Below are 144,179 nucleotides of genomic sequence, written 5' to 3'. Positions count from 1 at the left end.
TCTCTCAGCACATATAATATATAATATAAGTCATCACTCAGCTCTCGGTTCACGTCGGAGTTGATCCTAAAAAGATTTGATTCGCTGAATGAAAATTAAAAGACTTCTACAGAACTTAAGCGTCTGTTCTACGCAGCGAAAAATCAATAAAAGCAATAAACAAATTTGTGTGTGGTTTTAGTTTTTTGACGTCCAGCGAATATGAATTTTCCCTTAATTCTGAATTTGTCTTGTCTGAATAAAAAAAGAGGGATTGAAATGCAGTAAAGATACAGATTTAAAATAAAGAGTGCAGAAAGCGTTAGAACGAATAACACCATGTTTAAGTTGGTTTGTGTTGCATTAGGTTATAATAAGCTCTCGATGACACTCACGCTGCGGTCGTAATAAATCTCGGTAATGATGTAGTGTGGTTAGTGAGCTGTTATTTAATTAAGCCTAGGTAAGAGTTCTGTAGCAGCAGTATTAGTTGAATTCAATTAAAGGTAGTTTAAAATAATCACATTATCGGTTAATTCATAAAATCATTGGATTAATCAATTACCCAAATAGATCCAATTAAGTCTTATTTGCAGCTCCAGTATGCATGTGTAGATAAATTACTGATGAACCTTATTCCCAAAAGTTTTTTCTTTGCTCATGAAGTGTGTATTTATTCCAGTTTTTGTGTAATTATGATAATGTTAAACTCTCTGGCATTTAGAAATAAGCTTTTTTTTTGTTTGTTTGTTTGTCCAAGACATCAACATCTACTTACATGTTACTGAGGACAAGAAGCCATTTTGGAGCAGCAGAATGCATTAAGCTCGGGCAATACGAGATTATCTAATTCTAAGACTAATATGGGTTTAGCTAAGGTAATTGCTTAGATGGAGCCGTCTCAAGAAAAAAGCGGTAGCGTGTCCAGTTGTAAAAACAAACATGCCAGCTCATCTTACACAAAACACAGACAAGAAGGTTCGCTGTATATCCCAGGCAGAATGTTGACGTTTTATTAGGTCCTATAAATAATTATTAAAGTACACGGTAGGTACACGCGCGGTTTGGGTACAAAGCAGCGTTTCTCTCAGATGCTATCGAGCGTGTTTCCATCTCTGCCTTAATTGCACTAAAGTAACCAGACACACAAGCAAGGGACCTCGGGAGCTGGGAGAAACATTCCAGAGAGATCTTATCGTGGCGCAACAGAAAAAAGGCAGACGGAAATGTGGCTAAGTGGCTCGGCTCGGAGACCGGACTGCATGGGGCAGCCCGAGGGCCTGCTGAGCTCAGATTTGGACCTGTCTCCTGCCAACGTAGGCCAGGCTCACTGCTTAATCAGCTCCGGGTAATGACTGATGAAAACATCATCAGAAACTGGCACTCACATGCAATGAGCAAAAAAACATGTCTGGCACATGGACCTGAGAATGACTGAGGGATAGTATGAACTGTGCAAAAAAAAAAAAAAAATTAAATAAACGAGTGTATTCTGGAATAAAAAGTCGGTTTATAGTAAATGAGTGAAATAGGCCACATAATCCGAAGAAATTTCCATGCAGTGTTTTCAGACAAATTTGAAAATTTTGGACATGATACATGAGGGTTCTTGTAGATGATGATGAAGATGACTGAGAAAAAAAATAATAATAATAATTAAAATAAATAAATTAATTAAAAAAAACAAATGTTACTAAACATCACAGTAAAAACCCTAAAAATAAAATTCCCAAAATTTCCCAGATCTTATCTTTGTACTGGAAAATGATTTGTTTAGTTTATTGTGACAACGAAAATAAATAAAATAAATAAATATCATGTTACAGGAGGCAAAAAATGGAATAAATAAATATATAAATAAAAAGATTCTACAACTACACTAATTTCTACTAATCTCTAATTATGCACTTTAAAAATTCTTGAAAGAAAGCTTTAATAGCTGTACTGCAAAATTTTTCTCGCTTAATCAATTAAAAGAGAAAATTTAAAAGGAAAGCATTCACATAGTCAAAATTGTCTGGTGGTCAACTGCCCAGTCCACTCATCAGACATTCAGAGCGCTCGACTGTTTAAGTGAAAAACATTAACCAGACTTCCTGTGTGCTGTTTCAGCTTGGCTACATGACTGGGTCTGTGCTTTACACTGCAGGTCATCCCCCCACTTGAACCTACAAATTTCGGACGTCTCCCACAAATCACTGGGGTAGTTTTTGCTACTTCGGTAAAAAGCTGCACTTTCTGTGAAATTAGAAAAGGCTTTTTACTCCTGCGCTGTTAAAGGACACGAATAAAGCAGGTCTACTATTAGATATCACTCTGTATAAAGACTTTGAGGAAACTCGGTGAGGTCTTTCGCTAGCACAACACTGTTCACTGCTATCAATGAACCAAATTTCAATGACAAATATCCATTAGATATGTCGAGAAACAAAAAACGTCAGAAGGCTTAAAGGATTTCAGGACGTACTGGTGCTGAATACTGATGTCTGAGAGGACGCAATCCCCTTCATCTTTGTTTGGACCGCTGCCGACTCTCAAGAGAAACATCACCATGACCAAAGAGTCGAAAGTAATTTAACTTCTACCAAAATGATTAGACATGAAATAAATATTTGGAATCTTTTGATTGAGCAACATGAAGGACTAATTGATAGACCAGAGCACATCATGAAAACGGATCCATTCAAAAGTTTTGATCAATTCTCTGAAATAGCCTTGATGTTTGTTTTTCTTTTTCCTCAAAGCTCTGTTGTGACGCAACAATTTCGCCTTACTTTACTTTCGTAACGTTTTCTTCTTCGTTTCCTAATTCCACTTGCTAGGCATGTACAGATTTGAATCGTGGCATGCGACTAAAATCAAAACGATCGAAAATTCCTCTAAAAGTAAGACGAATTTGGGTTTCTTTCCTTTGTGGCGAACGCGGGGTTAAAAACACTTTCATTGTGGAGTAGGAAGTTTTAGTCGCCCAAACACACAGCAGATGGTTTTAGCTGACTCGATTACATTTGGCAGCGAGGCCAGGAGAACGTGATTGCTTCTTAAAGCCTTCGATTTTGGTTTCTATTTACATTTCACGTTTAACATTTTAAGTTTGTGTCGCCTCCGCTGTACACGTGCACCGTCTCGGGTAAGAAATGCACTGAGTTCCTGTACAAGCTGTGAAATAGCCTGGCTGTCGAGATGGCTTCTCATCTCCTGCCATCATGGTCAGTAAGGTTAATCGCACCTCCCTCTTATTGGACCTCTTAAGTTACAAGCAGGGGGGCAGGGGGGTGACTAGCGACTTGGAGTCGATCTAAGGTCCATTCTTACTACTCCTGCGCTTGTGAGTTTATGATTAATCCTCTACTTGGCAGTAGACGTTCCGGTCCATCTCAAATGGGAGCAGGTTTCACGACAGGAGTGGCAGGCAGATTTTAAACGGCTCTGTTTGGAATACCGCTCTGTCTTCTGCATCCTAGTGCTTTCCTCTTAGAAATTCCTACGAGTGGCCTGGGTGCTTGGTGCCCTGCCCGGTTCATTCTGCCAGAAGGGCAGGATCTCTTGCCAAGAGAACAACAGCAGGTGCAAAAGTGGCAGTTGTCCGGTTTGTGATCATATGCACTGTGGTCAAGATGAGATTCCCAGCTCTAGCCATTCACTGCCTTACACTGGACAATGCAGCTTTGTCTGTGTTTAGAAATTGGCCACACGGAGTAAAGGCGTGAAAATATAGGAAGACGTGTGGCCTTGATGCAAAAATATAACGCAAAAGTTAAGCCTGACAGCGCCACCGACAGAGATCGTCATTCCACTGAGGAGTAATGACTCTACTTTTGACATAATTAGCCGAGAGTGACATAGTGTTATTGGCTTGAATTAAATTCCTCAATCTCGCCTGACCTGATCGATGGAAGTGTCTCTATGACGTTTGTACAAGCTCCTTATTATCTAATCAGAAAGGAACATGTAATTATGGTGTCCTGAAACTTAACACCAGGCTTGTTCTTGGCCTTTCGGTTGCACGATAAAGAGGCTGGTTCTCTAAGATCAGTGTCTGATCCTGATGCGTACAAAATAAAAACATTTACTGTTTACTTTGCTGAGGTTTGCCTTTCAGAAAGAATGTTCCAGACACCCAAACCTGCTCATGACACAAAAGGCAGGCAGTAATATCAGCTACTGTAAGTTTATCAACACCTGGCCATCTTCACGCGAGGTGAATGAAGGTAAACAGAAGGCTCCGTTGTTGGCACAGGTGTCCTGTCCCTGCAGAGTCAAGTGTCTTCAGGGTTGGTAAGATCAACAACACGACCATTAGGGCTAACCAGTGCTCCTCTGTTAGCTGTGTTTTAGAGAGAGCTGTCCCTGAGCTGGTCCAGGATAACCACAAAAAGGCCTGATCATCCAGCACAGTTACAAAGTCAACAAAAAGGCCAATAAAATGATATGTTATGATAACACTGTTATGGAAAAGGTTACGCTGCCCACAGAAAGACATTCCACACATCACACTAAATTATTGAAATGTTTTCTTTTCCTATGATTTTAAACTGGATTCTTAGGCAAATTATAGCAAGATCTTCATGCTGTAAAATAATTAAGCTCAAGAAATGACCACTGCGAAGTTCAACAGGAAAGTAAAAAAAATAAATAGAGAAATATAGACAAAAGTCTGTTTGTTTAATAAAAACAGACACATGCTCGTGTTCATATCTACTCTTTGCCCAAGTTAAGTTCAATCAGAATTATAGAATAAACTAAATCCATAAAGGAAGCCGAATCTTTAAGGGTGCTACTGTAATTCAACCTGTACGCTTCAGACATACTAATTACCCACGAGCTCGCGGCCTGCATTCACAAAACACCGCACAGGAAGACGGGCAAAGCTTCAAAGAAAATGCACTTTTTGCTAGTATGTATAATTAAATAATTAAAAACGAAGCAGTGTCTCTTCTACACACGTTGAATGCGTATAGTAGACCTGTGGGACGAGAGCTTAACGTCTGTTTCTTCTATTAAGCTTTTCAATTATTTCTATTTAAATAAACCGTTCTTGCATGGAATAACAGATCCGGCCTTTTTCCTGCACCGCTTCTACACCACCATGGCAGCATATGAAACACAGATTTATCATTTATTTATAAAATACACATCACAATTACATTAAACATGACGTTACACAGCAGTCAGGGTCCTAAAGCCAGTCGTGTATCCTGATCTGTTAAAATCTCAATCAGTGTAATCAGTCTAGAAGTGAATTTTACAGATTCAAACCATTTCATTAAAAATAAAAAGACAGCTTCACGCTAAAACAGCTCTAGATCCATGGTACAGCTAGCAAGACTGAAAAACCTGAAAGAAAACACTTCTTTCGTTCGTTCCTTCATTATACCGTACAAAACGCATCGTATAAGCTACTCGATTCAACTGAAACAAAATTCAAGCTTCGAGTACGCCTTGTTAGCGCCGAAATTAAAATAAAGCGGCAAACGCTCCCATCCTGAGCTCTTCCACACATGTGGATGCCTACACAGAGCACGCAAGATGATTTACATTTTTATTTAGTAATCACAGGAACTCTTAATGTTCAATAAAACCTCGCCAAAATTGGTCTAAACCCATGACTAATATCGGTGTCGCTTCCAAGAACGCAAGGCCTGTGCCCAATGAGCAGCTCGAACCTTTTCCCACAGCTTGGATTACTCATTTGCTGGAAGCCTTATCTACGGAGAGCATGAGCTTTCGGATAAACGGAGGATTAAAGCCACGCTGTATGGCAAGGTGAATTCAACTGGACGGGGTCTGCATCAGCGGTACAAATCAACATGGTTCAACACAAGTGCTAAAGAAACAAAGCAGGAGGATCAGAGCCATCGCCGGTCGTAACGAGCGGTCACGGCAGCCGCTGATGAAAACCGGCCCTTGATGAACTGCCATTTTACCAATTACAATACAATACTTTCTATTCTCTCAGAACTTTTTACGGATAGAAATTTACAGACCCCCTATAGCAATAATACAAAACTTCAAAAGCAGTATGGAGCCTACATTTTCTTTCCATTCGATCCTACTTTTTCCTTTTTTTTCTCACACCTGTCAAGGACAGCGTTGCGGGGGGAAATTACGCTGCAGCCCATCTCACCTCACCATCCTGAAATAACAGGTCTGTCTCGTTGAAAATGGGGCTTTTAAGTGTGGATGCGATGCGCTGTGGTGAAAGCCGGTAGAGACACAGCCCCTTCTCCCTGGCAGCTGTCTGCAAATTCTCACCGCCACCCCAGCCTCCCTCTCTCTCTCTCTCTCTCTCTCTCTCCTTCATTCTCATTCTCCCTTTCCTTCCCTCCCTCTCTCCCTCCCTCCCTCCCTCCCTCTCTCTCTCTCTCTCTCTCTCCACCTGTGCTGTTGTAGTCAGGCCACAGCCAGTGTTTACTTCAGCATCTTGCTTCTCTTCCATGACAGAGAAATTGATTTTTTTTTCTTTCTTTCTAATTTTGCTTAGAAACGACGAGACACAAAGTTGTCATGATGTCACTGCGTATCCGCAGAAGGGAACGTCACCATGTGTTTCATTTGCATTTAAATAAAAATCAGCACCCGAGTCTGAAGATTAATGCCTTTAAAAAATAAAAATCGATATACACAATGATCCCTTTATAAAAGTGAAAAAAAAACAAAAAAACAACAACAATAATAATAATAATAATAATAATAATAATAACTGGTAGAGGTGATAGCAGAAATAAATGAAATTGTTATACATAAATAATACATGTGTTATAACATTTACATACATTATTAAGGGTTTTCTCCCCCCTAGTTGATGATGTAAACAGAACCAGCAGCTGGCCGTAACACGGACGTATTTCCTCTAAACACGCTGTTCTTTCATTTTATATCTGTTCTCCACTCTTCTGCTCCTCGAGCTAATTAAAGCAGCAGGGCACGAGCCTGCGTTTCTCCTCTGTTTTGGGAAGCCACTAGATGAGCTGGCAGGATGGGAAATGCTTTAAAGGAAAGAAGAATAAAATAGCATGAAGGGCGCTGCCAGGTCCTGAGTGTGTTCCAACTTAAAACGAGCGATTATCAATCGTAAAAATGATAAAAAAAAACTGTCTGAAGCACGTCCTGCATTTGTTCCTTGTTTATTTTCTTCAAAACCGCGAGCAGTCGTTAGCACGGCATGGATATGAAACGCTGCGCAAAACACACGTCTGGGTAAAAACCCGAGTCTGATCTGAGATTATTACATTGCGCCGTGCGTGGCTCAGCTGTAAGGAAACGGCATTGATTGGGTATAATCACTTTTTCTCTCCACTTCTGCGTACAGGCTATTCCCTTTCCTGCCCTCTCTTTACTCGAGCAGTGAAAGGCCGCACCGCTCGTACGCAGATTTCATTTCACGTGGCTTGACTTTCCCTCTCTCGCTCGCACGTGTGTATGTTAAAGGAGAAAGTAAGCTGAAGGCGTTGAAATCGGGAGCCAACGACAGAGCAGGACATTATTCACGCCTATAACACCACTTCTCCTCTTTAAGTATCTATACGCTTCCCCTTTGTCAGATTCTACCCAATATCCGCTTGACTAAAAGATGTACATATTCGCATCCACTGCTTTTGTTTTTATATATGTTTACATCTATGCGTGTGCAGAGAGAAGGAAAAAACATGGCGTTACGAGGAAACACGGCGTCACTAATCACCTCCACCGACCTCCCTACAATTTTAATGCATGATGCGAAAAGTGACGAAAGGCCTTTTCAGAAACAGAAACAGCGCTTTTCTCCGTAAGCAGTTATTAAACTCCGGCTTTAGGTTCTGGATCACTGCGTCAGAACAAAACACCCAGGACGTATCAAAAAACCTTTTCGTTAAAACTGCAGGACATTTCCCAACAAATTATAATACTTGTCTGTGAAAGCCATATTTATTTACACAAACTCTGTGTGTGTGTGTGTGTGTGTGTGTGTGTTAAATGTTTGACAACTCCTAAATTATTTTTTCCTCGTCTTGACAACATGTGCAGAGAACTTACGGACAGTTCAAAAGGAAAAGGAGAACGCCCAGGAGAGTTTCCCTCTGGAGCCGACAGGACGGGACGGTGTTTTCACACAGAAACACAAAAGAAAAGGGAGAAAGTGGAGCGCACGCCTCCTAACCCACCACCCCGCTCCACAGGGCCCGCTAAAACTAAAGGGCACGGGGCTGGAGCATCTCCTATTGAAACGCGCAGGGGCCACTTTGAAATGCTAATGGTACAGGGCTTCAAACAGGCCGCATTCACACGTGTGTGAATTCAAAACATTTTTTAGGAGGCCAGAGCGTGCCTCTAAAATGCCAAGCGGAGTGAAATACGAGCAGCAAGAAATCTCACTTTTTAAAAAATATATACGTATATAAACATATCCTCATGGGGTGACACTTAAGCGTGCAAACGTATCGCTAAGGCACAAAACATTTACACGTTTATTACATATTAATAATCATGCCCAGGTTGAAATTTTTTCTCTAGTTGCATAAAGCAGAACTAGATGTGTGTCTGTTTTGAGGCAACGCTCTTCCCTGTACCTAGATTTACTAAACACACACACAAAAGAATGATAATAATAATAAAAATAACTTTTAGCCCCCCTGCTAGCCCCGGTGCTGAGAGAGAGACAGACATGCTCACTATACTGTCTAGACGAGAGAGAATGAATTTTGGCTTGAAGTCATGCCATGTATCGAACCCTGAAGGTCAACATTGCCAACTTTTAATGCGTTTCACTGATAGTGCATGGTGTAGTGTGTGTGTGTGTGTGTGTGTGTGTGTGTGTGTGTGTGTGAAATCTATAATGCACTGAAACAAGTTGGTCATCATAATCAATGTATTTTTTTTTTCAAAAACATAAATTTCGTATGTATTTTGATTTCACTCTAAACATGTTTACATATCACATGGATGATGTTCAGATTAGTTCCGGGTCATAACGGTTGTAACCGTTACATTTAAAAATTAATTTTGTTTTTGTTTTTACCTCAGAGCTGTGTTTAACAAATAAACTCCAAACATACAACTGTTTGTTTGTTTGTTTGTTTATACAAGGCTAAAACAATCCCTTTACGAACAATATATATATATATATATATATATATATATATATATATATATATATATATATAAAATAGAAAATATTTAAAAAGTAACATTTCCAAAAGAAACAAAAAAATCCAGCGGCTCCACGAAGGGTGCACGCGCACGCGCCGCACGCGCTAATAGTTTCCATTCATCCTCTCATTACGAGCGCGAGACGGAGCAAATCCATCCACATCTGCTTGTGTTTTGATTAGCCGTTTCTCAATTAGCCACGAAACTACCCCCTTTTTTGTTTTGTTTTTTTCGTCCGTTTTAATTACTCCTAACACAGCCGGGATGTTCAGTTTATAAAGTAAACACGCACTATGTTATGAATGTAATACTGTTGTTTTTTTCTTTTCTTTTCTTTTCTTTTTAAACAAATAAAACATTTACCCCGTTTGTGTTGTCGGAACCAAACTTCTAAACCGTGTGTGAATAAAAAACGGCGCTTCTCACGCGCAGCACAAAACTGAAAAGTTTGCGCACGAGCCGAACTCCGGAGCCGCAGAGAATAAAGGACAATACACGGGTTCTTACCTGTGGACGAGTTTCAGAAGTGTGTGTCGGAGCGGACGGATGAGGAGGAGGAGGAGGAGGCAGAAGTAGCTTCTCCGGTAAGAAGAGACGCGAGGATGCGGTGCATGCTCAGATAACGCCACTGAGAGGCGGACGGACACACGGAGTTAGCCGTTACCTCTCGCGCGCTCTCTCTCTGTCTGTCGTGTAAAGAAGTCGGAGTCACTTCCAGTTCTTTTAAAAGTCAAGAGAAGGATGCAGACAAAGTGGAAGACCGGTGAGGTGGGGGGCCACCGGGACCGGCACCGGCCAGCTAACGGCAACCTGTCCTCTGTGGTAACTGTGGTTAAAGAAAACACACAGCAAAAGACCTGTGTGTGTGTATATATATATATATGTGTGTGTGTGTGTGTGTGTGTGTGTTTGTATTAAAAAACAAAAACAACGGCAGCGTGTGGAGGGAGACGGCTCCTCCGTGCTGTGAGTCAGAACGGCTTTTATTCGCAGTGAATTCCTCCTCCTGCCGTTCGGGCTGCCGATGTTTCGTCGCGGGAAGAGCTGCTTTTCCGAAAAGGTGAGGAAGGCAGAGCGCGCGCGCGCACACACACACACGCACGCACACGCACACACTCATTCACACGCGCACAGAGAGGGGCGCGCGCCGGATGCTGCTGCGCGAGACATGGCAAGTTGGCGCGAAAACCTGAAGTGGAACTCCACTTCAAAACCGGATCGAACCGGATTCTTTTTTCCTCAGGCGATTCTGAGGGCCAAAGAAGAATCTAAAACCCGCACACAGAGTGACACAAAACACACCATGAGTAGTTAAACACCACGGTTAGTTTAGATTGTCCTTTCCGTTTGACCCACTTATATGGCTCTTCATGCCAACATGGTGGATGTGTTTGTGAAGGAGAAGGAGGGTGTTGTTTTGGGGGACTCAGTCCTTCTCACAGTGTACTCTATTCGGCCATTTTCCTGCTGTAACTCACACATTTAATATATATACGCCAAAAAACGTGTGCTTTTTTCCACCTCTCTCTCTCTCTCTCTCTCTCTTCATTTCTTAACTTGACCCAAACAAGGCCAAAGCCGTGTAGGCTAAATGTCGAAGAGCTAAAGCTAGCTCTTGATTCCGTTTTCTTAAAAAAGTCTCCATTATTCGAGTTGTCTAGCGCTCCACAATGAACCCTGTTTGTCTGCTAAACGAGGCCACGGCACACTGAAGAAAATGGCACCCGAAATATGGCTTTTCTACACCTGGCTTTAATCTAGCATGTCTGCTAACCGCTCAGGAGAAATATGAATTCGAGTCCCTCTCTGCCAGGTGAAAGCTGGAGGATGTGATGGGGACGCTGGTGTTTTCCTAAGCATAATTTTACATAATAATCGATCGGTTTTCGGGGCACAAAAGAGAAAACAGATGGAACAAAGGTCACACCGTGGCAAATATTCATTCTCTCTCCTAGCAGGAGTGATGAGTGTGAATTAGTGCTAGCGTAAAAACATATGTGGACACAGACGGGTTAAATAATGCAATAAAGATTTTTTTTTATTATATCCTCTTACTGGGGTCTCTATGTGAGAACAGAAATCTGTTATATTATATTATATTATATTATATTATATTATATTATATTATATTATATTATATTATATTATATTATAGGTGTCATCATGCTAACAGCCAAATCTCCATAAAATTAAGTTGATAACCATTAGAATAATTAATGACCTTATTAATTAATGACATTTCTATTAAGTTACGCAAGACTAAAACTTTTTATTGTTTACTGAACTGGTTAAATACTCCTGAAGCAACATTGTAGAACGTTCTGGCAATTGTTTGACTTTGTTTAGAGGGGTTTTTCTTTTCCTTTTTCTAGAGCTAGTTTCCCAGCCAGGTTAATGCAGGATTTAGAGCAACTCTGATTGAATTCGGGTTTAAATCCTCGTGTGGAATACATCCAGACAGCCGTAAACACGGACTAAAACACAGACATCTATAGACTTTAAACATTTTCATCGAGATTTATTGGCAACTCCGCAGCAGGAAGGCACAACACTATAATCCTTCATGTTCAACTCCTTTTTATTCAAATGTTTTTAAGACTAAAAAAACAGCTGTTTGTTATTTTTTTATTTTTGTAATTGCTTATCCGTAATACGAATTTTTCTATATCTAAACCATCGTTTTTACCTGACAGAAATAGTTTGAAAGAATCAATCGCCCATTTTTTATGAATATTTCTAATCTAAAATATTCCTGAAAGTGAAATCGCCTCCTAATAAGGCTTCATGAAGTACACAATGAATTTTTTGGTGTTTTCCAGAGTCTGTAGTTCTCCTGTCGCTGGAAAACTGTGCAGCGTTGGGGTTAGATAACATTCAATGGATAAATAAGCTCCGCTTTCGACATATATACCTTTTATGGCATTTATATTCTTATTTATACTTCTTTTCAATAATCGTGACTGATTGATTTTTTTTTAACTGATCCAATATTTTTCTAATAGAAGAGTAAAAGAAATGAGTAAAAAAAAAAAAAAAATATATATATATATATATATATATATATATATATATATATATATATATATATATATCAAAGCAGTCTGTCATACTGAATTGTTAAAAAATATTTTATATTATTCTATACATGTTAGAATATAAATACAACTGTTTGGGCTAGTTAAGACTGAATGGTAATGGCAGGCCTCAGAGGAAGCTCACGTTCAGCGGCCTTTATGACCACATCGGTTTCTGGATTACACAAATGTCAAATATCTTGACCGTTAAGAGAAAAGACTGTGCAAACAAATGCCGTTCCAGAAAATGTCTCCCGGTGCGCCTTATTTTCTTTAACAGAACGTGTGTGTGTCTCTCTCTCTCTCTCTCTCTCTCTTTCTGAAATCAGATATCTGCTAAAGCAAATATCTGTGAAACAAATCCAAGCAGAGGTAAATGGTTTAGCAACTGTTATTAAAGTCACTGTAATTAAAACTCCATGTTAAGTCTGAACCCTCGAAAAGCTTGCTGCAGTGACGGTGACAGCCAAGTGGAAACAGATGTGCTTTAGTTGTATTCAATCGAGAAGAATGATATATGGTGACCCGTAATACAAGGTAGCAGCTTTGCTTTACTTTTTTTTTATTTTATTTTTTTTTAGCTAAGGTAAATCTTGGCCTTTTAAAAGCAAAACATGAGCATCGTTGTGCTCTGTGACAATATGAATTAATGCAATTCGTTCCATAAGTACATTTATTTCATAGGACCCTTTCAAACGTGCCCACCGGATCTGTTTTTTGGGGAGCCGTAATTGGTGTATAATGTGTATATGAAGCAAAATAAGAGTCTCAGATGGCTTGGTAATATTTCAGGTCATGGGTTTGAGAGCTGTAGGCATTTGCTTACAAAAATCAGACCTTGGCAACTGTGCTCCAAACATCATGTATTTATGTTTTAAATGTGAAACCCCCCCCACGTGTGAAATCAGCAACAAACTGCGCAGCCAAATCGAATTTATCCTCACAAACTTTCTATAACCACAATGTGTATCGCGCCCATTAAGCCAGCTGAGCATCCTAATGTTTTCTCTAAACAACGTAATAGATCTGTTTAAACATGGAAATATCTGGTGCGATAAAAACCCTTGTGCTTTTCATACAACACACTGAAAAGCCAAACCACAACTTCCCTGAAAATCTGTTTATAAATCCAGCTTCGAGGGAACAAGTTAAACACCGGTCAAACATTACGGCCTCAAACGTTCCCCTCCCTTAATTATCCGGTATTTTTCACTTCATATTAGCCGTGTACCACCTTTAGAGTTTTAAACTGAGACGATTATGGAACACCTCCGCTAATTACGTTTCGCTAATTAAATCGATCAATCACAGAAAGCTGAGAAGAAAAATATATTAGGTCTATATAGTCTTTATGTTCCAACAACACCATGTGACCGGAGACATTGCTAACAGTTAGCCACTTCCCTGAAATGTGTCGAGGGGGTTCTTGAGATTTCAGAGAAGTCACTCTCATTATCCAACACCTAAAATGGATTAGAAGTCACAGAGAAAAAAAAATTGGATTTATATTAAAAAACTAATAGACTTCTTTAAATATAACGCCGCTGAAATAGCGCTTCCTTCCTGCCATAATGGAGCAAGCTAATCAATAATTTTATATTAATTAAGGCAAATGTTATAATAAGAGAAGGGAAAAAAAGGAACCACTCCTCAGAGGTCAATAATCTGAAGAAATACATAATGACCTGAATTTTTTAATTGAGCAGGGGAAAAAAAAAATTCTTTCATACACAAGCATAATTGTACTGTTCTGTTCTGTTCTGTTCGGTCTGTCCGCTTGGTTCTTATTAAATTATATTAATTCAACTAATTTAAAAACAACGTCTTTGGTATTAAAGAAAGCAATTCCAAATACACGTAACTTCTTCTAAAATATATTCAGCGAGTGTTCAGCAATGCATAAAATGGCCAAAATGAATACACAGCTTTGGAGTATTATGCTAATCTTAATTACAATTGTTTGGCCTCCCGAGTAAGCCAGGCAAAAATATGAATCTTGTGATTACATTGTTTATTTATTTATTTATTTATTTATTTTTTGCATTAACAGTGCCAGAAAAAGGATGAACACACTAATTGTACGCTGTGTGTGTGAATGCTAAACTAAAAAACCCTTTCGTCACCTGCTATAGGTAATGAGTCCCGTGCTGTATCTGAGGATGAGGATGTAAACGTCTGTAATACCGACACAGCAGTTTATCCAGTGTATTTATTTATGCGCTATATTTCCACAGCAAAATTTGGCATTCAGCCAGAGTGCTGACCCACGTCAAGGGCCGCACCATTAACCAGTTCCAAATTTACTTGATTTTTTTTTTAGCTTGACCGAAATGTTAAGAAAGCAAAACTTACTATACCTGACGTATGAAGTGCGTAAATATCTTTTTTTTTTTGTTTCGGTCAGTGTCTCGACACTAGTCCTCCTCGTTTAAGAGCAAAAGAATGGCAAGAGCGAGAGAAGCGTTTGCGTTTCCACAGCAAGAGCGATAACTGGCATTCGATTAATTTGAGATTTGCCCTGAAAAATACCACCTACCAGCAAGCGGTTGTAAACACAGCCAGAGGATATAACTCAAGCAAAAGAGAATGACCTCTGTACGGTCCGGAGCCCGAAATTCATTTTTGCCACAAAAGACATCCCTGCTGCTCAGGCTTCACACTGACTCCATTAGGAAGATAGGATTATAGGACCGGCTCACTGTGCAGCGGAGCCTTCCTTCAGCCGCTCTGATTTTAATGTTAATTCTGCTTTTGTAAAACTACAATGGACACAGTGCACAAGAGATACCCTTGTCAACAAAATCTCAAACGGCTACACGCGGTAAGCGAGTCCTCTTTCGAATGGAAATAATCCAGGTTTGAGATCGCTGCCCATTTCCCTGTCAAACTTTGTTAACCCGTAGAATCCGCATGAGAATATGGAGAGTACACTTCACTCTTTCTTTTTCTATTTTTTTTCTTTCCCCCACTCTTTTCACCTAAAGTCTGTTTTCAAACTAGCGTACATATTGTCGTCACGACATCAAAATGTGAGTATTTAAAAATCAGTGTTGTTTTACAACCTAGTAAAGGTGCATTCGGGTTGTCTGGAAGCGATATAGCTGGCTTGTTCGGTGGCGGTACCTCGGTAAGCTGCTGTAAGGCTACGGCGTATGTTATTTGATTGAGTTCGGCCCCTGGAGAGGGCCTGCTTGTTTAGGAGCTGATGCGTGAAACAGCGGGACTCCAGCAACAGAACAACCAGCAGGAACTAAATGTTAACCTGAATAAACAAACTAGGCATCTGGCATTTGGAGCAATTAGCATGCGTTTTTGTTTTTTTTTTCCTTTCAAAGGTTGAGGATGTCATTTATAAATGTTAGGATGCAGGAAAAACGCTGCTCAGACGCTAATGTGGCTCTCTTGTGTGCGCGTAACTCATGCCAATGCTACTTTGGCTGGAAATAAAAAGAAATCGAGAGGCACATGTAGTGTGTAGAATAAAGCCGGTGATGTCATCAGTCACTTGTCATTCATTGGTTGGAATTCTTCCATATGTAGGGCACCAATCGAGAGGCAGAGCGGATGAACGGTCCAATTGCATCACTCTGTAGCCCTTGAGAAATTTCTGAGCGAATCTTAATATTAATGCTCGTAGTGTCCCCCACCCAGCACACACACACACGCACACACACACACACACACACACACGCACACACACACACACACACACACACACACACACACACGCACACACACACGCACACACACACACACACATGCACACACAAATCTGAAGTGTAGACAGCCTTTTTTGAAATGTGCCTTGCCTGGAGTATATTATTCCTCTCTTCACCAAACAGCTTTCAAAATGAAACCACTCACCGACTTTCACCCATAGATTTGATCGAGGGCAGCGGCGCTCTATTATCCGTCAAGCAAATAAAATATTGAAATGAATTCGCAGAGATAATACAGGCAATATTGCAAAAGCAATGCCCATGCTCTCCGTCTACGTTTGCTAGTCATGTTAGTTAAGCGTGAATACGAACACATCATTCATATCATAATAGCTGAGGTAATTGGGTCAAATTAGCTACTTAGACATTACACAATTATTATTATTATGATCTCGCTCCGGTCATGTCGACGCTTTCCGAGATAATATTCCCAATTTTAGGTTGCACCTTGGATGTCCTGGAAGTCTATATTACCATCACGTTCTCATTTTCTTCACCGTCATCCGTCTAAACGCAACGTTCTCAGGAACTATGAAGCGCAGCCGGAGGGTCAGTCATTTCTGTATTTCGTTACAGTGGCATAAATCAAAACGCACTCCTATCAAAGCTATATTTATTAGCGAATTCCGGTCGTTATTCGTCTGTTCGACTGGGATTGAATGGATTTTCCAATAACTCTAAAACAAGAAATCATGCCAGCTCTGTAGGTGGAAATTTCCAGAAGAAACAGCTCTATGACTCTAATAAATAAGTGAAATATTTTTATAGACAGTTAAACAATGAGGAAGAAGTAAAGCTATGTACTGCAGGAATGAATTTTACAATTAAATGCATATGATTCTTTGAAAACTCCTGATCTAGAACTATTTAAAATGCCCTCACTTGATATTCTTCAGATAGTCACTAGTTTATTCATCACTGATCACAATTAGCTCCAGAGGATGCAGCTCTGAACGTTTAGACGTAAAATAATATATTATCGCTCTGCTGTTCATCAAATATGGTGAATACAAGGATGGGACCTTGCAACCGATCCTAGAAGATCCCGGGACATTTTTAAAAAAAAAATCTCAAATATTTGAGAAAGAAATTTGTGTGAAAGAAATATTTAAAATCAACCTCCGTTCCTACATGCACACAAACGTCTCGAAGGCCTTGATTATTAATATATATTCTTGGTTTTTTTGGGGGGGGGGGGTTATGGCTACTCGTCTTCCATTTTGCTTGGAGTTCGTTCCTCTCATTTGCAGCCTTCGCCGTTCTTTCCTCTAGGCAGGCTCAGCGATGGAACCTCTCAGCGGATGATTGTCATAGACACTCAGACAATTAGCTTTGCGTTTTATAACAAGCTATGCAGAAAGGAGAACACAGTAAAAGCAAGACATATTTTGCAAAAGAGCAGGAGTGTGTGTGTGTGTGTGTGTTTGGAGATGTTGAGGGGACTGAGGCTGGAACGTTTGAGGAGTGTTGCTTTTGTTTTTTGAAAGATCAGGGAATCAAAGCACCCGAGAGTGCCGCACTGTGCTTCTAAGCAGACCAAAAAAAAAAAAGAAAACACCCGAAGACATTCTTACAATAAAACCCAAGCTAAAAACGGTACAGGGAAGATATTCGGAATAAATGAATATGAGAAGTCATGGAAAGATTATGTTTTCCAAAGTAAAAGAGCTGTTTTTTTTTTTAAAATTTATTTACTCTGGCACAGGGCAGCGTACTTTAGACCCATACAGTTTATTATTATTATTATTTTCTTATAAAAGACACATGTATGAATGCTCTGTTGCTAAACCTACACTTACTTCTTTCTTCTACGTACATATCCAGCACCTCCTACCAGCACTGCTCTGTTTATATGGCCTCTATGTAAACAGCACTGTTTCTTTTTTCTTTCTATGGATAACAAGATATATATATATATATATATATATATATATATATATATATATATTTATATTTTTGTATGTAACAGCAACAGCCATGGCATTCCCCCTTCTTCTAAAGGTACTGTACGTTCTCCACGCACTTATCTAGGAAACATTGAATGCGGATTGACCCATGAGGCGAAATAACAAGACAGCATGCAGGCAAAACAACAAAAGAGCATCGCCTAAGATACTCTAAAGCAAAAGCATGTGAAATATTTAAATGAAAAGCGTTTGCATTTTTTTTTTTTTTCCTAGCGCATAAGCTGATAGAAAACCCTTTCTGTTGGCACCAGACTGTCTGACACAAACTCAAATTGATTCCTAATTGAGTTTGTATGGATTTTGTATCCGGCTTTTGTTGGTTACATTAAGACCTGACTAGTCTCATTTTACTACGGCCTGCGTGGATGGAAGGCAACTGATATAAATGTACGACAGTGACTTGCATTATGAGTCTCGAAACTGTTGAAATAAAGGAAAATTTCTTGCACTTTAATCGATTATGAAGCGCCAATAATTTCCCGAGAAAATAAAAAATATATTAGGAGGATATTAGAAAAGTTTATTCAGATTTCTGCAAGGCAAAACCAGTGCCTCTCGAAGGCTTGGAGATAAGATATGGTAGTGTTTGTAAATGACATTTCTGTGCAGCAAAAAAAAAAAAAAAAAACTAGTACCGGGATTGCAAAAGAAGGGCAAACACAGATGTGTTCGTATCCTAAGGGATGTGGTGAGCTGTAGAGGGAAATGTGGAGACTGGACCTGGACCAAACTGTGCCTGCACCTGGCAGCCGAGGACGGATTGGCACCGATACCCACATGCACAGTGAAAGGTCTGCGGAAAGGTCTGCCAGGAGGGTAGAGGGCACCGGGCGCTCAGACCACATACATGGTTAGTGTTTTGGAGTCCAACTGTAGTAAGAGCATTAGTGCCAGGACGAAATTTAACCTAATGAGATGAAGCTGATGTTGCGGCTGATTAACAGAATTGATCCCCGATCTTCGGAGTCATTTTCCTCGATCTCGAACATGTCATTAGGGGTGCGCAGTGATATGTCCTTCTCTTAATCATAATCTGCTGGGTGGGGTTAGACTATCTGGCCACTGCTGTGCACTAGGTAAGAGCTTCTCTGGCAGGGATTAAGAAAAGTGAATCGTATTGTATTCTGGGAAGATTTCTATATAGAAATGAGAAGAAAGTCATTTGACAGACACCCTTATCCAGAGCAACGTACATTATTTATCTCATTTCATACAACTGAGCATTAAGGGCATTAAGCATTAACCTTGCTCAAGGGCCCAGCAGTAGCAGCTTGGTGTACCTGGGATTCAATCCCACAACCTTCTGATCAGTAGGCCGACCACTAAGCTACCACATCCCTGATCTGTCAACAAATAGCTTCATGGTCAATAAGTAAAGCCAGACAAATAACAAATGACTTTTCCAACCATAATTTAGACCTCACAGTTGGAGGAAAAGTGCATCCATGTGTCTGAAGGTGAGATTCATGCAACAGGACCGTAGCGTACGGACTGATTAATTACTAGACATCTTGTTTACTCAGAGACTCCAAGGACAGAATAGTGCACAAATGATAGATCCACATAAATCAGCTCACTAATGCTGGGAAAGGATTTTCCACTTCGGCATGTTTTACCATGTACATTGTGCCACCACTACATCATAGTATAATAATGGCCAGACTAGCAATGACTAATGGCTGCCTTGAGTGAAATGTGACATCATCCCAGTTTGGGAAACACTAAACGGATGGAACCAGAACCAGACGACAGTTTCAATAAAGCCAGTCGGAACAAAGCACAATTCAGACAAACAACAAGCTTGCCTAAAATCCTCAGGGCCTTAAGCTTGTGCTTCTAGGGCAGGGGTCATCGACTGGCAGAGCATGGTCAAGATCTAGAACCAGCAAAATATGTCAGCGGATGAAAACGAGCATTTAGGAAAAAAGAAACCATCCAAACCCATCAGTTTCAGTTCCTCTGCTGAAGCCAATCACATGAATTTATGTAAATGATGTGATCTGAAGGCAGCTCAGAGGAAGGGAAGAGAGTCTTCACTGATTTCTGTAGACAAAAAAAATGAATGTTTAAAGATTGGATAGAGAAGTACTCTCCACTTCAGGTTCAAAACACATGTCTCAGAGGCTAAATCTGGTCATATTTATAGACGTGAATCAATCACTAAGAGTCATTTGGTCCTGATCTTTTTAAGGAATTTGATGTAGCTAGACCTTTAAAAATGTTTTTTAGTTGATTGCCACTGCTCTAGCAGAATGCTTGAAGGTAGAACCAGACAACAGAGTGTTTCTTTATCAGAGTGAGGTCTGAGTCGAACCCCTTCGGGAAGAAAAAAGAAACCCTCTTATCCTTTCTAAGAACTTACAGGTCCTGAGTGGCGCAACAGAAAAGTGTAAGTTGAAATTCCGATGATACCACAGCCGTGGGGAGGGATTTACAAGGAGAAAAATTGATTTTCATGGTGGGAAGGAATGGTATACTCTCTCTCCCCTGTCAGTTAGAGAAACACTAGCCAATCACAGGCATCTGTGATCTCGTATATGTGGAAGAGGGCAGATAGCATGTTCCTCCGACTGCGTCATGCTGCACTATGTAGTAGCTTTGCGTGTCTCGGAGTTACTGTGTGTTAGCTTTTACCGCCTCCAGTTGGTCGCTGTCATGGGTGGGAATTGTACCAATTGGGGAGAAAGTGAGAAAGAAGAAACAACTTCTCTAAAGAACTCACAAGGAAGCTTTTTTTTTTTTTTTATTGTACCAGCAGCTCTGAGGATATCTTGTCAGGTGGCGATGACGGCGTGAAGGCCAGCAGAGAAATGTTTGTGAAGCTTGGCGGAGAGTGTGAACCGAACGTCACCATCGATGGCGATCCTATGCTTAATCTATGTCACAAAACCATTCCGGAGAGATTCCCGGAGAGAATGGAAATACAACATTGTGCTACAGAGGAAGCAGGAGCGTACGGTTACAGGACAACAGAGCAATCAGTTAGTTCACACAACTGGGAGACGTCCAGCAGTTCTAATAATATTTTCAGGCATTTTGTTGCAGAGTAGCAAGTTTGGGAAGCAATAACTGTGAAGATGCAGGTTGGGTGAGTTGGTAATATTCTTGAGCGAGGTTGGGGCCTCCCCAGCTCCCTGCACTGTGGTCTAAACACTTGATTGAAAAGAACTCCAGTGAAGTACTTCCAGCAAGCAGTGTCCCTAAAGTGAGCTGTGTCACCTGAGTGACGAAAAAAAAAAAAAAAAAGAGCAACAGATCCATTAGAATGCCAGGAGACACCTTGACCTGGGATTTACCTGTTGGTTTTGGATAATTTGTTTATTTCAATTCATTGGTATTGATTTTTGATTACAGGTCACAGTGAATTTCATTCCAATTCAAAGTACTTGCCATTTTAAAGTGAAGGTATTAAGTATTCTCTAGTAAAATATGGTCAAGGTCTACTGTAGAATTAATAAAAAATCTCCTTGGCTTATTAGAACGTCCAATTATTTGAATCAAAAAGCAAAGCGAGAGTCGTCAGTGTACTTAATTTAACTGTCTATTCAGAGGGTCAGCTAAGGGGGTGAAAGCAATTTAACACACTCTACAGAGACTTCACATTCATTTCGGAAAAGACCGACGTCGTATTTTGTGTTTATTGGTCTCGGGCACTTAAGTGATAAAGCATGGCGCACAATGCGTGGTGGAGTTTTGTGACAAAGAGAAATTGCTGGAAAATTCCTGCCCTATTAATTTATTGAGGCTTAATTAGTTTTTTCCCCCCCTCTCCACCAGTCGGAAAATGACTTGTAAAATAAGATGCTGATAAAGTACGAGTAAAAAACGTGAGGAAATACCAAATGCAATCCAAGGCTTTAACGTACACATGCAAACACACGTAACCTGTAATGCTTGAAGCTAAACAGCTAGGGACAATTAAATCATTTATTAAACATTTCAGCCTCCATTAACTGAGAAACCGAGAGTGTTTTATGGAATGTAAAGCTAAATATACGCCTGTCCGTTTCTCGTACAACGTAAAGCAATTTCAGAATAAAATGTAAAAAAGAAAAATGCCCTTAAAAATCATTCTTTTCCATTACATCTGTACATATTGCTTTTCGCGAGAAATTGTTATGTAGATTAAACCGTAATTCACCACACACAACGTGTGGACGTTTTTATTCCCGAATGCTACATCTGCCTCATAAAACAGAGGACGGCTAGATATGTCTGTACTCCCATCCTTCAGGAGCCACGGTGACATAGACAGAATACACACCAGCTGCAGTCATAAAAAAACAGGACTTCACATGTCCCAATGCCCAGTGAGCCCAGCGAGTCCAGCCCGGAGATAAGAGACTGAACTCTAACACTCGGAAGAAGTGTTCTGTCTTTTTCTGGGAGCGAATCCACAAGCAATTCTGCCATTTTTGCTTCAGCAATCATGTGACGTGAGGGAAAGGAGATGAGAAAAGGAAGCGATTTGAGAGGCTCTGGATCGGGGCCAGGGTTCTGCCGTCAGAGCTCTACCACTCTTATTTTTCTCACCGCCGACGCTGCTCGGCTAGAGACACATCTGAGAGCAACAAGGCACTAATTACAACCCAATGATCAGAGGCTTGCTATGACATCTTGTCAACTGACCTCCCTTCAGCTCCTGCTGTCACCGGCTGCATCCACAACACTGGGGGAGTGGGGACCGTGCTCAGGTGCCAGTGTGTTAATAGTGTGAATATGAATGAACAGCATGCCTCTCTCTCTCTCTCTCTCTCTCTCTCTCTCTGTTCTGTGTGTGTGTGTGTGATGACAGACTGGATCCAACCGGTCAGGGTGCAACTTTCAAATTCATAGCAATTGACTCAGTTTGTATGAAAACAACGGGTCCAACACAATACCAAAACACAATCTCACAATCTGGAGCTGTGTGATTTGGATTTGAACCTGTTCCGGGCGTGGCCTTCCCTGGAAGAGAGGGGGAAAAATTAGAAAAGGCAGAATCATCACTCGAGTTATCAAGTAATTTCTCTTTAAAACAGATTTGTCTTAATAAAACCTCCCACTCATGGCTTTTCTATTTGCATCATGATACCAGTCCCAATGCATACCCTGAGTCTCAACAAGACTTTATTAGGCTTTATTAAAAAAAAAAAAAAAAGTAGACGTTCCTTCTATTTGTTATTGCATTGTGCCGCTGCATACTTTTCATTGTTTCATTCCCAACAATTTATTCATACTCTGTTCTAACCCTAATAAAAACATTCAAAGGTCATGTTAAAGTTGGGAGACTGGCTAGTTTAATGCTTATTTATTCATAAACGTAATCTAATCTATCTGCATCACCACATCTCATTTGGATGACTCTCTCGGCACAGGACATTGTTGGATATAAGCACTATACTGCTGTCTATAGACGGTGAAATATAATCTGTCATGCTGCTTTTTAATAATACTAACAATTAGTCATTACTATTCCTGACATAATGTAGGCTTTAGTTTAGTCTAAGGCCGAGCGGATTATCTGAACCTCGAGTGGCATCCAATGACCAATGCAGAGAGAGTTGTTGAAATGTGTGTGTCGTGTGTAGCAGACAGTGTTTGTATGAGAAACTCTCTGTATTAAAGACTGACGCAGAGATTTATCCGCTAAATAATACCACGATGGAACCACAGGGGGGGTTTCACTTTTATACAAAAACACGTGCTGTAGGTACTTGTGGTCTAATTATATATTGAAACTAATCTAGATTGAGTTTCCCAAAAGCATCGCAGCACAAAGATAATTGTTAAATTAGCATCCAGTCTGCATCACGTCCAACACACTCAGTTAAGATCTTCTTGACTTTCAGCCCTGGTCTCTTCAAAAAAAATAAATTAGATCACTTTCAACAAGCCGGAGTGATTTGGTTGAATTTCATACGAATGAAGTCATAAAACATGAACCGAAAAATAGAACATGTGGTCGGTCTGATTTAAGAGTCTGAGGAACATATTAGGTCTAGTTTATATAAAAATATTTTCTCATCAAAATCTGATTTCATTGCTTATCCTAAACGTAATTTACTTCGATTTTGAGAGAGTAGCGTGTAGCAGAGTTAGCGTGATCAAGTCACGTATTATTAACGTAAAGCAATTACATTAGTGAAGATGTTGGAACTGACGGGAACTAGAAGGATAGAATGAAGTGAACATGATTAAAACATGTGCAGGAGTGTAGAAGGTAGCGGTAATGTGGCTGTCACAGGACGCCGGGGTCCTGGATTAGATTTTTCAATTTTTCGATGTTCGAGCTACGAAAACAAATCACCGGTTCAATCGCGTGGAACCAATGTACCCGTCTGAATTATGTTAATTCTCTTAAAATAAATCATCAAACTTTCATTTACATCAAGAAATTATATTGATTGAAGCATAACCATCACACGGTTCTATGCTAAAATGTTTAGACTGTATAAATTACATGATGATAGGACAATTCTGGTGCATGAAAACTTGAATACAAAGATTTGCGTAGCATATTTAAATGTCTTTATAGGTATTCAGATGAAAAAGATGGCTGATTAAAATGAATGACTTTGGTATTATTATTAGTAGGGAAGATTTCAGGCATTTTAGCAGACGCCTTTCATTTTATACGACTGAGCAATTAAGGGTCTTGCTCATGGGTCCAGCAGAGGCAGTTTGGTGGACCTGGGATTCAAACTCATAACCTTCCCATCAGGAGTCCAGCATCTTCACCACTAAGCTTCCACACCTTCAAAGAGGTTGAGCTGTTGAGTTCAAATCTGGGCTTCAAGCACAGCCCTTAACCCTCAACTGCTCCGTTTATATAAATGAGATAAACGTTCTGTGGATAAGAACATCCGTTAATGCCGTAAATGTAAATGTACCATTAAGAGATCTTCTGAGGTGGTGATGGGAAGTAACTGGAACTTGGGCAAGTTTTCTAAAACACTTCGCAGCACAAAGCTGACTGTTAAATGTTAGACGTAACTTTTGGAGCTTATCGGAACCTTTGCTTCTGGGGCATCTTGACCTTTCTAACATACAGAGTACACTGCATTTGATGATGGATAGTCACAAGCATTGAGCTCCATTCAGCAATACGAGTGAAAGCACAGCAGCCATCATCCTGTGAAAACACAAGTGAATGGAACTGTCAATAAAACAACACATATGTATAGCTTATAAACCTGCTGCATGGAGAAACAAAGGGAGGTGTTATAGAAAGGTGCTGGGCCATCACAGAGTCAGGAAGTGTACTAGACGGATAAACAGCACGCTTTCCCAGTCCAGGCTGTTACAGATGCAGCATTTCTGTCTAAACCTTTTATACAAAAAGGTGCAATCAAGTAATATTCTGTCATACTGTGATATCAAATATATTTACTTATAATAATAAAAACTATTATTATTGTTGTTATTATTAAAAACTATTATTGTTATAACAACAGCAAAAACAATAATAATACCACAGAAATAATAATAATAACACAAAAATAATAATGACAATATTAACAACAACAATAATAATAATAATACTATAATAATACTACTAATATTATAATAATAATTATTATTATAAATTCAAATAAGACATAATATAATTTTAGACCTAAATGGCATAATATAAAAAAAAAATAAAGGAATAAAAAAAAAATAAATAAATAAATAAATAATTCTTCTTCTTTTTCTTCTTCTTCTTATTATTAAAAATAAAAAATAATGATGATAATAATAATAGTATGAATTATTATTATTATTATTATTATTATTATTATTATTATTATTATTATTAAAAATAACACATAATATAACTTAAGACCTAAAAAAATAATAATACCAATATTATACAAAATTGTACTGTACTGTAAAAAGATTTAAGACCCACAGTGTGCCCTCATAATGTTATGCATGCCCATTATTTTAAAGCAAGGTATAAATATTGTTGGTGCTGATGTGTGTTCCTTTATAAACCTGAGTCTGAGCACTGGTATAGTCCCTGATAGTCTAAAAACATGCAACATTCTTCCTTCTTTGTCAAAACATTTTGGGGAAAGTGGCATCAATTCAGTTATAAGCCTTCATGAGTTCTAATCACATCTATGACACAATCTGGTTTCAGGAAATGACACAGTACAGGATCTGCCCTCTTAAAATCTTTAATGACATTAAAAATTAGCTACAGATTCTGGAAATGCTGTTGCTTTGATTTTATTAGATCTCAGCTCATCTTTTGATTCGGGTAATCACAATGTACACATCTCTCCTTTAAAAATAATTGTATTGGCCTGCGAGGCACTACTTTACAATGGTTCTGGTCCTTTTTACTGAAAGAACTGAAAGATCTCTGTATGTATATATATATATATATAGGTTTGATTTTTAAGAAACATGGAATTTCTTTCCATTTACTTGCTGATGATTTACAGTTGTATCTTTCTTTTAAACCTAATGGAAATAATGCACTGGGATGCCTGCCTTTATAATAATGCACTGTATGCATGCATCCAAGAACTAAGAATATGGCTTAAAAAAATTCTAAAGTTAAATGAAAGTAAAACTGAAGTCATTTTGTTTGGACAAAATTTGGTAATTATAACCTTGGTCATTTGATGCAATGGGTTACTCCAATTGCCTAAAATTTGACAAACATATTAATGCAGTAGTTAAGTTGTGCTTTTTTCATCTTTGCTGCCTGGCTAATGTGAAATTTTGAATGCATTTGACATTTCTTGTTTAGATTATTGTAATTCACTTTATTATGGGATTAACTGCTCATCTATGGAGCAGCCACACTCTTAACTGGACCTCGTCACATCTCTCCCATCTTGATTTCTTTGCCCTGGTTGTCTGTAAAATTCAGAGTTTATTTTAAAATATTTATTTTAGACTTCACTCAATAATCTTTATCACCGGTTTATCTCACTGAGTTGTTGCTTTCACACAAACCACTGAGATCGCTTAGGTCGGAGCATTTCAAAATGCTATCCCTCCCTAGGTCCAGACTGAAACACAGTGGAGATCGAGCTTTTGCTGTTGCCAGGCCAACTCTTTGGAACAATCTCCCTGTAGCCGTCCGAACAGAACCTTCTCTATTTGTTTTTAAATCTATGCTCAACTCTTATTAATTTGAAAAATTTATGATGAGTTCATTTTTATTTGTATATCATCTATATTTTATTGTTTCAATTTTTATGTACAGCACTTTGGTCAATCTTTTGCTTGTTTTAAAATTTGCTTTATAAATAAATAAAGAAGAAAGAAGAAGATAATAGTAATAATAATAATAATAATAATAATAACAAAAATATAAATAATAACAACAATGATAATAATAACAACAAAAATAAAATTAATAACAACAACAAAACATCAACAACAACAACAACAACAACAACAACAATAATAATAATAATAATAATAATAATAATAATAATAATAATAACAAAAATATAAATAATAACAACAATGATAATAATAACAACAAAAATAAAATTAATAACAACAACAAAACATCAACATCAACAACAACAACAACAACAACAACAACAATAATAATAATAATAATAATAATAATAATAATAATAATAATAATGTCTAATTATGCCTGCAAATATTTGTCAGAAGCAATACCATTTTACGTCTCTGAAGTCCTTTGCTGCGTGTCTTTCCTTTGATTTCTTTCTTTCTTTCTTTCTTTCTTTGTGAAAATTTAGTGTAAATTCATTTAAAAATCCATGCAATGCCGAGTAAAGAAAACCGTCTAAAAATATTTCAGAATTTATGCATGAACCTTTCCGTTATTCTGTATAGAAATGATCTAAATTTAAATCAAACACAAATTTTATTTGTACTTTAAACAAATTTCACTCCTTTATTTTAGACTTGATATTTAGTTGCTCTAATTAGCTCTAATAAAATCATGTATACTTTAATTCTAAGTACATTCAAGCCTCCGTATAACTGAAACCGTTCACTGAAGCAGTGATACGATGCATAAAATGGGTGACTGTCGATATCGGGTGTATAAAAGGGTGGCATGAATGTCAATATTGGATCTTTCCTTCCTAAAGAGGTCTGATCAAACACACAGCATGCTTCCTGTGTTGTTGTTGTTGTTGCAGCATGAGTCAGCAAGATGCAATTGACAAGTAAGGCTTTCTAAAGCTGTCCACTTTCCACAGCGCTTAATCATTTGAAAGACAGGAAACAATGCATGGCTTCATTAGTCCGCATATAGAATACAGAATATTTATTATAGCTACTGAGATAGCACAGCCTCGCGTTTCATCCAGCCATGCTTTTTATTTTTAGCTATAAACCAAATTCCACAAACTTCTGAAAGCACAGTGTTTTTGAATGCTCGACTCTGATTGGTGCAGAACGTGATAGAGAGAAAGAGAGAGAGAGAGAGAGAGAGAGAGTGAGAGGCACTATAACAGCACGGCTCAGATAGTAGATCCAGCTGTAACACGTGTATAATTATTGTTTTAGTTCAGTTTTCTGTGAAGTGATGCTCTCTTTAGCGTTTGTGGAAGGAGTCTCCAGTGTCAGTGCTTTGTAACATGTTTCTCATTAACATGTGAAGCAGCATTGTTTTGTCTTCTAAACGTATTGTTTTGTTTTGTCTCATTATCTTATCACTGTGTGGTCTTATTATCATATTGTTTTGTCTTTTAATTTCTTATCATATTATTATTTTGTCTTAGTATCATGACTAGCTTTTAGATTTTGTCCTGAGAGAAACAGGAAGCTGTTGAAAAACTTTTTATAAAGCAGTAATGATATAAGTGAAGGCGGAAACTAGCAGGCAAAAAACTTTAGAAAATATCAGCAAAACATATTTTTTATGAAATAGTTTTTACATGAAAATCATTAAGATCATTAAGCCTATTTCTAGGTGTGCAGTCATGTTGGAACAGGAAGGGGTCATCCCCAAACTGTTCCCACAAAGAGCATCAAGTTGTCCAAAATGTCTTGGTATGAAGCTGAAGCATTAAGAGTTCCCTTCACTGGAACTAAGGGGCCGAGTCCAACCCCTGAAAAACAACACCTGAACTCAGTGATCTGGAGGAGTGTCCCTAAACCTTTGGCTACACAGTGTATTTTTTGTACGTAACTATAAATGGACAAAAGCTACAACATATCAGTTCTAAAGAGAATAAAACACTGCAGGATGAGAATCGACATTGTTGTCGTAACTCCGTCTTCGATTTATTCCTTAACTTAGTGAGAAATCTAGATTTTCCGAGCATTGACAGAAAATCAGCAGCTGTGTTTAAATTATATGTACACACACTTCTCCGAATACTGTGTTTTCGCCCATGAGATGTGATTAATGGAACAAATGGCAGAGACCAAAATATCACGTTGCGCACTAGACTTGCATTATGCAGTAGATTAAGATGCAATATGCAAGTGTAAAAGGAAGTGCACAGCGAGGCTGAGTGAGTCACTCAGTGATTTGTTGTTAACGCTAGCTCTATGTTTACAGCTGGAAAATCAGAAACTCCTTGCATTCCTTGCGCGTTTTACGGTGGTATTGATTATTGTACTCTCTGGTAGTAAAATTGTTAGCCATTTCTTTATACACAAGCGCAACACTGACGCCAAGCGACCCTGAGGTCGACAGCGTCTTCGCTATGCAAAGTAGCTAAAACACGTCTCCTCGTAAAGGCAGAATCACCGAGTCATTAAGCTCCATTCCACTTCCAATATTATTTCCTGTTTTCGTATTTGCGGAGCACATGATGACACCAATGAACACACTCATTAGCCGGCGAGGCTCCGAGATGTGCGCCTGTAATTATTAGGGGTGCGGATGATTGCGTCGGAATTGAAATGTTTATTCCGGCTGACTGGTCTGACAACACGCAAAGTCGTGCGATGTTTCCTTAGGTTTTAAGAACAGACGTGAGGAAACACTGACCGTTGAGAACGCAGCCGTTCGGAACCGAGCGCATACTATACGACCGTGCTTCACAGCGGTTTATCCCTCATTTTCAGAGGAAAAGAAGGAAAAAAGAAGCAAGGATAAAGTGGGAGCCAAGCCGGTGCTGAATGGCAGAAAGTGAGATACTGTATATTGCAATCCTGTGACAATGAGTGTCAGAATGACTTAAAGCTAAGAAAGGATATTCAAGCCATTCAATAAGAGGCAGACTTCTTTTCTCTCCCTAGCAACCAAGACAGTGCATGAGAAAGAGAGAGAAAGACAGAGAGAGAGAGAGAGAGAGACAGAGAGAGAGAGAGCATATGAGAGAGAGAGCAAGAGAGCATGTGAGAGAGCAAGAGAGTGAAAGAGAGAGAGCATATAAGAGAAAGAACGAACGAAAGAAAGAGAGAGACAGACAGAGAGCACATGAGAGAGAAAGAGAGGGAGAGAGGAAAGAGAGACAGAGAGCAAAAGAGAAAGAGAGAGAGCATATGAGAGAGAGAGAGAGAGAGAGAGAGAGAGAGAGCGAGAGAGAGAGTATGAGAGAGAGAGAGTGTATGAGAGAGAGAGAGAGAGAGAGAGAGAGAGAGAGAGTATGAGAGAGAGAGAGTGTATGAGAGAGAGAGAGAGAGAGAGAGAGAGAGCAAATAAGGATTGGCTTTGGATTAGGAAAAAAAAAAACATTTAAACCAAAGTCACATCTACGATAATGAAAACCAATTGAGTCTAGCCTATAAAAAGGTTTATCCTCCATACTCATACTAGCCTGCAGGGGCAAGAAAATTAACAATCTGGAAAATGGTGTTGGAAATCTATTAATCTGTACTTTTCCTTAAATACCTATCTTTATTTTTAACAAATATCCATTCAGTACAGAACGTAAGTGAATTTTAAAGAGACCTCTGACTGGAAAAACGGCGAGAAAGAAATCTGCAATCTGCAATCTTCACTCGCTCGCTCGGGCAAACTAATTAGTTTGGGGTTTGTTTTTTTTCTTCTCTGAAAGTTTTTCACGAATTTAACAAAATAATCAAAGCAATCAAGCTTGGCTCAAGCAACAAACAAGACACTTTGCCAGAAAGAAGAGTGACGAAATCTCTCCTTTTTTAAAAAAAAACAACAATAACAACAACAAAAACAAAAAACAAAAGAAGATCCTGATGACCATGAAGAATCATAATGGTGCTGCTCTTACGTGGGCTTAATCTTCAGCTGAACTCTAGCATAGAAATGACAAGGTGTTTATCAGACCTGTTTAGGTTACAAATAAATATGTGACGTTTACAACAATCCGTGGAAGAAAAAAACCCAAGCTAAGTCCATAAAGCCCAGGAAAAGTGAGCAGTGAGTCTCAGTGTCCTGTTCCTAAATCTACTGTATATTTCTCAGGAAAGACTCTAGAAACTAGGGGGTGGGGGTGGGGGGACACCGATAAACCTCAAGACATGGCAAATTATACCTTTCAACTTAATTCGACATGCCGAGAGATACACACTCACACTGCTTTTTCTTATTCTGGATCTTATTTTTTTTTCGCCATTTCATTTTTTTTTCCTAAACCCCTTTAGGCGATGAAATACCAGAAACAGCAATATTACAACATTAACAGATTGCTTTCTGAGCACCGTGCTTTCTCTCCAGGGCGTCTCCATGAATGTCAGTATTAAAGCTACGCTAGAAAACTCTAACGATGTGTTTAACTCCGTGCTAGACGTTACATTTATTGTTAACTGATTTTATACCTCCCGTCTCTCCGAAAGCTCAGAGCAACTTTTAATAACACTTTCCACAAAGACTGTTTTCTGCAGAAGACGAGAAAAGGATTGAAGTTGAATTCCAGATAGCTGATATCTTACATACATGTCCCTTTGTGCTATTATTATTATTATTATTATTATTATTATTATTATTATTATTATTATTATTATTATTATTATTATTATTATTATTATTATTATTATTTACAGTTATTTATAACTATGCCTTTAAAACCATATAAAATCACGAAAACTCCAAAATTCCATCTTGGAAAAACACGGATTTAACGAGTCAAATGTAAAAGGTGAGGACATAATAGGATTCCCAGGGAAAAGTAGACGCTTTCAGACCGGACGATCTCATCGTGGTGTTGCGTTTGAGTTCATGACGTAAAAAGTAAAGCGAAGTGGAGTCAAAAATCGGCTGAGATAGCCCGAATTCAGCTTACCCTCCCCCCGTTATCCGGCTCAGAAAGCTAGTAGGAATGTCACCCAAGATGGTACACACTTAACAGCGCTACAGAAAACTAGCTATTTCAGTAGATTTATTTAATTTAATTTAATTTAATTTAATTTAATTTAATTTAATTTAATTTAATTTAATTTAATTTAATTTAATTTAATTTAATTTAATTTAATTTAATTTAATTATTTATTTATTTATTTTTGACCACTTTGAAAGCATCTACCGTTATTTTTTATGTTTTTGTGTCTTGTCTACGTTTAAATTCGTTAAAATCACGGGATGCTAGAAGAGTCACAGATTTTTTGTGTAAACATTTACTATTTAAGTTTCTTGAATTGGGAATCTTTATATATATATATATATATATATATATATATATATATATATATATATATATATATATTTATAGATAGATAGATAGATAGATAGATAGATAGATAGATAGATAGATAGATTAAGATCAAATCTATTTCTTTATATCTATATTGAGAAGTAAATTCTTGAGATTTGTATTAAGGGTTTTTATTTTAGTGTACATTATGATTTAATGTGATGTGAATATGAAATTCAGATCATTTATCAGCTTCCTAAGCAACATAGTTTTCCCATTTACGTCTTTTTTTGTTTGTTTTTAAAAAATATAACTCTATCAGAATGCTTTATTTCTATTTATAATCTACAACAAAGCTCTATTCACTATGATTAAGTGTGACATAAATGTAACTAATTTTCATCATTTCTGCTGCACTGTAGTGCTGAAGATGAGCTGAGGAAATGATAAAGCACTTTTATTCTTTATTAAGAAGAATCAAATATCATAAACCTGTAATAAAATTCATACGGAATCTGCACATTAAAAAAAAAAAAAAAACATTAAGCTGAATTAAAATGAACGTAAAAGTTCTAAAAAGGTGTACGATTACAATAAATGATTTATCCTTATAGATTCCAGATTGAAAATGTAATATTTTTATTTATCACCTAAACAATTATATAGAGTACACCACTTAATGACGACCTGTGCATACACAATTTAAGTTAAAAAAAAAAAGGAATGTGTAGGAATAATAAGAAAGAAAAAGAGGTAATAGAATGTAACTTGCAGTATGTTTACCTGTTAATTAACATGTAATAACATGATCTATGTCACATATATCAGAATGTACGAATATTACGGAATATAAAATGATATTAATATATTATCGTGCGCTGGAGTTCCATGCAGTAACAGTACAGTGCAGAGATCCAATGAGGCTTTATGGAACCTTAAGAGATTTCGAAGATGCAGAAGAACAAGATTCCAGATGATAATGAACAAGAACACTCAGATATTTAAACAAAAATAAATAAATAATCAATAGTAAAACACTTCATCTAGGAGCGAATGACAGCACTTTGTTATTTCATTCATAAACTGAAAAACGATCTCTCAAAGCATTATTTTGACCTTGAGTGATATCTTATTGTAATCTTAAGAGAGAACGAATGACAAGACAGAACCTTAATAATGCTAAGGTTCTACATGTGAACCAGGCGCTAGCATGAACCAGGAAAGGTTTTTAATTTCGCCGGAAGGAGAAACAAAGTGTGTCACGTTTCAGAGAAGAGAAGTACGCAGACGGACGTGGAGTTTTGCACCTGTCTATCAGTTTTAGATGGAATTTCCACAGACGATGTACACACCGTTTTAAATTCCATTCATTATTCATTTACTCGCGGCTACGTTTATCTTTTCGGAAATTTAAAAAAAAAAAAAAAAAAAAAACTGAAATAAATGAGTGACTTTTATGACCTGTTTTTAACTACTGATCTCACACACACACACACACACACACACATATCCCCTTTTTAATTGGATTTATGACCTGGTCTTGGAAATATTCGCCTCAGACCCCACTGCCTTCTTGAATAATGTCTTCCTTCTGACATACACTCAGTTCACTCTCTCTCTCTCTCTCTCTCTCTCTCACACACACACACACACACACACACAAAATGTTTTTTGACATGTGACTTTTGTGTGAGTTTTGCATTAGTGTCCAGTACCGTGGCATAATCACAGTTACTCTGAGAACATGGCATGAGAATGAGGCAAAACAGAGCCACAGGAGCCTGTGAAGTGAACTGGCCTTTTGGTTTGCTGGAATAAATTGGTACCATATGGTGCGATGACAGGATCGCTCAATCTTCTGTGTACCCGAACAGCACATTAATCATTTTGGGGTGGATATTCTTTCCCTTTCATCGCACAGGAATTTCCAAATAGTCCCAAAATTAATTCCTTCACACATGCGCAAAATTTACATGTAAAATATGTATTCAGATCTGGAAAGCTATTCTAGTGAATAAGTCTTTTTTTATGATCCACTTCAACAAAATTAATCCATTTTTTTCAATTTATGATATTACAATCTAATATATATATATATATATATATGTAATTTTCTAGCAACTTTACAGTGCACTGGTGGTTATGTCTGGTTAATAAAACCATGTGACTTTATAAACCATAAAACACTGACCGCAAGAAATGAGACAGTAGTGAGGTCCTCATGAAAAAAAAAAAAAGACCCTGCTGTACTTTTGATGAATTAGTCATGTGTGAGTTCTTGATAGTGATTTGCATGTATTATTTTTGGTCTGTACCAGCTACATTAAATTTCAGTGTCACCGCTGAATGAAGGAAATGTAAGGGAGAACGACGGCAGAGGAGAAGCAAGGAGTTGCAGCACCCCCTTCATGCCAGAGGTGTGATGTGTCAGCTTCTCACAGTATCCTAGCAGCAGAGACCTGAAGTGTTGTTCAAAAAAATATTTATTATTATTATTACAATTAAAAATGTAATAGAAATTAGAAATGAAATAATACCACTTTCCTAAAACCTCGACACACACCCGTTATTGTTTTCCTTAAAAAAAAAATTAAATTTTTTAATTAATTAATCAATTTATTTACTTTTTTACTGAGGCATTTCACAATTAAAACCCTTTGCACATAAATCACTTATATTTTAAATATATTAAATACATTAAGAAATATAATTATGTATAAAAACAATATTTATAATTAATAATTAATCCTAAGAAAATAATTAATCCTAACAAAACAAAACAAACAAAAAAAATAACAAAACCCCCCTAATCCTGAAAAAAACAAACAATAAATAAATAAAGTCCCATTATATGTAAATATCCATTTCCAGTTCCCAGTATTAAAAAAAGTCTTTTTCAAATCCAATTCCAGGCTTGGGTTTTTGTGGAAGGGATATGATATCCAATATGTTCTCTGATATCCGATCCACTATTTTTTGCCAGTATCAGCCCCATCCCAGTGCCGGGTATCAGATCAGATATATAAATAAAATAATTTTTTTAAAGCTCATTATGTGTGTTGATATATTTGATATAATTAATGAGTGTTCTTGTGTTCTGTGTGTTCTAGGGTTATTGTGCTTTAATAATGGGTGTTAATTACTGCTTAATTAGTCCTATATTAACACTAGGTGTGAAAGAAATCCGTCTGGATTCCTGCGAACGCTACGACTACTTCATGCGCATGAATGTAAAAACACATAGCTGTAACAGAAGATTCATGCATCTGCTGCTCTGCCTGGTGTCTGAATGGCGTGGCAGCTGTAAGAATGCGACTGGTGCGTTAGGATCTCTAGCCTGCAATAATAAACCTCTCAAGAGACGCAGAGAAAAAACTTAAAACTCGCGCTTCCGTCTCAACACCCGGAAGACATATTGCTCTCAGTGAGATTTTTTTAAGATTGACAGCCGGCCTTTCTCACGAGAACAACAGTGTTCGGTTGCAGTGAACTCCCTGCTGCTGAAATATGTTCTCATTATAACAATCAGGTTACACAGCTAGCTGAGCGCATAAGTAAGCTGCTTAGCCTCATTCAGAGGAATATAATCGTGCGTGTTAACTGATGAGCAGTGTTACAGCGGTGGCATGCATAAGGCATCTACCATACATTTGGGGCCTTCCACAGCACTTAGCTCTTTTAGCTTTAAACCTATCGCAGTACCGGGACCTGAAGCGGCTGTATGTGACGTGTTGGAAATTGTCTTTTCAGCCAGTTATGACTCAATTCACCACAGGAGAGAAGAGTGGGATTGGTGTACGCTGGTGATGTTTTTGTCCTATTTCGGTTGCTTGTGCAGAAAAAAAATAATGTGTAGAGTTAAAAAATCTTCAGTACTGAAATAAAAAAAACGCTCTCAATCTCTGATGGTATCTATTATGAGGCTCTCTTAATTTAGCTGATCAACCAATCCTCATGCAGAAAAGGCCTGCTGATAACTGATGATACAAATGAAATAGCTCAGTCTCATAAAAGAGGCATTTTTATTTCTTTTCTTTTTTTTCTTTTTTTTTTCTTCAACCACAAACGTACAGGAGATTCATGGGCACCCGGCTCAGGTTCTGAATAAAACATAACTCTTGATAATTGGCTGGGGCAATGTTTTCTTTTCCCCCTTGCCCTCATTGATAATTTTCTCCTGCAGCTTCGGACGGCGTTCGCCGTGAGATCAAAGTCACTGTCACACGCCTCCAGTGGAGAGACGCCAAGCCGTGTCTACCCAGCTAGATTTTATTCCTCAATGCATGATTAAAGAAGGCATACAGAGATGTAGAGAAGACCGAGAGAAAAGAGAAGAAGAAGTACTGAAATGTTGACTCATTTTCATTTTTTACCTTGTTCCAGTCATATATATATATATACATATATATATATATATATATGTGTGTGTGTGTGTGTGTGTGTGTGTGTGTGTGTGTGTGTGTGCGTGCGTCTAGAGTAAGAAGGAAAGATTAATATCCAAGGCTACAAATCCACAGAAGAGCAAAATGAAGACAGAAAATAAACTACAGAAAGTCAATTCTTCACAAATTCAGTCTTCTGCCAAAGGTAAAAATTTTGGAATCATAATGCATGAGCCAATAATTTGCAATATGAGAAAGAAACAGTATTGATTAAATCATCTAACAAAAGGTTTCGGTAAATACGAGTAAAATGCAAGGCTACAAAACTATAAAAGAGTGAAAAAGTAATTCATGGGTTATTTATTTATTTATTATTTATGTATTATTTATTTATTCACTTTGATAATGTTTAGCAAATATTTATTTATTAGCTCTGATAATGTGTAATGAATATTTATTTATTTATTTATTTATTTATTTATTTATTTATTTATTTATTTATTCATTTAGGTACAAACATGCATATATTTATTTTTAAACAAGCAAGCAAACAAACAATTAACCCAAAATGTGTTTGTTTATTTACTTTAGTTGTTTGTTTATTGTTAGTAAGTCAGTTATAATAATAATAATAATAATAATAATAATAATAATAATAATAATAATAATAATAATAATAATAATTGTTATTATTATTATTATTATTATTATTATTATTATTATTATTTTGGGTGAATATTTTTAAAGAAAAAATATTATTACAAAAGAAAAATATCTAACAAAAAAGTGTAAATTAATCTTTTATTGTTTTTATTGAAATTTGTTCATAATCCATCGTTTTTTTTAGCTCAGATATCCAATATATGGTAAAATATTTCTCCATTCTCTCTCTCTCTCTCTCTCTCTCTCTCTCTCTCTCTCTCTCTCTCTCTCTCTCACTCTCTCACTCGTTGAGCTTTTCAATTTGTAACCAGTGTGTTCTGAACCAGACAGGCCCATCTTATGGGCTCACTAAAGGGTACACTCTTTGCCTCCCTGGGGTGCAGCAGCAGTGGTGCAGAAGAAGTGAACTGCTGAAGACCCCACTGTTTAACAAACATTCCTACTGTGAAGAGAAATTAATAATTCAAAGCCATGGACCAAGGCAGCCTCATTTTAGTGCACTACCAAAGCTTGGCCATCAGTGCGATGCTGATTTATACTGCCCACTCTTTCTCTCCTTCAGTCCAGATTGATCAAATTAATCCGGCTTGCAGGACACGGTTCTATTTACCAGGTTATGTATGTACATTATGCGTGTAATAAAGCTGTAGGTGATTCACCTGTTCCACAGCTGGAGCACACGGCTAATGTAGAAGTACAGAGAAGCACTTTTCTCTGGTTCCTGTTCAGATAATATTTTGCATATCATTTCCTCAGGAGAAAAAAAGAGAGAAACTTTTCTTTATAAATGCGGTTTCAGGGCTTAGGTGCATTTCTGATTTTCTGCTGCAGACTCATGCTTCTCAAATTGGGGTCCTGGGAGCTCCAGCAGTCCATTAAACATCACCTCTATTTTTAAAAAAAATGTATTTATAGTGGTGGAAACCACAGCACATCATTATCCAAGCTATTATATTGAATATTGAATTGTTATAATTATTAGTTGACTGATCAATTGAATTTGTTTAAACCTTTATCTTTTTTTTTTTTAATTTTAATTAAAAATAAAAAAAGTCTCCAGTGAGTGGAAGTTTCCAGAATGAAGAACTCTATGGCTCCAATATTTTGGCCTTTAAAAATAATGACCTTCATAACATCATAACATGTCAATTAAGCGTTTGATTGTACAGTTACACCACAAAGTGAATATGAAAAAGAAGACAAACGCTCTAAATAATAACACTAACAGCGGAAAAGTTGTGGAACCTGACGTTAAGACTGAATGCTTTTCAGCTCAGCGTGATCTTCTGCTCAACATCTAGCCTTCCTGTACTGTAAGTTCTGACCTCTGACATTAACCAGGCATTTGCACCCACAGAACCACTCCTCTGGGTGGTTTTTTTTTTGGCACCATTCTGAGAGTTGTGGTGTGAAAATCCCCTGAGATCAGCACTTTTCTGAAATCCTCAATCCTGTGTGGCACTAACCAACACACCGGTCACTCTGATGTTAGAACATTAACTGAAGCTCTTGACTGCATGTGCTACTGCTGCGTGATTGGTTGATTAGATAATTGCATGAATAGTTGAAATGTTCCCTGGCTTAAAATGGTTCTTCCCTCAGGTGATGAATCCTCGATAATCACTTCCACACACGATATTTAATAAGACGCTTCAAATATTGACAGAAATCTTTAAATAACCTGATTATTACCACGTAGAGAAACAACTTGATTAAGAACTGATGGAGTAAAGAGGCATCTCCATCAGGTATGGAGAAATGTGTGAGCACCTTAGCGTGCTCAGTGACAGAGAACAGACAGGACTAGTGGCCCATTTTCCTCATGTCAGACAGCGCCATATGGCAACTGCTCACTTGCGCTTCTTAGTAGCATTCGAAAGCGTATTTGTATGCAGGCATAATGGTGATCACCGTTAATTAAAAACACTGGGGGAGCAAGTTCATAGAGTGTACACTACAAAAACATAGTCCCAAAGGCCTTGATGCGTAATGTAAGGCAAGTCCTTGAAGGCATCCAAGTATCAAGGACGGGGAAACTTTCTGACTCGCTGTCAGATCGGACTTTAAATAGCACAAAAAACCTCGAGTTATAGCGCGCGCTTGCAAATTTAGCCAGGCTCTTGATAATACTTTGCAGCAAAGCCGCGTACAGATGACAGGAAAACATGCAAATTTGATATGCAAATAGAAAAGTGATCAATGATTGCTCTAGTTTGCAAATTGTGTTTACCCTGTGCTAACTTTCGGGGTTTAGAAGTTTGATGTTCAGGATCTCAGTAAAAAAAACTATGTAGAAATTTACAATCAAACAAAAATATTCATTTTTTATGCAGCCTTCATTTTAGGCATGAAATCAAGCAGGTAACAAAATGCAAAAATATATGACAAAAATAAAAGCCTGAGACTTTGATAAAGGTCAGTGTGAAGAGGCATGATCTATTATAATCTGAAATACAGACGCATGGCTGGAAACGTTGTCAGGAAGTGCACACGTGAACCCCGAGACACGGAACTGAAAAACCGACCCAAATGATTGTCTGAAGAAAATGTGGAGTATTCACTTGGATAATGTCACGTGTAAAATGAGGTGAGGTGAGGTGTCTGGAAAAGCACACGGATATAAAAGCTTATGACCTGCAAAAAGAGAAGAATTAACCTGTGAAAAGAAATGAATTACGTTTAGAAACCTATGTTTAAAAATGAAAACAAACAAACAAACAAACAAACAAACAAACAAACAAATAAATAAATAAATAAATAAATAAATAAATAAATAAATAAAATCACATGCCTGGAATCACATGTGGAAAATGACACTGGGGGAAAAAAATGATAATATCCTGTATGTGTCATATGTAATATCTTGCAATAAAAATAAATAAATCTTCAAAATGAAAATAAATAAATAAAAAGATTTATTTTTCCTATTTAAAATATTCCTATTTTTGGTAAAAGCCCATGACCCATCATACTGTACTAGTACTAGATAAAACTAAAGACATTACTATAAATATCTTATATATATATATATATATATATATATATATATATATATATATATATATATATATATATATATATATATATATATATATACATATATATATATATATATATATATATATATATATATATATATATATATATATACATATATATATATATATATAAGATATTTCTATTTGCTAATTATGGCAGTGAAAGACAATAATATTTATCCCATAAAGCAGGTAGAATATGAACTTTCATACCCAAACACGATGGAAATCCTTCACAGCAGGGAGTTTATAATCATGCTATAAGTACATATCAGTAAATACTCGTTTCTAATTGAACACGACCATTTCCATGACCAAACTATTATCTAATTATTGACCATAACTAGATTTTTTTTTTGCCTTAAATGACATGATTAGATTAGACATGAGGAAAATCTGACCTTTGGTGCAAAGCAAAGTAATCAATATAACCATAATCAAGAACAATAACATTCACTTAGGTTTAAATACAGAGCTAAAAATAGTGCTGAAGATATTGGATAATTATTTTACTTTTATTTCTAAAACTCTTCATCAACATTTTCATCTTCATCTTCATCATCATCATCATCATCATCATCATCATTCTCCAATGGAAAATGTTGCTCATGTGTTCATGTTAGAATTGTCGATGTAGAAAATTTTATTATAAGGTTCACAAACATGCATGTATTTAATGCTAATGCTTTCTTAATGACGAATTAATACACGCACTAATCCGTAACACATTAGGAAATAATGACATGTGTACACTAACATCCACCTGAGTATTGTATGACTAACGGTTAATAATGCTAATAGCCTGGTATTAACATATTATTACCTCGTTATCTTAATTAAAATCATTGCTAAGGTCCTACACACTGAAGTCTTTGTATAAAAGCTGTAGCAGGTTTATTGCTCAGTTAAAATCCAGATGAAATCTGACTTTCTTGAGATCTTACTGCGTTTTGTGATCATTCCTGCACAAATCATCATCACTGCTACAAATTCATTATTCCTATAAGATTAGAAATGGTGTTACGCCGCAGTGAGAGTGGAAAAAAAATGCGAATGAAAGAAAACCAAATTCTTAAATCGTTGCACTTAGTTTCATAATTGAGTGTAATTTTGTACTTCATTACATCACTGAGCATATTTAATTAGATTTCCACCAAAACAATACACATTTTTACAGTTTTTAAAAAATTAAAAAATAATAAATAAATAAATAAATAAGAAAAAAAATCTCAGTATCAATTTATTTACCCCTGCTACATATTCTGTGGAAAACTTTCAGTCCCAAAAGTCATTTGATTCACATTTCTGTGCATTTTGTCTTATTTATTTATTTATTTATTTATTTATTTATTTATTTATTTATTTATTTATTTATAGATAGATAGAATAAATAGATAGATTAGATAGATAAATTTGTACAAATCCTGTTTCTTTGTTTAATCCAACTTCATAAAACCATAAGAAAGCATCTTAAATAAAAACGTATAACCTGTATAAGCTTTAAATATGAATTTGCCTGTGTGTGTGTTATAAAACATTAATAAATGAAACACTCCGATGTCTGATTTCAGATTGACTTGTAAAATTCCATTTTAAATTTTTTTCCATTTTAAAAAAATAAAAAACCTAGTAAAGGAAAAATAATTCCCTGTAGCGTCTTTATCGTGGTTAGGAATGCACTTCAGTTTAAAGGGTTTCTTTAAATTCACCCAAAAAAAGAAATCTGAAAAGCAGCTGGACGTTGTGAAGGACCTCTGAGATCTGTGGAAGGGTTTGACCTTGCTGATTACCTGCTGATCTTCGTCGTTTGTTATCGGTCAGACGTGAGCATGCATTCCTCGGGTACTGAACGTTATTTGAACTGGTGTTAAATGTTTTAGCGCTCAACTGAGGGATTTATTTTACATATTTTATTTATCTTCGCTGTTTATCTGTGATCCTGCATCACTCTGTGTCCGATCTTGTGTTAAAAAATTTTTTAAAGCATTTTTTTTAAATCAACCCCAAAACCCCAAATTGTTTTTTTTTTTTTTTTACTAATGATCATTTACCTTGCTCCTTCTATTAAGACCAATCAGTCTTCCTGGTCTGAATGCCGTGGACAGCCACGAGGCATCTAAATTTTTAACCGGAGCCTTTTGTACTCAAACAAGTTAAATATTTACCACTGCTTCAGATGAGAAAGTTTTCTGTCCTCCTCTCTCTTTTCTACTATTAATTGAGGATTTGCTGTTGCTCGGGCAGCGTGAAATCCTTTTTGACTTCTTTTTCCATTTGCCTGGAGGTTGGATCGGTTTTAAAACATCTCTGCTCAGGAGGACCATGGCTAACAGGTAATCTGTCTAATTACAGCGTTGGAGGGGTGGCCTGCTTAAATATTTACGAACCTCCATAACCTCTATTTCACCCTCTCTGTGTACGCTTTGCTCCAGAGACTGAGCTCTCTCTCTCTCTCTCTCTCTTCCTTCCTTCCTTCCTCTGCCTCCATTAGCTCATGTCTTCATGCCCAGAGGAAGCTGAGCGTGGTGACAGGCAGCGCAGGATTGCTGCTGAGCTCAACGGCTCAATTCTACCTCCAGTCTCCAAATATGGCTTCTGCCTCCAAATATTTGCAGCCATGTATAACATTAGGCTGACCAAAAAAAAAGGAGAGTTCTCTAAAAGTTATCATTTTTACAGAAACATCTTCACGTGATCATGTATATCCATGTGATTATGTAAATGAAGGAAAAACGTGTGAGGTGTGAGAAATACAGAGGCATGGCTGGAAACATCGTCAGAAAGTGCACACGTGAACCCCGAGACACGGAACCTAAAAACTGACCCAAATGATCGTCTGAAGAAATGTGGAGTATTCACTTGGATAATGTCACGTGAAAAATAGTGCAGTTGAACTGGTGAGGTGTCTGGAAAAGCACACGGAAATAAAAACTTATGACCTGCAAAAAGAGATAAATTAACCTGTGAAATAAAATGTGAATATATATATATATATATATATATATAATAAATTAATAAAATCACATGCCTAATGTGGAAAATGAACATGAGAAAATGAAGGAAATATGAAAAAAATTCATGTTGAAGTAAGTCCATGTGCATGACAATAATAATAATAATAATTGCCAGTGAAAATAAACAAATTGAATCAGCTAGAAAAAAACCATATGTGAAAGCAAATGTAGTTAAAAAAAAAGCATATCTGTAAATTAATCATAATGAAATGAATCTGTGAAAATAAATGATCTCTATATAAATAAAGAAAAATATTTCACAATAAAGCTGTACAAGAAAAGTTGTACAAAGGATTAAATAATATTTGAAAATGAAGCACGTGAAAAATAAATGCGTCGTGTAAAAAAATAAATAAAAAAATAAAAAAAATCACATGTGAACAAAATAACTTGAGAAAAACAAGTGACTTTTCTGTCCTGGATTCCTCTTTCATTTTAGAGCTGTAACTGGTAAAATATTCATTTCATATCTAACTGAAGATGGTGAATAATAAATTGAAAGCTTAAAACAAGCTTTCTTTCTTTCTTTCTTCACCACTGATCCGTTCAAACGGCGACGGAATCCAAATCACGTGAACGTGAGGTTTTTTTATTTGTTTCTTCTTGTCCTCGATGCGGCTTTTAATGTTCCATCTGGGAGAAATCTGCTACCACAGAGGATTATTTTACCCTTCTATGCTGCTGGACAGGTTGGGGAAATATTCACGCTTTCAATGCCAGCAAGTCGAACGCCACAACTTTATCTGAAGGAGCCTGAAATGAGAGATGACCTCCTGCACACGTGGAAATCAATCACTCTGACAGACACGCCACTTATTCTTTATTACCCTCATATCCAAATGATTGCACCGGGCCCCTTTATGATTTCTCTTTTAATGTTTACCTGAGGAATATTTTCATTACGATCTGTCTAATCACATTACTCATCACCGAGGAAGGGAAAAAAATTCGTAGCTGTGTCTCGGAGCCGTACCTTGACAGCTCTGCGAGGCGAAGGCGCCGAGACAGCCTTGGATGATATTTGTAAGGCTTTAAAACAAAAAAAATAAATAAAAATGCTGGGACATAATGGAAGTTCATGCACATCTTTTGTCATCATTTAAAAGATCACGCTCATTTTCACATGCCTGTATATTTCAATTAAAAAAAAAAACCTCTTTCTAAAGCCTTCAGGGAAAAACGTTTCGGATTCATAATGCTTGATTATGAACTTAAAAATGAAGCACATTTCCTGCAGGTGCCACATCTGTATACGCAGAATATAAAGGTTTCTAGTGAAATGCAATAGTTTGGACTTTGCATAGAAAACTTAAAAAAAGAGGACAAAAAAAACGTTTTTCCGGGCTCGCTGGTGAAAGCCTGTCAGGAAAAATTCTCTCCGAGAGCATATCACCTCCCAAATCCGCTTAGACAAGGGTGCAACAAGCCGTCTGGGGACTCTGTCAATCAAACCCGTAACGTTACCTCTTCTGGGGGTTTGTATTTATTTATTTTTTTTGTTGCGGTCACACTCAGGCTTCCTCATAAAAAAAAGAAAAAAACCTGCTCTTTACTGAAGGACCATTTTCACTGTCCTCTACGGTTAAACACAGATATTTGTGTTTCAAAGCGTTAGTCTCTGCTTTTGTGGTGGCTGCATTCTCCTGTGTGTTAAAGGAAAGAGGGGGGGAATATGAAGATTGGTACTCCTGAAGAATAAATATAGATTTCCGAGGCTTTTGGTGGCCGTGATGAATTTCTATTACTGCAGGTAAATAAACTGAATTGCGACTTGAAGGAATTGAAGAACTTTGAACGGACGCTGCTAAAACCCAAGTCATCAGATTCTTTGCTCAAGGTGTGTTATTTTTAATGGTTTCCTCAATTATTCAGAATCCCAATAATGTTCGGGATTAAAATCATTCCTGACCTGAATAAGATATTGGATTAATAATAGATTGCGCAGTATAATAGAATTTGAACAGTAAAACTGCTTCGATTCTCACTGATGCCTAGAGCGTTATAGTAATACAAAAAGTGTGAGGAAATGGAAAAAATATGGGTTTCGGTGCAGTAAATACAGTTCAGTGTAGCTCATCGAGTGCGAATGCAGAAAGGACACCGCTCCGGATCGGCGCCGATCGCTCGTCGTTCCCCTCCTGCGAATTTCACCTGCACCTTCCGTGCGTTCGAGGGCAAGCAGCAGATGGTCAGATGAACAGTGTTGACAGATTTAAGGACTCATTAGTAATATTCTCTCCAGAACGAGAACTTGCTGAGCAGCGCAAAAGAAGCCGAACATTTGCTTCGCTTGCGATCCTCGAGCTGGGAACGAGCTACGCCGGGCATCTTGCTGTTCTGGAGCCTCGCTTATGCCATTGGATGGAAGCTACTTTGACTCGACTTGGCGTTGTTAACATCTGTAGTTTGATCAGCAACATTAGCCCCCTACAAATCACCACTTGCTCTCCATTACAAGGAGGCAAAGCCTGGAGTGTGAGTTCACATACGCGAACGCTAAACTAGCTGACACGGGCAGAGTCGAGGCACTAAAAGGAGCTGGAATTAAAGCAAGATGACGTGAGAGACTCTTAAGGTGACCATGTGTAGTAAAGTGAGAAGGTCAGGAGTTTTATCCAGAAGCAAGCAAAGAGGAAGAGGGTTTTCAGAGTACAGCAAATAGATATAGATGTATACATATACGCGTAGGACAAGACATAGACGGAAAAATCCAGAACAGTAATGACTTATAGCTGTGCAGGGAATTGGCAAGACTTCGCAGATTTATATTTCCATTTAGAGAAGAAAATGGAAACGATGTTAGAGATGTGAGTTGCAAAAATACAAATCTTCAATTTCTGGTCAGTTTTATTTTATTTTATTTATTTATTTATTTTTTCATTTCATCAAAAAAAGAATAAATGAATAAATAAATAATAATATCCACCATACACACTGAAATATAATAATAATAATAATAATAATAATAATAATAATAATAATAATAATTTGATACATTTAATGTTGTATTTTTTATTTTTTTTATTATTTTATTTATTTATATATTTATTTTTTAATTTGTCACCCATGTTAGCTGTCCTTCTATGCATCTTTCATGAACAACAATCAATTTTTCCAATAACAACCCTGAACAATGCCTTGGGTCTCTGCGCAGCTTACAGACATTAAATCTCATGAATAATAGATACCGAAACCATATTATTATTTTTTTCTTAACTACACATGGTGTCATTCTAAATATTATGACATTTGAAATATGCAGATCCTTACGCAGATTCTAGCATGTTGATTATGACAGTCTTTCGAATCAGAAAGCAGAGAGAGACAGAGAGAGAGAGAGAGAAATAAAAAATAAACTACCAAAAACATGCATAAATGATTAATGTTTTGAAAAATTGTGTTTAATGGCAGATTAAGCATAGTGATGCGGGGGCTCATCTATTTTCTACATCTCATTATTTCTTCAATGATGGCTGAACAAGTTGTGACTTTATTTGTGCAATCTAAATGGGGGTATTGATTCTTTTTCTTTTCCAACGTGTCCTTGCGGCTGCACACGGTTATCATGACCTCACTGTTATAATGACATTCGCTTGCTTTTAGGGAGCTTTTAAAGAATATGCATAATGTCAGGATGTTATTTCACTACGCTCCTGCCGTAAATTTCACACGAAGAAGCACGAGTGGTCTGTTCGCTTTCTCGGTAATGCCATTTAGTAGTTAACATACAGGTATTTCCCAGGAGTGTTTTAGCTCTGTAGGGCAACGAACACTCAGGGAAGTAACCCACTTCTCTGTGCAAGACTAATAAAAGTTATAAAATAAAACAAAACAGAGCAGCCGGTCTCTGATTGTCTAGTGCCATCTACTGTTAATATTTACATGATCATGCAGATGCAGGTTGCTGAATAGGAGAGGCATGACAAAAAATTGTATCCTGTTAGAGGTGAAATCACGAAATACTCATTGTGGCCTTCTACAAGACTTTGTGCATAGTCACAAAATCCTTCTTGTGTGTGTATGTGTGTGTGTGTGTGTGTGTCTGTGTGTGTGTATGTGTGTGTCTGTGTGTTTGTGTGTGTGTGTGTGTGTGTGTGTGTGTGTGTGTGTGTGTACAGTAACCTTGAGTGTTGGAAAGAGAAAACATTCCTATTTTTATTTTTATTCTTATTTGCCACAGATCGGTTCTCATTGTGGCCTTCTACAAGACTTTGTGCATAGTCACAAAATCCTTCTTGTGTGTGTGTGTGTGTGTGCAGTAACCTTGAGTGTGGAAAAGAGAAAACATTCCTATTCTTATATTTATTCTTATTTGCCACAGATCAGTTCAGCACACACACACACACACACACACACACACACGGTCAAGCGTTTGGTCCTTTGGGAATTTGAGAAGCGTTTATGTTTTGTCCATCACTCGCTCGTGTCTTGGTTAAAAGAATGAGAAATATCCAGATAGTCTGACGTCTTTGAGAAACTTACAGATTTTTTTTCCCGCATAGGTCATTGGGGTTCATGTTTCGTGACTCAGTCTTTTTCCATATCTCACATATTGCTCACACAGTGTCAGATGATCAGTGCAGATCTTGTCAGAAACTTACACCTTTACACTATTCGCATAATACAAGGGAAATGCATGTGGATAAAGGAATGGTATGGTGATGATTCAATTCCATGATGTTTGTGAGCTACACATGCTACTCCTCAGACACTAGAGAACCCTTTTTCTGCTCTCTGGACCTGCCTGCTCCATCCTGATGCTCTACTTCTGCCTTGACTTCTCATCAGCCTGAAGATACCTGAGATTACTGTGGTACCTCTTCCAAACCATTAGCTTTGGTCTGCTCTAGTTTTCCAACGATGGCTTAGGATTACAAATGATATGATCAGTTTTGCACTCAGCTCTCCGTCAGTGACCAGCTCGATGACCGTCAACCAAAGAGACTTCATGTTAAATCTTTTATAGATGTGAAATGGTGGTTCAAGTGGTTAAAGCTTTGGGTTGTTGATCAGGGTTAAAGCCCCAGCACCACCAAGCTCCACTGTGGGGCAATTGAGCAACCCTCTCTGCTCCAGGGAGTGCTGTATCATAACTGCCCCCTGTGCTCTGACCACAACTTCCTCAGCTGGGATATGCAAAGAAAAGAATTCTCAGTAATGTATGTGTGGTGACAAAAAATAAAGGCCCTCGGTGATTTAATCACACTGTCTGGTGTCACCCAGATGAGCCTGGCTCCAGTGAAGGTTTCTTCCTCATATCATCTCACCACCATCACCTCTGACCTGTTCCATAGGGGTAAATTTCTAAAAAATAAAAATGTATTTTTTTTTTAGATTTTTAGATTTCTGTAAAGCTGTTTTATGACCATGTGCATTGTTAAAAGTGCTATACAAAACAAATGACATTTTATTGAATTTTATTTGCTTTAGAAATTGGTTATGTCCTGGACATAATACCTATAAATTGTTAAAAACGGGACAATGGTGAGTCAGTGGTATAAAAAGAAGGTTGTTAGTTGAAATCCCGGTACTGCTGACCCTAAACTCTGAATTCACTTTCCTTTGGGTGTCATGGTGTTGAATATTTCATACTAACTGCTGAATAATATGCTTTAAGATGAGTACATAGATACTCTAAGCTGAATATGAGACTTAATATAAGACTTTAAGCTGAAACTTTATCTATTAATAAATGACCTGCTTCATACAGTGGAGATTCTGAGAAATCTGAGAAATTGAATACAATTTAATACAACATTTTTTCAGCGCAATTGATGCCATCGGTAACAGCTGGAGTGAAAAGTATAGTCTTACATGAATTTTTGAAATTTTTGGAAGATAATTTTGGAAGAAAACTTTTGGAAGATTTGTTCTGTGTTAAAAACAGACAAATCCATCAAATCAGATGTTTTTGAATATGTGTGCAGAGGGAAGAGTCTCAAGAAAAATCCCATGTTCAAGACATTCACGCTGGTATTAAAAAAGCCCACCTATTTATTACTGCAAATAAATAAATAAAAAAATAAAAAAATAAATAAATAAATAAATTAAAAAAAAAATAATTAAATAAATAAAAATAAATAAATAAATAAAAACTTTCTTGTTCTTGAATTCTTTAAACTGAGGTATTGAAAAGTGTCTACTTGTCAAGCCTCAAATGAGAAAAGTGTTTAAAAAATGCTTCAAGCTTCTAAACAATGAATCAGAAAACATACAACAGTTATTAAAGTCATGTGTGTATTATATGTACAGGAATATACAGTATATATTCTATATATTTAAAGAGAAAAAAAAAACTTGACTATATCACCTTGATGTATGTAGGTTTTTGTTACTGCTGTAATTATTGTTCATTTAGTATCTTTCCTGATTTAATTATTATGTAAAAATTATTTACATAATTTACAAATATAATATTTTGCTCCTAACAGTTTATGCCAGTCCAATATATCTGTATTGATTAGTTTCTTAAGAGAGAAAAAAAAGAAAGGAGGAAGCGTTAGAAGTAACTGTATTCAAGACAAAAAATAAATAAATAAAAAAAGGAGAGGATTAAGAAATAAACTAATTCAGTCGCACTAATACTACAAAGCCATCTCACACTTTCTGATCAATGACCGGGAGCGTATTTAACAGCTCTGAGCTCACTCTGTATTCTAAAAAAATGCTTCTTAAATTCAGGTGTTGAAAAGTGTCCGCTTGTCACATCTGGTATGACGAAGGTGTTCAAAAACATGCTTCAAGCTTCAAAACAATGAATCTGAGCGCATACAATAATCATTAAAGTCAGCTCTGTATTATACATCCAGGAATTCCAGCATAGCAATTGCCATCATATTGTAGAGCCATGTATTCATTTGCATGTCATTATCACAGATTAACATACATTAACATACATTTTAGTTGCAATGGGCAGAACTGAGAACGGCTTCAATTACCGTGTTCCCATGTCCTCTGTTAATGTTAGACTCACTTTTTTATATGGGATTGTTGTACGGTGTCACTTCAGACAACCTGATTAAAAAAAAAATGAAAATGAAAATTTGTATTTCTAGTGAGATAATAATTCTGATGTGGATTAAAATGATTTAGCAGGAATAACGTGTGTGGGGTGAGGTACAGTGTGTCCTGACAGCATGTTCATACCTTACTCTATTTCAATAAATAATATTTATAAAGGAAAAATTATGTAAGGAATAAAACAATGGAGCATGACGTTATAAGGGAATAATCAATCGCAATTAACGGTTTAATTTAGTAACAAACAGCACGTTGTATCCATTTCTGGTTATATTTAAATGTTACACTTCCTGTTGTCATAGTAACTTATGACAGGTTACTATGCTGGACAGGTAGTATCCAGCACTTACTTCCTGTCCACTAATCAGCTAATTCATACTGTAATATAACAGCACAAGGACATTTCATTGTCCATCTACATAAAATGAAATAAAATGAATTATTACGAAATCCAGAAACCCTGCTACAGGCTGTGCGTTGCCATGGCAACATCAACGCTCTACACAGCTGTGTGTTCTTCGGGAACTATTTTATCTATATGTCAGAGAAAAACTAAACAAAATATGTGGCCATATTGTCTCTGAAGAAATGCCAGCTACTGGATATTAATTTCTTCTTTATGGAAGGCAGTAGTGCTGCTGTACTAAACCAGCATGAGTGTTATTTTACTGAACATTCAGTAAAACAAAACTTTTGCTCATGTGGTATTACTGATTCAATTCAACTGAATTCTGTACATGCTAAATAACTATGATAAATTTTGAAATGACATTTTTAAAATCTTCTTTTTCATCATCTCTCTCCACCTATCCCTAGCGTCTGCATCGTCAACACTTGCACCCACTAGCCTCTCACTTCCTTCACTAGCCTATCATTTCCCTCACTAGCCTCTCACTTTCCTCACTAGCCTCTCACTTTCCTCACTAGCCTCTCACTTTCCTCACTAGCCTCTCACTTTCCTCACTAGCCTCTCACTTTCCTCACTAGCCTCTCACTTTCCTCACTAGCCTCTCACTTCCCTCACTAGCCTCTCACTTTCCTCACTAGCCTCTCATTTCCCTCACTAGCCTCTCACTTTCCTCACTAGCCTCTCACTTCCTTCACTAGCCTATCATTTCCCTCACTGGCCTCTCACTTTCCTCACTAGCCTCTCATTTCCATCACTAGCCTCTTACTCCCCTCACTAGCCTCTCGTTGACACTTGAGACACTGCTCATAAAGACGATGAGCCAAACATTTAGAAAAATCCGCCATATCATTAATTATTCTTTTCTTTGTAAAACAACACATTTTAAAACCTTTTAATATTAAAGCTCTGTCCTGAGTAAAGGTCCTGTGAATTATTTGTTGCTATTAAACCTATAACAACACCATTCTGACCCGATTCTTGATTTATTGATTGAGTTTAATTTTTCTCTTTACTGACCCTTCTTTGACTACCCTGGACAGTATGTGCAAAATTTATTTGCTAAAGGTCTCACTCATCACACGCTATACAAATTACACCCAGGCTTCATCTGCGCTGCTCTGGTGGAGATTCCTAAAACCAGACTCCTCTCTATCTGAAGAAGATCCTTCTGTACTCAAACCCCCCCAGACTCTGAAGCTCCATTCGACAGTCTCTTTGAACTGTTCTTCTCCTCTGTACATCATGAACCAGCTGAAAACACTATCTGTTCTCCTCTTTTTCTTTTAATTAAATCATAAAGACACGGCAAGTGGGAGCAAGACGCTGTACTATTTAAAGGAAAAGATGAAGTCTAGAACCCTGAAGGGTCTATCAGGTGAGCCTCTGAGTAAACACTTAAAGAGTTTTCTGTAGAAAAGTACAGTTAAGTGTTTCTCTCTCCGTGGGTTGGTCAGGTCATAGTTCAGAAGAACATTTTGGTATGGCTGGAAAGTTTTTATTTTATATTTTTTATTTTCTCATTCAAAGGATTCTTATTTTGTCATGCAGTAAAACACTAAGGAGCTGTTTTGTTTATATTTTTCTTTTTTTCTCTCTGCCGTTATCTTCAATTCACCTGGAATATATAGATTTTTTTTAAAAAGTACTTTCTGCAGCTAGAAAAACATTTTCTTGAATAAAATATTTATATCCCAGCGTTATATAACATTTCAGATCATTTCAGCAAATTCTTTCATTTCTTTAGTGCCTAAAAATGTCTCTGCATGTCATATTTTTTGTACATTTTGTTCAGGGTTATTTTTCATTTTTATTTTTTAATACACCACCGGTTTCTTACTGGGAGTAATTAATGTCCTATTACACCATTTTACAGAGACTATTATTTATTAATATTTTAAGTTTCACATGTCTATACAAATTATAGTTGTCTTCTTTCTCAGGTATAAAGAGACCGAGTTCTCAAAAAGCCATGGTGCCAGAGGCATCTCACTTTTGTCTGGAGCCTTTGCTATCTCTTCCGAACACTCACGCTGAAGATCAATCTTCATAGAGCAAGCCTCAGCCTGGGGCATAAACATACACGTGTTATATTTACGGAATTAGACGTAAGCTTCCAGATGCACCGAGCTGGTTAAGGTGACCACAAGTCGTTATGTTTTCAGCCTCACTCTGGCTTTTCCTCATCAGAACCGGCTATCTGGGTTAAAGGCTATTTAAGTTCAAATGTACAAAGATTTGACAGTGCGGCTGTGACTCCGGTGGCTCCGGTGACACGTCTGCTTCTAATCATCGAATCAATTCCGCAGTAAACCTGTCTCCATTGCCAGAAGTGAAAATACATCTTTATAATGAATGAATCTTGTCATGGGGCAGACAGATTTAGTTTTATAAAAGTATTGCCACTGGCTACAATTCATGCCATCCCAGTTCATGACTATAAAAGATCTGAATAAATGAACGATGAGGTTCGATGCTATTTTGGCAGATGTTGACACCTGTGTCTAGGATATGAGCTGTGTGATGGTGGTGATGGAGGTGGAGGTATTACAAATCTGACCTTTTATCACCAATTCAGATCCATTTATTCATTCATTTGAGAGAAGTAACATACACTCACTTTAATAGGAAGTCCTACTCGGATGCTGCCTCAGATTCTTGGACCTTGACGTGGTCTTGAGGTGCTGTTGTAACTCATCCACCTCGGTGTGGTGTTCTGAGATGCTTTTCAGCTCAGCATGGTTGCTTATTTGAGTTATTACAGACTTCCGGTCAGCTCAGACCAGTGTATGTAAACTCTAAAGTCTCTATGTCAACTCTAGAGACTGTGTGAAAATGGTTCAAGTCAGAAAGATCACACTTTTTCCCCATTCTGATATTTGATGTGAATATTAACCGATGCTCTTGACCTGTTTCTGCATGATTTTATGCACTGCTGAAAGAGCAGGTGTACAGGTGCTCCTCTTATGAGTGTTAGCTACAGCAATTATAATCAGTTCTTTCTCCACATGTCTATTCGGACTGGATATGTTATCTGAGGTTATATATTTTACAGAAGGTTAAACACAGAACGATCTTCCAGACATGTATACAGACAGAATGGTGATTCAGATTTTCATGTAAAACCAGGAACATTCTGTTTCAGCTTGTAGAAACATTCTCAGACTGAAGTCTTAAAGCATTTCAAGGTTTCTAAAAGCATATAAATACCACTTAACTGTTCGGTTATGAATATAGCACTCATTTGTGGAGATTGAATGATTAAAAAAAGGTTCATTATGCACACCATAATTGAGACCAACACAAGCCAAACAACAGCATTTGCTATAATGAGCCTAACATAGCTGTGGTTGCTGATGAAATCCCTTGACATAACGGCACACTCTATGAAAGAAATACTCTGCTATATTTCAGGGATAATACATTCTGTCTGGCTGACTTGATTAGCCTTGGTTTGAAATGTTTTTTACCTGTGGGATAGAGGACGTGAAAAGCATAATATATGACCTTCACTGCCATCCGCTTCATTCATACCTGCTCTACACTCACGACAAAGTAGCGGCGCTCAGCGTTTCAATCTGCGCTAACTCAAACCCGCAGCTCATCTCTGGCTGTTGATGTTAGAGTCTGTATCAGTACTGAAAACCCTGCATCAGTACTGAAGAGTCTGTATCAGTACTGAAGAGTCTGTATCAGTACTGAAGAGTCTGTATCAGTACTGAAATGTCTGTATCAGTATTGAAGAGTCTGTATCAGTACTGAAATGTCTGTATCTGTACTGAAGAGTCAGTATCAGTACTGAAATGTCTGTATTAGTACTGAAGAGTCTGTATCTGTTCTGAAGAGTCTGTATCGGTACTGAAGAGTCTGTATCGGTACTGAAGAGTCTGTATCAGTACTGAAATGTCTGTATTTGTACTGAAGAGTCAGTATCAGTGCTGAAATGTCTGTATCAGTACTGAAGAGTCTGTATCAGTACTGAAGAGTCTGTATCGGTACTGAAATGTCTGTATCAGTACTGAAATGACTGTATCAGTACTGAAAACTCTGCATCAGTACTGAAGAGTCTGTATCAGTACTGAAGCGTCTGTATCAGTACTGAAATGTCTGTATTAGTACTGAAGAGTCTGTATCAGTACTGAAGAGTCTGTATTTGTTCTGAAGAGTCTGTATTGGTACTGAAGAGTCTGTATCAGTACTGAAGAGTCTGTATCAGTACTGAAGAGTCTGTATCAGTATTGAAGAGTCTGTTTCAGTACTGAAGAGTCTGTATCAGTACTGAAGAGTCTGTATCAATACTGAAATGTCTGTATCTGTACTGAAGAGTCTGTATCAGTACTGAAGAGTCGTTATCTGTACTGCAGAGTCTCCATAATGAAGAGTCTGTATCAGTACTGAAATGCCTGTATCTGTACTGAAGAGTCTGTATCAGTACTGAAGAGTCGTTATCAGTTCTGCAGAGTGTGTATCAGTACTGCAGAGTCTGTATGAGTACTAACGAGTCTGTATCAGTACTGAAGAGTCTGTTTCAGTACTGAAGGGTTTGTATCAGTACTGCAGAGTCTGTATCTCTACTGAAGAGTCTGTTTCAGTACTGAAGAGTTCTTTTTCAGTACTGCAGAGTCTGCATCAATACTGCAGAGTCTGTTTCAGTACTGAAATATGTGTATCTGTACTGAAAATTCTGTATCAGTACAAAAGAGTCGTTATCAGTACTGCAGAGTCTGTATGAGTACTAAAGAGTCTGTTTCAGTACTGAACAGTTGTTATCAGTACTGCAGAGTCTGTATCTTTACTGAAGAGTCTGTATCAGTACTGAAGAGTCTGTTTCAGTACTGCAGAGTGTGTATCAATACTGCAGAGCCTGTATCAGTACTGCAAAGTTTGTATCAGTACTGAAGAGTTTGTATCAGTACTGAAGAGTGTGCATAAGTACTGAAAAGTCTGTATCAGTACTGAAGAGTCTGTATCAATACTGAAATGTCTGTATCAGTACTGAAGAGTCTGTATCAGTACTGAAATGTCTGTATCTGTACTGAAGAGTCAGTATCAGTACTGAAATGTCTGTATTAGTACTGAAGAGTCTGTATCTGTTCTGAAGAGTCTGTATCGGTACTGAAGAGTCTGTATCAGTACTGAAATGTCTGTATTTGTACTGAAGAGTCAGTATCAGTGCTGAAATGTCTGTATTAGTACTGAAGAGTCTGTATCAGTACTGAAGAGTCTGTATCAGTACTGAAGAGTCTGTATCGGTACTGAAATGTCTGTATCAGTACTGAAGAGTCTGTATCAGTACTGAAATGTCTGTATCAGTACTGAAATGTCTGTATCAGTACTGAAGAGTCTGTATCAGTACTGAAATGACTGTATCAGTACTGAAAACTCTGCATCAGTACTGAAGAGTCTGTATCAGTACTGAAGCGTCTGTATCAGTACTGAAATGTCTGTATTAGTACTGAAGAGTCTGTATCAGTACTGAAGAGTCTGTATCAGTACTGAAGAGTCTGTATCTGTTCTGAAGAGTCTGTATTGGTACTGAAGAGTCTGTATCAGTACTGAAGAGTCTGTATCAGTACTGAAGAGTCTGTATCAGTATTGAAGAGTCTGTTTCAGTACTGAAGAGTCTGTATCAGTACTGAAGAGTCTGTATCAATACTGAAATGTCTGTATCTGTACTGAAGAGTCTGTATCAGTACTGAAGAGTCGTTATCTGTACTGCAGAGTCTCCATAATGAAGAGTCTGTATCAGTACTGAAATGCCTGTATCTGTACTGAAGAGTCTGTATCAGTACTGAAGAGTCGTTATCAGTTCTGCAGAGTGTGTATCAGTACTGCAGAGTCTGTATGAGTACTAACGAGTCTGTTTCAGTACTGAAGAGTCTGTATCAGTACTGAAGAGTCTGTTTCAGTACTGAAGAGTCTGTATCAGTACTGCAGAGTCTGTATCTCTACTGAAGAGTCTGTTTCAGTACTGCAGAGTCTGCATCAATACTGCAGAGTCTGTTTCAGTACTGAAATATGTGTATCTGTACTGAAAATTCTGTATCAGTACAAAAGAGTCGTTATCAGTACTGCAGAGTCTGTATGAGTACTAAAGAGTCTGTTTCAGTACTGAACAGTTGTTATCAGTACTGCAGAGTCTGTATCTTTACTGAAGAGTCTGTATCAGTACTGAAGAGTCTGTTTCAGTACTGCAAAGTTTGTATCAGTACTGAAGAGTTTGTATCAGTACTGAAGAGTCTGCATAAGTACTGAAAAGTCTGTATCAGTACTGAAGAGTCTGTATCAATACTGAAATGTCTGTATCAGTACTGAAGAGTCTGTTTCAGTACTGAAGAGTCTGTATCAGTACTGAAGAGTCTGTATCAGTACTGCAGAGTCTGTATCTCTACTGAAGAGTCTGTATCAGTACTGAAGAGTCTGTATCAATACTGAAATGTCTGTATCAGTACTGAAGAGTCTGTATCAGTACTGAAGAGTCTGTATCAGTACTGAAAAATCTGTATCAATACTGAAATGTCTGTGTCTGTACTGAAGAGTCTGTATCTGTTTTAAAATATGTGTATCTGTACTGAAGAGTCTGTATCAGTACTGAGGAGTCGTTATCAGTACTGCAGAGTGTGTATCAGTACTGCAGAGTCTGTATGAGTACTTAAGAGTCTGTTTCAGTACTGCAGAGTCTGTATCAGTACTGAAGACTCTGTTTCAGTACTGAAGAGTTGTTATCAGTACTGCAGAGTCTCTATCTTTACTGAATAGTCTGTATCAGTACTGAAGAGTCTGTTTCAGTACTGAAGAGTCTGTTTCAGTACTGCAAAGTCTGTATCAATACTGAAGAGTTTGTATCAGTACTGAAGAGTCTGTATCAGTACTGAAGTGTCTGTATCAATATTGAAATATCTGTATCAGTACTGAAGAGTCTGTATCTGTACTGAAGAGTCTGTATCAGTACTGAGGAGTCATTATCAGTACTGCAGAGTGTGTATCAGTACTGCAGAGTCTGTATCTTTACTGAAGAGTGTGTATCAGTACTGAAGAGTCTGTATCAGTACTGAAGAGTCTGTTTCAGTACTGAAAAATCTGTATCAATACTGAAATGTCTGTGTCTGTACTGAAGAGTCTGTATCTGTTTTAAAATATGTGTATCTGTACTGAAGAGTCTGTATCAGTACTGAGGAGTCGTTATCAGTACTGCAGAGTGTGTATCAGTACTGCAGAGTCTGTATGAGTACTTAAGAGTCTGTTTCAGTACTGCAGAGTCTGTATCAGTACTGAAGACTCTGTTTCAGTACTGAAGAGTTGTTATCAGTACTGCAGAGTCTCTATCTTTACTGAATAGTCTGTATCAGTACTGAAGAGTCTGTTTCAGTACTGAAGAGTCTGTTTCAGTACTGCAAAGTCTGTATCAATACTGAAGAGTTTGTATCAGTACTGAAGAGTCTGTATCAGTACTGAAGAGTCTGTATCAGTACTGAAGAGTCTGTATCAATATTGAAATATCTGTATCAGTACTGAAGAGTCTGTATCTGTACTGAAGAGTCTGTATCAGTACTGAGGAGTCATTATCAGTACTGCAGAGTGTGTATCAATACTGCAGAGCCTATATCAGTACTGCAAAGTCTGTATCAATACTGAAGAGTTTGTATCAGTACTGAAGAGTCTGTATAAGTACTGAAACGTCTGTATCAGTACTGAAGCATTTGTATCAGTACTGCAGAGTCTGTATCAATATTGAAATGTCTGTATCAGTACTGCAGAATGTGTATCAGTACTGCAGAGTCTGTATGAGTACTGAAGACTTTGTTTCAGTACTGAAGAGTTGTTATCAGTACTGCAGAGTCTGTATCAGTACTGAAGAGTCTGTATCAGTACTGAACAGTTGTTATCAGTACTGCAGAGTCTGTATCTTTACTGAAGAGTCTGTATCAGTACTGAAGAGTCTGTTTCAGTACTGCAGAGTGTGTATCAATACTGCAGAGCCTGTATCAGTACTGAAGAGTCTGTATCAGTATTGAAGAGTCTGTATCAGTACTGAAGAGTCTGTTTCAGTACTGAAGAGTCTGTACCAGAACTGAAGAGTCTCTTTCGTACTGCAGAGTGTGTATCAATACTGCAGAGCCTATATCAGTACTGCAAAGTCTGTGTCAATACTGAAGAGTCTGTATCAGTACTGAAGAGTGTGTATCAGTACTGCAGAGTGTGTATCAGCACGGAATAGTCTGTATCAGCACTAAAGAGTCTGTTTCAGTACTGAAGAGTCTGTTTCAGTACAGAAGAGTCTGTTTCAGTACTGCAGAGTCTGTTTCAGTACTGCAGAGTCTGTATCAGTACTGAAATGCCTGTATCTGTACTGAAGAGTCTGTATCAGTACTGAAATGCCTGTATCTGTACTGAAGAGTCTGTATCAGTACTGAAGAGTCTGTATCAGTACTGAGGAGTCATTATCAGTACTGCAGAGTGTGTATCAGTACTGCAGAGTCTGTATCAGTACTGAACAGTTGTTATCAGTACTGCAGAGTCTGTATCTTTACTGAAGAGTCTGTATCAGTACTGAAGAGTCTGTTTCAGTACTGCAGAGTGTGTATCAATACTGAAGAGCCTGTATCAGTACTGAAGAATCTGTATCAGTATTGAAGAGTCTGTATCAGTACTGAAAATTCTGTATCAGTACTGAAGAGTCTGTATCAGTACTGCAGAGTCTGTATCAATATTGAAATGTCTGTATCTGTACTGAAGAGTCTGTATCTGTACTGAATAGTCTGTATCTGTACTGAAGAGTCTGTATCAGTACTGAAGAGTCTGTTTCAGTACTGAAGAGTCTGTATCTGTACTGAATAGTCTGTATCTGTACTGAAGAGTCTGTATCAGTACTGAGGAGTCGTTATCAGTACTGAAGAGTCTGTATGAGTACTGAAGACTCTGTTTCAGTACTGAAGAGTTGTTATCAGTACTGCAGAGTCTGTATCAGTACTGAAGACTCTGTTTCAGTACTGAAGAGTCTGTTTCAGTACTGAAGAGTCTGTATCTGTACTGAATAGTCTGTATCAGTACTGAAGACTCTGTTTCAGTACTGAAGAGTTGTTATCAGTACTGCAGAGTCTGTATCAGTACTGAAGACTCTGTTTCAGTACTGAAGAGTTGTATTCAGTACTGCAGAGTCTGTATCTTTACTGAAGAGTGTGTATCAGTACTGAAGAGTCTGTGTCAGTACTGAAGAGTCTGTTTCAGTACTGCAGAGTGTGTATCAATACTGCAGAGCCTGTATCAGCACTGCAAAGTCTGTATCAATACTGAAGAGTTTGTATCAGTACTGCAGAGTCTGTATAAGTACTGAAGAGTCTGTATCAGTACTGAAGAGTCTGTATCTGTACTGAACAGTCTGTATCTGTACTGAAGAGCCTGTATCAGTACTGAGGAGTCGTTATCAGTACTGCAGAGTCTGTATGAGTACTGAAGACTCTGTTTCAGTACTGAAGAGTTGTTATCAGTACTGCAGAGTCTGTATCAGTACTGAAGAGTCTGTATCAGTACTGAACAGTTGTTATCAGTACTGCAGAGTCTGTATCTTTACTGAAGAGTCTGTATCAGTACTGAAGAGTCTGTTTCAGTACTGCAGAGTGTGTATCAATACTGCAGAGCCTGTATCAGTACTGAAGAATCTGTATCAGTATTGAAGAGTCTGTATCAGTACTGAAAATTCTGTATCAGTACTGAAGAGTCTGTATCAGTACTGCAGAGTCTGTATCAATATTGAAATGTCTGTATCTGTACTGAAGAGTCTGTATCTGTACTGAAGAGTCTGTATCAGTACTGAGGAGTCGTTATCAGTACTGAAGAGTCTGTATGAGTACTGAAGACTCTGTTTCAGTACTGAAGAGTTGTTATCAGTACTGCAGAGTCTGTATCAGTACTGAAGACTCTGTTTCAGTACTGAAGAGTCTGTTTCAGTACTGAAGAGTCTGTATCTGTACTGAATAGTCTGTATCAGTACTGAAGACTCTGTTTCAGTACTGAAGAGTTGTTATCAGTACTGCAGAGTCTGTATCAGTACTGAAGACTCTGTTTCAGTACTGAAGAGTTGTTTTCAGTACTGCAGAGTCTGTATCTTTACTGAAGAGTGTGTATCAGTACTGAAGAGTCTGTTTCAGTACTGAAGAGTCTGTATCTGTACTGAATAGTCTGTATCTGTACTGAAGAGTCTGTATCAGTACTGAAGAGTCTGTTTCAGTACTGAAGAGTCTGTATCTGTACTGAATAGTCTGTATCTGTACTGAAGAGTCTGTATCAGTACTGAGGAGTTGTTATCAGTACTGAAGAGTCTGTATGAGTACTGAAGACTCTGTTTCAGTACTGAAGAGTTGTTATCAGTACTGCAAAGTCTGTATCAGTATTGAAGAGTCTGTATCAGTACTGAAGAGTCTGTTTCAGTACTGAAGAGTCGTTATCAGTACTGCAGAGTCTGTATCAGTACTGAAGAGTCTGTATCAGTACTGCAGATTCTGGATCAGTACTGAAGAGCAGCATCTACTGGATATTAATGTTCCTCTTGTAGTAACTGTGTAACAATTATGCTATGTTATAATCTTTGTGGAAAAAAGTTCATGTTGGTAACAAATAGATAACATAACTAACTAACTAAAGAAATAACGTAAGACAAACAAGCAAACAAACAAACCAAAGCAAACAATTAAAAATGACAATCAATTAATTAGACAGATAGGCAGAGAAGCAAAGTAAGGCAAATAAATAAAAAAACAAATAAATAAGCAAACAATAAAAAAAATACAATCAATTAATAAAGAGACAGACAAACAATCCAAGTAAGGCAAATAAATAAATAAATAAATAAATAAATTTTCTGAAAATCTCTGAAAATCCAGAAATCCATGGCATTTGGTCATATAGTCAACCTTCCATCAGCTTTATGCTGTAAACATATACCAAAAAATGGCTAATGACGAATTAAACCCACTCTCCTGCTTGTTTTATGTGACTGTTTGTCGTGATTGTTCTGATTCGTGTAACCAGTCATTATACGGCATTAATGAAATGCTGCTCACTGAACACTTGGAAGGAGAAAGCCATCCTGCACAGACTTCCTGCTTCAGTGAGGCGGAGCTAAATCACATACGCAACATTAACCTGTTCAGACTGTTCAGCTGTGTAATTAATGTTATGTGTGTGCTGTGTGTTTGCTTAATTACGAGGGTGATGAAATGGCATTTTAATGTGATTTATACACCATTTCATCAGTAAGGAGTTACGTTTTAATATGCCGCCTTGGATGTTTTTTATTTATTTTTCCCTGAAACTACTGTGTAGCTGTCATTAAATTTGACGCTAAGAAAAATGTGGGTTAAAGCTGCAATGTTTATCCGGTTTAGTGAAGCCGACAAAGCTGTTGTGGCCTCTTTTTTTTTTTTGCTTTAGAGAGGTGATGGGACTTAAGCTGTTCATAATTATTCCTATTTTCACTTTCAGTAAAAGCATCTAAACAATGTTTATCCCACCTGTCCATTTCCTTGTGGATTAATATGGCCTTAAACGCTCATGATTTGTAAAGCTCATTTTTGACTGTCTGGGTTAAATTGATCGTAAGCACTAGTGTAATCCGAGTATCTCGTGTTATAAGCTAAAACAATAGCGCAGAGACTATAAACGGCTCGGATCCCAGAAGGCATTGCTGTATCATCAGCCAGTGTTTGAGGTTTCACCTTATCATCCTATCAAATGTAGTGGGCTCGAGAGGACAGCAGGGACCTGGTACAAATGACTTCTATCAGCATTCTAAGTTGTTCCAGGCGACTGAGGCAGTGAGACTGGCTTCTGACAGATCTCAATTTACATTTATCATCATATCGTTACAAAAATGTCATTCGCTTCATTCGTTGCTTGATAAAAAAATTAAAAAAATGTTAAAATAACAAAAAGGGTCAGCATCCATTCATAGCCATCTGCGTGCCTTTTGTTTTCACGTTCACGACCGCAAAGTATTCATGAGAGAGCCCATTTAATCCCTCTCAGGTTACAATTACATAAGGCACAAGACATCCATTATGGCCACTATCCTGTCTGCACCGCAAAATGATCTCCATACAAGCAGTCTCTAATGGCGAGCTCTCAGAAGTACGTTTCAAACCATTTAGTGATTTAGAAGGAATCTGGGCAAACAGAAATGATTCATATTCACTACTTTAACTGGTCTGTCTGCTAGAGATAGTCACTCGTTTGAAAGAGTAAATGTTTTCACCTGGAGGAATGGTAGAAAATAGAAAGAATTTTTTTTGCTGCACATTTTGTAGATAAATAGTAGGAAAAAAAATGTTCAGAGTGGATAATAGAGTCGTGTTTATTTCAGCATTATCAGTCGTACATCTTCGTCAGGCTTGAGTGTATTCTTTTCCTTTCTTTCTCTTTTTCAGTGTTTTAAGATCATTTCTTTTCATATTTCTTTAGCTAGAATATTTTCTCACACTGTACAAAGTGATATCAACTTAAATCTTAAGTCTATAACAGTTCTGTAAAAATGACTACTTTCAAGTGAGATTGAAGTTTTAAGTATAATTCCTTCTTATATACTGTCCAATAGTCTATTTTCTTTACTTTTACATTTCAACATATTGGTTGCTGTGCTGTGAGTTTTACTGAATCCCAAACTTTCTTGCGATTGCTGAGAGAACGAAATTCTGTAAAAGCTTCTATATGTGAAATGTACATATTTTTTTCTTTTTAATCCTAAAACATAACCTATTAACTGATTGACACGTTGAGGTTTTTGTTATTGTTTTATTGTGATCCACTGCTCTTCTCTAAAGCATTGTTCATGACATTCTAATATTTTTTAGCAATAATTTTTAGCGTATTTTTTTTCCAGACACGTAGACATGCAACTCTCTCATGTAATGCAATCCACAAGCGTTCTCTGAAATACAAGTCATTCATGGCTGATCACCTTAAAGTGCATTGTCCTAAATTCAGCAAAACAACTGAAGTATGGAATTCAGATATAGAAAGAGGTTTTGCTATTCAGGCAAAGCGGGATTTGAGAGAAGTGGAGCTAAAAGAATTTGTCCACTCCCCATGAGACTGGATCCGTTCAGTCGTGTCGCCCTCCAGAAGTGGATTAGCTCCTATTCGGACATTTTAAAGTTCCAGATAATGTGTTATAATGAGCATTAAGTTTGTGCAGAGAGAAAGGCAGTGGTAGGACAGACAGGAGCGCATCGCTCGCAAGCATGATGAATAAATTAGATACGCAGCAGGCCTGCATTTTGTCCTGAAACTTCACAACCACTCCAAGGAGCTGCAGGGCCACCAAATCAGAAATGCAAGGGCTAATCAGAAATGGCATGCATACTGTGGCTGCACTGCCACCCTGTACGTGTTAAACAGGGCACACAGACGGGTGAGGCCATGCGAGTTCACCGTCACATTCACACTCGCACCAGGCTCGTTCACTTACTGAATTCCTTTCACACATTTCTCTCACCATCGTTAACAAAGACCCTAATTATTTCTGTAAACACATTTTTCTCGTTTTTCAACATTCACACTACAACTACAATATGCTTCGTATTTATTTAATTATTTTAGGTATGGAATAAAAATTCATGTGTAGTTTTTGTAGGAAAATGATCCATGATGGTGGATGGTGTGTGAAGAGATTGATTGTTTTTCCATAACATCCATCCTTAAGTGGTTTATTTGCCTTATAATGAAACAGTTTATTAGTGAACAACACTTTAACCAATTTAGAATATAATACATCTGATATCGTCTGTGAGACAAGTTAGTTCCTCTTTATCACTTAAGTTATAGCAGCTAGAAACATCTAGGCATCAAGGAATTTGTCTCTCTTGGAGCTACAAAAAGAACAACAACAACAAACACACACACTGCTTCTCATGTTACTCAGAAACTCATGGGAAGCACAAACAGAAAGTTCTTTCCCATGGTGGAAAACTTACTGACCTTTACAAAGTGCTGACCCTAGAGCCTCGGTAAATGATAAATGTCTCTTTACAGAAAGCTTCAGCAAGTCACAGATCCTCGAATCTTATTTTCAATAAATAAAAAACACTTTTTAAATCCATTTCTTATTAGAATGAGGTCAGTCCGTGTGAAGAAACGATGCATACAATAATGTAGAAAAACAAGAGAATTATTCGGAACCTATCCAAGCTGCTGATACAGAAAATTAAGCCTTTAGAGATTTGAGAAATCCATCACCGCTGCATTATAAGTACATATATACAGTTATGTGTCACTCATCATCAACGCCATAGTCAACCAGTCTAAAGGGACCAATGACCAGTGCTAATGGGCCGATGACCTCTTGAGTAAGTCACCAGATTCATTACAAAGAAGCAGCTGACAAATGACGGCAATAAAGGACGCTTTCTAGCCCAATCGCACCTACTGTAGATCACAGATAAACCAAATAATTGCCCAAATGCCTTACCTGCACTGAAGTCCTGTGATTTTAAACTGCTCATGGCTGTCTACAGCATTTGTGGATGAGCACTCATTGGTTAGCATGTTTGTCTGCGGAGTCTTTTGCTATGTGGCTACAACTGACACACTCTTAAGGGTCCTTTGTGAATAGACAGGGCCAGCATAATAGACACTCCAACATAACAAAGACTGATAATCCTGTCTCTCCCAACTGCTCCCATGTTGCTGGCAGACATTTTAAGGGCAGTTAAGTTGCTGTGAGGCGACACTGAATGAACTGCGGGCGGAGAGAGATACCCAAAAAGCCATTATCTATGGCAAGCGGCGTCAATTCGCATCAATTAGGAGCCGTCCGAAGTGTCAGTGGTGCGGCTTCAAATTAATAATTAAATAAATAACGCCAACCACAAGTGGCTACTATACAGCCTTTTAGTCATCCGAGTCCCCCCTCAGAGCATTGGCACAAAAAGCCCTGAGCCTTCAGCAAGACAATAGAGAGCCATCTCACAAACCTCACACCACTAACTTGGGACAACTACACCACCTTAATAGCCTCTAATTCAGAATTTAGCAGGAAAAGGAAGATTTATTACTCTCTCTGTCTCTCTCTCTTTTTTTTTTTTTAGCTGAGAACTGCAGCGCTTGCCAGAAATTTGATCGTAGGTGCTTGTTCAAGGAGCTTGTTCTTGGTCTCTTGCAGAAGAGGCTCATTTAAGTCAAAGTAAATCCTTGATGTTCAGGTCTCTGAATGAAAAATGGCTCAGTGAATGCCTTAAATTACCTAAAATAAATGTAAACTACTACAACTAGAGGTTTTTTATCGTCCACCGCTGGGCCATGAAGCAAACGATAAGGGAAATGATTGATCGCGTGTATGCTAATATTAACAGTACATTCAGGAAGATCTAGATTTGAGAGACATTTGCTTGGAGTAATCCGTTTAATTGAAGTAGTTCTTTCAAAGCATTTTAATCTTTTTCCAACAAACAAACCATTACAAATATGGGAACATCCCAAGCAACACTGAACCCCTGGACCGGTCTAGTAAAAAACAAATATCCTCTATCACCAGCTTGACCTCTCACTGCCCTCTCTTCTGATTCTCTACTGCATTATTCAGCGAAAATTTGTGTAAGTGAGTTACATAAAAAGTTCAGTGCTTGAAAACACTCTGGATAAGCAACTACTGTGAATTACCTTTTAATACTTACCCATTAACGGCTATAAATAAGACATTTAGAAGTGGTTATGTTTTGTTTAGTAGTCATGCTTCATATTAATATTTTGGACTAGAGCCATGCACTCTACTCTGACCTGATGAATTTGGTGTGGAGAAAATAAACACATACCCCTCTCTCCCTCTCTCTCTCTCTTTCTTTCTATTTATCTTTAAACATTCGATTGCTTTGTCCATTTTTTTGTCATGTTGACATCTTTTGTCATGTTTGTCAAGCTCTTTCATCATTATATTAAATGTAGCTTAGTGATTAAGGGTTTATAGCTAGGAATTAGGGCTAGGGGTTGTAGCTAAGGATTAGGGTGATGGCGTTAGGCTTTGTGATTAGAGTTAGAGGTTATTGCTAGGGATTAGGGTTAAGCGTTAGGGTTTGTGATTAGAGTCAAGATCTGTAGCTAGGGATTAGGGTTAAGGGTTAGGGTTTGTGGCTAGAGTTAAGGATTATAGCTAGGGATTAGGGTCAAGGGGTAGGGTTTGTGATTAGAGTCAAGATCTGTAGCTAGGGATTAGGGTCAAGGGGTAGGGTTTGTGATTAGAGTCAAGATCTGTAGCTAGGGATTAGGGTCAAGGGGTAGGGTTTGTGATTAGAGTCAAGATCTGTAGCTAGGGATTAGGGTTAAGGGTTAGGGTTTGTGATTAGAGTCAAGATCTGTAGCTAGGGATTAGGGTTAAGGGTTAGGGTTTGTGATTAGAGTCAAGATCTGTAGCTAGGGATTAGGGTTAAGGGTTAGGGTTTGTGATTAGAGTCAAGATCTGTAGCTAGGGATTAGGGTTAAGGGTTAGGGTTTGTGATTAGAGTCAAGATCTGTAGCTAGGGATTAGGGTTAAGGGTTAGGGTTTGTGATTAGAGTCAAGATCTGTAGCTAGGGATTAGGGTTAAGGGTTAGGGTTTGTGGCTAGAGTTAAGGATTATAGCTAGGGATTAGGGTCAAGGGTTAGGGGCTGAAGTTAGGGATTAGTGTTTGGGTTGTTGTAAGTGTTTAGGGTTAAGGGTTAGGGTTTAGAGTTAGATATTACTGCACTGGCTCTCATTATATCATTATGCATACATAATATTAAATGTAGCTAGTCGGAGATTGCTGGAACATTTTGCCGGTCATTTTGACCGCTTTTTGTCGGTCAGTGCATGTGAAGAAATGTTTTTTCGAATTCAATCTCAAATTCAGATTTTGTCACATCTAAAGTATGAGATGTAGTGATGTGCTTTTACGACTGTGTCATAAAAAGTAGAATAGAAAAATAAAATTAATAAAAGTAGTTATCAATAAAAATATAATTATACGTGCAAGCAAAAGTGAAAAATATATATCAAAAGTATAAAAATATGTATGAATATGGACAACTATGCAATTCATTCTAAAAGGGGAAAGTGGTAGCTTAGTGGTTAAGGTGCTGGACTACTGGTTGGAAGGTTATGTGGTTGAATCACAGGTCCACCTCGTTGCGCCTACTGAGTCCTTGAGCAAGGCCCTAAACTCCCAGTTTTATAAAATGAGATAAAAATGTTCTGTGCAAAACTCTGGCTTCATTTCAAGGCCCAAGCCATGTTATCCTTTATATAACCAGACCAAAGATGGTAAATAAAAAGAAAAACTTATAAAACTTTCTGTTTGCTTTCTGAGCTAACGTCTTTAGCCGTGTAGTGTTTGTTTTGTTGATTTCCTTTCAGTTAAATAATTTAGATAAATGCATGTGATTGGATAAACCACAACAGGATCTGCTGCATACGGCGAACTACTACAGTCTCTGAACAGCCAGTTTTTCTTTTTTTCATATGATTATTGCAGTATATTTTTCAAGTACACACTTCAGTCTGCTGAAATATTTCTCCAGGTCGTGTATGTGGACCATGGTCTACCCCTTCTGACACCTCCTCTGGTTTAATTGCACCGTCTGGTACTATTAGTGATTTTGTTTCATAAAGATTCTGGACTTTATGTCTTCATCTTCTGCCAATATGGTCTCATGACTGCGTTTTCTGTTTACATTTGCTCATTTGACAAACAGCCAAATTTTATCAGACGTGATCGGAAGAGATGAGGGTAAAGAGTCTTCCTGGAGGATCCAACAGTGGCAGCTTCTGATCTGAAAGCAGTAGCCTTAACTGCAGACTCCCTACTGCCTCATTACAAATCCATAAAATGCTGCATCAGCCAGCTGGCATGAAAACGTACAAATGGTTAAAGTTAAGACGAGGGGACTGACGTACGAGTTCTCAGACGTAGCTGGGCTTGCAATATAATTCATCGGAAATCTGAAATCCAATAAATGTGCTCTTGTTCATTAGGCATGAATCCTTATCTTGCTCATATTGTCTGCATTACATACTTCTAGTCAGTGAGGCTTCTAGCTCAGGCTGAGGGTTCGTCCGTATCTACACCTGTCTCGTCTATTCTTCCCCTGTCGCTAATCCAAAGTCACTGCTGAAAGGATAATTGATAGCATCATTTAAGCACTTGAGGAGAGATGACGCCTGCAGTGTGGAGTTTGTTATAGTATACAGAAACTTTATAGCCACTTATATCAGCACCATCATGGACACATTATCATGCTTCCATTTGCTTGACTTTCTGTATATTTGAGTTTGGAAATCTTTCTTTTATCCTCTTGAAATTCTTTGGAAAAATGATACTTTTCAGTGAAAAGAAGAACCAGATGTTCTGTAACTGATGGCTTGACCTTATCAGAGCTTGGATCTGAACGTTGGATTGCACCTGCGAAAGAAAAGACAGACAGGAACGAGGGATAAAGTCTGCTCAGAATAAATATGGCAGGAGTTTTTTTTTTTTTTTAAATAAAGCTGCATGACGGTGTACACGAAGCTGTCGACACGAATGCCACGCATTCCAGGTGTGAAAATGTGTGAAAAGTGTGAAAATGTGGCTTCTTTGATGCTTGAAGTGATTCTATCTGGGTGTTACATTGTTAGTAAAATTTGTATATTGGTTACACATACACATTTTTTACAATGTCATATTTTTTTTTATATTTCTGCAAACCCCCCCCCCCCAAAAAAAAAAAAAAAAATCATTTCTTATTAATTTTATATAATCTATTGTGATCCTTTATTTCTTGGTCAAATGACAAATGTTAAAGATTTAAATTTAATATTCTTTTAGTGAACCTAGATAATATTTGAAAATGCCTACAATATAATAAAACATTAATAGTAATAACTAAACTATCTTTAATGAATGAATGAATGAATGATTGAATAAATAAATAAGTAGGTTTATTAAAATACAGACAAATAAAAGCATGAATGATTTAAATGAATACAATATAAATCTCTGACATGTGTGTAGGTAGAAGAAGATGAATATCTGGATCTAGGTGTTTGTATCAGTGTGTATTTGAGACACACAGTGAAGTGTTTATCTGAGCCGTGTATGTGGCCCTGATTACATTCAGAGACGTATGAAGACGAGGGAACTCCGATAGGGGTGTGGAGCTTCACTAAAAATATCTTAAGGAAGGTTCTGGGGAATTTTCAGGCATCTGTGTTCAGACATTTACACTAAATGATAAAATCTTCTCAACTGACTGTACCATGATATACAGGCTATTAAAGAAAGAAAGAAAGAAAGAAAGAAAGAAAGAAAGAAAGAAAGAAATTAAAGCTTTTATAGGAGAAGTAATTGATCAAACTTTTTTATTTCCTTTATCATTATTATTATTATTAGTAGTAGTAGTAATAATAATAATAACAATAATCATAATAATAATAGAGAAAATAAGGAAGTGCACCAGGCAGTGTAGCTCTAGATGCCAGTAAAAGTGCTCTGTTTTATTAAATGAAGTCAGACACAGGAAGAGGCAGAGGGAGCGTATTATCTGTGAGTCTCCTCTGGGACGCTCTCGTAGGGCGCTAGAATCAGTGCAGAATACTAATATTGAGTAGGACTTGAGCAGCCTCTACTGGATGCAAAACGCTCTTATGTTTAAGAGGCATGTAGCGCAACTAACATGAGCCTCAGCCTCATCATCATCACCATCATCGTCATCATCATCACCTATAATCTCTGTGCATGCATCCCAACACTCTGATTTCACGTGCGAAAGAAATAGAAGTGAAAAAAACAAAGCTGAAACTTGCCACCATGCCCCCTGTTTTCCATCAAAGGAACTTAATTGAGTTCCACTGTACACATTCATTACAGCTGACTAAAAACAAATGAGCCATTTTATGAGGGAAGACACATCATGGCAAATGTTTTTAGCCAGGCAGAAAAAGAAAAAAAAACAGTACAAGAAATTGTTTTCTATTGCACAAATTGATCTAATTTTCAGCACCGGCATCTGCAAACTGTTGACCTGACCTATAAAAGGGCAGCGGAAAATGGAATTACAGAAACACCTCCAAATTCAAAGATTAGGAATTGTGCATGTAGGTGGATCTGATACAGACAGCTAATGGGTTCACCTTTAGGGGCACAGAAACAAATTACGCTAAAGGTCAAACGATGCCAAGTTGGCAAGATAAGGGCCTTGCTTAGCAAAACCTGACCATCCTGCAAATAATCTGTCTATCTAATAGGTTGGAAAAACTGGAATTTTGCTAAGATGTTCATGAAAAAAGGCAAAATATGCCAGTGTTATGCATTCTTGGTAATTTGTGACTATCAGCACCAGTGATAATATGCTACATGGCATTTGTTAGAATATAATAAATTACCAGGAGGTGTGATTATTCAATCAAATCAAGTTTTCTCATTTCCTTTGAAATTTAAGCATGCACAGTACAGTGCCAGTGACATTTTTGTAAATGACATAAAATTAGATTTCATTAATACATCTCATTAATCCCATTATTAGACATCATACTAGAAATGTGTTTCCTGTCTTTTTTGTCATGCAAGTTTATATTGAAGGCAGAAACCAAGAAGTTAAACATATAAACTGATATCATATCTTTTTAGAACGGAGCATTAAGACCAAGTCGGAACAGATATGCTGTCACTGTAACCAGCATCATGTACGTCCAAACGTGATCTCGTCCGTCCTCATGTTCTGTATGGAGTAAAGACGGGCCATTGATAGAAGTATGAACGTGGGAGAGAGTAAAGCTCAGCATGGTGGATAATTTCATCCTGCCTTTAATTAAAATAGCTCATTTCTTCATTGGTAAATTTTTCAGATTCTTACACTCAGCACCACTATCTCTACGACAATTAGCAGGACTTTTACTGTAGCTACACGAACACACTTTGGGTTTTATTCCGAGTTCAGAAGCTTTATCAGTATTTACTCCAGGCTTCTCTGCATTCAGGCACTCATGTTTATTTTCTTGCACTTGGAGGATATCATTTTTTTATTGTATTGTCAATGTAATAGCATGTAACTTAAAAGTAATATATGTTTACTAATAAACAAATGAAAAGAATAGCACTGTTACAAAGGGATATAAATGAAAAGCTGGCACAATACACATTCAAATGAAGCGTAGCATCTTGTGTGCTGTTGTAGTTGTAAATAGCACGTTTTAAAAGTTTCCACCCTTATTATTCGGTATTTTTTAAAACAGCACTTCATGCTTTTATTTTGCATGATGAACTACAAGGAATTATTTTCCCATGTCCATTGGTGGTGCTATTGTTCTTGGTTCTAATGGAAAAGCAGTGGAAGAAGGTGGCCTGGTCTGATGAATCACGTTTTCTTTTACATCAGGTGGATGGCCGGGTGCATATGTGTCTCTTACCTGGGGAACACATGGCACCAGGATGCACTATGGGAAGAAGGAGAGTCGGTGGAGGCAGTCTCATGCTCAGGGCAATGTTCTGCTGGGAAACCTTGGGTCCTGCATCCATGTGGATGTTACTTTGACACATAACACCTACCTAAGCGTTGTTGCAGACCATGTACACCCTTTCATGGAAACAGTATTCCCCGATGGCTGTGGTCTCTTTCAGCAGGATAATGCACCGTGCCACAGAGCAGAAATGGTTCAGGAATGGTTTGATGAACACAACAACCAGTTTGAGGTGTTGACTCCGCCTCCAAATTCCTCAGACCTCAATCCAATCCAGCATCTGGGGGATGTGCTGGACAAACAAGTCCAATCCATGGAGGCCCCACCTCACAACTTACAGGACTTAAAGGATCTGCTGCTAACATCTTGGTGCCAGATCCCACAGCACACCTTCAGGGATCTAGTGGAGTCTAGGCCTCGAGAGGTCAGGGCTGTTTTGGCAACAAAAGGAGGACCAACACAATATTAGGCATAATGTTATGCCTGATCAGTGTAGTTGTATAGGAGAACAAATCTCATCTAAAAAGCCAGACCTAATGCTTATAAATGGTTAAGCTAAGAATGAACAGCCTTGCCAAGTACACAAACAACAAACTAGATGATATTTTATGAAATAAATAAAACTCAAACGTAACATAAAAGGCAACAGATTGAGCTCTTGTTTGTTATCTGGACTACGCAGTCAGAACTGAAATGTTTCTTCTAGATGTTACATCTATGTTTATTCATACAGCAGATGCTTTTATCCAAAACAGCTTGGAAATGAGAAACAAGAGGCGTTAAAAGAAATGACAAGCGCTCAAAGACCATTTCCACAAACTGACAGGAGGAACAAGAAGAGACAGAAGAACAAAAAGGACAGAGTTTGCATACACTCACACAGAAACACAAAGAGACATAAACAAACACTGCGAGTGGAGTAAGCGCTCGTATTTAGCACTAGTCATGAAGAAATCACTCAGAAGACAAATGATTCAAATCAAAGATCTAAACACACCTCGGTCAGTAATCAACAAATTACAGCAAAAGAGGAGAAGATATATGTGGATCAATACCACTACTGCAGACTCACAAGGGAAAAGAGTGATAAGAATATAAACCAAAAAACACATCTTTAGCCATTCTTAATCTGCAAAGAATGAGCATTAAAACTACTCTATTCTATTCTATCTATCTAATTCATGTTTTAATTTGGCACTCTTACTTGATACAGGACAATAAAAAAAGGAAAAAATGTTCACAATTCCATATAGTAACGAAATAATAGTAAATTCAGTCTTGAAATGATTTGATGATGAAACCACTACATCCATCCATCCACTGTTGTTTATTCTACTGAGGGTCATGTGGAACCTGGGGTCTATCCGAAGGGACAATCTGGATGAGGTGCCAATCCATCACAGGGCACAATCACACACACATTCACTGACACACTTCAGCCAATTTAGAGATGCTAATCAACAAACCAAATAGAATGCCAGTAGGAAATTCCTGAATCACAGGTATGCTCTGTGCCGACAGGGTGGAGGTGGGAACCAAACCCCCAACACTGGAGATGTTAGACAACCGTACCAACCACTAAGCCAACCTGCCTCCCAAAATCACTTCATGACCTACAACAACCAGGCATTGTATTATGACCACCTGCCTAACATTGTGTTGGTCCTTTTGAGCCTTGACCCGTCCTGCACTGTGTATTCTGACCCCTTTCTATCAGAACCAGCAATAACTTCTTCAGCAATTTGAGCAACAGTAGTTCATCTGTTGGATCGGATCACACAGGTCAGCCTTCGATCCCCAATGAGCCTTGACCACCCATGACCCTGTCACCGGTTCACCACTGCTCCTTCCTTGGACCACTTTTGATAGATACTGACCACTGCAGACCGGGAACACCCCACAAGAGCTGCAGTTTTGGAGATGCTCTGATCCAGTGGTCTAGCCATCACAATTTGGCCCTTTTGGTCAAACTCGCTCAAATCCTTACACTTGTCCATTTTTCCTGCTTCTAACATCAACTTTGAGGACAAAATGTTGACTTGCTGCCTAATATATCCCACCCACTAACAGGTGCCATGATGAGGAGATACTCAGTCTTATTCACTTCACCTCTCACTGATCAGAATGTCTGATCGGTGTACATTATCATTCATTCCTTTTCTTTCAAGTCAAGAAGCTTTTATTGTCATTTCAACCATATACAGCGGATGCAGTAGACAATGAAATAAAACAACGTTCCTCCAGGACTCTGGTGCTACATAAAACAACACAGGGATACAGAGCTAAGGACTAAAGAGTAAGTTATCCTAGCCACATAGTGTGCAACCTAGTGCACAACAGACTGTAAAATACACAGTGAAAGGTACATAAAATAGAGCAGACTAGAGTACAGATTGTATTAGCATTGTGCACATGAGAGATTAGTAAACAGTAAGAGGGTTGTAAACATTCCACTAATTGCTCAAATGGATCTGGAGCCTTTCTTGGGAACACTGGGAATGAAGCAGATATATATCCTAAATGGGAAGACAATGTCTTGTATTGCACATTCACTCCTTTGGGTTTAGTGTTTTTAGCATGTCCAATCCACTTACGTACATGTTTTTTGGAGGTGGGAGGAAACCAAAGATCCAGAGAAAACCCATGTGTATGTCCAGGTAATGAATGGAATATGTATAGTCAACATAAGGGGATTAAAAGTGCTCCAGGCGGTACCACTGTGCTGCTCACATTTCTATGTTGTTTTATATAAGGTGGCTGTTATAGGTGGATATAATGGATGTATGAGGATGTGGTAGCTTAGTGGTTAAAGTATTGGGCTACTGCTCACTAGGTTGTGAGTTTAAATCCCAGATCCACCAAGCTGCCTCTGCTGGGCCTCTGAGCAAAGCCTTTAACCCTCAATTGCTCAGTTGTACCAAATGAGATAAATTGTAAGTCACTCTGGATAAGGTCGATTCTGCGCTCTTATTGCCATGGCCATGAGTTCGATTCCCGGGCAGGGAGCTAACCCAGCCACTGAAGAGTTGACTCTCAGTGCCTGTCCCAAGCCCGGATTAATGGGAGGGTTGTGTCAGGAAGGGCATCCGGGGTAAAACCTGTGCCAAATTAAAACATGCGGACCAAATAATCCACTGTGGCGACCCCGAACAGGGAGCGGCCGAAAGAACAACAGCAACAACAACAACTCTGGATAAGGTCATCTGCCAAATGCCAGAAATGTAAATGTATATTTCTTGCCAAAGTGCAGGATGTAGAAAGCATCCTTCATTTGCTCTACACTTCTGCAAGAGTTTGTAAATCCAGTAGACAACCAAAGTAGTTGCTGTTGTTTAAATGATTTTTATTCTGCAGGATTCCAGAGCTGCAGTGTAGTGTACATGTGCTCCACATGTATTGCAAACTATCAGTGGCTTTTGGCAACACCTTCTGAGGGGCAGAAATCTCCGAACGCCTTTGCCTTTCCCAGTCAATGTTTACTCACTGTAATGATATTCACTTTTGATTCAATGAGAAAAAATACCATCTAAGGGCTTTAATATATCCTGACATTGCTCACATCGCTCCTGAGACTGTTGAGTCCTGACTCTGAGAGGAAGAGGGTGTAATTACTGCGGGCATGTAGTGTGATACACTTTCAGGAAGTCTGGCGATCAAGTGTTCCCGTCTTATTGTTCTAAGGCTTGAGGAAGCTTGCCCCTCCCAGGCTTTCATTTTACTCCCAGAAACCACGCAGGAATAAGCTGTGGGTTAAGAAGCTTCACAGCACTGTATGTCATATTTATTTGTCTACCAGGCATTTACCCAACACAACAGCTCTATTACACTTCCAATATATTTCTCCCCCATGAGTCAATTTTCCTCTGTTTTCATCTCATATATTTAAAAACAATTTATTCCCTGACTATACCAGCCTGTCAAACTCCCCTTCAGACTTAAAATAATAAAATAATTTTACAGTGTTGAGGTTTGCAGCATATATAACGAAACCCAATGGGTCTTTTGGGATGTGCCTTTACACACCGTGTTACATCTATAATGTTTTTATATTGCCTTTGTTTGAACTTTGAGATTTTCATCATGTCACTTTCTCTGAACTGAGAACTTCACCGTATCGTATTCTCGGAGTGATTTTGCTGTCGAGTACAAAATACATCGCACAGTGTAAAAGAATTTATGATCCTAGAACACATGATGTGGCATTGTCAGAAAACGTTAACAGTTATATTTACATTCTTATATTACATACACTTAATAACTACTTTATTATTCTACACCTTCTAATTTATGTAATTATCCAGTCTTTTTAATCACGTGGCAGCAGCACAATGCATAAAAATCATGCAGATCCAGATCAAGAGCTTTCCTTAATGTTCTCATCAAACACCAGAATGGGTTCTCAGTAATTTTGACAGTGGCATGGATGCTGGTGCCAGATGGACTGGTTTGAGTGTTTCAGGAACTGCTGATCTCTTTGGATATTCAGCAGAACAGCCTATAAATATTATACAGAAAGGTGCAAAAAATAAACATCCACAAGGAGCAGGAATAAACTCGTTATTGTGAGAGATCAGAGGATGATGGTCAGACTGAATGGAGCTTACCAAACTAGTCTTTACATCCATGGAGAGCTGAAAAGTATCTCAAAAAGTCACATCACATTGAATCTTGAGGCAGATTAGATGCCTTATTTTTCAGGTTCTACTCCTGTCAGCTAAAAATAGGTGAAGAAGAAGAACTGAGGGCAAGAAACCTTTATTTTAGCCACATAGTGGAATTCTTTCCTTTGTGCATCCCAGCTGAGGAAGTTGGGGTCAGTGCGCAGGGGCAGCTATGATACAGTGCCCCAGGAGCAGGGAGGGTTTAGGGGCTTGCTCAGTTGCCCAACAGTGGAGCTTGAACCCCGATCCTCTGATAAACAACCCAGATCTTTAAGCACTTGCCCCAAAAGTTGAAGATATTATGTGCTGAACATATTTGTAAGAATTTTGAAACACATTTCAAATTGCTTACGTATAATTTCTACCTTTTTTTTACTCAAGTTAAGAAAATAGGCTGCGTTCAATAAACTATTCAGACCAAGCACTTTATAAACAATGCCCTTTTTCCACACTGTTGGAGAGGATGGCGTCATGGTCTTTGTATCAAGCTTCTCACGGGCGCTTGGCCTTCTTCTTGCCTTTTATATCTGCAAATCCACATTTCTGCCAGAAACACAGACCATGCATGGCCTGCAGCTAGAAATACACCCCTATCATTTATTGCTCTAACATTTATTCTGTGTTGATTGACACATCCAGTAATTCAAATCTTTTGCATGGAGCCAGCCTGTGGGCCATTTTCACAAACAATCAAGCTTCAACACCTTGTAGGTTAGGAGCTCAGTAAAAGAAATATATCAACAGCATTTTGAAGGACCAAGGCAATCCAGACCACAATAGTTCAATTTATTATTTTATGGTGGTAGTAAGTATAGTAGCAGTAGTAGTCACAGTAATAGAGTAGAGTAGTAGCAGAGGCCGCGGGTTAACCTTTTTGTCTTATCAAATTGTTGCTCATGCATCATATAGCAGCTGAATACCCTTGAAGGAGAGTACTAACTGCCCCCTTCTGTACACATTAACCAACAGGCACATGTATATCTGGTGTCACTCAGCTTGACAGTGTGCAGTGGCAGGTCAGTGGTTAAGACGTTGACCTTCTGCTCAGAAGGTTGTGAGTACAAATCCCAGCACGACCAAGCTGCCACTTCGAGCAAGGTTCTTAACCCTCAGCTGGATAAATGTAAGTTGCTCTGGATTAAGGGCATCTGCCAAATGCTGTACATGTAACAGTAAAGAGATGAATGCTCTTGGTTTCACCCAGACAGCACATCTGATGATGTATGGCTTGACTTTAACCCTTTTATATGATGGTACTGGTGTATACTCGTCGGAAGATTTTTGATCTGATAATACAATAGCTTAATACTTACTTAATAACAGGGATATTAAGTTCAGGTTTGGTAATGTGTGAAGCAAATGATCTGTACATGTTAGTTATCTCAACGTAATAATAGCCACAGAAATGTTAGGTTTATTTTACTACCTGATATCTACTCTATTATCTACTCTACTTCCTGTTTTTCTACAACCCTAGCTACAGCAGCCTCCATTCTTTCACCAGTTTCAGTCATGACCTCTGTTTCTTCATCTGTGTCACTTCTTTGGTCTTAGTTACAGTCTCCACTTGTTCCTTGGCCTCAGCCTCTTTTCCTTCACCTGTGCTTGTCCCATCATCTCATCTTTCACTTAGCCTACTTCACGTCATGTTTCCAAGATCTACCTTTCTTCTTTCACCTGTCCTAGCTGTAGCCTGTCTTCCTTCACTTTTCCAAGTCCTTGCCTCACTTCCTTTACCTGTCTCAATCATAGCCTCAACTCCTTCACCTGTGTCAGTCCAAGTTGTAGGTAGAGGTGGCTCAGGAGGTTAAGGCACTGGGTTGTTGATCAGAAGATCATGGTTTAAGTCCCAGCACCACTGTTGAACCCTTGAGCAAGGCCCTTAACCCTGACTGCTCCAGGGTTGCTATATGATGGTTGACCTCAACTTCCAATGTTTACTGAGGCTTCTATTCTATTTCCTTTCCGGCTTCACCTGTTCCAGTCATAGCTTCTCTTTGTTCACCTGTCCAAGTTGTGGCCATTCTTCTTTCATCTGTCCTAGACATAGGCTCTCTTTTCCATCATCAGCCCCAGTCAAAGCCCCTTCTTCTTTGCCTGTCTCAGTTGCATCCTGTATTGCTTTATCAGCTCTTGACCTGCTCTGTCCCTTAAGCACTTGTACAACTCAAGCCCTGAGTTCTTCCTCAGTGTCCATTTCAGACATTCGGCTACCCAAATGCATATCCTCTAAAAATTCCCCAGTGCTTGTCACAGGCACGCTGCCATCCTTATAGTCAGTTTTATCTGCTGGTCATGTGCTAGACTTTGCACTATGCCCTTTTTCTTTTCCTGCTCTGGCCCAGGTTCAGTTCCTGCCCATTATTCTGCTCCTGCCTCTGGTTCTCAACTATGCCCCATTCTCATCTGGCCTCAATCTCTGCAGTGCACATGACACAAAATAACACAGACAGGAGTCTGGACCTGCCTCTTGTTTGTCTTTTGTTTGTGTTGTGTTTTTATTTTAGGTCTGTTTTCCACTTCCTGTCTTCCTGCTGCACCAGCTCCACCCTGACCATTAGCAGCAACTATCTTTTGTTATTGTTATTATTAGTATTATCTTGCTCGGTTTGTTTCTGTGTAAATCTTCTGCTTTCGGTTTCTGGCAAGTCTTGCATGAATAAAAGCTGGAATTCTTATTTGCTTCTTATAGTTTTCCTAGTTTTCCGAGTCTCCTCGGTCGAGGTCTAAGTACATTTGTTCTCTGGGTTTAATTTGGACATGAGAAAAATTCTTTTTAAATCCCCAATAAAAGTGATTACGTCCAATTCACTCTGTCTCGCACTGCATTACAGCAGTGTCCCTTTACCATGTCTGCGGGAGCTGATTGAGGACTAAGACAGGAAGGGTCAGTTTTGGAGAAACAGGAAACTGATGAAAGGAAATGATGCATGTCACAGAGTCACACAGTGCCTTTGGTAAAAAGTGATCCAGTCTCAAGGCACAAATGGAGTTCTTCCTCAACAGATCGATGAAACTCTTACTTTTAGCAGGTAGGACACCTTCTAAAAAACGATTCTAAATGAGTTTATGTTCAACTCTTATTGTATTTCTCCAAAACCAATTTCCAGTCAATTCTCATTTTTTTACCCCCACCCCAAAAAGCCTGGCTTTCAAGTGTGCTGGGTCCATGCAAATTTCTAGAAATTTGCAAGTCGTGTCACCAGAACGCAACTTGCAAAAGTGCTAAGTGTTTCTGCAAACTCGGTTTTACTGGAGATGGAATCAGACAGTGCGTAGGTGAGTGATTTCTTTTGTTTCATCTATGACTGTAGTATATTTTACCCTGTCCATGGCATAAATTGGAAAAAAAATGATATTTCAAGTTGTGAATAAATAATTTGAAACTGATATGAAACTATAATTTAAATAAATGATTTTTAAAAACACAGCCGAGAAAAATGTACTAAGGGAAAATGCTGGTCTAAGCTGGTTTCGGCTGGTGGAATAATGGAGCTTGCCATCATTCCGTGAAGTTCCTGGAAGCTTTCTGAATTTAATGATATGATGCTGTGAATAATAAATAAATAGTTAGGCTTGCCAGTGTCAAGATTACCACATGGAACATTTCTTTGTATTTTTGTTTTTTTGCTTTTATTCTTTTCATATAGGATGTTTATTATTAATTTGTAATTAGATCTTTGATTCATTTTTATTTAGCTGAAAATACATAGACAAACATTTCCCTGATCTAAATTTAATATAAAAATAAATAGCCGTTATCTGATAAATGGATAAAAATTAAAGCTATTTTTTTTTTAAATTGTCAGGAAGTAAAACTACATTGAAGTGTTGAGTGTTACAGACAAATTTCCAAAGTCCTAAAAATAGCCTTCTGACTGCTGTATCTGTAAACTGAAGATATCAGCCATGTGTCTGTTTTGTTATGGCACGTAACTAGGAAGTCACAATTCATCTTTCAGTGATCTTTCACTGTTTTAAACACTCCATTTATTAAACCTGACCCTTACCCCTTATTATCTTTGCAGGCAGACAAGTAGGCTAAATAAAAACATTGCTTTGGTAAGGTTTACTTTTTAAAATTTGTGGTCAAGTACTTTCCTTGCCACCATTACCTCTGGCTAGCTCGTTAGGGATGAATTTGTTTAAAACAAATGAGAATGTAATGTGGAAGAAACCTGGAGTGTAATCAGACTCAAACGTGAACCCATCCTCATCTGGGTGGACACCAGATTATAAACCATTCCCTTTTACAAATGTGGATCATATAGTAATGATGAAACCAACATGGAGTCTATTTTGTTGAAGTTAGTGTCTGTTGATGGAGACCTGAGTGAAAAACTGTCCATATCTGCAGTCCTAAGCCATTATAACAAAAGATGGGGACAGAAAGAGAGAGAGAGAGAGAGAGACAGAGAGAGAGAGACAGAGAGACAGAGAGAATCTACAGTCCTAAGCCATCATAGCACGATGGGGAGAGGGTGAGAGAGAGAGAGAGAGAGAGAGAGAGTCTACAGTCCTAAGCCATCATAGCACGATGGGGAGAGGGAGAGAGAGAGAGAGAGAGAGAGAGAGAGAGAGTCTACAGTCCTAAGCCATCATAGCACGATGGGGAGAGGGCGAGAGAGAGAGAGAGAGAGAGAGAGAGAGAGAGAGAGAGTCTACAGTCCTAAGCCATCATAGCACGATGGGGAGAGGGAGAGAGAGAGAGAGAGAGAGAGAGAGAGAGAGAGAGAGAGAGAGAGAGTCTACAGTCCTAAGCCATCATAGCACGATGGGGAGAGGGAGAGAGAGAGAGAGAGAGAGAGAGAGAGAGAGAGTCTACAGTCCTAAGCCATCATAGCACGATGGGGAGAGGGCGAGAGAGAGAGAGAGAGAGAGAGAGAGAGAGTCTACAGTCCTAAGCCATCATAGCACGATGGGGAGAGGGAGAGAGAGAGAGAGAGAGACAGAGAGACAGAGAGAATCTACAGTCCTAAGCCATCATAGCACGATGGGGAGAGGGTGAGAGAGAGAGAGAGAGAGAGAGAGAGTCTACAGTCCTAAGCCATCATAGCACGATGGGGAGAGGGAGAGAGAGAGAGAGAGAGAGAGAGAGAGAGAGAGAGAGAGAGAGTCTACAGTCCTAAGCCATCATAGCACGATGGGGAGAGGGCGAGAGAGAGAGAGAGAGAGAGAGAGAGAGAGAGTCTACAGTCCTAAGCCATCATAGCACGATGGGGAGAGGGAGAGAGAGAGAGAGAGAGAGAGAGAGAGAGTCTACAGTCCTAAGCCATCATAGCACGATGGGGAGAGGGAGAGAGAGAGAGAGAGAGAGAGAGAGAGAGTCTACAGTCCTAAGCCATCATAGCACGATGGGGAGAGGGCGAGAGAGAGAGAGAGAGAGAGAGAGAGAGAGAGAGTCTACAGTCCTAAGCCATCATAGCACGATGGGGAGAGGGAGAGAGAGAGAGAGAGAGAGAGAGAGAGTCTACAGTCCTAAGCCATCATAGCACGATGGGGAGAGGGAGAGAGAGAGAGAGAGAGAGAGAGAGAGAGAGAAAGAACAGACTATTATGTATGCTTAGTGTCACGTAATGGTTAAGGACAATGTACATTGTGTACAGAGTGAGAGAAAGGACTCCAGCAAGACTAGCTATGACAGCATAACTAAAAGGGAGTTCCAGAAAATAACAAAGACATGCGGGCAGCCTGAGAGGTACAGAGACTGGACACTCCACTCCACTCAACAGTTATGAGTGAACATGTGAGACTGGCGAACTGAAATTCACCAAAATACTTTCTGCCTGTGAACCCTTCAGATCTTCCCCTTTAGCTAAAGATGAACTATTCTCAAAAGGAGAATTAGGATTAAGGATTGTTTTTGTTGTGTTTTTTTTTTCTTCGTAAAAGTACTTGACTTAGCAAAACTGCAAGCACAGGATTCTTCTTTTAAGCTCCATTCAGTGAAGACACATATTTAATTTCTTTTTATGATTAAAAACTAGATCACATTCAGTCACATTTTTATTACTTCTCTGACCTCAACAACAATGGAGCTCTCAAATACGTAAAGAAAGAAAACTAAAAACTAAAAAATTCAAATTCAAATTTAGCACCAAATAAAAATCTGTGAAATTCATTCATATAAAATGTAAAAAAAAAAATTAATAATTTTAAACTGCCCATTGTTTGTTTTCTGGGGTTTAATCTGTACTGTTTTGCAATTTAACAGAACAAAAGATCGATTTCTATCAATTTTACAGCATGCCAACAAATAAATTAATTTAACAGAATGTGAACAATGCATGAATAGCATTCCTTAGAATTATATGTCTTATGTAAGTAATTATAGACTTCTTGACCAGTCTGGTCATTCTCCTCCACAAGGAGTTTCAGCCTGCAGATCCTCTACTCACAGGATGTTTTTTGTTTTCTGCACCATTCCGAGTAACTCCCGAGATTGTGTATAAAAATTCCAAGAGATCAGTCGTTTCTGAAATACTAAATCCAGCAAATCTGTACACCAGTAACCAGGCTGCTTTTTTTTCACATTCTGATGTTTGATGTGAATCTATATTTTTGAATTGTGCTGCTTCCATATGATTGGCTGATTTGATAACTGTATGTTTATGTATATAAGTGCACAAAGCAAGGTCCATAAAGACATGGATGAGTGAGTTTGGTGTGGACGAACTTGACTGTCCTGCACAGAATCCTGACCTCAACCCAGTAGAACACCTTTGGGATGAATTAGAGCGGAAACTGAGAGCCAGACCAAAATTGGGACATCTGCCTTTACATGCACATGAATGTAATATGGAGTTGTCCCACCCTTTACAGCTATAACAGCTTCAACTCTTCTGGGAAGGCTTTCCACAAGGTTTAGGAGTGTGTTTATGGGAATTTTTGACCGTTCCTCTAGAAGCGCATTTGTGAGGTCAGGCACTGATGTTGGACGAGAAGGTCTGGCTCACAGTCTCCACTCTAATTCATCCCAAAGGTGTTCTATGGGGTTGAGGTCAGGACTCTGTGCAGGTCAGTCAAGTTCCTCCACACCAAACTCAGTCATCCATGTCTTTATGGACCTTGCTTTGGTCACTGGTGTGCAGTCATGTTGGAACAGGAAGGGGTCATCCCCAAACTGTTCCCACAAAGAGCATGGAATTGTCCAAAATGTCTTGGTATGAAGCTGAAGCATTAAGAGTTCCTTTCACTGGAACTAAGGGACCGAGTCCAACCCCTGAAAACTATGCACCACTATGCACTTCTGGTTATATGCTAACTGTATTTTAATGGTTTTGTTATGTACTTATGCACAATGACAATAAAGTTCTAAAATCTAATATTTTTCTATACTCTCCATAGATTTCGATGAGTGTTCAAACCTCACTAAAATCTGCGGGGAAGATGCCAACTGCACAAACACAATAGGAAGCCATTACTGTACCTGTGTGTCTGGATACAACTCAACAGGAAGTAGATTATTTCAAGCTAATGATGGAACACACTGTATAGGTGAGACATCACATTCATATTGAATGATTCATTCTTATCAAGAAAAATATCATACCTTCTGGATGTGCGACAACAACATACCAGTGTGATTAGCTTTAGTATAAAAAAAACCCCAACATAATATATAAAAATGTACATGTTGTATAAAACTACTTAAAAATTTGAGAGAAACAAAGTCAGTTTAATAATAATAATATTCTAGAAAATAACTGTATGTCTTAAACCTATTGGTTTGTACAGTTATAATGCTGTAATAGGAGCTCAGCATGCTGCCCCTATTCAGAGTTGGTGACTTAAGCTTAAAAATAGTTTAACAAGAGTGACTTACATTTGAATTTTTTTTAACACAACTGAGCAATTGAGAGCAAGGGCCTTGCTCAAGGGCCCAGCAGTGGCAGTCTGGTGGAGATTGGATTAAAACTGACAACCTTCTGATCAGTAGTCCAACACTTTAACCACTTAAAATAAAATAAAAAGTAAAAATAAAATAAAAATATTATAAATAAAAAGTAATTTATTTATTCCATTTAATCACAATATCTATGTAGTTCACATCTCTGAGGTTGCCAGATTATTCTCAAGTAGTAGCCTCCAAGACAGGGTTTCTCCATAGTGTCTAAACCACAGCTTTTAAAAACACCTATGTTCCTCTTTTGAGCGATAAATAATTTTTTCTTTTTTTTCTATTTTTTTAATATAAAACAATATAAAATATAAATATAAGTCTAGCATTCTAATATGTAGCATTTGATAAAAAAAAATCAATTATATTCAATAGAAATGGCCTATTATATAGAGTCCTAGGTATAATTAATCACTGCAAATTTGGTTGATATATACATTATCAAAATTGTTTTATTTATTATTTATTATTCAGCATCTTATAATATAATACTTGTTCTTCTAGTGCTATCCTCTGATCTTCTCTATGCAGAAAAATGTGAAGTCTTTGAGTCTATTTACAGCCCGAAAACCTACATTTCAGCATGAGATGTTTTGGTTAAATGAAAGCGTCAGACAGTAGTCTGGATTTAATGTTGCTTCTCGCTTGTGCCAATATCGTGCAAGAAAAATGGGCTTGAGTCCAAGATCTGAATCCTGCATAACCGAGACACACCTCTGTTTTACTCAAACTCCACCCTGCCATGCTCAATTCTCGTGCAACTCTTTGAGTAGTGCTTAAGTCTCTGGATACGCCTGAGGTCTGAATAACAAAGTGCAAAATCTGATAATGTAATATTTCAGCATACGCTCTTCACCATGTGTACATAACTCAGCTCTGAATAAGGCCCATGAGGCTGCTTATGTTTGATCAAACATTGCTCCTGTGTCTTGTAGATATTGACGAGTGCGTGAACAGTCATGTTTGTGGGCCTTTCTCCAAATGTCACAACACAAATGGCTCTTTCTACTGCACATGCCAAAGATATTACACAACGCCGACTGGAAGCAACTGGTTTCAGCCAAATAGCAGCATCAAGTGCGAAGGTGACTTCAGCAAGCGTCTCAATGTTTCATGAATTTCATGTTTGCTCTTTGCATGTTCTCCCACGTGGTTTCCTCAAGGTACTGTGTGTGTGTGTGTGTGTGCGTGTGTGTGTGTGTGTGTGCGTGTGTGTGTGTGCAATTGCGTCATTTGATGGCAAATAGATGGATGGATGGAAGGGTGGCTGGATGGATGGAAGGGTGGATGGATGGGTGGAAGGATGGATGGATGGATGGGTGGATGGATGGATGGATGTAAGGTTGGATGGACGGAAAGATGGATGAATGGATGGATAAATTTAAGGACAGATGGATGGAAAGATGGATTCCCTTTGGGATGAATAAAGTGTCTATCTATCTATCTATCTATCTATCTATCTATCTATCTATCTATCTATCTATCTATCTATCTATCTATCTATCTATCTATCTATCTATGAATGGATGGATGGATGGAAGGATGGATGAAAGTGTGGATGGATGGATGGATGGATAGATGGATGGATAGAAGGATGGATGAATGGATTAATGGATGGATGTATAGATGAAAAGATGTATGTATGTATGGATGGATGGATGGATGGATGGTTGGATGAATGGATAAATGTAAGGGTGAATAGATGAATGGATAGAAGGATGGATGAATGGATTTATGGATGGATGTATAGATGAAAAGATGTTTGGGTGGATGGAAGGATGGAAGTGTGGATGGATGGATGTATGGGTGGATGGATGGAAGTGTGGATGGATGGATGGATAACTGTGAGGGTGGTTTATGAATATTTACTCTTCCAAATCTTACTAAGGTGTGTTTGTTTTCTCAGAGGTCCTCAATAAGGCCTGCCATCAGGACACAGGATGTGTAACAATGACTGTTAAATCTACAGTTGAAAATGTAAGTATGTCCTGATACATCAGTGACGTATTTCAAACCTTTCACCATAATGTATCATAAAGACTGAAGTATAACAATAATACCTAGAATATACTGTAACTATATGAATTGTAAGAGGATAAGACGAAAAAATATGACAAGAACAAATTCATGACATAAAAATACAATATATGCATTTTGCGCATACAAAAATAGGATAAAGATTTTACAATGCAGTAAAAATAAAATAATTATAGTAAAATTATATTTAAAAATAAGTATAAAAATAATATAAATATTAATTCTAAACTATATAAAAAAAAGGGAAATACATTGCAAAAGTTGCTGTATAAAAGTTTAATATACTGAAACGATATGTAAAAAGTTATGGAATAACAATCAAACTGTCCAAGTTTTACTCTTTTTGGATCAACAAACTAGCATATTTTATAAACAAGAATTATCTTAAGAGAAATGCTCTCTCTTCCAAACACTGAAGTCAACCAGTTCCTTCTTGTGTGTTATGGTTTAGAAGTATTTAGTCTCTACGCTAATAAACACAAAAAACACTATTATTCACAATTATTATTATTATTTCTAATAACAGACTATCTTTACCAGAGTTTTATTTTTCTGAGATTTAAAGCCAGACTAGCTTTAGTTTGTCATGAGAATGCGAAGGTATGTGTGAATGTATACAGGCGATCCACAGAGATCCAGATGTTTTGCTGACTGTGGCGTTTTTCTTTACACATTTCCCTCAGACCTTGGTGGTCACATTGTGTTCAGGAAGTAGTCGTTCATGTAACAGTACAGTCATTAAGGATCACATGCTTTCTGGGAAACAAGGCTTGTTTTTCCGGGCAGGAGTGAAGTAATGAGGATTTATTTCTAAGCAGCCGCATGATTGTGAATCCAGTGCGAACCCTCTCGGAACGGATGTCCTGAATATCCGTGTACGAGGGAGAATGCTGCTCTCTGGTGGCACAAATGAGACCATTCCAGCAAAGTAGCACAGTTAAATCATGGTTAAGTCTAATCTAATTTGTTTTGTTGCTCTTGCCTCTCCGCTATGGAATAATCAATCGCTCCAGCTTTATGGTGACAATACAAAAGTTCTTCATAACAGCCTGCATTTGTCCTCATAGTCCTGAGTACTGAGAGGGGAAAAAAACCCACATTATTTTATATGCTGATGTGAAGATATCTTTTCTGAAACTAATATCCATATGATTACTCCAGTCTACTTCCCACAGAGTTTATGTAATTCATCATATATTACAAAGTCCATGCAAGCTCAAATGTGCTGACATTAAAACAAAAGGGAGAATAGAAAGAAATTTAGAGATATTTCAATACTACATTAAATTTCTGAATTATAAAATAATATAAAAATTATGCAAAATGGAAGCATTTTAACTAGTCTCATTCCTCACTGTGCGTGTGTTCACATTGCATTCGTCTTTTTTTACACACAAAATGCAAATATAATGTTTTATAGGTTTTCTGTTTTTCTATATTGGTAAACAACAACCTTATAAAGGCATAGTAGAGAGAGTGTGTCTGGCCCTCGACTCTTTCTGGGGAACTGAACAAGTTAAATACTTAGAAATCGCACAAAGAAAGCTAGACATGCTTTTGTACACGTACATACACAACCGTCAGAATAGACTGACCTTCAACTTCAGAATTCACGTCATCGCCTCCCGCTATTCAGCCTTCGCTTTACCCAGTCTGTTTGGGTTTTCAAGAGATATTTAAGTGGAGTCTCACTACAATGGAGTAATGAAATCCAACATTTGCCCTTGCTCTTCTTGCACATTACTTTAAGTGTGATTAGACATCAGAGGCAGTCAGTGAAGCAAAAAATTTGCACTTGCTGTAATTTAGAGTAAATGCTGTCACTGATAGTTAATCACACTGTGGAATGGTGTTTAAAGCCTCTTAATCTCTCATCTTTGTAGATCATTAATCTGCCAGATCCACAGCAACAAATGGAGGAGATAAAAAAGCAAACATCAGGTGACCTTGCTCCAGTCACAATAATCTCTTACATCGATGCCATGGAAGCGTCTGTGTTACAGTTTGCAAATGAGTCTCAGAAAGACGGTGCCATAAACGCCACCATCAGGGTAATTTCTACACGTTCTACACTGAACACTATTCAGAAATACTAAAATCAATATCTGATGCTCTATTCAGCCCTTAATAACACTAATAACACTGATACTAGTATGTATGTATTAGGTATGATTGTTAAATGTTGTCTTAAACGAGCCTAAAAAAATGAATCATTTAGTGTGTGTGTACTTTTGTAGAATTTGGTCCAAAGTGTGAACAATCTGGTGAAAAAGGAGGACAAGGAGGCATGGAACAAAATAAGGGAAGATACCAAGGACCATTACATAACTAAGCTACTACATACAGCGGAGAAGGGTGCAGTGGCTCTTACTGAAGCCTATAAACATTCAGCTGAACTGGAAATCAGAACAGCTGATGTAGGTAAGCAAAGAAACAGAGCCTTTTTTTTCACAGTGCTGAAATTCTGGAAAGTTCTCAAGATGTTGCCTGTAGCACAAATACACTGACTCATAAATATCCCTAGAGGATCTATTCCTTCTGTGTGATACAGAGAAGTATAGAGGCGTGTTACACAACACCTCTGTGGAATTGCATTGACTAGAAAAGAAAGAAAGAAAGAAAGAAAGAAAGAAAGAAAGAAAGAAAGAAAGAAAGAAAGAAAGAAAGAAAGAAAGAAAGAAAGAATATTAACAAAGCTAGCTAGCTACCAGAACAAATATTTGTGCTAATGTCACAGCTTTTTGTTTTTTGTAACTAGTTAAGTTTGGTAACTGTGTATTATTGCTGATTAGCTATAGTCGCAATCCAAGTTTTCTGTATTACAGCTATATGGCATTACTAGCTAAGCTAGCAAAGTTACACCGATCAGCCATAACACTCTGAGCAGTGAGATGTGAAGTTAATGAAACTCTCATCATGGCACCTGTTAGTGGGTGGGATATATTAGGCAGCAAGTGAACATTTTGTCCTCAAAGTTGATGTTAGAAGCAGGAAAAATGGACAAGTGTAAGGATTTGAGCGAGTTTGACCAAAAGGGCCAAATTGTGATGGCTAGACCACTGGATCAGAGCATCTCCAAAACTGCAGCTCTTGTGGGGTGTTCCCGGTCTGCAGTGGTCAGTATCTATCAAAAGTGGTCCAAGGAAGGAACAGTGGTGAACCGGTGACAGGGTCATGGGCGGCCGAGGCTCATTGATGCACGTGGGGAGAGAATGCTCAGTATTATATTGTGAAATTAGCCAGTTTAAGGCTAATTAGCCCTACATAGAGGTTACGAACTGGAAATTAGCTAAGGATTAAATTAGGTCTATATATCTAAAGTTTGATTTGATCATCGTGCGTTTCTCAATTTACAGAACTGAAACTCTACAAGTTTGACTCCCAGAAAAAAAAGAACTCCAGCGTCTCAACATCTATAGGTGGAGGTTCCATTTCACTCAGTCCCAAATATATGAAAGCAGAAAACACTAACAGTAAGAATTTACAATTTCATCTTTTTTATTTTTCTTTAAATAAGGCTATAGCTAATTCGGGTGTTATCCGTCCATATAAGAGCTGTCAGTTGTGTGGTATGATTTTCTGTGCATTAGGGAGTGTCTCTGTTATATTCCTGCACTACGACAGCATTGGACCTCTGATGAAGCCCAACTCTGACCCCGGGGTGATCGACTACAGCCGATACGCCGAAGCAGGGGAGATCATAGTAAATTCTCCTGTAATAGCTGCTGCCATAAGTCCAGCGAAAGCTTTCCCCTTGGATCATGTGACCTTCACTCTGAAACACAACGAGGTACAAAACTATATTCAGTATGAAGCATGCAGGCAACATATATATAAACTTGTACTGTATTAATATTGTTATCAGCGTTCATTTTTATTATATGATCTAAGATACTAGACTAATACACAGCATACCTTTAAAAAAACATGACACATACTGATACACATTCTGTAGTCTTACTGTCTACAGTCTTAATATTAAACCTAGTATTTTCAGCTTGTTTTTACTGCTCTTTCCTTTTAAATAAATCATTTTCATCTTCCCATTAAGCCTATAGACCCTGAAACCGATGAGAGCAAATGTGCTTTCTGGGACTATACACTGAACACCATGAAAGGTCACTGGTCCATGGAGGGCTGTAAGCGCTCTCGTGTCAACAAGACCCACACAACCTGCTCCTGTAATCACCTGACACACTTTGCCATCCTCATGTCCTCTGGCCGGGCCAATGTGAGTTTGTCAACTGTCAACAAATAAAGTGTGATGAAATCTCTTTAATATTAATATTTCTGTGCAAATAAAACCAATTTAAGCAGATTCACTGATAACGTTTACCCTATTAGAGTGCGTGGATCAACAGATATTATTCATATTATTCAAATATATTGTGACAAATAAAATCTATTATTTTAATAAGATATTTCATTATGTAATTGTTTATTTTAATATTTAATGAGATACCACCTGCAGCGGGAATCGAATACGAACAGAATAAAAAAAAAAAAAATTAAAAAAAACATTTCTAACCTTTTTAATTACGCAGAATTTTACTAGTGGGTCTGATAAACTGCATGCAGGTGATCATGGCTACCACGGAGACCCGGTTCGATCCTCACTTCAGGCGGTGTCTCCCAAGCATTACAGTAACATTGCATAAATGTTAAAATAAACAATAACATAATAAAATATCTTATTTAGATAATAGATTTTATTTTATTTATTTTTATTAACACAACTGAAACAAGACTTACACAGAACATTGGACAAATACAATGCGAGTAACAATAACATGGGAACCTGGAAACAAAAACCTGGAGACAAAAACAGATCAAAACAAAAAGCTACCTACCAGCACCCCCTCTGGTGGTCCGACAGGGAACTGTCCCAGTAGCTAATGACAGTTACACTTTTAGATTTTTAATTATTTGTCTTAAATATTATCACAGTGTCAGCTCATCTATAGGGGAAGGTAGAGCACAGCCCATCCATACAGCATATCAGCACTGAACAATTATTATGAAATTCCTCATTAATATTTCCATTCATTTTATGCTCCATTAAATTTCTAATAGCTTCTTTTGGGATAACAAGTGTCTAAAAATATTGCTATTTGTCAGAAATAAGCCAAAGTTCTATTTCTGTAGTTGCCTTTTAGATCATGGGGCAGCACCCGCACTTAGCTTGGCTGTGATATTATACCACCCAGTGCTCAAAATAACTACAGTAAGTGCTAACAGACCCACTGGGGCAGGAATTACTCACCCATAATTAGTTTATGAGTGAGGAAGGATGAGTGGACATGATGGTTAATTCGTTTATTACCATTTTGTCATTTTTCATGCACACAACATCTGACAACAGTGATGGAAACCATGCCAAACACAGCAGAATTTATTTTTCTTTTCTTTTGAAAACAAAAAGCCTATTTGAGTTTAAGCTAAGATAAAATTACATACTGTAACGCTTTAATATATAGTTTCAGTTCCTTCCCATGTGATTAGCAGCTTTAATCTACACTGCAGGTTGGGGTTGGAGTGCAGGGTCAACAATTATACAGCAGAACAGGCTAAGAACCTTACTCAAGGGTCCAACAGTGGCAGTGCTTGGGCTTGAACCTTAACCTTTTAACCAGCAACCCACATCCTTAACTGATTGAGCTACCATTATTACCACAGAAACCATCGTAATTGCACCAGCTGCTTATAAAACTATAAGGTCTGATTTCAATAAAGCCATTACTGAAAAATTTGTATGTCTAAGAGGGTACAAATATACAAATGAGGGTGATTAAAGTATAATGTGACAGAGGGTTAGTTTGATCAACTAATAGCATTGAAAGGTCACTAGAGTCTGATGTGATAGACTCAAAACTTTCATTTGAGTTGAGGTTATGTCATCGTTATTGTCATCCTGCTCCAACAAAATCTATATTCAGAAGCCAGTCCCAGAATAGCAATTAGAAAAGAAATGAAAGTGACAGTAAAGATTATAGATTTCACAGCAACAGAGAACTCAATCTCTCAACTTTCACAGACGTAATACATACAGTTTCTGCCTTTCTAATAACTGCTATATCTCCTCAGCTCGCTGCACACTACAACGTCCTGACCCGCATCACACAGCTGGGAATGGTGATCTCCATAATCTGCTTGTTCATGTGCATCTTCACCTTCTGGTTCTTCAGTGAGATTCAGAGCACCAGGACAACCATCCACAAGAACCTGTGCTGCAGCCTTTTCATGGCTGAGTTCATCTTTCTGATTGGGATCAATATGTATGCACATAAGGTGAGCTCACGGGATATTGTGGATTCATTTCTGTAAATTTATAACACTTGATATGGTATGGAGGATTGGTTTCAGAAGAGGGAAATGTAGCCAAGATTTCCTGTAATCCATTATTTTGCTTTATATATATCAGACATAACATTGTGACCACTGATGGGTGAACTGAATAAGACTAATGATTCCCTCATCATGGCACCTGTTAGTGGGTGGGATATATTAGGCAGCAAGTCAACATTTTGTCCTCAAAGTTGATGTTAGAAGCAGGAAAAATGGACAAGTGTAAGGATTTGAGTGAGTTTGACCACTGGATCAGAGCATCTCCAAAACTGCAGCTCTTGTGGGGTGTTCCCGGTCTGCAGTGGTCAGTATCTATCAAAAGTGGTCCAAGGAAGGAACAGTGGTGAACCGGTGACAGGGTCATGGGTGGTCAAGGCTCATTGATGCACGTGGGGAGAGAAGGCTGGCCCGTGTGATCCGATCCAACAGACGAGCTACTGTTGCTCAAACTGCTGAAGAAGTTAATGCTGGTTCTGATAGAAAGGGGTCAGAATACACAGTGCAGGACGGGTCAGGGCTGTTTGAGCAGCAAAAGGGGGACCGACACAATATTAGGCAGGTGGTCATAATGTTATGCCTGATCAGTGCAGTGGTATATATCTTTTATGTAAAAAACAAAACAAAAAAGAAATCCATGTGCAATATATAACTGATGACACAGTGATGAATTTAGTTTATTAGAACCTCTGGAATTTTGTGATTTAAAAAAAACGCATTTATAGTATGTTGTAACGTTGTATTTTCTTAAAAGCAAATGAAAGATTCATATTTGCCCTTAATACATCTATTCAAACCACAGTTTTGTGGCTGAAAAGATGCTAAAAATTCCCCTCACCTGCTGGCCTGAACATAGTGCCGTTGTTTCAAAACTGACTCTTTGTCACGCAAATGATCTTTCCTGATTACATATTTAGTATTAATTCTTCATTATGAACGCATTAAGTAAGTATTTATACCATATTTGTGTTCATGGACCTTATAACAAAGTATAACTCATTATAACTGTATAGAAAATAATGACTGTTTCTCTCATGTTTCAGTTGTTTTGTTCAGTTGTTGCCGGGTTGCTGCATTATTTCTTTCTGGCTGCGTTCGCATGGATGTGTATCGAGGGTATCCACCTGTACCTGATTGTTGTCGGCGTCATCTACAACAAAGGCTTCCTACATCGCAATTTTTACATATTTGGTTACGGCAGTCCGGCAGTGGTTGTCATTATCTCTGTAACTCTTGGTTACAAATACTACGGTACAAATTCTGTGTAAGTGTGCTGCTTTAAAGACGAAACTGAAATCTCACCTCATAGTATTTATCAAAATATTTGTTACTTTTAAAAGCATAAAATTGAATTAGTTCATGATTATATACAGAGATATTTTATTGAGATCGCGGTATGTTTAATAAAAAGGCAAAAAAAAAATTTCTTGTTTGGCTTTTCAACAGATGTTGGCTAAGCACAGAAGGAAACTTCATCTGGAGTTTCATTGGACCTGCATGTCTAATCATTCTGGTGAGTCTTTCTCTTTCACATTAAAACGCATTTTTAAACAATTAAATATCTAGTCAAGGGAACAACACTGGCTGTTTTCTCTCAGGGAGATGGTATACTCTTTCTCCCCTGTCAATCACAGAGATCCAAGTCAATCACAGGCATTTATGGAAGTGGAACCTTAGTGGTTAAGGCGTGGGATTATTTTTTTTACTTCATTTACATACTTCATTTACTTACATTTGTACTTCAGTCCAAAAAATAAATAAATATTTGATAGTTTTTTGTGCAGGCATTAGATATTTAAACAAGTTAAAGCTTGTATTTTTTTTATTATTTATTTTACATTTTTTAACTTTATTTTTTCACATATTTTTCTTAACCTTTTTACTTCATTTATGTACATTTTTACTTCAGTTTAAAAAAGTTGAATTTTGTAATTTGTTTTACTTCATTTTCACATATTTTACTTATTTTTTTACTTTATTTACTTACATCATTTTTACTTCAGTTTGAAAAATAAATAAATGCTTGATCATTTTTTATGTGAAGGTATTTATTTTATGTATAAGTTAAAGTTTGTCATTTTTTAATTTTATTTACATTTACTTACTTTATTTACTTCATTTTTTACTTCATTTTTTTATGTTGTTTTTTTTTTACTTCATTATGTACAGTTTTAATTTCAGTTTGAGAAATAAATAAATACTGGATAATTTTTTATATGCAGGCATCAGATCAGATATTCAAATCCAAGCTGAATTTTGTATATATTTTTACTTCGTTGATGCACTGACTTTCTTCTCATATCCAGGTGAATTTGTTAGCTTTCGCCGTAATCATCTATAAAGTCTATCGTCATACGGCTGTGAAGAAACCTGAGATCAGTCACTATGAAAATATCAGGTGAAATCTATTATTCCTGTCAATATGTGTAAGAGATTGAAGTTCTAATTATTTTTAATGAGCTAAGAATGATAAATTTATTCCCTCGAACCCAGGTCTTGTGCGAGAGGAGCTCTCGCACTCTTATTTGTACTTGGAGCTACCTGGACATTTGGTGTGGTGCACATCCTCAATGAGACCACGCTCACAGCCTATCTCTTCACTTTTGCTAACGCCTTCCAAGGGATGTTTATTTTTATCTTCCTCTGTGTTTTGTCCAGAAAGGTACCCTCTACATCATTCTGTTCAATCCAAATACTTTTCGTTTCATTGTCCGTTTTTGTCTTCATGTCTGAAATAATAATCTTTGAAATATCTTCTTCTTTTTTTAAAAGGTTCAAGAAGAATACTACCGAATGTTCAAGAATGTTCCGTGTTGTTTTGAATGCCTGAGATAAGGAAACCAGTCAATTTTGGCCACAAAAGAAGAAAGCCAAAAAAAAAAAAAAAGAAAAAAAGAAAAAGAAAGAAAAGCTAAAAATATGTATATTAGAGGTTACAAAAAAGTCATTTTTTTGCCTACAAAAAAATTATTTTTTTATCATTCTATGTAGCAAATGTGTTAATGAAGGCCATTTATCATATTAGAAATAAAAAGTAAACATAGAATTATGAATAGAATTAATTTGTTATTTGTGTGGCATCCCAGGAAAACCGATCAGATGGCAAGAATCTAGCACAAATCTAGCATGTCTTCCTGTAAAATCAACTTTATATTTTAATTACGCCTAAGGTATGTGCCTGCAAAGACCCGGTTGGATAAGGAGCCAGTTTTATCCATCCATTTTCTATACCCACCTTATTCCTAATCAGGGTCACGGGGATCTGCTGGAGCCTATCCCAGCACACATTGGGTGAAAGGCAGGGGTACACCCTGGACAGGTCACCAGTCCATCACAGGGCCACACATATAGACAGACAACCACACACACTCACACTCCTATGGGCAATTTAGAATTACCAATCAACCTAATGTACGTGTTTTTGGACTGTGGGAGGAAACCGGAGTAAACCCACACAGGCACGGGGAGAACATGCAAACTCCACACTGAAAGACCCCTGTCTGTTCGAACCCAGGACCTTCTTGCTGTGAGGCAACAGTACTGACCACTAAGCCAGGGGGCTGCCCACGCCAGTTTTAACACTAAAAAAAAATCAGTCCGTCTGATGATGTCTAAAACCCAATATTCCTGCACTACAGTTAGAATTAAACTATTTTTAAGAGTTTACAATACAATCCCTTTACTTGTATTAGAGACTATTTCAGCAAATAGACTTCAGTTCAATAAAATCTGGAGATATAATATAAAATCTCAGCGTATGAAGGGTTTTCCCGGGCCGCCGCACGTCTATTATTCCCTATGCCCATTTCAAAAGCCTAAAACTGACATTTGTTCTTGACTAACAGAAAAAAATATTGTGTTTAAAATGTACAAAACCTTTTATATACTGTAACTAGTTCATTTACTAGTATCTGATCAGTAACTAGTTCTGATCTGATCGGTTATTTACTCCAGAGTTGTGTTTACATAGTATTTAAATCTTGCTTAACCTTAAGTTGTGTTTCTGCCTGTAAAAGCCTTGTATCCTGTATGTCCTGTATAAATCATTGTTAATGAGATGCTTTGTGAAGTTTGTTCATGATATATTTCAGTTTTGACACCGACACTGACTTTTTATTTGGTGTTTTATATATATATATATATTTGATAGTTTGACAGTAGCAAGAATTATAAATGAATCTAGTCTGAAATGTACAGACTGGCTGTCCAACTGCATTTAAAATGTTTTCAGATGCCTGGAAATAAAAAAAAAAGGTTTATTACAGTTTATACACTATTTTTTTTCTAATATGATGCAAACGAATGCTTTATTAAAGGCAGGCGCTTCCTGGAGTGTAACATTTCCCATAGATAGAAACGAAGCTGAGTTATTTTATTTTTATAGCACATTTAAAGTCTATCAAAGTGCCTTAAAATAAAAATAAAAAAATAAAAATGTCATAACAATAAATTAATAATAAATTCCAAGATGAAAAGAAAAGATGAAATAGAAGACTACGGACATTAAAAATGTCTCAAATATCCTGGAGAATAAATACATTATTAAATTAGAAATTAAAAGTTAAAATAAAAAAAATGAAAAGCTAAACTAATGTGAGGTGTGATGCAGTTGTGTGATAAACTTTTCTGATTAAGTTAAACTCTCACTTATTCCTGTTCCTTGGTATAATTTTCAAATATTTACATAAAAATTATGTCAACCAATTGCTAAAATCTGGTCAAAAAAACTTTTAACTTCCAGTGCATGGACGGACAAATAAAGTTAAGTTGTCTTTATTTGTCACATATACATTACTGCCGTGTGGTCAGAGCGCAGGGTCAGCCATGATACGGCACCCCTGGCGCAGGGTGGGTTGGGGGCCTTGCTCAAGGGTCCAACTGGGCAGCTTAGCAGTGCTGGGACTCAAACCCTGATCTTCTGGTCAACGACCCAAAGCCTTAACCACTTGCACTACCACTGCCCCCAAACTACTGTATAAAACACTAAAGATAATAAAGTATTCCTGAAAAGTTACTGATACTTTCCTAACACTTGTTTACCCTCTATACTCTAGGTTCATGAATCCAATATTTTTAAGCACATTTTTTTCTTAATAGTGTCCAAAAGCTACGCGACTGACCAACAGCTGAGTTGGCTAAACAACAAGTCTGCTTATGACCAAAATACTGAGTTTGAATCAAAGCCAGAAAGTCTGTGACTACTGAGCTACTCATAAACAACTCCTATAACTTTCAACCATTCAGCATTATACCTGTAATTAGCCTCACTTTGTAAATGTCTTTGCTAAAGGACTAAATGTACATTTAAAAGCTCCAATACATGTTCATCTGTCTGATTTTTTTATCTAAAATAAAATCAAAATATTGTGCTTTAACAGTATCCTGCATATTCGTTTGTGGCTACATGTGTGTATTATACATATTTATTAATACAGACTAAAGTTCATGGTATATTTATGTTTTGCAGACAAAATATTAAGCTTGTAATCTACTTCTGTGTATTTTATAGAGAAAGAGAAAGAATGACAGAGAGAGATAGAGAGAGAGAGAGAGAGAGAGAGAGAGAGAGTCTGATTGAAAGTCGAAGGTCACTCACACACTTTATTTTGCAGTGCACTGTATTTGCAGAACTTAGTGACATTGTCAGAGGTCATTCTGGACTCACACACCTTTGTCCTTTTCTCCATTGCCACAGACACAGGAAATTGGTGTCCAGCCATTTCACCATCTCCTAACAACAAGCTACACTATGTTAGTCTTTCTTCTTAATCCATGTTTTGTCTTTAAAATCATTTTTAACTTTTAGAATGTCAATAGCTGTACGTCTGCAGGCATTAGCATAGGGAACATCAAGTGGAATATTAGCAGGTCATTTCATCTTAAGTCAGGCAGATAAGAAAGGGAGGAGAGGGAGGATTATCAGCTGTATATAAGCTTACGCCTAATCAGGTGATTTCACTCCTGGCACTCACCATGCGCTGGATTCTCTTCTGTCTCTTTGTGGCCTTGGCTGGTGAGAATCTTATTAACATAAATATGAGCATATATGCTGCAAGGAGTGTATTGTCACAAGAATATTTTTGTATAAATGCTTTAGGTATTTGTGGTCTAATTTTCTACACTGTGAATATTTATTTAAAACAGACATTAAATCTGACTGCTAATTTTTTTTTGGTCTGTCAGCAAGCGAGGGCATGAATTATGGTAAGTAATAATATTTACCATTATTCAAAAATAATTAAGTATTTAATTATTTAAAATAGACTATTATTTTTGGCACATTTTAAGGCATGGCCTTTTCATGATAAAATATTATAATTATTATTATTATTGTTATTATTATTATTATTATTATTATTATTATTATTATTATTATTATTATTATTATTAGTGGTGTTGTTGAAGGCATGTACCTTATACACCGACTCTCTCTCTCTAACACATTGAGAGGTGACCCACTGTGTGTGGACCACATCGAGAAAACACTGTGTTTGGCATGGCCAGTTTGTTGATCCACTTTTCATGCACTTGTTTAGCCACGCCTACCTAGACAGTTGTGCAGTGGTTGGTCAGTGATTAAAAAAAAAAAGAAAAAGTATAGCCCCTAAAATAAGTACACATAGCATGGTTGTCAATTCTTACTGACCAAATATAGCTTTATGGGACACCAGTAATTATTTTGATTTTCGATTGATTTGATACGAAAATATTAAATGTGTCTGCTGCATGCTAATATGATTAGACATTTCCTTAAACTTAGTCAAGAAGATGTAAAAAATTCATCCACAGAGAGAGAATGGTTATAATGTGAACATGTCCAATCTTACCTTCTAGCTAAATTAACTAACTTACATGCTTGAAAGCTTCACAGGGGTTTCTGAATGGTTAGGGGTTCTTAAATAGATTCCATTTGACATTGTTCTAGGGGGGATGTGGTAGCTTAGTGTTTAAGGTGTTGGACTACTGATTCGAAGGTTGTCCCAGGTCTACCAAGCTGCCCCTGCTTGGCCCTTAACCCTCAATTGCTCAAAAAAAAAATGAGTTAAAATTGCAAGTCGCTCTGGTTAAGGACGTCTTCCAGAAATGTAAATGTTCTAAAAGTGAAACAGTAGGTATTAAAATTCCACAGAAGCTTTAAGGATGGCTGACGGGGGTTTAGATTTCTTTTTTTCAGTGAGATTGATCTTAGATTTTTCTTATTAGGCATTTAGCCTTTCATGATTGAAGTGCTCCTGCTTGGAAGAAGTGTAGATCAAGATTGTCAATGTAGAGCTTTAGCTGGCACATATGGCATGATCAGGTATTCATAACAACCTGACATCATAATGAATACAGTCTTCATGTCATCATCGTCTCTGATGAAAATGAGTATCAACTTCTTAAATACATCTGAGTAAAAGCGTTTAACTGTTCCAATGCTGAAGGTACAAGAGGAAGAGGATATCTGTACTCAGCTGAACCCAGAACCCAGGCTTTGGTAATCTCTGCCTGCTGCAGTTGGCAAAGTGGAAGGGCAAATGTGTTTAAGTGCTTCTCTCATGTAATCCTCCATGGCTTTAGTTTCTAGTATTCTTGGCTCCTGCCTGTGAGGTTGATCACAGAATCCTGAGCGCAGAGAGGCCATAATTCCACAGCTTTGTTTTTTTACTACTACTCAACTAAATACAGTTCCTGAAGCAGAACAGCCTCCAGATGGTGAGCTCTTTCATAAAACAGGATGCTTCCAGGATCTCCTGTTCAAATGTTTTGTTCAGCATGGGCTGGTTAAACATGGTGGTGGCCCAGATGAGTGCTTTCCTCAAGTATATTTGTAAGACTTGTGAATCTTGTATTCTTCACTAGGAAAGGAAGAAGGAGTGGTTTAAAAAACATAAGGAAATCTTTGCATTTTTTGTTAGAGGCTTGATATATGTTGGGTGGAAGAAAACACAGGAATAAGTGGTTGATTGGTTAGCTTGAGTTACTCACATGGGCTTGGATGGTGATCATGAAGGTTCTCGAGGTTCCCCTTTGAGTTACTAGATTGCAGTGGAAATTTGTTTGATGTGCATGATGACCTTGAGATGTGAGGACTTAATGGAGGTTCTACTAGATGTATCTCTACTAGATCTATGTTACTAGGTGAAGCCTTCTGTAACAAAGAGAACTCATTAGCCAGACAAAGACTAATCCAGATAACAATAGCTAAGAACTTATTGAACATAATGAATATAATAGGCAAGGCATCACTCCTTGCACGTGTCCATGTGCTTTATGTATGTCGGGGACAGGAAATGAGTTTAAACAACATGGAAGAGTTGTAGAATTTGTGGGAGGAAGGAGGAAGTCCTCTGATGGCAATGTGGTGAAATGTTCATGGTGGATGTGACAGTTTCCTTATCAGAAAGCATTCCTTTCAGTATATTAAGAGCCTTTAACTATTCACAGAATGCTTGAGGAACCTTTTTTTTGTAAGATCTTAACGTTTATCCAGAATATTTCCAACCCTTAATCAAAAACTGGTGTAAAATCATTGGTAAAATCAGTGACTTGGGAAAAAAGGATTCAGTATGATTAACATGCACATAGTCTTCCACCTTCATTCTACTTCATCGTTTCAGAGCCCACCTTAAACCCCCAAAAGACATATGAATATAAATATGAAGGCATGGTGAATATTGGGCGTGATACACCTGGCCTGGCTGAGTCTGGAGTAAAACTAAAGTGCAACTTTAAAATCACTGGAGTATCAATACAAACGTTTCTATTTCAGGTATGCCTAATGTCATAATAACGTCATTACTTACATGTTCTATGCAGAAATATACACGGATCAGGTAAACCATTCTGACCACTGACCAATGATCTCCTCATCATGGCACCTGTTAGTGGGTGGGATATATTATTCAGCAAGTGAACATTTTGTCCTCAAAATTGATGTGTTAGAAACAAGAAAAATGGTAAGTGTAAAAATGGTAAAAAAGTGTAAGGATCTGAGCGAGTTTGACCTAAAGGGCCAAATTGTGATGGCTAGACCACTGGATCAGAGCATCTCCAAAACTGCAGCTCTTGTGGGGTGTTCCCGTTCTGCAGTGGTCAGTATCTATCAAAATTGCTCCAAGGAAGGAACAGTGGTGAACCGGTGACAGGGTCATGGGCGGTCAAGGCTCATTGATGCACATGGGGAGTGAAGGCTGGCCCGTGTGATCCGATCCAACAGACGAGCTACTGTTGCTCAGTTTACTGAAGAAGTTAATGCTGGTTCTGATAGAAAGGGGTCAGAATATACAGTGCAGGACGGGTCAGGGCTGTTTTGGCAGAAAAAGGAGGACCTACACAATATTAGGCAAGTGGTCATAATGTTATGCCTGATCGGTGTATACATTTTATTTAAATAAATCCTTTAAACTATCAATAATGAGCATGATTAGCACGCAAACAAAATTAATATCATTAATTATAAGCAGTCAATAGGAATTTCATTATCTTTTTTTTTCAATTAATTTCCTCTGCAGGAGATATAGTAGTTTTTTCGGAATGATTCGTTCTCTCTTTATCAATTATATAGATCACCAATGTAGCGTTTGAAGAGTTTAATGGCATCCCAGGAGAGGACTCTTTCAAAATCTCACCAAATCTTACCAAACATTTGGCAGCCGTACTCACCAAACCCTTCACTTTTGAATACGCTAAAGGACAAATCACTGATATTAAAACCTCGCCTGACGTCTCCAACACCATTGTGAACGTAGTGCGAGGTATTCTGAAGTTCCTGCATGTTACAGTCAAAACCACGCAGCAGATCTATGAGCTTGATGAGGTACAAAACATTCCACATCACATTATTTGACAAGTTTGTTCAATGTCACACAAGTTTGCTTTGTTATCATTTCTTCTCAGGCGGGAATTCATGGCATCTGTCACAGTGCTTATTTTATTGAAGAGAATGCAGCAGATGAGGAATTATACGTGACTCAAAACATCGATATTAAGAACTGCCATCTAAAAGCAGAAATATACCAAGGAATGGCACTGGCTCAAGAAAGTAAAATGATTAGAGAGGTGTGTATACTTGGTTTCCTTAAAATGCAGCAAATACTAGGGTATACATTGTACTTTGAAGTAGTTCTCAGCTGTGAACTCATACACTTCCACTTCCTTGTGTTGTGTTACAGAGAGGTGAAAATATAGCTGCTACTGTGAAATATTCATATACCGTGAAGTCTACAGGAAGTGGTGGTCTCATTACAAAAGCGTCTGCACATGAAAGGCACTACTTCTCTCCATTCAATGTGAAGGGTGGCAACTGTAAACTGAAAGCAGTGTAAGGTTTATTTTGTGTCTATTATGCATCTGAACAAGTTTAAAAATACACAGAATATTTGCTGTCAGGTCAATGCTGTTCATCCCAAGGGGTTTTACTGATGGGAGGTGGAGTTTGCCTTTCTCCAATTTCATGAAGAGATTTTTTTTCCACGTCCTTCTTGAGGATTTGGCAAACATGACGTCAGCTAATAGACAGCAACATGTATAAAGACAGATACAGATACTACGGTGGCCGAGAAGTGCAAAAATAAAATAACAAATTCATAAACACACAAGGACAATTCAAACCAAGAGGAAAAGTAGGTATAGTTAGCGAATGGAATTCGTCCCTCTGATGGGACGAGACATCTGTCACTCAGAATATATGTGTATCTAACTTTATTTCTTGTACATGTGTGGAGTTCTGCCTTCACTTTAAACCATTTTCTTAGATAGTGCAACTTTAAATCTTTTAAAGAATATAACAAACATACAAATTTATATTCATAAGAAACTGGTCTTCATTCAGTGCTACTGTGAGGAAGGACGTTCATATGGTGTGATGTTGGATATACTGATAGTGTATCATGGAGTAAAGATTAGTTTGTGATCTCTAAAAACACACCAGGAATGTTTCGGAGACCAAACTATTCCAGATTAAAGGATGTAAGGAGCGCTATAAGAGCAGAGCTGTGTTCATACACACACCAATCCACTTTCTACTGCTGCAGATACTGCTGGACTTCCTGTAGATCCTGAGTGACCGATGTCTCGTCCAATCAGAGGGAACTACATTCGCAAAAACTTTACCTACCGTTTCCGCTTTGTCTGAATGGTACTTGCGTTTTTGGGTTTGTTATTTTGTATGTTCTGCACTTCTCAGTCACCGTAAGATACAGATCAAGAGCTTCAGCTTCAGTTAACACAGTCACAGGCTCACTGAAACTGAACAGACTGGAAAAATATCAGGCGACAGTCTTCGACTGTCCAGTTTCCTTGAGCCTGTACCCACTGTACCTCAGATCAGCCTTAGCCTTGACATGCTGTGAATACTGTACAATCTGAGATGCTTTTCTTCTCACCGCTGTTGCAAAAACTTATTACAAAAATGCATACCGTGTGTTTCACTTTACAGCTGGAACATTGAGCTGCTCAAACAGACGGACATTTCTGGCAAACCCGTAACAGGTCAGGTAAAAAGCAGAGGAAATCTGATCTACAAGGCAGAGAAAGGTCTAGGGCCAATGCCAATTCTGATGATCAGTCTAACTAACCCAGCTCCTAAGGTTAGTGCTGCAAATGAGACTTATAGTTCAAGTGTAGAAACTTCTGCAACTATTTTGACTAATTCTAATCCTTACAGATTGTAGATTTGGTCAAACGTTTGGCTCAGGCTCATATCTACCAGGTGAATGCTGCCACAAGCGCTGAGGTTCTCGAGCTGATTCAATTGCTTCGTGCAACTAGTTATGAAGATCTGGAGCTTTTGTGGAAACAGCTATCAGGAAATGATGAGCACAGGTATTTATTTGCTTTACTTAGTAAACCAGGTGTGTCAAGTGCCTCATTATATATGAGGTACAATTTGAATGCAAAAAAAATGAACATATATTACATGCAAATTGCAGTTTGTTACTAAAGCAACAACAAAAAAATACAGTGGAGAGAGAGACTAGCTCTTTTTTTAAAAAAAATAATAAAATCTTTCAATTCAGTAATGATCCACAAGCTGATTTTCTCAGCCCACAAGCCATATCTTTAACACCTTCGCTGTAGAAGAAGAAGCAGAGATTTATTTTTGTTTGAAAGCTCCTCATATTTTTCTGACTTTCTCATGATGGTAATTATTAGGAGATGGTTTCTGGATACAGTTGTTGAAGTAACAGATGGGAGAGTACTCAAGTTCCTGAAGAACAGATTCAAAGCTGGAGACATTTCTGCAAATGAGGCTGGACAAGCAGTTCTTGTGGCTTTCAACCATCTAGCTGCTGAATCTGAATTAGTAGAAATGGCAAAGGTAATGACTGGGTATTGTTGGGTCATGTCAGATACACCGATCAGGTATAACATTGTGAGCACTGACTGGTGAAGTGAAATTGTGATGGCTAGACCACTGGATCAGAGCATCTCCAAAACTGCAGCTCTTGTGGGGTGTTCCCGGTCTGCAGTGGTCAGTATCAATCACAAGTATCCTTTAAGTCCTGTAAGTTGCGAGGTGGGACCTTCATGGGCCTTACAGGAGTTAAAGGATCTGCTGCTAACCTCTTGGTACCAGATACCACAGCACACCTTCAGGGATCTAGTGGAGTCCATGCCTCGACGGGTCAGGGCTGTTTTGGCAGCAAAAGGAGGACAGAGACAATATTCGTCCGGTGGTCATAATGTTATGCCTGATTGGTGTATATTATACTGTGTATATCATATTTTCTACTGACCTTCCTGGTGTCCACCATTCCCTTACAGGAGTTTTTGACCATCCCGTTTAGTAAGTCCCATGTAATGCTATGGAACACTGTGGTCCTTTCATACAGTTCTCTGGTATACAGACTGTGTGATCGTGTGAATCCCTGCCCGGTCCTGGCAGTGCAGGTTTGACATTAACTACTCTATAAAACCACTTCTTATCAGATTGTCTGCTGGCGTGCGCTAATTATGTTAGCCGTCGTTCTCATTTTGCAGCCGCTGCTCGATATGGCCACTAATGGACTCACTAAAGGCATTGATGAAGACATGGTGATTGCTCTGAAGGCCTTGGGAAATGCCGGACATCCATTAAGCCTTAAGACTATAATGAAGTTCCTTCCTGGATTCTCTGTCAAAGCTGATAGCCTCCCCACTAGGGTCCAGAGTGTGGCTGTGCAGTCCCTCCGACACCTCGCCATCAGAGATCCACATAATGTAAGAATCACCACCCTTCCTTATTCCTTTTTTATGTCCAATTTCATTGCCCTGCCTTAGGCTCTTGAAGTAATAGTTTTGAAGATTTTGCTTGGAAACTGATACAACTGATAGCTGAATAATAATTTTACATCATGGGAAATGTAGGAATGTAGAAAAGTCTCTCTGTGTCCACTTGGGCTTCCTCTGGGTTCTGTGGTTTCTTCCCACTTCCAAAAAACACTGTTCTAAATTACATCTAGGTGTGAAGGATGCTCTGAGATGGACTGGCTTTCCATCTATCAGATATTTGTGTCCAGTCTTCCCAGGATAAGCTCCATATCCCTGTAGCTATGACCAGGATAAAATTGTTACTAAAGATGAAAGAATGAACTAAAAATGGATGTCAAATAATATCATTATTTTAAAATAGAACCCACAGAACTGCAAATACCCCACTGTATACTGTTAACCTTATTAGCTTTCATACAAAGAACATTAATGGCTTTGTAAGTGGGAAGGATGGCATTATTCTCTCCCCTGTTAATCAGAGCAATATATTTTCATTTCAGATGTATACTGTCTTCTTAGCATGTTTCTGAAAGGATTAGCCATCCAGCCAGACTGGACATATCTGAAGCATCTCACTGTTATATCCTTATTGTTTAAACCTCTGCCATAAGGACAAGCTTACATTTCATATTCTCTTATTCAGGTCCAGGATATTGCCCTAACCGTATTTACACAAAGGACGGCTGCTGTTGAAATCAGAATGTTAGCGTCTGTGATCTTTCTGGAGACCAAGCCATCTCTAGCTCTGATCTCCACACTGACCGAGCTTCTGCTTAAGGAAACAGACCTCCAAGTCACAAGTTTCGTTTACTCACAACTCAGAGGCATTGCGAGGTCACGCGTCCCTGATGATCGTTACCTGTAAGAGCACTATATACGTTTTATTTGCTTTATTAATATGGTTATTATAATCAGCGCTCAGACAAAATATTACAAATAAAATAGTTCTAAAAAATGTTTTGTAACCGTTTCTCACATAGCTCAACTGTTTGTAACATCGCAGTAAAAATACTGTCACGGAAGTTTGGCAGGCTGAGTTATGGATTAAGTAATGCGCTACGTTTTGACTGGTTCAGAGGTAAGTTGGATTAAAAGTTGAAGTTCTTCCTCGGGATTTACAATAGTGTAAAAGTGGTCAAGGTTGTATGGAATTATTGGCAGTTTCAAATACTTTAATCTTAAACTAATTTCTCTAATTCCAGCATGATTATCTACAATACGTCTAAATCGTATTATACCACATCACTAATCAATTCTGATCGGTTCAATCCATTGTTTCTATTTTTTTTTCAAAATACAATGTGGTTAGATGTGTTTCTGATCAAGTTAATTGGCTTATTAAGGTTTATTAAGGAAATTAGCCTTGTATATACACGGATCAGCTGTAACATTATGACCACTGACCGGTGAAGTGAATAAGACTGATGATCTCCTCATCATGCACCTGTTAGTGGGTGGGATATATTAGGCAGCAAGTCAACATTTTGTCCTCAAAGTTGATGTTAGAAGCAGGAAAAATGGACAAGCGTGAGGATTTGAGTGAGTTTGACCGAAAGGGCCAAATTGTGATGGCTAGACCACTGGATCTCCAAAACTGCAGCTCTTGTGGGGTGTTCCCGGTCTGCAGTGGTCAGTATCTATCAAAAGTATCCTTTAAGTTCTGTAAGTACCCATGGAGGTTCTTTAAAGGATCTGCTGCTAATATCTTGATGCCAGATACCACAGTACACCTTCTAGTGGAGTCTATGCCTTGATGGGTCAGGACTGCTTTGGTGGCAAAAGGGGGACCAACACAATATTAGGCAGGTGGTCATAATGTTATGCCTGATCGATGTATATTATGATGAAAAATAAACGGATGTGTATTATCATAAGACAATATTTTCAGTCATGTATGACAGGAGACCATCGTGCCAAATGGGCAACGCTTTAAACCTTCTTTTGCCATGTTGCTAAGTTTCTGATAAAGTTATGAATGCTAGTGAACAAAACACAGAAACAAGCATTTGTTTGCTTGAGTGTTTAATCCAGCAGTTTAACAGATGTTTATAAATGTTATTATGAACCAAAAAACTGACTGACGTGAAAATTTAGCATATGTATGATGTCTAGTCTTAAATTTACACCATTAAATAGTATGATGCATCACTAATTAATAAATAAATAACTTCAGGTTGTGTTGTTTTAGGAAAATACCCATTCATAACAATCAATAACGGCCTCATACCTCGTACTGTGATGTGTCTTCCTCATTAGATGACCTTTTGATGGGCTCAACCAGAGCGCTGTATCTGCTGAAAAATGGTACCAGTGTCTTACCCACAGAAATCATTTCAAATGGAAAGCTTTACTTCATTGGAAAAGTATTTCAACTGCTTGATGTAATTAAGCTCCACTTTTCTGTATCATTTAACAACAACTCATTTTCTTTTGTATTGTTGTAGAGGTTGTGATGAATTTCTATCCGTAATTCCACAGCTTGGGGTTCGTGCAGAGGGACTCAAAGAGTTATTCGTAGATAGACCTGGCATTTCCAAGGATTTTGGAGTTACTGATTTTGCAGCTATTATGAAAATTGTGAGTAAATTTAAAAAATATTTCAAATGTTTTTCACCGACGTTTCAGACAAAACTGAATCATTTCTCCACGACTATGTAAAGCTTTCAGATTGGCAGTCGCTCCCTAAAAATAAACCCCTTTTATCAGTGTTTTTGAGATTCCTCGGCCAAGAGCTTTCGTTTTTCGACTTAAATCAAGATGTTGTTCAAAGAATCCTGAAAGTAAGCAATTTTTTTCCCTTTCAGACTCTTTATATTGAATAAAAGAAAGCAAATTACAGTCTTGTATGTTTTTTTGTCTTATGCAAGTTTTATTTTTTGTTGTTGAGAACTAAAATAAAATTCTTATTTTCCAAGTCTGTGAGTCTTACTGCAAATAAAGACAATAAACTGTGGGATCTTATTCAACAACTACAAAAAGGACTATCCTGGCACTGGACAAAACCGTTCCTTATGTTCGAAACCAGATTTGTTCAGCCAACTTGTCTGGGCCTTCCAGTTGAAATCAGCAAATATTATTCCACATTAACAGCTGTTACTGTAAACGGTAATACGATTACTATTATATCTTGAATATTTTAGATTATAAAAAGCAACAACCAACTAAGACACAGATATGTAATATTTTTTTTCAGCCAAAGCTAACATTGACCCATCTCCAAAGGAAACCTTACAGGAAATGATAAACGCGGATGTTTCTGTAGAAACCGACGGATTTGCTGGGTATTTTTTTATTCAAATGACGTTACTTTACAATGATTGCATTCTATGTCACGAATATATCATGACTTTCTATTCCGTTTCAGAGTGGCAATGGATTATTTCACTTTCCATGGGATCAGTACAGAGCTTTTTCAGTCCGGCGTCCAGCTGACTGGCAAGACCACCATGTCTTTACCCTGGAAAGCTGGCTTGAAAAATAACGTAAAGGAAAAGAATTACGAAGTCGCTTTTCCTCCATGCAAAAAAACGACAGAGTTCTTCAAACTCAAGTATGCTTTACTCCAGAGTGAACCACTGACTCTTTCTCTGGGATTTCAGCAGTGCTGGGATTTGAGTTCTCGACCACGTCACCAATGCTCAACCACTGCACTTGTTTTTTAAACAGATTCGACGTATATGCGGTGTCAAGGAACATCGACGATCCGTCCTCGGCTAAAATGACTCCTGTGATACCTGAGAACAGAGATCCTGAGCAACGTTTCACCAAGAAAGAGTATCAGGTACGGTGTTTATTACAAAAGCACATATTTAAAAGAAACATTTTTTCCTAGTATCCCAGCAAACGTGTTTCTGTGGACCAGGTAGAACCGCTGGAGATCTACCAACCAAAACTGAAGTACTGTGCAGAATTAAGCTCTTACGGAGCTGCAGTATGCACTGAACTGGAAGCTACACGAGTCCAAAATGCTAAAGACCACCCTCTTTACTATTTCTTGGGAAACACTCACTTTGCATGTCAACTTGAACCAGGTATGTTATATGACACACTGCATGATTTTATTGAAAATTGCATAAAACCGTTTGTGTGACTGTAGTTAATGCAACATTTCCCTATTCCATGCATATTTCAAAAGTCAGGCCTTTGAAGCCTGTAGAAAAGATCAAAATCCAGATCAGTGCTGGGACTCATAAACACGTTTCACACTACAGACCAGTGATGAGTGTCAATCAAGAGAAATTCAAGGTACTGTGTGAATTTTTGGTTTTATTTTTCAGTGGCACCCTAGTGCTGTTAAGACTATTACTAGATCTATTTCTTTGCATTTAGGAAACAAAAAACTATAGATTGATACATGGATTTAAAAAAATTAAGGTAAGATTCTGAACTTGCTGGGATTTATTAGCACATATCACTTAATAATGATAATCATCATCATCATCATCATCATCTCCAGTGCAGACTGTAATGCATGTTTATTATGTAGGGTATTGATGTCACTCCTGATCCTGTGATCATCGTGAAAGCGCTGGCTCTCAGTGCTAATGTGAAGCCGCTGGGTTATGAGGCCATGGTGTATTACACACCGGACACACAGAAGGATGAGATGGAAATCATTATATCTGAAGCTGCTGAAGAGGCCAACTGGAAAATATGCGTCGACGCTGATATCGACAAGATTCAAACAGGAGCAAAGGTAAAAAATAATGAGGGAAACTTCTTGATGTGTGTTGGGTGACGCCACGTGATGTCACGTGCACGCCACGCCCCCAAAATAAGTGGAATTGCAAAATTACTCCAACATACACTTGTGATATATCAAAATGTTCAGCACAATGAGTGGAACTGCGTGATATGAGTCTGGGTGACGTCACATGACATCAACTTGCTTTGTCAAGCCAACATCAAAGTATGTCGCGATGAACTTTAAAAATCTAGTTATATTTTATGTAATATATGTTAAACTAATTAAAAAAAAAATTTGCTTTTAGACCATCAATGCACTGATGTCAGTCAATGGAATAAATGTAAATAAATAAATAAATTTCTCTGTTTTTAACATTTTGGGGAGTTTAAAATAGACTTTTAAAGACTTTTTTAAACTAGACTTTTATTATATGAATGAAATGAAATTCTATCAGTTTCAATTCAATTTTCAATTCAATTTATTTGTAGAGCGCTTTTAACAATGGCCAAGGTCTCACTCTTTAATAAAATTAAAGTTACTATTTTATCCCTATCTATTTTATATTCATTTAATTTATCTTCATACAATAAAAGAACTGTCTATTTATCTAAAAATGTCCCATGTGGTGTTAATTAACTCTTTGGAAATGATAAAATAAATGATAAATTATAAATTAAAAAAAATTAATAAAAAATTATAGATTATAACAAAAAATAAATTATTATTATTATTATTTATAGTAGGCAGAAGCAACAGCACTTCACTCTCTGTAATTTTGGTCTTATTATTGTTAATATATATTTTTTTAGACCCACTTCAAATGGGGAGCTGAGTGTCAGTCATATGAAGTAGCACTAAAAGTTTCCACCAAAGGAGAATCAAAGCCCAGAATGATTGCAGAAATGACCTGGGGGGATGTTCCGGAATTGCTCCGAACGTTCGGACTAAGGTAACGCTTTCATTTCACTTGAAGCAGTATTATGGATCTGTATCTGTTTGATTCTTTTCTATTACAGCGCACGTTTAGTGCTGAAGGTTGTTAAATAGTTGCCATTAGTTATAAAATCTTATAAAAGAAATTCACTAAGCTGCTAATACACGTTATGTCTTTTCAATGACCTCTTCACAGTGTTCAGCAGTACTTCCCTGGAGTGTCCTATGCCTGGGGGTTCAGTCAGAAACATGAGAAAAATACCCAATGTGAAGTTTCTGCTACGCTTCTGCCTTCGGCTCAGGGAGGATTTGATCTGGAGGTTAAGATTCCTGAGGTAAAGCCAAAATCAGTGTTTCTCTGTCTCTGTTTGAACGAATTTCAGCCTACAAGAACTTCACAGTTATTTCTGGAGTAGTTGTGCTTCTGGTACATATTTTATTAATGCTTTATTCGATTAAAATGTTTAATGTGTCCATAAACAGAATAAATGTAAATATAAATTTTTACTATTAGCCTTTGACGATACATGCGTTTGAAATATTATTGCGATAATATTTCTCATGGGCTTTTACAGTGGCCTAGAAGTGCAAAACAAAAGGTAGGTATAGCTAGTTAATGGAATTCTTCCCTCTGATTGGACGAGACATCGGTCACTCAGGATCTACAGGAAGTCCAGCAGTATCTGCAGCAGTAGAAAGTGGATTGGTGTGTGTATGAACACAGCTCTGCTCTTATAGCGCTCCTTACATCCTTTAATCTGGAATAGTTTGGTCTCCGAAACATTCCTGGTGTGTTTTTAGAGATCACAAACTAATCTTTACTCCATGATACACTATCAGTATATCCAACATCACACCATATGAACGTCCTTCCTCACAGTAGCGCTGAATGAACTCCATTTTCTTATAAATATAAATGTTTGTAATCCTCTTTAAAAGATCTTTCAGAGTTGCATTAAGGAAGGAAATGGTTTAAAGTGAAGGCAGAACTCCACACATGTACAAGAAATACAGTTAGATACACAATTTCCTACTTCCTGTAGATCCTGAGTGACAGATGTCTCGTCCAATCAGAGGGAAGAATTAGATTCACAAAAACTATACCTACCTTTTCCTCTTTGTCTGAATCGTCCTCGTGTGTTTATGGATTTGTTATTTTATATTACCACAACTAAAAGCTACCCTTTCTCTCCAACAGCTAACGGTGTATCGGCAGGGAATCTCCTCGCTATTTGATTACGTGGGAATTGAAAGTGAAGCAACATGTCCAGTATAAACACTGCTTCACTTTTTCACTGGACATCACACCACACTGACTGCATCTTCCAGCAAAGTCAGAAGTGATACAGCATTATGAGTTATTCATTAATGTTATTACTGCTAAATCATCTATAAAACAATACAATGGTTTCATTTGGAATGGTAGAATTTTGATTCATTGTAATTTATTAGATATCTAATATCTTCTGTTTAATGCCCATGTTCAATAGGTTAGGGGGTTTTTTTCTTCTTAAGGTTATATTAATAGATTACAATTGTGCATCTCTATCCCATTTGTGTGTATGATCATACACAGGTGTATACATTGCCATTACAGATTACTTTTCTACTTTATCTTCATTAATTTGGCCAAAAGGATGCGCCTGTTGTTTCAGTGCAGAGAATTTAATGATGAAATAAATAGGTTTCAACAAATCTCTCTGCTTGAATTTATTGATGTCTAGCTCACAGTTTCTCTCTCTCTCTCACACACACACACACACACACATGGTTAGGGGTCAGAGTTAAGGATTAGGGATTAAGGTTAAGGTAAGGGGTAATGGTAAAGGGTCAGAGTTTGGGATTAGAGTCACAGACAGGGGTTATGATTAGGGGATAGAGTTAGGGGTTAGGGATTAGGGTTACAGTCAGGGGTCAGAGTTAGGGATTAGGGTTACAGTCAGGGGTCAGAGTTAGGGATTAGGGTTACAGTCAGGGGTCAGAGTTAGGGATTAGGGTTACAGTCAGGGGTTATGGTTAGGGATTAGGGTTACAGTCAGGGGTCAGAGTTAGGGATTAGGGTTACAGTCAGGGGTCAGAGTTAGGGATTAGGGTTACAGTCAGGGGTCAGAGTTAGGGAATAGGGTTACAGTCAGGGGTCAGAGTTAGGGATTAGGGTTACAGTCAGGGGTCAGAGTTAGGGATTAGGGTTACAGTCAGGGGTCAGAGTTAGGGATTAGGGTTACAGTCAGGGGTCAGAGTTAGGGAATAGGGTTACAGTCAGGGGTCACAGTTAGGGATTAGGGTTACAGTCAGGGGTTATGGTTAGGGATTAGGGTTTCAGTGAGGGATTGGGGTTAAGGAAACCCCAATTTATTAATGCACATACTTATTTCCAAAGTTGTTGTATCTTATACTTTGTATATACAGTCCAGGAAGTAAATGCAGTGCACTTCAGTATAACTACTGAACATACACACACACACACACACACACACAGGATTCCCAGCCTTGCTAAACAACATATTTATAGCAAGCAACTCTATCTTCTGCAGTATCCTGCATCCTATCACTGCTTGCACCATCTGAAGAGGTGGAGGTGAAGCTTGAAGAGGTTTTGGCTTTTAAACCCACTTGACATACACCAATCAGGCATAACATTATGACCACCAAGTGAAACCCACTGATGATCTCTTTATCATGGCACCTGTTAGTGGGTCGGATATATTAGGCAGGAAGTGAACATTTTCAACAAATTGATGTGTTATGAGGTGGTCATAATGTTATGACTGATCAGTGTATTTCATGACAGTTCTGAGTGCTCATATTCAGTTAACAGTAAAATTGATTGTCAATCACAATGACATTGATTAAATGGTCTTAAATCTCTAGCGTTGTGTATTGTACATTTTGTATAATTTTTTGTTTATATAGCATATTTCCTTTATATAAATTTCTCTTCTGTAATCTGAAGTCGTGCCTGACAAAAGAATTTCTTATCTTAAATGTTAATCACAGTAATTAACTATCAAATCACATTGTTTCATAGAGTAAATTAAAACTGAAATAATCATAAAAGATCAAGTCAAGCTTTATTTATAGAGGACAAATAATACAACAATTAGCAAGCTGCCCTAAAGAGCTTTACAATACAAAATATAGTTTCCAAAAACATACAAGGTGAATAAAGTAAAACAATAAAAATGATAATAATAATGTCACTTGGGTTGTTTGATCAGATTTCATTGGTTACCAGCTGCCATGAAGTGAGACATGATTAGTCAATTTTATTATTGCTATTATTAGCCGGCTAGCTAGACTGAACATAAAACTAAATAAACTTGATTTGACACAATTAAATATAATAAAGTGTCTTCCCCAAACTCTACTTTTCTGTACAAACTGACTTAAAAGGCAGATTCCGTTCTTCAAGGCAGCTCTGGTGGATATTGAGGTGAAGAAAGTAAAGTGCTGGAGGTTTTACTGCAGGAGGAGGTAAAGAAAGACACGTATCTTTTTATATATCTGTCATTGGATACTAGAATTTGATTTAATACTTACTTACCCTTTATTTTCTATAAACTGTAAGAACATTTGTACATAGATGCAAGTAAAGGGAAAAAATATAAAGCCTATTAGTATGCGCTGCCTTTAATAGTTGTTATTATAAGCTTTGTCACTAGATGGAGACAGGGTGTACCACGAAACTGAGCTGGGTTTATCAAATATAAAACACCTTACTGACACTGTGGGTTTCTTTTCAATTATTCACGTTATGTGTGTGTGTGTGTGTGTGTTCAATATTTAATACTGAAGTACACTGCATTATCTTCCTGGATTATACAGTATATACAAAGTGTAAGATACAAAAACTTCTTGTAGGTACAAACTACAGAAATTTAGGAAAAAAGTATAACCCTAAGTATGACTGTAATCCTAATCCCTAACCTTTAACCTAACCTCTAACCATAACCCCTGACTGTAACTTTAATCACTAACCCCAATCATAACCCCTGACTGTAACCCTAATCCCTAACCCCTAATCATAACCCCTGACTGTAACCTTAATCCCTAACCCCTAATCATAACCCCTGACTGTAACCCTAATCCTTAACCTCTAACCATAACCCCTGACTGTAATCCTAATCCCTAACCTCTAACCATAACCCCTGACTGTAACCCTAATCCCTAACCTCTAACCATAACCCCTGACTGTAACCATAATCCCTAACCTCTAACTATAACCCCTAACCATAGCCCCTGACTGTAACCCTAATCCCTAAACCCAGCCCCTGACAGTAACCCTAATCTCTAACCCCTAACCATAACCCCTGACTGTAACCCTAATCCATTACCATAACCCCTGGCCATAACCTTAATCCCTAACCCCTAACTCTGACCCCTAATCCCTAACCCATTACCATAACCCCTGACCGTAACCCTAATTCCTCACCCCTATCTCTAACCCCTGACCGTAACCTTAATCCTTAACCCCTAACTCTGACCCCAACCCTAACCCACATATTTTCATGAATACACATAAGCAGAAAATTTTTTAACCAAAATTCCAAAATACTCAGATAGATTTTGATGACTATAAGATAAGACACTGTTAGGAAACCATGATGTTTTTTCCCCTATAAAGAATGTTTACAATCTTTTATCCATTTCTAAATCAGATTATGAGAGCCAAAAAGAGATTCCAGTTTTTTTCTAGTGTTGGTTCCCTGATGCTTATGCTTGTCTGAGATTTTCACCATGATGTTGTAGATGATGTCTCACTTATCCAGCCCTGGGTCACTTCAGAGGGAGGAGCTCTGAGGCACAGGATTCACCGAAGCCCTGTTTGTTCATCACAAGACTGAATCGGGAGAATTCTGAATATACACAGGAACTATGATGAAGGGTTTATCGATCTATGCATTTGTTTTTTTATTTATTTTTGAGAAATGTCAGACTGACTCCAGGTCCTGTGGGTATCCCCCATCCCAGTGGTGTAGAAGTCTGGAAATCGCAATAGAATGTGGGGTAAGATCTAAACAATTAAATGGTCAGATATTTACTGTACTGACTACTTCTATAAACTGCTGTTATACCTAATAACCTGTATTCCTACACGGTCTATATGGCTACTGTGGCAGAGTGAATCTTCTGTACAGTTTAAGAATGGGTGAAAATCAATTCATCTGAAAATTATGAAATGGAAATGTTTTATTTATAATAATATAATTGCACATAGGCATTTTATAGTGATCTTACACTGCCGTATATGGTAACAGTACAACTATTTTCTTCCAACTCTTCCTCAAAAAGCCTTTTGTGCTGGTAAATTAGTAGAATTAGTGTCATGCTTTTGACTCTAAAAACAAGCAGCTTCTAATTTCACAGAAACACATGCTGTCCTCTACAGTAAATCAGCAAGAACCCGAAGCCAGCAGTGCACGTTATATTTACGCTTCTCAAACACATGACTCCACTAGGCAGGAGGCTGAGTTTACAATCTTCTGTGTATAAAGCAGACATGATGACCACTATATTGCAGTGTATATATGCAGTGGTCAGTATCTATCAAAAGTATCACCTCGCAACTTACAGGACTTAAAGGATCTGCTACCACAGCACACCTTCAGAGTCCATGCCTTGATGGGTCAGGGCTGTTTTGGCACACAATATTAGGCAGGTGGTCATAATGTTATGCCTGAATGGTGTGTTTTTGAGAAAACAACATGTTGTTGTCTTTGCAACGTTTTCAACTTTGTCCCTCAGAATTTACACACCTCTGATAACACAAGCAGCCATAGTGCAGTGGTCATCATGTCTGCTTTACATGCAGAAGGTCCTGGGTTCAATCCCCAGTGGAACCATGAGTTTAATTATAAGAAAGATTCATGGTACAATATTTACATGCAGAAGCCCCAGACGAGCCATATGTTTGACGAATGAAACCACTTCTTGCCCCATGACCTATCCCAGGTGTCAAGAATTCTCAAAAAATGAACCACTGCTGTATCCTAATACATGGTTGTATATATTAGAGCTTTCTCTATAAAGCAGGTTTCATAGTGTAGTGGTCATCACGTCTGCTTTACACGCAGAAGGTCCTGGGTTCAATCCCCAGTGAAACCATGTCTTTTAAAAACATCAACAAGTTTGTATGCTATAGTGTTCACAACATCATAACCTACCTTAAATAAAGAAGTTCCCTTGGTAAATGAACAGTATCATGCAGGCTTTTAGTTTTTAAAGCCAACTTTACTGTTGCTGTGTTTGCCGGTTTAAAGGTTCTGAAGCAGTGTATGGAGCTAAATGCCACCAGGCCTGACCCATCTGTCCCTCTGGTAGAGGTTGCTGTGTACTATGACAGCCTTTGTCCTAGTTGGAGAACTTTCCTGACTGGTCAACTCTTCCCTACCTGGACAATGCTCAGAGATATCATAAGGGTGATACTCGTCCCTTATTGCAATGCAAAGGTATAAGATACATAATGGTTTAAAAAAAAGTGTTCCTTTAAACGAACTCAACTATGTGCATTTTATTTACTTAAAAACGTATATCTATATTGTTGTTATTCTTAATAATACAGTACATGGCAACAGTGCTCAACATTTACTCTACACTCCGGTTCAGGATAAATCATCCAGGGCCCTTGTGGTGGACATGGGATTCAAACTCACAACATTCTAATCAGTAGTCCAACATCTTAAACTCTAAGCTACAATTCCATTTGAAACCTGTTACCTCAGGGTGTCCAATCTTATCCAGAAAGGGTTGGTGTGGGTGCAGGTTTTCATTCCAATCCAGCAGGAGCTACACCTGATTCCACCTGTTTAATCAACTGATCTTGGCTTTCAGTAGACTCAGGTGTGGCTTCTGCTGGACTGGAATGAAAACCTGCACTCATACTGACCTTTCTGGATAAGATTGGATACACCTGGGTCATGTCCTAGTGTGCTTAGATTGATGCCATGTGATTTATGTATGTGTCGGTAGTGGGTTGGGTGTCTTTTGTGTCTGTTTCCTTTTTTCTTCCACCAGACCCCTGATTATGTCACATTCTCTCCCACAAGTATTATTGGACAATTCCCGTATTACACGCCTCGTGCTATTGGTCAGATTTGTCTTTCCGGCGAACATTTAAACCTCGTCAGCTTACCATCCCTGTGTCCTTGCCTGTTCGGTTTTTGAATTCAATTAAAATAAAAAGGAATAAATTTATTAAAATAAATTGATTTATTTGTATAGCACTTTTAACAATAGACATTGTCTTAAAGCAGTTATACAGAAGAATAGAAACAGAAAAAGCTTAAAGTTAACATTTATCTCTAACATTTATCCCTAATGAGAAGCCTGAGGTGACGGTGGTGAGGAAAAACTCCCTGAGATGATCTGAGGAAGAAACCTTGAGAGGAACCAGGCTCAGAAGGGAACCTCATCCTCATTTGGGTGACACTGGACAGTAAATAATGCAAATGTAAATAGTGTTCTTTCTACAACAGCAAACAAGAGCTCTTGAGGAACTAATAGTTCAGTGTAGTTTCTGAGTACATTATAGACTTAGCTCTAATTCCTTCCTGCTGAAAGCTGACCGGTGCAACAGCAGTTGTGTGATGGTCTCCAAGTGAATCTATCCACAACAGACCCCTGGGTCACAGGCTGTCCACGCAGAACTATCCCCAGCAGCAGTAAACAGCACCAAGCGACCAGACTCTAACCAGGGGTAGAGCGTCTGGATGGATCAAGTTAAGAACTTTGGCTTTTGTTTAGTTTTCTTTTCTGTACAATCTTCTTCCTGGCATAGATTTTGCGTTAGGCTAGCCCTTAATGTTTGACTGCTCTGTTTGTATACACTTACTCTGTAAATATTATACACATCTATATACAGAACACTTTTGTAAATAGAGCATTGTTCAGCGGTTTGTTAGACGTCCGCACCATTTACAGTCGGTCCCAAGCCTGGATAAAATGGGAGGGCTGCATCAGGAAGGGCCTCTGGCGTAAAACCTGTGCCAAATTGAAACGTGGACCAAATGTGGCTGTGGTGACCCCAAACAGGAAGCCGCTGTAAAAACCTGTATGTTGCGGTGTGACCTAGACCAGGTCGTAACAAACCAGAGGACCGATCTGATGTGGAGCTGATACTCAGAGCCCATTAAAATGATTAACCTGTGGTCTGTTCAGTCTGTTCATCCACAGCAGTGAATGCAATGACCTAGTAGGATGGAATGGTTGTAAATATGGTATGGAGAAAACATGTGATAAATTTAGCTAGCAGTCTTCAGTATGAAAGCAGAGAATTCCTTGCTAGTGGGCAGGAATTGGCAGGTGACCAAATTGGAGAGAAAACAGAGAAAACCAGCTTTGACTTTACTTTCATGTCTCAATATTTAAAAATCACAAAATTGTCACCTAAAACTTTCTAATTCCAAGGACTCACTGTATCATGATAATGCTTTCTCAAAGTCTGTCCATTTTTTTAGGAACTTCCTGACCAGAAGGTGTTTTCATGCCAGCACAACAAGCCTTAAGGTCAAGCTAACATGCTTGAGGTAATCATGCAACAAGACGAACCTTTTCATTACAGAACAAATGCACATCATGACTTTTATTACCCTCTTTAAACAGGCTTGCATTTTGAATGTCACTGACCATTCAGCATTTCTGATTATCCACTGCATGGAGTCTTCATCGGATGTGATAAACGCAGCCCGGCCTGTGCGTTAAAAACTCTCATACAGTTGTATGCCCCATCAGTGGAATGGGAGACTGTGGAATCATGCATGAGAGGAAGTCTCGGACCACAGCGCACACATGTACCTTGTTCATTTAACAGATGCCATTTTCAGAGTACATCATTTCCTACGCATCTTAAATGATTTGCAGTATATTTACTGTACATACAGACCTATTATATTTAAATCAAAACTAATATATATATATATATATAAACATTTCAGGTATATACTCCTGAGTGGGAAGATAAGGCAATGTCATCTCTCTTTAACCTCATCTGCAAGTTGTATAAAGTAAGTCAACATTTTTTTTGCTTCAGGTGCAATGAGAAATAGCGTGGAAACAACAATATACCTAAATACACCTTGTAACAGATTTCTTATTGAATATATATTATCATTACTTTTTTTTCTTCTTAAAGGGAATCAAGCCACCAACCTGCACTGGATCTCTGAAGAAACTGGACCAAGCCTTTTGTAACAGCTTTGGTTAATGTGTAGTAATGCAATTAGCTATTTCCAAGCCTCAAAAAAGAAAATCTGGGTTGATCTTTAAATATTTTTTACTTCGTATTAGAAGCGCTAGAGCTTAAAACAACTTAACACTTTCTGTTAACGTGTTTCTTTCTTCTTTCTGACATAAAAGTGCAACTAATATCCACATGAGTGCATGAGATGGAAAGGTCTGAACTCTACAGAGGCTCGATTGTGCTTCATGGAAATGATTCTGTACAATAAACTGATCCTTAATCCTGTTTACAGAGCAGAAATCGCATTACAACAACACAAACATGGAAGATGTTATAAGCTTAGTGTAATTACCAGACAGACAGACAGACAGACAGACAGACAGATAGACAGACAGACAGATAGATAGATAGATAGATAGATAGATAGATAGATAGATAGATAGATAGATAGATAGATAGATAGATAGATAGATAGATAGATAGATAGGAGAAATACGCACTGCCTTTCTGTGTATTGAAACCAGTCGTTTTCACCCACCTTAGGTCAATACTTTTGTTCTCTGTTGTTAAACTTGACAATTCGAGCTTCCAGGGCTCTATGAGGTTCTTGTTATCTTGCCACTAGATTTAAAACAGCCTGTGGCACTTTAGTGAGGTCAGACAGTGATGTTGGAAGAAAGGGCTTTGCATGCAATGTGTGTTTTTCAGCACTAACCTTGTCTTTATGGATCTCACTTGAATGCATGTCTCTGTCTCTTTCTGGTGTTTGGCAGGTGCCTTTATCCAGAGCGACTTATGTTTATTGCATTTATACAACTGACCTGTTGAAGGTTAAGTAAAAGCCTTAACCTCTGAGCTACCACTTCTGGGGCCTGTTTGTTTCAGTAAAGAAAATCTTAATGTTATGGAATACAGAGATGTTTGTAGGTCTTAGACAATATGTTTCTAATTTTGTGACTACTTTGTTAGGGAAGAACCGCACACAGAAATGATGGTCAGGTGTCCACAAACCTTTGGCTATATAGTTCAATACACAGATGCACAACTAAACGGCGAAACATTTAATCACCATTTTATACGAGATGATGCCTTTTAAGCAGCTTGGAAGGTCTTTTGTTGTTGTTTTTTTAATGACCGAATTAAACCTTGGTCACATACCTGGACCTTGCGTACACACTATTAAACAGCAGAAACGTGTTTACTTTCTATGTGCATGCGTAACACAGAGCCATAATTTCTAGACATGTTGTGAGAAGAGACATCTGAAATGAGTTTTATTAAATGCTATGCAAAACATTGTATTAAAATGTCTTACTCAAATAATTACTGCTGTGGTCTGATGTTCCTTTATTTAGGTATATGTAAAAGTATTGAATCCTGTCATATGTAACTTCTTAATAAATGTGTTTAGAGACATAACATGTCATTTTATTAGTTTATTAGTGCATTATTTGATTCATAAACTGGTCCTCAAATATTTTTATTCAGATTTTTAATCAGTCTCTTAAGGTTAACGACACCAATACAACCAAATATCTAGATAAAGAATATCGTTTAGGGGATAGTTTGTTAATAATAATAATAATAATAATAATAATAATAATAATAATAATAATAATAATGTTGACGCTTCATCGCATACTTAGCCATGGAACATCGTTACAAGATTTTTATTTTGAAATCCTGAAAAATAGAAAACTGACTTCCTCTTTGCAGTATGAACCATTCACATACAAACGACGATGTTGTTGTTGTTGTTGTTGGAGTAGAATATTTCTGTGTAAAAAATGCAGTTATTTTCAGACTATTATAAATATCGTTCTTCAACACTCAGACGTTACCTTCATGTTTAAAAAAAAAAAAAAGACTTTTATTTTGAAATCCTGATCAAAGTTCACGGAAGACTACCGTGTCCTGTTTAGAAAATGAACCATTCATTATCTAATATCACGACATGATGCCGGCTATGTGGGTTCACTCATAGTTCCTGTTTAGTTTTGTGTTTTTAAAGTCATTCAGTCAGGTGAATGTGTTGTTTTATTGTGAATGTTTTGACACTCCTCGAGCCACGACAGGTTAGCTAGTCATGATACCGCAAAGTAAAGACTTCCTCGTGCGGATAGCCTTCTACTGGAAGCCGCTGTTTTCGGGGAAATACCTGCTAGCGACTAACATTATCAGCAGTGGAGGAATGCTTGCTCTTGGGGACTGCATTCAGCAGAGCAGAGAGAAGAGACAAACCCCGACTAAAACCCGGGACTGGCAGCGCACAGGTACGAGCCGACACCGCTAATGCAATCTTACACGTGATTTCGTCATCGTGTGTGTTTAACAAACATATTTCACACTTTCATTATCGTGAAATAATTCCGCTGAAATGTTCGTGTTGACAACTCTTCTCAGAGAGCTAGCTAGATTTCCCTGCGCGCGCACAGGAATGACTCCAGGGGCTAATTTGCATATTTGTTTATTCATGAGGCTCATTTGCATATCGGGATGATATCAAGAAGGGGCATTTTCCGCAGACGCTTAAAGTAAAGGAGAATAAAATACGACATCAGGTTTGTTATAATTTGTTTATTTACAGAAAGAAGTCGTCTTTGGTCACTATTCTTTTAGGACAGCCGAACATACTGTCAGAACATACTGAAGGCCATCAGCAGTTTTTGGCAAGGGTCCAAATAAATGAATGCCCACAAATTCCCAGACATCAGACACCTAGAAAGAAAAAAAAATATTTTATTATGTGTAATACTACATCTTTATATGTTTATATATCAGCTGCAACATTAACCCCATATAACATTAACACATTCACATTGAATATGAAATTATATACCAGTAACCTGGCAACAGTGTCATGGAAACCCAAGGTTCATTTCTGCCTGTGGGGACCAAAGGCCAGCCTGTTCAGTCCGATCTCACAGAAAAGTCAGTGCAGCACAATTCGTCAAATCTGATCAAGCACCCATGGAATGCATGAGACAAAGTTCAGTCCACGAAGACCCCACCCTTAGTTCCCTTAGTTCTTGTCTATCAGGCTGAAGAGTTGTGCTCATTAGAATCAGCTGGTTTAGTTAATGAATGGAACAAATATGTGGCGGGACTTTAACTATCTGAAGGCAGGGTGTCCAGCTCTGCACAAAAACACCTAAAACTCAGGAATTCTTAAGTGAACTATGAACTTCTGTGCCACATTTCTGTACATGATCTTCGGGAAGCAATCAAGCAGGCATGAACTGAACGAGTGACACCAGAGTACTGCAGGAGTCCTTCTGACTCTATGCCCAGCCGGATCCAGCAGGAAACATACAGATTCAGTATTAAAAATAAAATAAAAAATACAAATAATATTAAACACCAACCTCTGCTTTGGCGAAACCACAGTTTGCTCTACCTTATGAGAGTCTCCTAAATATCTGAAAATCCTTCACACATAAACCAACGGTTTTCACATTTTAATAGTGTAAGTAAGATTAGACAATCCTACTTGAATAATAAAATGAAGAATAAAAAAAGAGTGCAGTTTGATGTAGCCTAACTATTTTGAAACAAAGGTTCACAAAACTTATAATTTGCATGACAACAAGTAGGTAAAAAAATTTTCTGCTCAGTGACCTTAGCCTGAGAGTGTGCCATTTTCATTGGCAAGAAAACTAATTAGCTAGTAAATCATGTGTATAATGACTAATGTATGCTACTTTGCATAAGAGATAACCAGCTAGCGAGAGTTTCACGTGGCAGCATAAACACGTGTATAATGAGAAGTCGGGACAACTAGCATTACTTCTTTGGATTATGACAAGCATAGATAGTGGTTATTGTCAACTAATAAAAGTTACCAGGTGTATAAGAACATTGTCAGTGCGTGTTTTTATAATGCTCACATTTTGTAATTTATCTTAATTGTAATTAAAGAAAAAGTATGATTAAACCGCACAAATGATTAAAAAAAAAAAGAATACTAACCATCAATGCACAAGTCGACTGTTAAACATAGACATGCAAATGAAATATAACGTCAAATAAAACCACACAAAAAGACAAAATAATTAATCAAGCCACAAGTCACTAGCAGCAGTAGGACGGATTTATGGGCGGGGAACTAAGAGGGCAAAACATGACGTATTTTTGGAATGTGCATGCACAGAGAGCTTGGGTAGGAAATAATGATGAGTAGGATGAATTGATAGGACAACGGCAGCACAAGACTAACATTTTACGCATTGTCCCACATGACACTGTGCACTTTGTATTCTACCATCTTTTCTTTAAAAGGATACTATGGAACACTAACGATTTTTTTTAACTAAATGGAGGTATAAGTAGTTTCCCACTCGATGACTGATGACGTCAGACACTCAATGCACCGCAAACTTTAGCATTTTTCCACTGTCACTACTCGATCCGTATCAGGCACACGATTTGTACTGCGCATGCGCGAAATTGCTGCCAATAGTAGTATTATAACATTACATTATAACATTAGTAGTATTATAATAACAGTATTATAACATACATTAAGTGATGTGGAATAATGTGAAATGACACAGGGATTAAGTATTGAACACATGAAGGGAGGTGCAAAAAGGCATGGAAAGCCAAGACACCAGCTGAAATCAATCAGTAATTAGAAAGCGATCCTGCCCACTGGTCAGTGCAAATTAATATCCACTGCTTCAGTCCTAACTGATGGCCTATAAAAAGGTGTCTCATTACCAAGGTGTCGCGCAAGAAACATCTCATGATGGGTAAAAGCAAAGAGCTCTGTCAAGACCTTCACAACCTTATTGTTGCAAAACATACTGATGGCATTGGTTACAGAACCATTTCAAAACGTTCCAGTGAGCACTGTCGGGGCCGCAAACCGGAAGTGGAAAGAACATCATCTCAAATATGCTTACTGAAATTTATTTAATACTTTGTACAAAAGCCTTTGTTGGTAATGGCAGCTTTAAGACACCTCCTGTATGGAGGAACTGGTTGCATGCATTGCTTAGTTGTGATTTTGGCCCGTTCTTCCTCACAAACCAAGTCTTTCAATCTTGAAGGTTCCCTGGGCCACTTCTACGAACTCGGATCTTTAGTTCTTTCCATAGATTTTCAATCAGATTCAAGTCATGTGATTGGCTGGGTCGTTCTAGCAGCTTTACTTTCTTTCTCTGAAATCATCTTTGGCTGTGTGTTTTGGATCATTGTCCTTGTTTCATCTCCATCATCCTGGTAGATGGCAGCAGATTTTTATCAAGAATGTCTTGGTACATTTTTCCATTCATCCTTCCTTCACTTAGATGAGGTTTGCCAGTATTGTATGCAGAAAAACAGCATTTTTTCTTTCAGCAATGGAGTCTTGGGTGGTGAGTGTGCATACAGGCCATGGTGGTTGAGTGCACTGCTTGTTGTTTTCTTTGAAACAATGGTGACATGTACAATACTTATTTTACCCGCTGTACATACATTACTGCACAGTGAAATTCTTTCTTCGCATATTCCTTGAATCCTTGAAGGTTGGAGTCAGATCGCAGGGTTAGCAATGGCACAGCACATCACCACTGACAGGGGGATGAGGACCTTTCTCAAGGGCCCAACGGTGGCAGATTGGCGGTGCTGGGGCTTGATCCCCGATCTTCTGATTAACAACCCTGACTAAAACACCATTACAAAACACCCAAGAAACTCTTCATATAAATGTTAATACAAGTTTTTCTCTGTTTTCTAGGGCGTATGTTTGCAGTTGGATGTACCATGGGACCGTTTATGCACTACTGGTATCAGTGGCTGGACAGGGCTTATACAGGAAAAATCATGAAGACTGTTGCCAAGAAGGTCTTGATAGACCAGCTTGTTGCCTCGCCAATTTTTGGAGCTTGGTACTTCATAGGTATGGACCGGGCTTTATGTAAAATCCTGCCATCATGCATGTTGTAAATGTATTTTAATATAATCATATTCATTCTGTAATGTCAGTGAAATGTGTCCTGTGGTCATGTATTAATGATATGGATTCTGTTATTGAATAATGTGTGGGAAAAACCTGAAGCAACCAGAACGCAAACCATTTAAGAGGAAGGACTGCAGCTTCTTTCTGCAATGCAAGGCAACCTCATGCTTGTGTTTAATCCACGTTTCTCTGATCCACTGATACTCATGCTTTCTATTTAAACGCCTTATTATCATGTACGTGAAATTCAGTACGGGGAGTTTATTGCTAGCAACATGTCACATCAACCAATATAACTAGAGCTAAATAAAATGTTCCTTGATGTCCCCATTTGTGTAATATTATGTAGGTATCAGTATTAATACCCATTCTGAAAAAAATGGTATCACTGCATCCCTACATATTGTATTATAGTTATGCGGTTTGCTTTGTATCTTTATATACCTGTGTGTATGTTTCAGGTATGGGTGTGATGGAGGGTCATGGCTGGCTCAAAGGCTGCGCTGAGTTTAAAGAGAAATTCTGGGAGTTCTATAAGGTACGAATTTGTAAAGCTGACCATCATCTTTTGAGCAAAAATTATAAGTTATGATAGATGACAGAGACGCGTAAAAACATTGCATTGTTCTTCCATTAGGCGGACTGGTGCGTCTGGCCGACCGCACAGATGATCAACTTCTACTTCTTACCAGCCAAGTTTCGGGTGTTGTACGTAAATACAGTTACACTGGGATGGGACACGTACCTCTCATATCTCAAGCACAGGGTAAGCTTTGGAAAGCAATGATAAAATAATTAATTTTGTTTTTATGTTTAAGTAAATGCTTGATGATTTCAAGTTTACACGTTAGATAGGATATACACTATATCGCCAAAAGTTTGAATTCAGGTGTTGTTTTTCAGGTGTTGGACTCGGCCCCTTAGTTCCAGTGAAAGGAACTCTTAATGCTTCAGCTTCATACCAAGACATTTTGGACAATTTCATGCTCCCAACTTTGTGGGAACAGTTTGGGGATGACCCCTTCCTGTTCCAACATGACTGTACACCAGTGACCAAAGCAAGGTCCATAAAGACATGGATGACTGAGTTTGGTGTGGAGGAACTTGACTGGCCTGCACAGAGTCCTGACCTCAACCCCATAGAACACCTTTGGGATGAATTAGAGTGGAGACTGTGAGCCAGACCAATACTGGGACGTCTGCCTTTGCCTTCCTTCTTTGCATCTATAACAGCTTCAACTCTTCTGGGAAGGCTTTCCACAAGGTTTAGGAGTGTGTTTATGGGAATTTTTGACCATTCCTCTAGAAGTGCATTTGTGAGGTCAGGCACTGATGTTGGACGAGAAGGTCTGGCTCACAGTCTCCACTCTAATTCATCCCAAAGGTGTTCTATGGGGTTGAGGTCAGGACTCTGTGCAGGTCAGTCAAGTTCCTCCACACCAAACTCACACATCCATGTCTTTATGGACCTTGCTTTGGTCACTGGTGTGCAGTCATGTTGGAACAGGAAGGGGTCATCCCCAAACTGTTCCCACAAAGAGCATGAAATTGTCCAACATGTCTTGGTATGAAGCTGAAGCATTAAGAGTTCCTTTCACTGGAACTAAGGGACCGAGTCCAACCCCTAAAAAACAACACCTGAATGCAATTACTTGGCAATATAACTTTGGGCAATATAGTGTATATGTTACATTATCATTAGAACATAAAAGCTTATGATTGAATGTAAATGTGTTTTTATAATAATTTTTTATTTTGTTTTGATTGGTTGAACACCTTTCATAGTGTGACTCTACATTATTTTTCAAAGATGATGGAAAGTATTTCAAATAAAGAAATCATGTGTAAATGTTTGAAAGGTAATGTACTGACCAGATAGCTGTTGGAAATCATTTTTCTAGCTGTTTTTGTCACAAGAGAAGTTATTTTATTGTTAAGATTATTTATCTGACTTTTTGTCCTCTTTCTTTCTGTAATTTTTTTTGTTTGTTTTTTTAACAGGAAAGCCACCATGTTGATGAATTGGTGCAAGAGGACTCCTCAGTGTCTCCTCCTTCAGCTAAACCACTGGATGATAAACTGTAGTCCCACATCAATTCCAGCTATAATGTCAGATTTTAAAGATTATTACTTCATTCTTTCAGTAAATAGATATATAACTGACTTTAATTATTCATATATATTAGTATATAGTATTATCAATTATTCAAATCAGGGTGATAGCTATCATACTCCTGTACTGAATCTTATCAGGTATTCACAAAGCATGTCTGGACCTGTTCACTTTCTCACTAGTGAAGGGAATTCTAGGGTTGTTGTTTTTTTCAGGGTGGTCAGCAACAGTACCCAGGCTGTAGTATTTAAATGCTTGTCATTATGGGGCCCAATGTGTTTCAAGAAAACATTCCCTACAATACTTCATTACAACACCAGCAGCCTAAGCCTTAACAGAAGGCAGGTTTCATGGATTCATATCGTGAAGCAGAAATAATGATTCCTCCTGTATTCACCTTTCAGCTGTATTCCGTAGCGTTTTATTCCTCTTCTTGGCTGACTGGAGTGGACCCTGATGTCCTTTTCTGCTGTTGAGGCTAAAGTCCAACATCCTGTGCATTCTGAACTGCTTTTCTTTTCATCATGGTAGCAATGAGTAATTACTTGAGCTACCATAGCCTTCCTGTCTACTCTGACCTCACTCCAGCTCTGAGAACTGCCACTTTTTACTTTGTCTTGTACCATTTCGAGGAATTTTTAAAGACTGTTATGCGTGATGATCACCAGCCTCTAAAATACACAAACCATCAGGTGCCAACGTCCATATTTTCACATTTCTGATGGGAGCTCAAACTCCTGACCCATGTCTTACGCATTCCACTTCTGCCACGCGATTGGCTGATTTGTATAACTGCGTGATCGAGCGAGGATACAGGTGTTCCTAATTAAATGGCCGACTGCCGTGGGTCCGTCTTCCTGTGCTATGGTATTCACACAGCTGAGAGTCAAATCCTTCGTCTCACTATTCACGCTTACCAACAGCTCAGACTTTTGCCATCAGATGAATATAAAATGTTAGATATAATATAAAATGTTCATGAAGATAAATAGAAAAGAATCACAGACGCCTCTCTGTGTAACAGGAAGTCTGATTCACGTCATCTGGTATCTCTCTCTCTCATCGAGATTATTTCTGCACAGATTTATTTCAGCATGAAGTAAGAAAAACATGATTTGTGCTAGATATCAGTTTTGCCTGTTTCTTTGGTACTGATGTTTGAAGAAAAATGAAGAATGATAAAATGCTCCTCGATACTGATAGAGTTCGTTTTTTGGGAAAAGACTCGGGTTTGGTCGTTTCTTCTAATTTCCAGCTGGTTATACTGGACTGCAGTTAAATGATAGTGAATTGTTTACTTCAAAGCTAGCCCGCTTTTAAAAAGCCATTTCAATAAAATCGATTTTATAGAAACTCATTTTATGCCGAAGTTCTAGACCCAGAGGCTGTGATTATAATTATTTTTATTTTTTTAATTGTAATTTCTGAAATTTGGAACCAAACTTGATGTCCAGTAACTGAAGTTATGGAGAATTTTATTCACTTACCTGTAACACTCCACCACTGCCAGATGTTTCAGCAATTCGTGCCTCTTCTGCATTTCTGATTTATTTGTGTTGATGTTTTGTCTTCATTTCTCCCAGGCCTACTGTTTTACAAGTGACTCTGCTGCTGTTGCAGTATTAACCTCAACTTCATGCTGTGCACAAAAGCTACAGTTAATGTTCACATCCTCCATGTTTGGTGAATAGGGGAATTTTTTTTTTTTTTGCGTTCTGAGATGCTTTTCTGCTCACCACGGTTGTACAGAGTGGTTGTTTGAGTTACTCTAGTCTTCTTGTCAGCTCGAGCCAGTCTCTCCTCAGACTTCTCTCAGACGTGGATCACCGTTCTGAGTAAACTGTAGAGTGTGTGAAATTCCCAGCAGTTCACCAGTTATGACAAATCAACACGCTATGGTCAAAGTGTCCTCATGCTGATGGTTGATATGATATGAACGTTAACTGAAGCTCTTGGTTTGATGATGATTTAATGCATTGTGGTGCTGCTGCTATATAATTGGCTGATTGGATAACTTTAATGAGCAGGTGATATATCATACACTGATCAGGCATAACACCCACCTAATATTGTGTCAGTCCCTGCCAAAACAGCCCTGACCCGTCCTGCACTGTGTATTCTGACACCTTTCTATCAGAACCAGCATTAACTTCTTCAGCAGTTTGAGCAACAGTAGCTCGTCTGTTGGATCGGATCACACGGGCCAGCCTTCTCTCCCCACATGAATAAATGAGCCTTGACCGCTCATGACCCTGTCACCGGTTCACCACTGTTCCTTCCTTGGACCACTTTTGATAGATACTGACCACTGCAGACCGGGAACACCCCACAAGAGCTGCAGTTTTGGAGATGCTCTGATCCAGTGGTCTAGCCATCACAATTTGGCCCTTTTGGTCAAACTCGCTCAAATCCTTACACTTGTCCATTTTTCCTGCTTCTAACATCAACTTTGAGGACAAAATGTTCACTTGCTGTCTAATATATCCTACCCACTAACAGGTGCCATGATGAGGAGATACTCAGTCTTATTCACTTCACTGGTCAGTGGTCAGAGTGTTATACCTGTTATACATGTTAATAATAAAGTGGACAATGTTTTTTCTAAATGCTTTGTGCATTAACTCTCTCCTATTAACTGAAACTCTCTTCTCTTTATCACATATGTTCGGTGTTATAGTATAAATGTTGCACTGTAATGATACTAATACTAACAATAACAATTTTATTTAATTTTATGATTATTATTATCTTTATGTAATGGATGGCTCCTGCTGTTTATTATAACTGTTTCAGTTTAATGCTGGACACATGCTATGTATGTACAACATATAGACTGACAGATACTGCACTGTACCTTCATGTACAAAATTATCCAGAAAGTCATTTGAAAAATGTGTGAATTGCTTTTTCTTTCTTTTTTCCCTTTTGTAGGGGTTCAAGAGGTTAAAGCTGAGCTTTACCAGAGAATTTACAGATCTGTGTTACTGTAAATAATATATTTAAAGAAGTAAAGCTCATCATATAAATGTGGGTTTTAGCACTTCCATTTATTTGGTATTTTTTTCCTGGCATTGAATTAAGACATGATTAGTGGAGACAAACACCTAATCATTGTATGTTATGCTCCTTAAATGGATGGGTTTTAATGGAGTTTGAACCCAGGACCTTCTTCACTATAAAACCAGTTGCATGGAGCAATCATGATCATACTGGCGGCAATATATTTTTGGCCACACGTTGATTTCATGGTGCTGTTCCAAACTTTCCAAGAGGCCGGCATTCCCTCAGCTGCCTACAGTTCAGCTCAAATATCCATCAATTCATTGATTTTTTAATTGATTTATTTGTTTGTGTGTGTTAGTTTCATGCCAGAGATCCAGTGGCCTCTGGTAACCTCCATTATTTTATCATAAAAAGTATATAATAAACCAGCAAACACAGATAAGCAGGTACATTGAACTCTTCGCTTATTTATTGAAAAGAAAAATGGTACAAAAAAATACATTTATTGATGGTACTTAATGATCATGACTGTGCAAATAAAAAATATTCTTAATTTCTGTAGCATCTAAGTTTTTTTCCCTTCACTGGCAATAATCACAAGACTTTATAAAATTGTAAATATGATTTTAGAACTTGCATTCATTCCTAAGTATTTCTTTTCTGCCATTGATTTGGAAAATGTGGTAGACTTTCAGAGACATACACTTAATCTTTCTTTTCTCTTATAGTCCTTAAACACATGGTTCCACTGGGGATTGAACCCAGGACCTTCTGCGTGTAAAGCAGACATGATGACCACTACACTATGGAACCACTTATGGAGGCTTGCTGACCACTACACTATTGAACCACTTCCTAAATGAGACATGTTTTGGTACAGTCTTAACTGAGATGCTTTTCTGCTCACCACAGTTGTACAGAGTGGTTGTTTGTTCTGAGTAAATTCTAGAGAGTGTGAAATTACCAGCAGATTAGCAGTTATGGAAATACTCAAATCATCACGCCATGGTCAGTGTGTTCTCATGCTGATGGTTGATATGATATGAACGTTAACTGAAGCTCTTGGTCTGATGATGATTTAATGCATTGTGGTGCTGCAGTTATATGATTAACTGCACTATGGAACCACTTACAAGGGATTGCTGACCACTACACCATTGAAGCACTTCCTAAATGAGACATTTTAGCATAGTCTTAACTGATGAGCAAAGGTTATCTGGTTCCACTGGGGATTGAACCCAGGACCGGCTATGTGTAAAGCAGAGGTGATGACCACTACACTATGGAACCTCTTGCACCTTGTTCGAACCCAGGACTTTCTGCGTGTAAAGTAAACATGACGACCACTAAAGACTAGAACATGTTGTTGGTGTTAAAGGAACAGCCCTCTCCTGGCTCAGGTCTTATTTGACTGACCGTTATCAGTTTGTAGATCTAGATCGTGACTTCTCCATGCATACCAAGGTTATGTTTGGTGTTCCACAAGGTTCTGTCTTAGGCCCACTGCTTTTCTCCCTATATATGTTACCCCTTGGTGCAATTATTCGTAAACATGGTATTAGTTTCCACTGTTATGCCGATGACACATAGCTATATGTTTCAGCTAAGTCAGATGAGAGACAACAGCTTATTAAGATAGAAGAATGTGTAAAGGACATTAGACATTGGATGGCCACTAACTTCCTCCTGCTTAATTCGGACAAGACAGAGATGCTTGTACTAGGACCACAGGCAGTTAGAAGTGAGCTTTCTGATTACAGAGTAATGGTGGATGGTCTTTTGGTTTCATCTTGTCCAGCAGTAAAAGATCTTGGTGTGATTATTGATTCTGGTCTTTCATTTGAAGCTCATGTAGATAATATCACTTGGGTAGCCTTCTTCCATCTTAGGAATATTGCTAAGATAAGAAATATGTTGTCGCTTCATGATGCAGAAAAATTAGTTCATGCTTTTGTTACCTCTAGGTTGGATTATTGTAATGTCTTACTGTCTGGATGTTCCAGTAGGAGCATACACAAGCTCCAGTTAGTCCAGAATGCAGCAGCTAGAGTCCTAACTAGAACCAGAAGATATGAGCACATCACTCCTATTTTAGCCACACTACATTGGCTCCCAGTCAAATTTCGGATTGATTATAAAATACTGTTACTGACCTATAAAGCACTAAATGGTCTCGCACCACAGTACCTGAGCGATCTTTTAGTCTTTTATGATCCGCCACGCCTACTCCGATCAAAGGGTGCTGGTTACTTGGTAGTACCTCAAGTAGCAAAGGCTACAGCAGGGGGCAGAGCTTTCTCTTTCAAAGCCCCAAATTTATGGAACAGCCTTCCAATTAGTGTTCGGGATTCAGACACAGTCTCAGTGTTTAAGTCTAGGCTGAAGACACATTTGTTTAGTCGAGCTTTTAATATATAGTTTTCTTAGGTAAAGGAGCAGATCTGAAGGTTCATGGTCATAGAGTGTTTGGTGTACTGGGATGTGTTGGATGCTGTCATCTTACCACCCTCGCAAGTCGCTCAGGTTTGCTAACTGTGAAGTGGTTGGACGCTTTATGTCCCGGGAAGCCTTCATGTCTGTGACCTTCTGGCTCTCCCTTTTAGTTATGCTGTCATAGCTAGTCTTGCCGGAGTCCCTGCCTGCACTTTACACATAATTCTACATTGTCTTTAAGCATCACATGATCAGAAACTTAATATCTTTCTCTTTTCTCTCTACCTTCTCTGTCGAGCTATACACCCCACTCCTGAGCTCCCAGTGTTTGCCAGTTTCCAGTGTGACCGCTGCCCTACCCCTGGTCAGAGTCTCGCCGCTTGATGGTGCCCACTGGTGCTGTGGATGGATCTGTGTGGCCCAGGAGACAGCCATGGACAGAGCCACTTGGGGACTTTCACACCATCACAGATCTGCCATTTCATCTGTCAGCCCATGACAGCAAAGAACTAGTGTTTATAATGACCTTAGAAACTACACTGACCTAATAGTTCCTCATGGTCATTGATTGCTGTTGTAGAAAGGACATTAATCAGCTACAGTTACATTATTTTCTGTTTAGTGTCACCCAAATGAGGATGGGTTCCCTTCTGAGCCTGGTTCCTCTCAAGGTTTCTTCCTTTCCATCCCAGGGAGTTTTTCCTTGCCACCATCGCCACAGGCTTGCTCATTAGGGATAAAATAGGATAAAATAGTCTAATTATAGAATTTAATAATTTATTCTTATTTCTAGTTAATTAGTTATTTTTTATTATTATTTTTCATTTTCCCCTCCCCTTTCTCTGTTTTCTTCTTTTGTAAAGCTGTTTTGAGACAATGTTCATTGTAAAAGGCGCTATACAAAATAAATTGAATTGAATTGAATTGAACTAAACTATGAAGCCATTTAAAGCATTTCTTGCTTGATATGGGCATCCATATAGTATTATAATGGTCGTTTGATCCTGGCAATTCAAAATGGTTTGGTTAGGGCATGGAAGTGTACCATACCAAGGTCCATTTCTCAGACAGCTGGCACAACAGTTCCAGTGGGGCTTGAACCCAGGATCTTCTGGTCAGTGGTATAAGTTAAATATATACAGACGACACAGTATACTGTAAAGTAATGAGGGGAAAAACTAAAGAAGCACAATGAACACACAGCCTAAACTGTTTTATGTTGAATTTTACAAATGTATAGTTTCACTGTGGATCAAACCAGCACCTTCATGGTGACCACTACACTATGGAACCAGCAACATAAAGGTGCAATTTAAACATGCAGTATAGTGTAGGATATTCTTAAATTATGAGTTTGTTTGAGTCTTGAGAGTCTGGTTATATTATTCACCCTATATGGTGACACACAAACACATGTGGTGCACTGTTCTAGTTTGCCATACTCCCTAAACCCCTGGTTCCACTAGGGCAGATGACCACTACACCATGGAACCACACACTCCCTAGAGCATGTTAAGCATTTATTATGGCACGGACAACCACACCCGTTTGTTGTTTTCTCAAAAATATCTTCAAGTGTAGTGGTCATCATGTCTGCTTTACACATACAAGGTTGTAAACTCCTGGTTTTGAGCCCTAGTGGTTAAAAAGCATAAATGTGGCTTGTACTGATGGCTTTTCTATCTGAAACCTTTACTGTATGGATAGATTTTGAAGTCGCAGATGGTTGCAATATATTTTTTTATTTCATTTTCACCAGAGATGCAAAAAAAAGGTGGAATAGCCAGAGCCTAGGGTCTTACGATCCAAGACGGCGCAATTCACAAACCAGGCAGTGATGCAGCAGAGGGGAAAAATGAGCATTCCTCAGCCTTTGCAGGAAGTGCTGGGCTTTCTTGGTGATGGAGCTGGTGTTGAGTGACCAGGTGAGGTCCTCCACCAGGTGAACAAGGAATTTGGTACTCTTGACGATCTCCATGTTGGATCTGTCGATGTTCAGTGGAGAATGGTCACTCTGTGGTCTCCTAAACTCAAGAACCATCTCTTCCATCAGAGACAGGTTGCTGGCTTTACATCAGGCTGTTAGCCGCTGCACCCCCTCTCTGTATGCTGACTCGTTGTTCTTGTTGATGAGACCCACCATGGTCGTATCATCGGCGAACTTGATGATATGGTTGGAGCAGTCGTGAGTCAGCAGAGTGAACAGCAGTGGACTGAGCACACAGCCCTGAGGAGCTCCAGTGCTTAGAGTGGTGGGGTTGTGCTGATGGCATTGTCTGTGGAGCGATTTGGATGATACGCAAACTGCATGGGGTCTAGTGATGGTGACAGTAGGTACTTGATGTGCCTCATGACAAGCCTCTCGAAGCACTTCATGATGATGGGTGTGAGTGCAACAGGACCGTTCATTTATTTATTTATTTTACGAGAAATCCTGACACCTGGGATAGGTCATGAGACAAAAAGAGGTTTCATTCCTCAAACATATGGTCCCTCTGGGGCTTCTGCATGTAAAGCAGACATGAAGTCTATGACTTTAAATTGTGTTAGTTCATTCTTTCAGTTCTGTTTTTACAGCCTGAATGTGTGACTGTAAATACTTTAACAGGCTCCTGTCTTTTTATTAACTGCCTTCAAGAAGGAATGGTTCCACTGGGGCTTGAACCCAGGACCTTCTGCGTGTAAAGCAGACGTGATGACCGCTACACTATGGAACCAAGCACACACCTTGTCACATATGTAGCAACAGTTCCAGTTCAGCTTGAACCCAGGCTCTTCTGGCCAGTGGTATAAGTTAAATATATACAGACGACACAGTATACTGTAAAGTAATGAGGGGAAAAGCTAAAGAAGCACAATGAACACACTACACATAGTGTAGGATATTCCTAAATTATAAGTTTGTTTGAGTCTTGATGATTCTAAAAAAAAAACTAAAGTTAGGTCATGGGTATGTTTCGTTATATTAATCACCCTAAATGGTGACACACAAACATGTGTTCTAGTTTGCCATATTACCTAAACAACTGGATCCACTGGGGATTGAACCCAGGACCTTCTGTGTGTAAAGCAGATGTGACAACAACTACACTATGGAACTGCAATTCTCTAGTGGATGTTAAGCATTTATTATGGTACGGACAACCACACACATTTGTTGTTTTCCTAAACATACACTATATTGCCAAAAGTATTCGCTCACCTGCCTTGACTCGCATATGAACTTAAGTGACATCCCATTCCTAATCCATAGGGTTCAATATGACGTTGGTCCACCCTTTGCAGCTATAACAGCTTCAGCTCTTCTGGGAAGGCTGTCCACAAGGTTTAGGAGTGTGTTTATGGGAATTTTTGACCATTCTTCCAGAAGCGCATTTGTGAGGTCACACACTGATGTTGGACGAGAAGGTCTGGCTCTCAGTCTCCGCTCTAATTCATCCCAAAGGTGTTCTATCGGGTTGAGGTCAGGACTCTGTGCAGGCCAGTCAAGTTCATCCACACCAGACTCTGTCATCCATGTCTTTATGGACCTTGCTTTGTGCACTGGTGCACAGTCATGTTGGAAGAGGAAGGGGCCAGCTCCAAACTGTTCCCACAAAGTTGGGAGCATGGAATTGTCCAAAATGTCTTGGAATGCTGAAGCATTCAGAGTTCCTTTCACTGGAACTAAGGGGCCAAGCCCAGCTCCTGAAAAACAACCCCACACCATAATCCCCCCTCCACCAAACTTTACACTTGGCACAATGCAGTCAGACAAGTACCGTTCTCCTGGCAACCGCCAAACCCAGACTCGTCCATCAGATTGCCAGATGGAGAAGCGCGATTCGTCACTCCAGAGAACGCGTCTCCACTGCTCTAGAGTCCAGTGGCGGCGTGCTTTACACCACTGCATCCGACGCTTTGCATTGCACTTGGTGATGTATGGCTTGGATGCAGCTGCTCGGCCATGGAAACCCATTCCATGAAGCTCTCTGTGCACTGTTCTTGAGCTAATCTGAAGGCCACATGAAGTTTGGAGGTCTGTAGCGATTGACTCTGCAGAAAGTTGGCGACCTCTTCGCACTATGCGCCTCAGCATCCGCTGACCCCGCTCCGTCAGTTTACGTGGCCTACCACTTCGTGGCTGAGTTGCTGTCGTTCCCAAACACTTCCACGTTCTTATAATACAGCTGACAGTTGACTGTGGAATATTTAGGAGTGAGGAAATTTCACGACTGGATTTGTTGCACAGGTGGCATCCTATCACAATTCCACCCTGGAATTCACTGAGCTCCTGAGAGCGACCCATTCTTTCACAAATGTTGTAGGTGCTTGATTTTATACACCTGTGGCCATGGAAGTGATTGGAACCTGATTCTGATTATTTGGATGGGTGAGCGAATACTTTTGGCAATATAGTGTATATTCAAGTGTAGTGGTCATCATGTCTGCTTTACACACAGAAGGTTGTAAACTCCTGGACACGTAATCACAAAGCTTCTTAGAATTCTCTCAGAGAGCTCCTATCTTAGCCTAAAAAGTCCTAGCTGGGAGTCCTAGACTAAAAGTGATTTAGGAAACTTCTCAGAGCAACTCTGAGTAAGGAAAGTACAAAAACCTTTATCTTACTGAGGAGGAGTGGTTGACCCCATTGCTAGGGATGACGCAGCAATTCAAGGACTGTGATTGGTTGATAAAAAAATCTGTAAAGGTCTTTAAATGCACTCTTTGTGAAAATAGAATATATGATAATAGAATGGACAGAATGGAATTGTATAATCATGAATACAGGCTACTTTAGGTTTCTGTTATAGGCTAAATATCTTGAAGTTAATTAAAACAGCCAAATGTTGAAAATGTGTCTACTTTTGAAGCAACCAATTTCCACGCAGTGGTTACTATATTTAAGTTCTTACATTTATTTACCATACTGATTTTATTACTTGTAATCAGCATTTCAGATTGATTTTTAAAAGGTAAATTTGACTTCAGCATCACAGCTCAAGGAAAGAGACAGACCTGGGAGAAAATATCTCAGCAGATCAACTCCGCATTCCCTCTGGTTGTGCGCACCAGAGAGGAATGTGAAAAAGCGTGATATGTGTTGGAGTCTCAAGCCAGGAGGGAGATTGCAGCACTCAAACGGGATTCTTCAAGCACAGGTGAGTGATATTGCTTTTGAAATTTATGAGAACTCTATAATATGAGGCAAGTCAAGGGCATCTGTTTTTGCAAATTACTCAAATTAAAGATGCTAAAACTGGTTTGTGTGTGTGTGTGTGTGTGAGAGAGAGAGAGAGAGAGAGAGAGAAAGAGAGAGGGAGAGAGAGAGAGAGTCTTGTAGGGAATTCTGTACAGAAATACATCTTCTATATTCACCCAGTTGATGCAAAAAAAGGATTTCTCCAGAGAAAGCGGAATAATTAGCTTCACCTGCATTCTTCAGAAAGCTGGTTCAAACCCATCACAATGACATGATGCCCTTTTAGTGGTCAGTAAACTGTGAGAAAATCTGTAGAGAGATGAAGCCATGGAGTAGCTCCAGTTTACTAGCTAGAAAATGTCTGTGGTCTGAATGTTGAACCTCATACAGCACATTGTTGTTACTAAAAGCATTTTCAACTGTATAACACACTCATACATTATTAAAATGAATTAGAAAGGATCAAGTCCATGAACAGTCCAATGTGGTCTGAGAGTCAATATCTTGTACCAACTGGAGGCAGAATCTATATACTCAACTATTTCTCTGAAGAAATGTAAGATTATAAAGCCATTTTAACATTGAAAATGTTGTATTCATTTACAAAGAGAACATTTTTCTTCATTTATTTAGTTTAGGTAGGTCTTGATGTTGTGAACACATTTTAAAGAGTTGGTTCCACTGGGGCTTGAACACAGACTTCTGCGTGTAAAAGAGACATGATGAGCACTACACTATGGAACCAGTTACGGCAGTTTATGGTTGATATGGACATCCATATAGTATTATAATGTTTGTTTTTTCCTGGCAATTCAAAAAGTTTCCGTTTGGGCATAACATACAAAGGTACATTTCCCTAAATCTCAGGTAGCTGGTTCCACTGGGGCTCGAACCCAGGACCTTCTGCGTGTAAAGCAGACATGATGACCACTACACTATGGAACCTGGCTGGATGATGTGTGCTCACATGTGGAGCAACAGTTTCAGTGGGGCTTGAACCCAGGCCCTGGTCAGTGGTTAAATATATACAGACGAAACAGTATACCATAAATTAATGAGGGGAAAATCTTAAAGCGCAAAAGTTGCTAAATAACAGAAATGTTATTTCTGCTAAATAACAGAAATGTAAATGTGAACGCTATACCAAGCTTTACAGACAGAATTTGTTGAGGTTTTTAAAAACATGGTTTCACTGGGGCTTGAACCCTGGACCTTCTGTGTGTAAAGCAGACACGATGACTATGGAACCTGACACACAAACACAGGTAATAGATAAAATAGGAAGGAATATAAAAAAAAATACTAAAAAACCCAAATTAGGGTACAAAAATATAACAAAAAATATATCAAAATATAAAATATTACAAAATATAGCAGAATATAACAATATAACAAAATATGATATAAAAAATGATATATAATAGAATATGCAACTATGTATTCGGATACAGTGGTTCATTTATTTATTTATTTTATGAGAAATCCTGACACCTGGGATAGGTCATGGGACAAAAAGAGGTTTCATTCCTCAAACATATGGTTTCATTCCTCAATCATATGGTCCCTCTGGGGCTTCTGAGCAGAACTTGGTTTTACAAACAAAGAACACTTTTTCTGCTTGTTTTTATCATATTTATCCTTTCTTTATCATATATTTTATTCCACTTCTCCAGCATCCTTAGCACACATATAAGGTAGATCAAGAGGTTCTGTTTTTACAGCCTAAATGTGTGACTGTAAATACTGTACCATGCTCATGTTTTATAATAACTTCCCGCATGAAGGAATAGTTCCACTGGGGCTTGAACCCAGGACCTTCTGCATATAAAGCAGAGGTGATGACTACTACACTATGGAACCAGGAACAAGACCCCTCACATGTGGCACAACAGTTTCAGTGGTGCTTGAACCCAGACTCTCATAATTAGCTTGTAATTATTTTTTTTTTTCCCTAGCATTTGTTCTGCACGATGGCAGGGTCTGCTGTTTTGTGGCAGATCATTTGATCCGCATGATTTGGCACAGGTTTTACGCAGGATGCCCTTCCTGTCGAAACCCTCCTATTTTTATCCGGGCTTGGGACCGGCACAGAGAGTTAACTTTTCTGTGGCTGGGTATCTTGTAATTATAAATTGTGCTAAAACTGTGTGCATTATGTACATTGTATATACATCAGTAACAGTAACAGATAATATTCAGTGTTTATACAGATAGTATACAGTATATTCCAGCGGTACCGGACCACGCCATCCAGCCGGCCGAGTTTTTCTCGGTTTATCGCATGGACAGAACAATGGACTCGGGGAAGTCAAGGGGAGGTGGAGTGTGTCTGATGGTGAACAACCACTGGTGCGACAGCGTGAGCATTGTTCCCCTCTCACGCTCCTGCACACCTAATCTTGAACTTCTGACCATCAAATGTCACCCATTTTATCTCCCTCAGGAATTTAGTTCGGTCATAGTCAGTGCCGTTTATATTCCACCTCAAGCGGACACAGACACTGCGATATGAGACTTGCACGAGACACTAAACCTTCACCAGACACAGCACCGGGACGCTGCACTCATTATTTTGGGAGATTTTAACAGCGCCAACCTCAAGCGCGCACTGCCGAATCTCCTGCCCCCCCAGGAGCAAAAGGACACTAGACCACTGCTACAAACCATTTAAGAACAGCTACAAGGCACAATCACGACCACTGTTTGGGAAATTGGACCATGCCGCCATCTTCCTCATGCCTGTATACAAACAGAGGCTGAAACAGGAAGCCCCAGTGCAGAGGGAGGTCGCACACTGGACAGACCAATCGGTGGCCGCTCTGCAGGATGTGCTAGATGATGCAGATTGGGACATGTTCCGGCGCAGCTCTGATGACGTCAGCATGTTTACGGAAGCGGTTGTGGGATTTATAGGGAAACTAACGGATCATACGGTACAGAAAACCATCATCAGGACATTTCCCAACCAGAAGCCGTGGGTGGACAAAACCATCTGCGACACCCTGAGATCCCGCTCCACTGCCTACAATGCGAGGCTCGTCACCGAGAACATGGACGACTACAAGGCTGCGTCTTACAGCATGTGCAGAATGGTGAAGGAGGCAAAGCGGTGCTATGGGAGAAAACTAGAGTCGCAATTCCAATATGGCGGCTCTAGAAACCTGTGGCAGGGACTTAGAACCATCACGGACTATAAAACACCATCCTCCAGAATGGGGAATGCGGATGCTTCTCTGGCAGACGAGCTAAACACTTTTTATGCTCGCTTTGAGGCTGCAGCTAATCATGCTAGAGGCGCTAGCGGCACAAACAGCATGCACACGGAGAGAGGTTCACCATCTCAGAGCATGACATGAGGAGGGCATTCAGGAGAATGAACACCAGGAAGGCTATCACAAAAAGAAAGCCTGCGCTGACCAGCTAGCACCGGTGTTAACTGAGATATTCAACCTCTCCCTGAAACAGTCTACAGACCCCTCATGCTTCAAACAGTCCACCATTGTTCCTGTCCCAAAGAAACCCCAGCCCACCTGCCACAACGACTACCGCCCTGTAGCCCTGACATCAGTACTGATGAAGTGCTTTGAAAGACTGGTCAGAGACTTCATCACTGCATCACTACCAGACACACTGGATCCACTACAGTTTGTGTACAGGCAAAATCGCTCCACTGAGGACGCCATTTCACACCTCCTTCACACAACAACAAGCCACCTGGACTGCAGAAAAGGGAATTATGTAAAAATGCTGTTTGTGGACTACAGTTCAGCGTTCAACACAATAATTCCTTCCATGCTCACCTCTAAGTTGGAGGTCCTAGGTCTTAGCACACCCCTGTGCCAGTGGATTTCCAACTTCCTGACAGACAGACCACAAGCAGTACAGATGGGCAAACACACCTCATCCTCCATCACCCTCAGCACTGGAGCTCCTCAAGGTTGTGTTCTGAGCCCCCTGCTGTACTCACTGTACACTTATGACTGTCTGGCCACTTCCAACTCCACCACCATCATTAAGTTTGCTGATGACACTGTTGTATTGGGCCTGATCTCGAACAACGACGAGACAGCCTACCTACAGGAGATTAAAAACCTGGAGAGCTGGTGTCAGCTCTCCAGAACATCAGCAAGACTACGGAGTTAATAGTGGACTTCAGTACGAAGCAGGAGCAGTCATACCAACCGACCATGATCAGCGGAACCCCAGTGCAGAGAGTGGACAGCTTCCGGTA

General features: G+C 38.3%; 5 protein-coding genes and 6 non-coding genes across 30 annotated transcripts in view; 6 read left to right on the top strand and 5 right to left on the bottom strand.

The window, feature by feature from the left end:
* The window catches only part of adgrl2a (adhesion G protein-coupled receptor L2a), a 100,277-nt gene extending 90,083 nt beyond the window's left edge, over positions 1-10,194 (bottom strand). For 13 of the 20 annotated variants that reach the window (XM_058401566.1, XM_058401553.1, XM_058401556.1 and 10 more), the window contains exon 1: positions 9,616-10,194. The gene's annotated coding sequence lies outside the window, so the exon portion shown is untranslated. The remainder of the gene's footprint in view (positions 1-9,615) is intronic. The other 7 variants (XM_058401545.1, XM_058401547.1, XM_058401551.1 and 4 more) reach the window with 2 other exon arrangements.
* A 69,661-nt stretch (positions 10,195-79,855) lies between these two features.
* On the top strand, positions 79,856-97,303 carry adgrl4 (adhesion G protein-coupled receptor L4). Its single transcript, XM_058401684.1, has 16 exons — positions 79,856-79,998; positions 80,111-80,245; positions 84,314-84,463; positions 85,802-85,951; positions 86,773-86,843; positions 88,787-88,954; positions 89,141-89,324; positions 90,260-90,376; positions 90,494-90,693; positions 90,955-91,134; positions 92,988-93,191; positions 94,289-94,509; positions 94,692-94,758; positions 95,552-95,643; positions 95,739-95,907; positions 96,018-97,303. The coding sequence occupies exons 1-16, from the start codon at positions 79,953-79,955 to the stop codon at positions 96,078-96,080; spliced, it is 2,217 nt and encodes a 738-aa protein (XP_058257667.1). The 5' UTR covers positions 79,856-79,952; the 3' UTR covers positions 96,081-97,303.
* Positions 97,304-99,218: 1,915 nt separating this feature from the next.
* Positions 99,219-113,374, top strand: vtg3 (vitellogenin 3, phosvitinless). Its single transcript, XM_058400513.1, is given in 26 exon segments — positions 99,219-99,258; positions 99,429-99,449; positions 101,846-101,997; positions 102,793-103,044; positions 103,125-103,286; positions 103,400-103,548; positions 104,665-104,815; positions 104,893-105,050; positions 105,381-105,546; positions 105,993-106,118; positions 106,209-106,427; positions 107,122-107,339; positions 107,459-107,556; positions 108,735-108,859; positions 108,957-109,055; positions 109,139-109,258; positions 109,394-109,583; positions 109,672-109,759; positions 109,843-110,028; positions 110,145-110,259; positions 110,341-110,509; positions 110,614-110,723; positions 110,959-111,174; positions 111,975-112,114; positions 112,295-112,433; positions 113,297-113,374. Coding segments are annotated over 26 exon segments (3,687 nt in total).
* Positions 113,375-116,917: 3,543 nt separating this feature from the next.
* On the top strand, positions 116,918-120,974 carry ifi30b (IFI30 lysosomal thiol reductase b). Its single transcript, XM_058400483.1, is given in 5 exon segments — positions 116,918-117,105; positions 118,359-118,547; positions 120,555-120,623; positions 120,700-120,795; positions 120,798-120,974. Coding segments are annotated over 5 exon segments (639 nt in total). The 5' UTR covers positions 116,918-116,973; the 3' UTR covers positions 120,951-120,974.
* trnav-uac (transfer RNA valine (anticodon UAC)) lies at positions 117,872-117,941 on the top strand. The gene has a single exon. It is a non-coding gene; the product is annotated as a tRNA-Val (tRNA).
* On the top strand, positions 118,131-118,203 carry trnav-uac (transfer RNA valine (anticodon UAC)). The gene has a single exon. It is a non-coding gene; the product is annotated as a tRNA-Val (tRNA).
* Positions 120,975-123,148: 2,174 nt separating the features above from the next.
* Positions 123,149-130,530, top strand: mpv17l2 (MPV17 mitochondrial inner membrane protein like 2). The gene is made up of 5 exons (XM_058401078.1): positions 123,149-123,549; positions 126,996-127,157; positions 127,679-127,755; positions 127,855-127,983; positions 129,219-130,530. Exons 1-5 carry the CDS (start codon positions 123,363-123,365, stop codon positions 129,300-129,302), a joined length of 639 nt encoding a protein of 212 aa, XP_058257061.1. The 5' UTR covers positions 123,149-123,362; the 3' UTR covers positions 129,303-130,530.
* A 2,543-nt stretch (positions 130,531-133,073) lies between these two features.
* Positions 133,074-133,146, bottom strand: trnav-uac (transfer RNA valine (anticodon UAC)). Its single transcript has one exon. It is a non-coding gene; the product is annotated as a tRNA-Val (tRNA).
* Positions 133,147-137,410: 4,264 nt separating this feature from the next.
* On the bottom strand, positions 137,411-137,483 carry trnav-uac (transfer RNA valine (anticodon UAC)). Its single transcript has one exon. It is a non-coding gene; the product is annotated as a tRNA-Val (tRNA).
* A 3,337-nt stretch (positions 137,484-140,820) lies between these two features.
* trnav-uac (transfer RNA valine (anticodon UAC)) lies at positions 140,821-140,893 on the bottom strand. Its single transcript has one exon. It is a non-coding gene; the product is annotated as a tRNA-Val (tRNA).
* An 842-nt stretch (positions 140,894-141,735) lies between these two features.
* Positions 141,736-141,808, bottom strand: trnai-uau (transfer RNA isoleucine (anticodon UAU)). The gene has a single exon. It is a non-coding gene; the product is annotated as a tRNA-Ile (tRNA).
* Between the last annotated feature and the right edge of the window lie 2,371 nt (positions 141,809-144,179).

This window comes from Hemibagrus wyckioides, linkage group LG10 (genome assembly GCF_019097595.1).
Source record: "Hemibagrus wyckioides isolate EC202008001 linkage group LG10, SWU_Hwy_1.0, whole genome shotgun sequence".
Taxonomy (NCBI): Eukaryota; Metazoa; Chordata; class Actinopteri; order Siluriformes; family Bagridae; genus Hemibagrus; species Hemibagrus wyckioides.
This window is presented reverse-complemented; position numbering and strand designations above follow the sequence as displayed.

Coding starts and splice junctions, on each gene's coding strand:
- adgrl4 (XM_058401684.1), top strand. CDS start 79,953: ATGGAGTTCTTCCTCAACAGATCGATGAAACTCTTACTTTTAGCAG. Junction 79,999..80,110: donor GAAACTCTTACTTTTAGCAG/GTAGGACACCTT, acceptor CACCCCAAAAAG/CCTGGCTTTCAAGTGTGCTG. Junction 86,844..88,786: donor TTAAATCTACAGTTGAAAAT/GTAAGTATGTCC, acceptor TCATCTTTGTAG/ATCATTAATCTGCCAGATCC.
- mpv17l2 (XM_058401078.1), top strand. CDS start 123,363: ATGATACCGCAAAGTAAAGACTTCCTCGTGCGGATAGCCTTCTACTGG. Junction 123,550..126,995: donor CCGGGACTGGCAGCGCACAG/GTACGAGCCGAC, acceptor TCTGTTTTCTAG/GGCGTATGTTTGCAGTTGGA. Junction 127,756..127,854: donor AATTCTGGGAGTTCTATAAG/GTACGAATTTGT, acceptor TTCTTCCATTAG/GCGGACTGGTGCGTCTGGCC.